The sequence below is a fragment of the Lithobates pipiens genome, unplaced genomic scaffold, assembly GCF_037356315.1.
Source record: "Lithobates pipiens isolate NorthernLeopardFrog02 unplaced genomic scaffold, aLitPip1_a1.2 Scaffold_25, whole genome shotgun sequence".
Taxonomy (NCBI): Eukaryota; Metazoa; Chordata; class Amphibia; order Anura; family Ranidae; genus Lithobates; species Lithobates pipiens.
Window position 1 is genome coordinate 173,941,763 of NW_027507787.1, and position 144,179 is coordinate 174,085,941.

A 144,179-nucleotide genomic window follows, 5' to 3' on the forward strand; every position below is an offset into this window, starting at 1 on the left:
CTTGTGGCCCCGACCTTGGCTTTATCCCTCACTATCCCTATCCTCCTGTTGCCTACTGTGGGTGTGAGCTAAGGGACCCTGGGGGGCCCAAACCTAGAGCCAGTTGCAGCCCAGTCCATCCTCACCACTAGAGGCTCTGGTGAACACCTGCTGGCTCTTAGACTCCGTGCCCCAGGGAATCTTACTCTCCAACCCCGGTGGGATCCATCTTGGTGTTCCGGTGGCCCTGCCTTCCTTATCACCTTGACTCCTGTCTGCAGCAGTCAGCCGTAGGGTCCACAACCTTGCGGTGCACTCCTGATCCCTACGGTGTGCATCTGTCACCTGGCCTCTAGGTGACCTGACACTCAGGATCTGGTGCAAGATGCGTCTCTGCAAAAAATATATACAGTAGATACCAATATAATCTGATGGTTAGCCCAAACAAAGGGGAAGTGAAAAAGGGAAGAAGAAGAAACAAAGAAGAAGAAAAAATATGCTCATCCCTAAATTACTTACAAACCAGCTTCTAGTTCAGCATGCGATAGTGCAAACTGAGGGCTGCTGGGAGTGTCTGCCCCGGCATCTATGGCAATAATTACCAAATAAGATCTAAAATAAAAATGCTGGACACAGCTGATTACGTGGTAAAAAGCCACTGATTGTCTCTGGACACAGAAGCAGGTGTGCGCCTTGAAGCAGGTGTGCGACGGGCGCAATCACGAGAGGGCGTCACGGCCTCACAGAATTAGCTGTCAGTGCTGTAGCCATCATTTGGCTATAGCATGGTCAGCAAGTGGTTAAGCTGGCCATAGATTGATCAAAATTTGAGTGGTTCAGCAGGGACCAGCTGAATTTCGATCCATCTATGGCCGTTCCCACTACACAGAAGTAAGTCTAATGCTGTGTACACACGATCGGAATTCTCAACGGAAAAAGCTCTGATGGTTTTCCCGACGGACTTCCGATGGAATTTGGCTCAAGCCGTCTTGCCTACACACGGTCACATCAAATTACGATCGTTTATAACGCGGTGACATACAGCACATACAACATGACTAGAAAAAGGAAATTCAATAGCCAGTAGCCAATAGCTTCTGTCTCGTAGTTGAATCTGGGCATGCGTGATTTTTAGCATGTTGGAATTGCATACACACGATCGTAATTACCGATAGAAAGTTTTTCCGTTGGGAAAATTGAGAACATGCTATCAATTTTTGGCTGGCGGAAATTCGGACAGCTAAATTCCGATGGAGCATACGCACGGTCGCATTTTCAGATGAAAAGCTCTCATCGGTCTTTTTCTGGCCGGAATTCCGATCGTGTGTACGCGGCATAACTATGGACTTGAGTGTTGGAATATTTCCATCAGTGCTGATCAGTGTATTCTGACAGCGGAGGAGTCAGAACCATGCTACTCAGAAACCACAAGACTGATCAGAATGGGAACTACATGTATTTGGTCCCCTGAGGGATTCAAAAACTTTTTTTTAAATGTTGGTGATACTTCCTCCTTAGCCCCTGTACACACGGTCGGAGATTTCGACAACCAAATCCATCGGATTTTGTCCGTCGGATCTTGTCTGAAACTGTTGCATACACACGGTCGGACTAAGTTGTCGAAAAATCCGATCATTCAGAACGTGATGACGTAATTTCGTTACAATGGGACTACGTTCAGGCTAGTAGCCAATAGCTTTGATGTAGGAATTTGATCTGAGCATGCGTGGCACTTGGTCCGATCAAAATTCTCTACACATGATCGGAGTATGTCCGATCGAACCAGTTGGTCGGGAAATATTTCCAACATGTTAGAAAATTAGGTCCGACGGATATTCCGACGGAATCAGTCCGATGCATACCACACACAGTCGGATTATCTGACGACACGTTCCGACGGATTCTCCGACCATGTGTACAAGGGCTTACAAGTGTTTTTAAAAGGCAAAAAACATTTTTTTTAGTTTGTACAAAGTGGTCAGATCCTTTTTCAGGTTCTGTATCATTGTCTGTGTCTCTTCTAGGGAGATCCATTCTATTTATTTGTCACTAGGGCTGAAATTGAGGAAAAGCCTTTGAGTTGTCACCAGAACAGGATTGCAGGTAAAATCTTCCAATGGGTACACAATGACAACTGTCTAAGGTCTCGTTCACACGGGTAGCCAGGGGACAGTAAAAGCAAGTGGTTAAATTGTGGATTTACCGCCCCCTGATAGCCCCCCTAAACAAGGACATACAGCCGTTCAGGGCTGTGTGCATGCTGCATCTGTGGTGCTTTGTGGCAAAAATGTAATATGTTAATTTAAGGTATTAGCTTGAGTTTTGAGAACAAACGCACCACATTCCATTAATAAATCCTAATTTTAAGAAGGTGTGAGTGGGGATTTTTCAGGTGCAAAAGAACCATACACACATACCAAAATGATCTTATATATAAAACATATACATTTTATTTTTAGCAACATTAAAAGAATATACTATTTTAAAACCAACAACATAATTTTCACGTGGTCAGGATGTAAGTACAGTGGTTTCCGTTCTACATTTTTCACCATAAAAGCCATTGTTCTGGTGAAACATGTCTAGTCGAAACCACTGTACTTACATCATGACCACGTAAAATTAATTAATGAATTTAATTTTGATAAAAATAAAATTTATATATTTTTTAATTAATACATTTCATTTAATAATGTATATTTATTTTTTTATTTAAGATCATTTTGGTCTGTGTATCTGGTTCTTTTGCACCTGAAAAATCCCCTCTCACACCTTAGCCCTTGTACACACGGTCGGACATTCCGACGGAAAATGTCAGATCGGACCCTATTGTCGCATAATCCGACCGTGTGTGGGCTTCATCTGACTTTTTCCGCCAGAATGTCTGCCCAACAAAGTTTGATAGCTGGATATAAAATTTTTCCAACAACATGATCCGATCGGACTTTGTTCGATCATTTGTAGAGAATTCCGATTGGACAAAGTGCCACGCATGCTCAGATCAAATTCCTAGACCAAAGCTATTGGCTACTAGCCTGAACGTAGTCCCGTCGTAACTAAATAACGTCATCACGTTACGAACGATCGGATTTTCCGACAACTTTGTCTGACCGTGTGTATGCAACACCAGTTTCGGACAAAATCCAACAGATTTTGTTCTCGGAATGTCCAACTGTGTGTACAAGGGCTTAAAATTTTAAATATTATGTTACATTTTCAGGCAGATACTGCTGCCAAATACAACCCATTCAGATGAATGCAACTGTGTGCAATGCACGTGGTTGTGGCATGGTGGGTTGCCATTTTCAGAGTTAGAACAGGCGATATGTTGCCTCCTCACTGCAAGGGCTGCCGCAAATATGAGCAAGCCCAAAGAGGGGATTTTTCTCACGTTGCAGAGATGAATTACTCTTAACTCCCATTCACACCTGTGTGACTTGTTATGCAATTTGACATTTTAAAATTGCATGAAAATTTGCACCCTATTTGTGCCTATGAAACCGTTCAAATCGGTGCGACTCCAACTTGCACAGATTTGAAAAAGGTTCCTGCACTATTTCTGGCAATTTCATGTGCGACTTGCATAGACATCTGTGTAAGTTGCACAGATGTTGGCATGCCACACATGAAGTGCGATTTCAAAGCCGCATTCAGTGTGTGCGGGGACTTAATTCCTGTTAGTGTCTACAAGAAATTAAGTGAAGGGAAAACTTTTGAAAGGAACACTAATGGAAATAAACAAACTTGGGAGATTCACCTATTCCCTTCTCTATTCAAAAGGTAAAAACAGTTTTGGCTTTAGATTTCCCTTAATAATGTATTCACACAATAAATTACACGTATCACATATTAAAAATCACGCAAACATGACTGCTGGGAGTACCTATTTAGTCTTTTCTGAGAATTGTTTTTGAAGTCGTTTTTTTCCACAACGTGTAGTCTATTTTCAGTTGAAATTTCTTCTTTAAATAATTTGCTGTATATGAGTCAAGTTTCATCTTTCATACATATCTGACAACATCTATACCAGAAAAACAAATTTACCAGAGAAAAAAATGAATATTTTGAAAGTTCTATTTCCACTTCAAGAACTATCAGTAACTTGTTTAAGGTTACTTTTACACTGCCCCACTGAAAAAATGCAGCAAAAATGCATATGCATTCCAGTGTGGTTTCTGGGTGCCCATTACCAAGCATGTACTGAACATAAAATCCTGTGCCTTGCTAAGCGTGCTGCATTCATGTACCCATGCATGCGCAGATTTTCCAGGCCCCAAAGGATGGGCAGAGCACTTTGGCACATCTGTGCATACTATAATGTATATGTAATAAATATACAGAAATTGCAGTTCTACCCTTTTAAATGTATAAACACATACATAGTGCTAATATAAACATTTTACAAATAAACACACAAACTCATAAAAATTGTGAAATGTGCAAACCTTTTATAAATATTTCACAAATATTTAAAAAATAATTCTGCAAAACTCATAAGTATTTCCTGAATAAAAATGAATAAATAATGAAGTGTACAAAAACTGTACAAGCAGAAGAACAATCTTTTTCCAAATTCCAGGGAAAATCTCCTTGTATGATAAAAACTCCATCGCTGTGCTCCATGTGGACTCTTTCCAGAAAGGCAGACCCAGACTGGATTAAAGCAGAAAGTGAAAGTTTCACATATGCCCTCCCCAACATTTTTAGTGTTTTAATATATTTTTTTCTGGGAGCAGGTACCTTTTTCTGACTGGTACCCGCTCCCACAATTCTCACATAGGTGAAAATGATGTCAGCTGGCCTGCAGCCTCCTCAAACCCGTCTCAGGAGGCTGCGGGTCCAGTCTGGAAGCACAGTGTAAATTCACGCATGCACAGTGGGGAGCCGACACTGAAACTGCAAGAAGTAACAGCTGGCTTACACATCCAAATGGAGGTGCCAGGGATACAAAACCCAGGGAAGGAACAGCTCCAGCGAAGATAGCACTGGACTCCTGAGCTGGGAAGTGGCAGTTATAGTATTTGTAGCTGCTGGCTTTCAACATTTTAAAACAGGACCAAAGGTATATTTACTGAACCCCCAAAGCTAACCCTTAAACAAAAGAGTATGTCCAAGCATTCCCCATATTTACGGCTCAAAGCTCCTTTTTCCCCCCACTAGACCATGTCCCAGCATGATTTTTTTTCTTTTACCCAAAATAGCTTTGATTACTTTCTTCAAAATTCTTGGAGGAACAGCTGCTGGGAAGTCAGTTCCTACTGGTATAAGCATGTCCCCAGAACTACATCTTCAAAGAGCTTCCTCCCTACACACCATGTTGCAGGGAAGAGGTTTCTGAGAGTTAAGGCAACAGTTTTGTTTAGCTGAGGAAGAAATCAACGTACGCATTTGGAGCAATGTATGCATATGGAGAACAGAGCCGGTGTTGTTGAATACTGTCCCCCGTCGGATAGTGCCCGCCCTGTACTGCGCTTGCACAGTACAGAGGACAAGGAGACTCCGAAAGTCTCCGCAGATGAACGATGCCTGCGCACTAAGTCCAGGTTCAAGCCCCACCATCCAAGTGGATATAGAGTTAGAATAAAAAATTGGCAAGCGAAGCGAGGCTGTGCCCGAAGTGTGGCGAGTGGCCCTGTTACTAGGTGCTGTTTTACATCATCTACCGTATGTCCACATGCATGGTGGGGCTTGAACCTGGACTCAGGGCAGAAGGTACTATCAAGTGCGCAGGCGCGGTTCAGCTTTGGAGCCTTTTGGCGTCTCCTTGTCCTCCGTACTGCGGAAGCGCTGCGCCTGCGCAGTACGGGGTAGACACTATCCGATGGGGGGACAGTTCTTGGCAGAACACCGGCTGCATGTAAAGGAAAGACACACAGTCAACAAGGTGTGGGAGAGAGCTTCTGTCCTGATTCCAGCAAAGCTGTTACGTTCCTGTGTCCTGGAGCCTTCCACCTGTTGGAGATTTCTGGGACTTGCAGTCCTCCTGAAGACACCAGCAATGGGCTCTTTCCTCAGCGGGTATGCCAGGGGTAGACACAAGCCTGTAGATAGGGATGGTCAGAAAAGACTGCACTTAATGCTGAACTGTTATCTTGTGTTTCTCATTATGCTGATCTATTCCAATAAAGCTTTTGAAACATTTTAATGCCTGGTTTGAAGTTCCTTAACCATTTTCTTACTGAGCACATAAATCCCCCTCCTGCCCAGACCAATTTTCATCTTTTGGCGCTGTTACGCTTTGAACGTCATACAACACTGTACCCAAATTACATTTTTATTAATTTTTCCCCACAAATAGAGCTTTCTTTTGGTGGTATGTGATCACCTCTGAGTTTTTTAATTTTTGTTAAAAAAAATGTAAAAAGACCAACATTTAAAAAAATAAAAATAAATAAAAATACAAAATCTTATTATATCTTGTTAATACATTTTTCAAACAAGTAATTTTCTCCTTCATTGATGTATACTGATGAGGCTGCATTGATAAGGCGGCACTGATGGCCATTGATAGGTGCCACTGAAGGGCACTAATAGCTGTCAGTGATCGGCACTGGTAGGTTACACTGATAGGCAGCACTGCAGGGGGTGGTGATGTTTGGCACCACTGGTGGGCATTGATAGATGGCACTGATTCGTGGCACTGTGGACACTGGCAGGCACAGATGAGGTGGCTTCACCTCTTCCTCTTCAGGACCGATGTCCCTTGCACAGAAGCCGGTGATCGGCTTTCTTTTCTCCTAATGCTGTCAGCGTGAGGAGGAAAAAAAATGATTACCAATCTTCTGTTTATATCACGTGATCATCTGTCATTGGCTGACAGCTGATCACGCAGTAAGGCACCGGGATCAACCCCTTAATCTGATCTGTGATTACCCAAGTGTTATTCGGCTTGGTGATCACAGCACGAGCGGGGAGCATGCAAAGGGGAGGACGTCTAGTGATGTCGGTAGGTCCACACTGTAGCAGTCATTCGTCTATAGCAGGGATCTGAAGGGGTTAAAGGAGTGCATGGTGGTAATGGCATATAGAACAGGGCCTGTAATGCACACACACAGGGGATGAGGAGGTCACTTGCCATTGCTAGGGTCAAGTAGTACAAGGGAAGGAGGTTATGAAAGCCAGACAGCGCTACTGGCATCGTGAAGGAAGTGGTTATGCCTTAGCAACCAGGACCGGCCCCACGTGGCAGAGACCCAGCCACATAGTACAGAAGGGCTAATTATGTGCATGCTTGGGGTTCTCGCTGGTTCCTGTCGGGACCTGCTATGTCACCGGGAGATGGGTGCTGGAGTCTAGCTGGACTGGAAAGGGACACTGCAATGTTTTGTCTCCTTCAAAATGTGCTCTGCACTGAAATGACTATTCGAGAATGTTTAACATTGGATGTGGTGTTCTGCTCTGCCGATTCTGAAACTGTCCTGCAATGTCAAATATGATATGTCACGGCAAGTAATGTGAACATGAGAAGTTGTAAATACATTTATGTGTGGACATTTCTTTTATTCTGAATATAAAGGCCTCTGGCTAGGAGCTTGACACAATATGATGGAGAGTTTCTCTCAACTACAGGTGGTTGACTGTCCTATCTGAGAAGGATGGGGACGTGTACATTTTGTGCCATATACCACAGCACACCTTCAGAGGTCTAAAGGTGTTCATGGCTTGACGAGTGGGGGTTGTTTTGGTGGCAAAAGGGGATCTGCTCAATATTAGGTGGGTGGTCACAAAGTTATGGCTGATTGGTGTATATGCTCAGCCTTTAATCAGCATTAAACAGGCTTTTCAGTTTGTGTTGCACAGATGCAGTGAAGATCCGCTTTAATCACAACTCAACTGTCTTACTGGCTTTAAAATCTGTAATTCTGTTCAGCCAGATTTTAATTTTGGGTACCCATGCCATACAGCCAGAAGTATGTACAGAAGTATTCACAGCCTTTGCTCAATACTTTGTTAAAGCACCTTTTATAGCCTCAAGTATTTTTGCATTTGACGCTACAAGCTTGGCACATCTATTTTTGGGCGGTTTCTCCCATTCTTTGCAGGACCTCTCAAGCTCCATCAGGTTGGATGGGGAGCGTCGGTGCACAGCCATTTTCTGATCTCTCCAGAAATGTTCAATCAGGTTCAAATCTGGTTCACTCAAGAACATTCACAGAGATGTCCCGTAGCCACTCCTTTGTTATCTTGGCTGTGTGTTTAGGGTCGTTGTCCTGTTGGAAGATGAACCTTCCCCCCCCAGTCTGAGGTCCAGAGCACTCTGGAGCAGGTTTTCCTCAATGAGGTCTCTGTACATTGCTGCATTAATCTTTCCCTCCACCCTGACTAGTCTCCCAGTTCCTGCCACTGAAAAATATCCCTACAGCATGATGCAGCCTCCGCCACCACCAAGCTTTACTATAGGGATGGTAGTGACCAGCTGATAATCGGAGCCTGGTTTCCTCCAGACATTCAGGCCAAAGAACTCAATCTTTGTTTCATCAGGCCAGAGAATTTTGTTTCTCATAGTCTAAGAGTCCTTCAGGTGCATTTCGGCAAACTGCAGGCAGGCTGTCATGTGCCTTTTACTGAGGAGTAGCTTCCGTCTGGCCACTTTACCATACAGGCCTGATTGGTGGAGTGCTGCAGCGATGGTTATTTTTCTGGAAGGTTCTCCTCTCTCCACAGAGAAATGCTGGAGCTCTGTCAGTGACCATCAGGTTCTTGATCACCTCCCTGATGAAGTCCCTTCTCCCCCAATTGGTTAGTTTGGCCGGGCGGCCCGCTCTAGGAAGAGTCCTGGTGGTTCCAAACTTCTTCCATTTATGGATGATGGAGATCATTGGGACCTTCAATGCTACAGACATTTTTCTGTACTCTTCCCCAGATTTGTGCCTCACTGGCCTACAGACATTTCCTTGGACTTCATGGCTTGGTTTGTACTCTGGACATACCCTGGTAACTGTGGGACCTTATATAGACATCTGTGCACTTTTCCATCACGTCCAATCAACAGAATTTACCAGAGGTGGACTCCAATCAAGTTGTAAAAACAATCTCAAGGATGATCAGTGGAAACAGGATTTCCCCCGGAGCTCAACTCTGTCACGGTAAAGGCTGTATATCCTTTTGTACATGTGTTTTTTTTTTATTTTTAATAAATTTGCAAAGATATCAAACAAACTTCTTTCACATTGTCATTATATTATTTGTAGAATTTTGTGGAAAATAATGAATTTGATCAATTTTGGAATAAGGCTGTAACATAAAATGTGAAGCGCTGTGAATACTTTCCGGGTGCAATGTAAATAGGTGGTTGTTTTGAGAATTTCTGTGCCAAAATGTTTTACAAAGCAAAATCTATGGTATTATCAGGTATAAGCAAGTACTACTAGTTTTGGCATGTATTTGCAGGACACCAGAACATTGGTAGGGAAAAAACCTAGCACAAATCAAAATGATCCGGACTACTGTGTGCCATCCACCAGTCCATGTCTAGTTAAATTGTCCATTTTGAGGCTGAAACTAAATATCTGACTATTTAGGAGCTAAAAGACTTCTATGTCTTTCATGCTTTTCATTGAGACACAAAACACCACAACTTTTTAGATTTGGCCTAACACCCCAGGGACCCAATTTGTTCAGTTTTAGCTAACCCAAATCCTACATAGGCACATATAATGTGTTGATTTTGTAAAGTTTACATAATATGCTCCTTTAGTACAGTTCATGTTAAAGTAAAAAATAAACAAAAAGGGCCCGTGTTAAAGAATGTTACCTCAACAATTCATATTCCCGATCTGTGCCATGTACTTGTATGAACAAGTCTCCTGCTCTCTTTGTATGGCTTCTTTTGTGTGAAATCCCTGGTGTTCCCAACAGTCCCTCTGCTTTCCTATTAAAAACTGACCGCACCAAGCAGGAGAACACACAGTGGGCAGTTCTCTGGCTGTGCTGGTGTAAAGAGTGCAGTGCTAATAAATACCAAACTATATTGAATATCAATAAATAAATGAATAAAATTGATATACTTATTTAAATAATCTCACTAAAGTGACATAAAATAAATAAAAAAACCCTACAAGGTGACATGAAATAATCTTAAATAAATGAAAATAATATCCAAGTAGTAGTGAAAAATCCCTGAAAAATTAAAACTAAAGCAGACACCCACCAAAATTCAGAAGTAAAAAAAACTGGAGTTATTACTTACCGGTAACTCCTTTTCCGGTGGTCTTCCAGGACAGCCCTTGAGAGATGGTGCTCCTCCCATCGACACAGGAAACACATTGCCACAGTTCAAAAGGCGGTCCCTCAGGTCCCTGGTCAGTCATTCACCAAGAACCGAAGGATGGAACTGAAAAACATATAAACCATAACAGGTAAAAACATTAGTACATCACTATAATCAAATAAAGGGTGGGATCGTGCTGTCCTGGAAGACCACCGGAAAAGGAGTTACCGGTAAGTACTAACTCCAGTTTTCCCAAGTGTTCTTCCAGGACAGCCCTTGAGAGGATCCCCAAGTACTTACCAGATTAGGGGGGGGGGACCACGGCCTGGAGGACTTTCCTTCCAAAGGTCTGATCCTGACTAGACATTAGGTCCAGTCGGTAATGCCTTGTAAAGGTGGAAAAGCTTGATCATGTGGCTGCTTTACATACCTGCTCCGGGGTGGCACCAGCTCTTTCTGCCCAGGATGCAGACAACGCTCTTGTTGAGTGAGCTTTAACACCCTCAGGAGGATCTCTATTCAAGGCCTTATACCCCTCTGCTATAGCTAGCCTAATCCATCTAGCTATGGTTACCTTTGAAGCTTTTTGCCCCCTACGCTGCCCGGAAAAAAGGACAAAAAGGGAGTCAGAGATTCTGAAAGGATTTGTTACTTTAAGATATTCTAGAATACACCTCCTCACATCCAATAAATGAAAACGTTCTTCTTTCTCATTTGCTGCATTTTGACAAAATGAGGGGAGGACAATATCTTGGGACCTATGGAAGCTAGAAGCTACCTTTGGTAAGAACCCAGGGTCTGTCTTTAGTAGAAATGGTTCCCTGATGGAAAGGGCTTGGATTTCACTGACCCTACGGGCTGAAGTGATTGCCACCAGGAGTACTGTCTTAAATGTAATAAGCCTTAGGGAGGCCTCTGAGATAGGCTCAAAGGGTGACCCCAAGAAAGCTTTTAGTACAACTGCTAAATCCCAGGATGGGACTTTGCTGACTCTGACCGGCTTACATCTAGCGATTGCCTTACATCTAGCGATTGCCTTCTAGCGACAAAAGGATTTTCCTGTAAGCGTTCATCTAGGTACACACTTAAGGCAGCTATCTGTACCTTAATAGTACTTAGGGTTAATCCTTTGTTTACACCTTCCTGTAAAAACTGTAGAATATTAGCCGTATTTATGTCACGGCTATTCAGCTAGCTATTAAATTTTTTCCAGACTTTTTTGTAAATAGCCCTCGTGACTGGTTTGCGACTCTGTAGTAAGGTCGCAATTACCTCATCTGTCAGGCCCTTACTCCTTAAGATTTCCTCCTCAGTAACCACGCTGAAAGCTTCAGTGTGGCCACCTGTGGATGATAAAGAGGTCCCTGCGACAGGAGGTCCTGTCTGCAGGGAAGCCTTAGAGGCGGACAGTCTGTTAATTGTAGCAACGTTGTGAACCATGGTCTCCTGGGCCAGAATGGTGCTACTAGAATCAAACAGGTTTTTTCCGTGAGGAATCTTGCTAGGACCCTCGGAATGAGATGAAGAGGGGGGAAATGCATAGGCCAGACTGAAAGTCCATGGAGTTTGCAAGGCATCTACAGCCAGGGGCTGATCTCCTGGGTTTAGCGAGCAAAAATTGGGAACCTTTGCATTCTCTTTGCTCGCAAAAAGGTCTACTTCTGGTTTTCCCCAGTGAGTTGTTATGAGATTGAATGCCTTCTGGGTGTAAGGACCACTCTTGGTTCGAAACTTCCAATTGGAAGAGAAACATTTCTCTTCCGGGGTCCACTTGTCCTGGACCCAGCTTGAGCCGAGGTGGGCTCCCCAGCCCCAGCTGCTCGCATCCGTTGTCAGTGTTGAAGTGACAGGAAGGACCCAATGAACCCCTTTGTTTAGGTTCTCCCTGTCCTTCCACCACCAGAGGGAGCGTTTTATCTTTGAGGGGATCGATACCTCCTCCTCCAGATCTCTGCCCTTTAATTGTTCCAACAGAAATCCCTGAAGGTCTCTTTGGTGGAACCTGGCCCATTGTACGGCTGGAATGGCTGCCGTCATAAGACCTAAGACCGACATTACTTCCCTCACTGTACATTTGGGGCTGCATTGAAGAAAAGATGTTCTCTGCCACAGATTCAAAATCTTTTCTTCCGGCAGTATAATTTTCTGATCTACAGACTTGATCCAGTAACCCAAATACAGGATCTCCTGTGTTGGGGTTGTCTTGGATTTCTCCTGACTGACAATCCACCCTAATCGACTCAGGCTGAGTTGAGTCAACTCCAGATCCTGAGAAAGACGACTCTCCGAGTGTGCTGTTAGGAGCAGGTCGTCTAGATAGGGAATAATTGAGACTGATTGAAGCCTTAGTGGAACTAAAGCCTCTCCGAGAACCTTGGAAAAGATTCTCGGGGAGGATGACAGACCGAAGGGGAGCGCTCTGCACTGAAAGTGGTAAACTTTTGTGTCTATCTGCACTGCCATCCGAAGGAATTTCTGGCATTCCTCCCTTATTGGAATATGCAGATAAGCATCCCTTAGATCCAGGGTGGCCATAAATATCTCTTTCTGGAGAAGGTTCTTTATGGAATAAATGGACTCCATCCGAAATCTCTTGTAACGGATGGAGTGATTCAGTGGTCGGAGGTTCATAATTAGTCTGAACTTCCCTGACGGCTTTTTTACCACGAAAATGTGCGAGTAAAAACCGTCTCCTTGTTCCTGAATAGGGACTGGTGTCAATACCTCTTGATCCACCATTTCCCCTATCAGTAAAGGTAAGGCCCTGGCCTTTTCTGAGTGACTTGGGAGCTTTGTCACCAAAAACTTTGAGGGAGGGCTGCTGTGGAATTCCAGCGCATGACCCCTTTTTATTATATTTAAGACAAACTCGTTCGAGGTTGTCTCTTCCCATTGTGGAAGAAACTTGCTTAATCTTCCTCCCACAGGAACCCTGACGTCACTGGGGTTTGGGATCCTGATTGGGGCGGCTAAACAGTATGCCCCCTTTCCCTTTCTGTCCCGACCAATGTTTTTTGGGGGTTGAACTCTTCTCTGATTTAGAGGGTTCCTTAAAGGGCCGAAAAATTTTTCTTTGGAAATTTTTCTTTTTTGCGGGAAAGGTTTTCTTTTTATCCGCCGTCCTTTCTAAGGCGGAATCTAATTCAGGCCCGAAGACTAAGTCTCCTGTAAAAGGGACGCTGCACAGGCGGGTTTTAGACGCCGTGTCTCCCCCCCACGTTTTCATCCATACTGACCTCCTTGCTGCCACTGAAAGTGCTGCTGACTTAGCCGTAAATTTTACAGAGTCCGTGGAGGCGTCAGAGATGAAACTGGTGGCCTTAAAAAGCATAGGGAAGGATTTCAGAAGCTCCCCCCTAGGAGTGCCTGCTTTTAAATGTTCCTGTAGTTGTGACAACCAGAACTCCAGGTTTCTAGCTACACAAGAAGTGGCTAGAGCTGGTTTTAAGCCTGCCATAGAGGCATCCCAGGCCCTCTTTAAGACAATGTCTGTTCTCCTGTCCATGGGATCTTTCAGGTGCCCCATATCCTCAAAGGCCAGATCAGCCTGCTTTGAGACTTTGGACAGAGGGGCGTCTAGTTTAGGATTTTTATTCCAGACCGCCTCTGGGCTCTCATCAAAAGGGAACCTTCTCTTAAGGGATTTAGGAAAGAAAACCTTTTTATCTGGTTCAGACCACTCCTTAAGGACAAGGTCAGAAAGCACCTTATGTATAGGGAAAACCCTTGCTTTCTTTTTCCCCAGAGCCTCATACATTTGATCATGTCTGGATAACTGAGTTTCTTCCTCCTCAATTTCCAGTGTATCATAGATAGCACCCATTAGCTCATCAACTTCCTCAAGAGACAATCTATACTTTGAGGCTTTAGATGTTGTTTGCTCCTCTTCCTGATCAGAGTCTGTGTCAGAGGAATCGGGGCTAATCAACGTGGGGCTAGGCTCCCTGACCATACGGGGCTCCCCTGAGCTGGGTGTTGTAAGGCATGGTGAGGAGGAGATTGCAGTTGTTTTACTCGTGGAGGCAGCTGACCCTACGTCAGTGATTAACTCCCGGAGGGATTTAAAGGTCGACGCCATTTCCTCTTTAACCACTTTCAGACCGGACCATTTTGCTGGTCAATGACCAGAGGTCTTTTTACAATTTGGCACTGCGCTGCTTTAACTGGTAATTGCGCGGTCATGCAATGTTGTACCCAATCAAAATTTGCGTCCTTTTCTTCCCACAAATAGAGCTTTCTTTTGATGGTATTTGATTGCCTCTGCGATTTTTATTTTTTGCGATATAAACGTAAAAAGACCGCAAATTTTGAAAAAAAATTATATTTTCTACTTTTTGTTATTAGAAAAATCCAATAAACTCAATTTTAGTCATACATTTAGGCCAAAATGTATTCAGCCACATGTCTTTGGTAAAAAAAAAAAAAAGTCAATAACTGTATATTTATTGGTTTGCGCAAAAGTTGTCACATCTACAAACTAAGGTACGTTTTCTGGAATTTACACAGCTTTTAGTTTACGACTGCCTATCTCATTTCTTGAGGTGCTAAAATGGCAGGGCAGTAAAAACCCCCCCAAATGACCCCATTTTGGAAAGTAGACCCCCTAAGGAAATTGATAAGTGGCATGTTGAGCCCATTGAATATTTTATTTTTTTGCCTCAAGCGATTGAATAATGACAAAAAAAAATTTTTTTTTTTTTTTTTTTTTTACACAAAGTTGTCACTAAATGATATATTGCTCACACATGCTATGGGCATATGTGAAATGACACCCCAAAATAAATTCTGCTGCTTCTCCTGAGTACGGGGATACCACATATGTGGGACTTTTTGGGAGCCTAGCCGCGTACGGGGCCCCGAAAACCAAGCACCGCCTTCAGGCTTTCTAAGGGCGTAAATTTTTGATTTCACTTCTCACTACCTATTACAGTTTTGAAGGCCATAAAATGCCAAGATGGCACAAAACCCCCACAAATGACCCCATTTTAGAAAGTAGACACCCCAAGCTATTTGCTGAGAGGCATGTTAAGTCCATGGAATATTTTATATTTTGCCACAAGTTGCAGGAAAATTACAAACTTTTTTATTTTATTTATTTTTTTCACAAAGTTGTCACTAAATGATATATTGCTCACGCATGCCATGGGCATATGTGAAATGACACCCCAAAATAAATTCTGCTGCTTCTCCTGAGTACGGGGATACCACATATGTGGGATTTTTTGGGAGCCTAGCCGCGTACGGGCCCCCGAAAACCAAGCACCGCCTTCAGGCTTTCTAAGGGCGTTACAGTTTTGAAGGCCATAAAATGCCAAGATGGCACAAACCCCCCCCCCCAAATGACCCCATTTTGGAAAGTAGACACCCCTAAATTTAGGGGTACACTAGTGAGACTAGGTAATAAATGGCGGGTGCCCTGAAACTATAAAAAAATAACTAACCAACCAGCGTCACCTGTAACAGTTATATGGTGATCACTGGTGAAAGGGTTAACTAGGGGGCAATCAGGGGGCTTTATGCGGTAGTATATGGGGGTCCCTGGCGCTATAAAAAGCTGCGGCGAACCTAAATACCTACCTGCCTAACTAGCGTCACCTGTGACACTAATACAGCGATCAGAAAAACGATCGCTTATTAGGCTGGGTTCACACTGGAGCGATGCAGGAACGCCACGAATCCGCGGCGGGTTCCCGCATCGCATGCCTCCCGGCGGCAGTTCACACTGCCCTATGCGAACTGCTGGGAGTGTCAGTGAAATGTTAATGACACCCCCAGATCAGTTCGCATATCGCAGTGCAATCTGCAAACTCGGATCGCATGGTGTGAACACCCATGCGATCCGATTCTGCTGCGGACCAAAAAAAGGGTCCCGTGCGAGTTTGCGGCGGGTGCGGCGGGTGCGACACGAATTCAGCCATACTATCTGTATGGCTGAACTCGAATCGCACAGAGATCGGATGTGATTTGCACTGCAGTGCGAATCACATCCGTTCTCATAAACCGCTGCAATGTGAACCCAGCCTTAGTGACACTGGCGACGGGGGGTGATCACGGGGTTAAACCTTTATTGGGGGGGTTAGGGGGTACCTTAGAACTAAAGGGGGCTAACCCTAACTGCCCTAACAGTTATTACAGTCACAAATGACACCAATGCAAAAAAAATAAAAAATAAAAAATGCAATTGGGGTCACTGTGACTGGGGGGGCAGGGGTAATTGGGGGGGTGATCGGGGGGTGAAGGGGGGGTGTGAGTGTGCCTGGCATGTTCTACTGTGTAGTGTCGTGTTGGTGCAACTCACCGATCCTCTCTCCTCGGTGCCGGAACGAAAACTACCGACACGGAGGAGAGATTACTTCCTCTCCTGTGTTTACATTACAGGAGAGGAAGTGATGTCACGGAGCATTTCTATTCGTCGGGAGCGATCGCGAGGGGGTGGCCATGAATGAATGGCCGCCCCCTCATCCCGGATTGCTCCCGAACGAATACCGACTGCCGCAGGCACCGGGGGGGGGGCCCGATCGGGCCCCCCACCCACGGGAAGGCAGGGACGTATATATACGCCCATATGCCTGCCCGTGCCATTCTGTCGACGTATATCGTCGTGCGGCGGTCGGCAAGTGGTTAAAGGAGCCCAAAAATTTTGCTAAGGGGGAATCTGCCTCAGATTTAAGCAAGCTTGCAATGCATTGCTTGCATAGGGCTTTGTTAGAGCCAGAGGACAACCTATTCCCACAATTAGGGCACTTTTTGCGGCCTGCCTTGTCTTCCTTTGGTAGCTCTTTAGCCTGTAAATAAGAAGACAAAGAATTTTTTAGCGTCGGCTCCATGTCCCTCCTTAGAATCACCCAACTGCATACATCCTTAACTCTGAGTTAACCACCACCGTGGGGCACTACAGAACCCAGCCTACAAACACCACCACTCCACCAGAGTAATAGCATGCCCAGCAGCCTACCTGGGATTGGCTGGTGCCTGTCTCCGCCGGAGTGTCCTGGGGAATAGCCTCCATGGTCCCCCTCTGCCGCTCTGGATCCCGCCGCTAGTCCGGTATTGCTGGACGCTGGTCGGGACTGTACAGGCACAGCGCTGGCTCTCCCTCTCCTCCTTTTACCCTAGAGACCCGGAACCGGAAGTCTCAGCACACAGTGATGACGCGGTTCCGCCGGAAATGACGCTCTCGGCGTCTCCGACCCCACCGCAACAAGGAACAGAGATGGAAGGTTCCACTCACCGCTCCTGGGGGAAACCAGCGTCATTCTGCCCCTGGCCACCTCGGCACTGGAAGGAGGAGGGTAACGGGTCTGCTCCGGTTCAGCTGGACGGTACCCGAGCCACAAGAAAAAAGGTATGGACCCAAACTGCAGCCAAAAAACAGGCAGCCCCTGAGAGGGGCCTTCAGGTTCCTGGCAACATGTTCCTCCGACGGAGGAAACACAAATGACTGACCAGGGACCTGAGGGACCGCCTTTTGAACTGTGGCAATGTGTTTCCTGTGTCGATGGGAGGAGCTCCATCTCTCAAGGGCTGTCCTGGAAGAACACTTGGGAAAATTCTTTGCTCTAATAACAATCAATCATATATAAAACAAGTGATACATTAATCAAAAAATTCTAATTTATATATAAATAAAGTCTAATACAAAGTGAGGTAGTTGGTAGTGCACAGAAAGATAATCCACACAAAAGTGCTAAAAAAAGCGATCCAATGTCAGATGAGTGAGAAACAGACTCCTTAATCCCAGCCAGTGACTAGATCCAAAATGAGTGATACACCAAGAGTAGTTATAACCCTTACCGACTCCACATGACCATACTGCAATGGTCTCTTTAAGCGTAGGGGAGAAATTCTCAGGTATCGCCAAAAACCTTATAACGACTCCTCAAAACGGCTCACGAACCCGGTATGGATATGGCAATCATGCCGCTCATAAAAAGAAGAAAAGATGCCTCCATAGTGTAATTGTTCAAAACACTTTTAATAGGTAAATAAAAGATTGCACTTACAGAAAAGCATCAAATTAGCGTGTAACATCAATAATGGAGATTGCGGCGTCTCCACTCGCTTCCCACTGTGATCCTGTTGCCCATCAATCTCAAAAATAGCATGATGACATTAGCGTCACTGGCCCCACCCTACGCATTTTGCCACAAAGGGACGTCGTCTGGGGATTGGCCAAGTGACGCTGTCAACAGGCTGAAGATTTAAATTCCCCCGTAGCGCCATCTTAGAAGCTGGCCGCTCAGGATAAACAAATGGGCGCCGCCATCTTATGTACTGGCTGCTCCATGTAAACAACTGATCAAAGCCATCTTAGATATTGGCAATCCAAATGAACAAATAGGCGCCGCTATTTTGACAACTGGCAACCAATAGGCAAAACAGGGAAGAAGTCATAACAGGATTTATTACTAAAATAACTGAGTAACTGAGCATGCTCTCCTCCAATGATCAGACTTGTCATGACACCACCCCCTACGCAGACCTTCACTGGGAAGATCAGCGTCATCCCTCCTCCGCTAGAACAGCAGGAATGTGATCACTTATAAAAATTATTATAAAAGACACCCTTTTTTGGGACCTCCTAATTATGGTTCATTTCCTTGTTTGTCATGCATTCAATGTTGTAGCATGATTAAGGGGAAGTCCTTTAATCATCCTACTCAAGGTTACAATATCCCTATAAAAGATCATTTCACATGTCAATCTACATATGTCATATACATCATCAAATGTCCGTGTGGTTTGATCTATGTAAGTGAAACCACACAAAAAGTCAAAGACAGAATAGCTAGACAAATATTCTGTTAGGGATAAAAATGATAAATTACCTCTATCTAGACATTTTTTTTTTAGAAATGAACCATTCGGTTTCTCAATTGAGATATGGTAATCGATGGTATTCCAGCTAATAGACGTGGGGAGAATTGGAATTGAGAAAAAGAGAAGTTTACTGGATAAATCGCTTAGACTCTTTATATCCTAAAGGGTTAAATACAGATTTTGATCTTTATTTATTTTTATGATGGTATAAGTCTCTATATGTGTTGAACACACACACACACATATTTATATATATATATATATATATATATATATATATATACACATATACATACACACACATACATATATACATATATACATACATACACACACACAACCCCCTTTGAGAGGACATTAGCGAGAACCCCCTGGGAGAAACCAGAGTCACAACATATGTGACATATGTGAATATGTGAGAGCAGATCAGAAACAACTATAGAGAACCCCAAAAGGTGACTACACACCAGTACACCGTCCAAGGAACCATAGGCTATGCCGATTTAATACTTACCTGAGGTGAGAGGCTAGAGAGCAACATTGTCACCTAAATTATGAATAATCACCACTAAGCGTGTAGGGATATTGTGCACTACCTCACAAAAATGACTTTTTATATAAAGGACTTGCATCGATAGACATGCACCATAATATTGTTGTTTAGATTTGTGTGTTAGGTGTTCAGCCTTGAGACACAAGTTATTTATGCACCAAGATCACTTTTATTGCACGTTTTGGATCAATATTTATATTGCATGTTCCTACACCTATTTTCTATTGCTGCTGATTTAACACGCAGTGTGAAGAGTGTGGCAATCGCTGGATGACTAGGGGCATCACAGAGCGGTTGCTTTTAGCCTTGAGGTTACACACTGAAGTCACTTTATATTTATTTTGATGGTTATCCATTAGGCCTCTTTCCGCCTGTCAGTTTTTTAGGCGGACCTGATCGGACGCTCCATACAGGTCTATGGAGCGACGGATGTCAGCGGGGACATGTCCGCTGACATATGACCTGCTAAAGCGTGACGGATGGAAAAATAGGGTTTCCATCCGTCACACTTTAGTAGATCGGATGTCAGTGGACATGTCCCCGCTGACACCCATCGCTCCATAGAGGAGAGCAACGACTCTACAGTCTGTCTCCATCCGATCCCCCATAGAGGAGAGCGGTGCTCTGACAGGTCGGTCCCTGCATAGCGTGCAGAGACTGACCTGTCTTCTAACCGCTTAATGGGAATCGACGGCTCGATCCCTGCTGAGAAAAGCGGAGCCCGTACACAGACACGTCTGTGTGAAAGGGACCTTAGGAGTGACTAACTAGGTTTACCTGCAACAAAAGTTCTCATCACATATGGGTTAGATTGAGTTAACGGTCAGCACCTCACTATTCCAACAATTTATGAATAGTCAAGGATAAGCTATTTAAGTGAAGGAGGCAGGCTTGCTATACATTTTTTATCCCAGACAGTGATAGTGTGAGAGTAACACATAACAAATATCACTTTTTGTATCCAAAATAGCATACAGATTGCTGCACTGTGAGACACTTTAAAAACGCCTCAATTAAAAAAGGACTCTCACCAAAACCTTTGCCTGCTCTGATTTCATGATATGGTGAACCATTTGAGGGCATGTGGATGGCATTAATCCGACACATATTGAAGAAAAGAGTCCTCCTTAATTGAGGAGACTGTGCCCCTGGGGATCACGAGTATTGGATCAACACAGTATTCATACCTACACAGTGGTGGATTTCTACACAATTGGGACCGATACTTTTATATTTACATTATTTGATATTCCTTAATTTTGCACTGTATTTTTTACATCGTTATCTCACTTACAAATGTTTAAAGTGTCACGTATACCGCAGCAATCTGTACCCAGTTTATGTATACTTTAACTGTAAATAGCCAATCATATTTAAAGGGAAAATTTAAGGAGAGAAAAAAAAAAAAAAAAAACACATTTGTACCTTGCATGTTGAGTATCCAATTCAGGGGTCTCAAACTGGCGGCCCTCCAGCTGTTGTGAAACTACAAGTCCTATCATACCTCTGCCTGTAGGAGTCATGCTTGTAACTGTCAGCCTTGCAATGCCTCATGGGACTTGTAGTTTACCAACAGCTGGAGGGCCGCCAGTTTGAGACCCATGATCCAAAACATTTAGCTTATTCACCAACAATCCCTTTGATAAGGAACCAACTGCCTCCAATGCTTTAAAATAAAAAATCAGCCCCAATTTCTGCATAGAAAGAAACACACACAACATGGTTTATATAGAACTTTTATTTCACCCCCCATCTCCTACAGAATATTTTTAAAAGACAGACACAGACTTTACATTTCAAATATATTACTGGCTCTGAATATATATATATAAAAAAAAAAGCCATGGCACAAAGAGTTAATAGCAAAGAAAAGTGCAATTTAATAAGTTAAGCATGGACACCCTGTGGCCCTCCAGCTGCTGTTGGAGACAAGCTGGGACTTGGTTCCCAAGAAGCTAAAAAGTTCAAAATTTACACAATCTTGGAGGTAAACAGCATGTTCAGCAGCTCATCAATTCAAGTTACTGCAGAGGAAGTCATGGGATCACAGGACATTGCATAAAAGGCAATTACTGTATAAAAAGCCATTCTGCTCCTAGAAACAAACCTCCATTTCATTTTCCACCCTGCCCTAGCCCAGTGCTGTGACAGAACGTGAGATTAAAGGGGAGCTCTGCAGCTTTATTGGAGTGTAAGTGGATCGTAGGAATTGATGTGAACCAGATTAGGCCTGAAAAGTGTACTCGCGTATCTTTGTATAACCAGAGATACAAACTGGTAACATTTGCGGACAAATTATGCAGAATCAGACAAAATACAAGCTATGGGTATTGTCAACTGAAAAAAGAAATAAAAATCAAAGGAGCCGCATGATAAATGGTCAGCCAAACGGTAACCGCATCCAATCAGATGCAATTACTGTTCAGGTTTTCAGTCAGCCGTGGGTGCCTGCACACAATAGTCAGCAGTACAGATGCCACCATCCACCCAGTTTAGCATGGATATGGGGGGTGGGGGAGCGCGATTTCTCTCTTGTACTAGCTTGTGATTTTCTGCAAGTCAAGATTAAGGGCTTGTTCATACCATGTCAGTTGAGCTGCATTGGTAAATGTAGACACAATAAGCAATTTTTTATGTGCCGCGTTCACACTAAAGCATTGCATTGAGGTGGGTTGCCGTGTGCTGCATTAAAAGACTATGTACCGCACCTCACTGCATGTGACTGCAAAACCCTACAGTGCATAAAGTTGACTGAAGTGTCATTTTGTAACACTTCAATAAAGGTTAAAGCGATACTAAAGCTTAATTGTTTATTTATTTCTTAAATAACAAACATGTACTTTCCTCTGCTCTGTGCAAGGGCTTAGCACAATGCAGTCCTCCTCTTCAGGGCTTGGGAATGCACTCATTCCCAAGCCCTGCTCTGTGTGTCCATCAGACAAACTATAGAGCTCGGCCCCACCTCCACTTCCTCCTCATTGGCTCCAATTGATTGCCTCCCGCTGCTGCCTCTCAGCCAATGAGGAGGCAGAGAGCCAGGACAGCAGCCACTCTCATGCACATTGTTGGATTGGGCTCAGGTAAGTATTAGGGGGTGCTGCATATTGAAGGTTTTTAGAATATAGAATGCAGGAAGGTATAAAAACTTTACAGCTACTTTAAAAAAAAAATGAAATACAGGCAAAAAAGAAAACAATGCAATATGCCATACTTCACTATCTCTACTCAACGTACACCAGTGTTTTAGCATGTAGGCCGATATGAACAAATCCAAAGCCATTCTCCCTCTTGGTGCCAAGGCCCATCCCCTGTCAGCAAACTCTCAAATAACAGAGCTTCATTGGACAGTAGGTGCTCTGCTATAGACATGTGAATGACAGGTCTGGAATAACCAATTCCATCCAGGAAAACATTTCAGGCCATGCGTAGAGCCCCGACTTTAAATCCAGTTGACTCTACATGGAGCAATTTAAAAAAATTAATGCAGGTACCACATCTGTACTTCAGCACTGTTAGTACTTTAGGAACTTTTTGGGCTAGATCATGTTCATTCCATGCTTTGCTCCTGAACACCAGTTCAGTAGCAGTAACTCCCGGAAATCTATAGTCTACTTCCTGCTCATTCTTAATGCAGGGGCAAAATAAGCCACACCATTCCACAGAGACCCATCCCAGAATACTATTTGCCTAATATACTTCCCTACTTTTAAGTGGCTACTTGCTCCAAGCCAAATCAGCCATGACTCAAAACTTGTAGTATGATCGTCTACACGGGAGTTCCATCAAAACTAATGAGCAGAAAGGCAGAGGGCAAAGAAACAGTTTTCAGGGTGGGTATGAGTGTTGCTTGGGCTTCTCATATGCAACTGTAAACCTCTGCTTTCATTTTCAAAAAAATAAATAAAAAAAAAAAATAAAAATAAAAAAAACACACCACAATCAAGCCAACTAGCCCTGTTCAATAATAAGAATTCATACTATGTGAAGTAACCCACAGCAACCAATCAGAATCCATCCTGTGCTGAACTAGGCACAGAGAATTATGACAGTTTGCTACACGCGCGGCTCTTTATTGAATAAAGCAATAAAAGAAATGTTCAACGTGCAAGCAAAGTAACAGCAATGGCCTTTCAAGAATTAAAAAAGAGCAGATCATACAGTGAGTGACATTACTATACTGAAATAATTCCCACACCCAAAACCAGTGTGGAGTTCCCTTTCTAAAATCAGTGCACCACAAGAACACAATCATTTTCTACACTTAACATTTACAAATAATAATAGCGTCTAACCCTGATAACTCATCCCAACAATGGTGAACGCAGCTTCGGGGCCTGTCAGTTCTTTAATCTAATAATATAAGAAAGAATTGATAACCTCTCTACACAGACACATAAAGTTACATGACAAGTGAAAACATTAATTTCAATGGCGGCTGTTCCAATCAAATCAATGCGACTTTTAAAAAGGCTCCTTCGCTACTTTGATGTGCCTTAGAGTCCCATACACTCGAATGTTGCACAAAAGTCACAAGCAATTTGTGCTAGAAATCACAATGGAGTTTTAGCAGTGTAATTCAATGCTTAAAATGGATCCTAAAAATTTCTTGCCTCTAATAACGGATTTCAGCTTATGTAACTATACTTAAAGAGAGTGTTAATGTTAAAAAAAAAAAAAAAAAAAAAATTAATTCTCTTTATATTTTGTACATGATTACAAAATAAAGAGAATTACAATTTTTTTTTTTTTTTTTTTTTTTTTTTTAAGTATAGTTACATGTGGCATTCGCACATATTTACGAGTATGCACGCAAAATACTGACCAGCAACTCAGGATTTCCATTGCTTTTTTTACTGATCAATACGCAGAGCCCATTTAGGGGCCTGTGTGCACAGGCACAATGAAAACGATAGGCTGCATTTTAAATCAGAAAAAAAAATAATAATATATAAAAATAATGATGCCTGCTTGAAAACTGAGCGTTTTCAGGCAGCAGTATGCAAGAGGCCTTACAGTTCTTTCTGTACAAGCCTATCCTTTTGCACAGACTGACCAAGAAATGATTGGCGTAAGATGATCGTCAGCCAATGACCAGTGACTCTCACGACTATGGGCACCAGTGGACTGCAACGCACATGGCTGCCACATCTACAGTCAGCTCATGCAGTAAATTATGTTATCTCAGCGGCTGCTCTGCTGGAATGTCAACTCCACTCCTAGATATTCCTGGAGTGTTTTAGAGCTGAAACCCAAAGTTGGCAGTGCAGTGAGCTGGCTAATACTTTACAGCTCTTTAATCTAGGTTCACAACCGTGATAGTAAATGCATTTGTAACTGGATTAAAAACCCACCCATTCCATTACAGATGAAAATAAAACAATATGATAGGAGTAAAGGCTGATTCCTGTACAGTCAGCTCAATAAGTTACATGTCAAGAGTAAGCAAGTAAAACACACAATAGAATGTATGCAGGTATACACAGTATGAGACTTGCCAAATCTCCATTGTGTGGACTTTGTTCATTAGCATAAAGATTTGCGGAATGGGCAGAAAGTCTGATGACCGTAGTAAATACAAAAAAAAAAAGAAAAAAAAAAAAAAAACACACAAGTACAAAAAAATGACCGTTATATGAATAAAAAGGAGTGCATTACTACCAATCCCCTTTGACAGAGATGGAAAGCATCAGTCAGTTGCTCAGCTGGTACAAATGTCAATGTGTGAAAGGAGTTTGCGGTGCTGGCTGGTGGGGTACATGGCTTGACATCGCGGGCACTCTAGAAAACTTTCATCAAGGAGATTTTTGGGTTTCGGAGACGGGTATTTCTCTCTCGTGGACAGTTTGTCAAACTCAGATACGAAATTGTTAGATGTATCGACAAAATAAAAGTCACGTTTCTATGAGAGACCAAAAAAACAAAACGATAGATTAAGATTTGTTAACGTCTGCTAAAAGCGTTCTGTGAAAATGTAAATCTCCTGCACATCTCAGAGTGTTTGATGGAATTACCAGAAACAGGCAATATAGACTGCTTATGTTTGCTGCCCATTGCAGTCAATAATTAGACATTAAATTTTATCTTAAATATAAAGTAGTAAGGCTGTTTATTACCCATTACCAGAAAGGTCACAGTCACCTAGATTGCCAACCCACCTTAAAGCAGAGTTCCATCCAAAAATAGAACGCCTGGATTCCTCCCCCACCTCCGCTGTCACATTTGGCACCTTCAGGGGGGAGCAGATGCCCGTCTAATCCAGGTATTTGCTCCCACTTCGTATCCGTGACAATCTACGCCATTTGCCTCACCCCCTCCCCCCGCTATGTTCTGGGAGACATACAGGTCCCAGAAAACAGCAGGGACCACTCAGAACAAGTTCTGGATGCGCAGTAGGGAACCAGGCTGTGATGCCATAAGGCTTCACTTCCTAAATTTCCTTACTAGCAATGCCGGCGCCTCCACCCGGAGCTGAGGGATGAATTGGCTTCAGGTGAGGAAATCGCAGGCACCCTGGACAGACAAGTGTCCTTATTTTAAAAGGCAGCAGCTGCAGTATTTGTAGCTGCTGACTTAATTATTTTTCTTTAGGCGGAACTCCGCTTTAAGCTGGCCTTACATGGATCAAAATTCGTCTGGTGTCTGATGATTGGGACGAATTTCAAACCATGTATTGCCATTACCATTTGTGAGAAGTCGATTGGGATGAGACTGGTGTAAAATTTTCAATTCGATCAGGGCTGTAGCCAATAGGCTGCAGCGCTGATCTGTGTTTTCTGGTAGCAGGGGGGAGTTGCTCTGTTTTCAGAATACAATGACACAGCAGGGAGGATTCCTGTGTCCACATTGAATGTGTGAATGGGGGAATCTGTTCAGTTTTTCCCTTCAGCCAGCTGGCTGAATGAACAAAAACTAAAACCATGTATGGGCAGCTTTAGCATGCATATAAACAATAGATGGCTATCTAATGACATGCAGGGCAATCTATAACCGTACACAGTTGCCCTTGTTCTGGGACAGGTCTCCTAATTTGCCCAACTGATTGTTTCTCTGACAACAGCCAGTTGTGGCATTTGGGAGAACCTGGAGAGCTTCATGAGATTTTGACTTAGACTAGATATTTACAATACATATTTTTAGGCAGCTTTAGGGGACTTAAAAATAAAGAGGTCTCTGCACATTACACCCTCCTGCCACCAAACATCACTCGAAGATGAGGAGGGGGTCCAATGTAATTCACCTGTAAAGGTGAACTTACCCTGTAAGGTCTGCTAAAGCCATATTTTTCAGTTTAAGCTTTCAGTTGATGTTTTAACCAACTTTGAAAAGACTACTTAAAAACATCTTAGCTGAATCTTAGGGGTGGGTATATTGTTAAAAACCAATACGGCACCTGTAGACCAGGCTGGCAGTTGTGTTTTAGTTGTAGGTTTATGATAGAAATAAGAACCTAAAAAGAATCTAGGCTTACCCCCGGCTCCAGCTTAGTTATCTGGTCCTGAGTCTTACGCAGTTCCTTTAGAACTTTATACAGTTGGTGCTGAACGTTATGCCTGTCAATCTTCTCATTTTCCAAGTCAGCGGTGCACCTCTGGATCTAATCACACAAGAAACAATGGAGACAAACAAAAATAAAAAATGAATGAGGTTATAATTCACACACTAAGAAACAAAGATTTTGGCAACATGTACAGCAAGATAGATATATAGGTATAAAATGGTAAATTTGAATTTTAAAACGTGTGATCGCAAAACACACACTAATGCCAACTAACATTAGTCTACTGCAAAGCTTTAAAAAGTACCAAGACGCCAAGGAGTCTCAGTGTTGCAAAATTCGGTGCTGTAAAAATGTTAGCCATTAAAGGATGCCTTTATTTTTCATCTACAATAAACCAATGTCTCCTAACATGGTAAACAAAACAAAAAATGGGGTTTATGCATACATAACCTAAACCTCTCATAAAAAGCATACTTAGATGCACCAATGTACTTATGCAATAAAGATCATATGTGAAGTTTGGCTTTAGGCATCCATGTGAATAATCAACACGATAGATGAAAGGTTCATCCAAGCAAAAGTTTTAATTTTAAAACTAGAATGACATGGGCTTTTATAAAGGAAACCAAAATTGAGCAGTCTCAATACACACACATACATACATACATACATACATACATACATACATACATACACACACACACATACATGCACACACAGTGCCTTGCGAAAGTATTCGGCCCCCTTGAACTTTTCAGGCTTCAAAACATAAAGATATAAAAAATTTATTTTTTGTGAAGAATCACCAACAAGTCGGACACAATTGTGAAGTGGAACGAAATCTATTGGATTTTTGAAACTTTTTTAACTAATAAAAAAAATGAAAAGTGGGGTGTGCAAAATTATTCGGCCCCCTTGCGTTAATACTTTGTAGAGCCACCTTTTGCTGCGATTACAGCTGCAAGTCGCTTGGGGTATGTCTCTATCAGTTTTGCACATCGAGAGACTGAAATTCTTGCCCATTCTTCCTTGCAAAACAACTCGAGCTCAGTGAGGTTGGATGGAGAGAGTTTGTGAACAGCAGTTTTCAGCTCTTTCCACAGATTCTCGATTGGATTCAGGTCTGGACTTTGACTTGGCCATTCTAACACCTGGATACGTTTATTTGTGAACCATTCCTTTGTAGATTTTGCTGTATGTTTGGGATCATTGTCTTGTTGGAAGATAAATCTCCGTCCCAGTTTCAGGTCTTTTGCAGACTCCAACAGGTTTTCATCCAGAATGGTCCTGTATTTGGCTGCATCCATCTTCCCCTCAATTTTAACCATCTTCCCTGTCCCTGCTGAAGAAAAGCAGGCCCAAACCATGATGCTGCCACCACCATGTTTGACAGTGGGGATGGTGTGTTGAGGGTGATGAGCTGTGTTGCTTTTACGCCAAACATATCGTTTTGCATTGTGGGCAAAAAGTTGGATTTTGGTTTCATCTGACCAGAGCACCTTCTTCCACATGTTTGGTGTGTCTCCCAGGTGGCTTGTGGCAAACTTTAGACGAGACTTTTTATGGATATATCTTTGAGAAATGGCTTTCTTCTTGCCACTCTTCCATAAAGGCCAGATTTGTGCAGCGTACGACTGATTGTTATCCTATGGACAGACTCTCCCACCTCAGCTGTAGTTCTCTGTAGTTCATCCAGAGTGATCATGGGCCTCTTGGCTGCATCTCTGATCAGTCTTCTCCTTGTCTGAGCTGAAAGTTTAGAGGGACGGCCAGGTCTTGGTAGATTTGCAGTGGTCTGATACTCCTTCCATTTCAAAATGATCGCTTGCACAGTGCTTCTTGGGATGTTTAAAGCTTGGGAAATCTTTTTGTATCCAAATCCGGCTTTAAACTTCTCCACGACAGTATTCCGGACCTGCCTGGTGTGTTCCTTGGTCTTCATGATGCTCTCTGCGCTTTCAACAGAACCCTGAGACTATCACAGAGCAGGTGCATTTATACAGAGACTTGATTACACACAGGTGGATTCTATTTATCACCATCAGTCATTTAGGACAACATTGGATCATTCAGAGATCCTCGCTGAACTTCTGGAGTGAGTTTGCTGCACTGAAAGTAAAGGGGCCGAATAATTTTGCACACACCACTTTTCAGTTTTTTTATTTGCTAAAAAAAGTTTAAATTATCCAATAGATTTCGTTCCACTTCACAATTGTGTCCCACTTGTTGGTGATTCTTCACACAAAAAAAAAATAAAAAAAATATATTGTTTTATATCTTTATGTTTGAAGCCTGAAATGTGGCAAAAGGTTAAAAAGTTCAAGGGGGCCGAACACACACACACACAGATATGAGCTTTTTCAGCCGGAGATATTCTACACCATAAGAACGATCATAGCGGCTGTTCCGCTGCTTGATCGTTCTTACAGGAGGAGAGAGGGGACGTCCCCCCCTCCCGCCACCCTCCGGTGCTTCTACCGACTCGCCAATATGATCAAAGCCAAAAACTTTTTTTTTTTTTTTATTTCAGGCTTCCCAGCCTAGAGGTGAGATGTGGGGTCTTATTGACCCCATATCTCACTGTAAGGGGGACCTGTCATGCTATATTCCTATTACAAGGGATGTTTACATTCCTTGTAATAGGAATAAAAGTGATCAAAAAATTTATTTTTGGGGGAAAAAAAAGTGTCAAACTAAAAGTAAAATGAACAATAAAAAAAAAAAAAAAAAAAAAAATATATATATATATATTTTTTTTTAAAGTGCCTCTGTCCCCATGTGCTCGCAAACGTAAGTAGAGGTCGACCGATATGGGTTTTTCTCTGGCCGATGCTGATATTTAGAAATCATGGCGGCCGATAGCCGATATATGATGCCGATTTTTTTGGGCCGATATGTTAGGCTGATTTTATTTTATTTATTTTTTTTTCCTTATTTATTATTATTTTTTTTTAATCCCCTTGATCTAACACACCTTTCACACTGGGGCGTTTTTCAGGCGCTTTTGGGCTAAAAATAGCGCCTGTAAAGTGCCTGCAAAATGGCTCCCCTGCAGTCTGTGTGAAAGAGTGTGCTTTCACACTGAGGCGAAGCGCTGGCAGGATCTTAAAAAAAAAAGTCCTGCAAGCAGCACGTTTGGAGTGGTGTATACCGCTCCTCCACCACTCCTGCCCATTGATATGAATGGGCACCACTGCCGAAGCGCATGCAATGCGATTTGGCAGCAGTGCTTCATTGGCGCATTTAACCTCTTCCTTGGCTGCTAGCTGGGTTATATGTGCCCCACTAGCAGCCAAATAGCACCGCTAAAATGATGGTAAAGAGCCGCTAAAACTTGCGTTTTACCATCAACGCCTGCCCGCTCCAGTGTGAAAGCAGCCTTCATAAGTGATACAGAAAATTTCTTACATTTAAACATTTATTAAACAAAACAAACCTCCAATCAGTTTACTTGTATGTATGATTTAGATTTAAAAAAAAAACCCTATATATTAAATAAAAACAGGTAGTCAAAACTTTTGGACGAAAAAAAAAAAAAAAAAAAAAAATGGGCTAACTTTACTGTTTTTTTTTTTATTTTTTAAATGGTGTATTTTTTTCCCAAAAAAATGCATTTGAAAGACCTCTGTGCAAATGCCGTGTGACATAAAATATTGCAACAACTGCTATTTTTATTCCCTAGGATCTCTGCTAAAAGAATATATATAATTTTTGGGGGGTCCAAGTGATTTTCTGGCAGAAAATATAGGATTTTTACTTGTAAGCAACAAGTGTCAGAAAAGATTTAGTCTTTAAATGGTTAAACTGAGAACTTCTACACACAGATGACTTCATTCATTCATTGAAGTGTAAACATTGTATCTTTCTGTTCTTTTCTTGGCAGACTGCCCAGAGAGGAGGAAGACGTTTCTATGGCAACTTACACTGACTTCTATTACAGAAGTCATTTCAAAGTCTCACTGCAGTTCTAAATCGGCTTTTTATCAGCACAATCAGCCAATGATTTAAAAAAACGGCAAATATCGGCCGATATATCGGTCGACCTCTAAACTTAAGTCCCGTCCACATATGAAAACTGTATTCAAACTACACACGTGAGGTATCGCTGCGAACGTTAGAGCAAGAGCAATAATTTTGGCCCTAGACCTCCTCTAACGCAAAACATGTAACTAGTAAAAAAATTTAAATCGTCGCCTATGGGGATTTTTAAGTAGCGACGTTTGGCGCCATTCCACGAGCGTGTGCAATATTGAAGGGTGACATGTTGGGTATCCATTTACTTGGCGCAACTTCATCTTTTATATTATGCAAAAACATTGGGCTAAGTTTACGGTTTTGTTTTGTTTTTAAGCACAAAAACTTTTTTTTCCCCAAGAAAAACACGTTCGAAAAATTGCTGTGCAAATACCGTGCAAAATAAAAAGTTGCAACGACCACCAATGTATTCTCTAGGGTCTTTGCTAAAAAACAAAAAAAAACAAAAAAAAAAAAAAACACACAATGTTTTGGGGTGCTATGTAATTTTCTAGCAAATAAATAATTTTTACATGTAGGAGAGAAATGTCAGAATTGTCCTGGGTGCTCCAGAACGGCTGATGGCGCTCCCAGCATGTTGGGCCTCTGTATGTGGCCACGCTGGGTAAAAGTCTCACACATTCACAAAGACCAAATAATATACACTAATTTGTACTTATGTTTACCAAAGATATGTAGTAGTACAGTAATTTTTCTTCATAAATTTTGCCCAAAATTTAATCTGCTAAATTTTATAACTGAAACGAAGAATTTTTTAAAAAAAATTTTGTTTTCTTTTACAGAATTTTCAGTCTTTTTTTCTTTTATAGCACAAAAAAAAATAAACCCAGCGGTGATTAAATACCACCAAAAGAAAGCTTCATTTGAAAAAAAAAAAAAAAAAAAAAAAAAAAAAAAAAAAAAGGACAAAAATTTCATATGGGTACAGTGTTGCATGGCGGAGTAATTGTCGTTCAAAATGTGAGAGACCGAAAGCTGAAAATTGGTCTGGTTATTAAGAGGGTTTAAGTGCCCAGTGGTCAAGTGATTAACCCCTTCCCGCCGAGCGTACGCAGATGTGCGTACTCTGCTTCCGGGGGGTATACCGGGATGATGCCCGCACCTGCAGGCATCATCCCGGTACCGTTTTGTTCAGCGGGCGATTGGCTATCCAGCCATAACAACCGATGCGGCTAAAAGCCACTCGGCTGTTATGCCGGAGGAGCGGGAGGGGACGTCCCCCCCTCCCGCCGCTGTTACCGGTGCTCCCGCTCGATCGGGAGCACCGATTCCTTGTGCGATGCCTCCGGCCGCTGGGGAGGAACTGGAACGAAGCCATAATCTGCTTCGTTCCAGTCTCCTCATAGTAAACACGGAAGCGACGTCATGACGTCACTTCCCGTTTACTCGGCTGCCAATGGCGCCGGTTTTAAAAAAAAATATCCGGTATTCAGAATCGCCGTTTTCGGCAATCTTTTAGACCCCCGATCCCTCCATAAAGAGTACCTGTCACCGCCTATTACTGTCACAAGGGATGTTTACATTCCTTGCGACAGCAATAAAAGTGATCAAATTATTTTTTTTTTTTTTAAACAATTTAGTCATTTTAAAATAAATAAAAAAAAATGTTTTAAAGCGCCCGCCGTCCCCGCAAGCTCGCGAAGCAAAGAAAACGCATATGGAAGTTGTGCCCGCGTATGTAAACGGTGTTCAAATCACACATGTGAGGTATCGCCGCGATCGTCAGAGCGAGAGCAATAATTCTAGCACTAGACCTCCTCTGTAACGCTAACCTGGTAACTGTAAGCAATGTTTAAAGCGTCGCCTATTGAGATTTTTAGGTACCGTACTTTGTCGTCAATCCACAAGTGCGTGCAATTATAAAGTGTGACATGGGATAATTTTACTGTTTTTTTTTTTTTTTTTTTTAATTAATGAAAGTGTCCCTTTTCCCAAAAAGTTGCATTTAAAACACCGCTGCGCAAATACTGTGTGACATAAAATATTGCAACAATCGCCGTTTTATTCTCTACAGTCTCTGTTAAAAAAATATATATAATGTTTGGGGGTTCCAAGTAATTTTCTAGCAAAAAATATGGATTTTAACTTGTAAACACCAAATGCCAAAAATAGGCTTAGTCATGAAAGGGTTAAAGGAGCAGGATCACATTTTTGGGGGGGGGGGGGGGGGTGTTAAACGCATTAAGTAACACCCTTTTATAGTCAAACTGTCTGCTGGACACCCGTTTCATGAATAATTAGCCTGTAGATCAATTCTTGTTAATTAGCATTTTGTTTAAGATTTAGCTTTCCTCCTAGGACTTTTATTGGGGTGTATTCATATGTGCAACATGGTCTTCAATGAATTTGTGAGGAAAAATAGTGTGCAAATTAACATCTTTCTGACCGCTGAAAGGGCATACCCGTACGTCCCTTCGGACTCTATGTCCACCAGTGGCCCGCGCTCAAGACGAGGAGCAGAACGGGGAAATGCCTATCAAGGCATTGCCCTGTTTTGCCTAGTGACAGGGATATACTGCTCACCATCATCGGGAACAGTGATCTCTGTCATGTCCCAGGTAGCCTATCCCCCTACAGTTAGAACATGCTGAGGGAACACATTTAACCCCTTGATCGCCCCCCTAGTGTTTGAGTACAAATGTCCCTGTCAGTGACATTTACACAGTAAAATCGGTGGCTATTTTTAGCACCGATTGTTGTATCAGTAAAGGTCAGTGGTCCCAAAATGTCAAAAAGTGTCCGATCCTGTGTATATGTATACATACATATACTTTTTTTGGGGGGGTATATTTATTAATTTATTATAGCAAAAAGTAAAATATATAGCTTTTTTTTCAAAATTGTCGTTCTTTTTTGTTTATAGAAAAAAAAAAAAAAATAATGCAGAGGCGACCAAATACCACCAAAATAAATCTCCATTTGTGGGGGGGGGGGGGGCCACATCAAATTTTGTTTGGGTAGTGTCATACGACCGCACAATTGTCAGTTAAAGCAATGCAGTGCCGAAATCACAAAAAAAAAAAAAAAAAATAAGAAAAAAAAATTTGCACTGTCATTAAGGGGTTAACCCCTTAAAGCTCGGAACAATTTTTATTTTATTTTTTTAAGGTGTAATTAAATATTTCATGCAGCAGATTTATACTGGAGGAAAAAAAGATGAAAAAACTGTAGTTGTCAATGCCGAATGTTTCCACAAATGTGAAGCTGAAAACAGACAAGCTGACATCTTTACTATCAGCAGGATAATAAAGCTCGGAACAATTTACCCCCTTCATGACCGGGCCATTTTTTTCACTACGCCACTTTAAATAAAATAATTTGCAGCAAGTGTATATTGATTGGTTTGCGCAAAAGTTAGCGCATCTACAAAATAAGGGATAGGTTTAGGACTTTACTCGTTTTTATTGGGACTGCGACATTGTGGCTGACAGATTGGACACTTTACACTTTTTTGGGACCATTGACATTTATACAGAGATCAGAGCTAAAAAATTGCCACTGAACACTGTATAAATGTCACTGGCAGGGAAGGTATTAACACTAGGGGGCGATCAAGGGTAAATGTGTTCCCTCAGTGTGTTACACACACACACACAATATCTCTACATACATACACTGTCAGGAGCGATCGCGGGTGCCTGACAGACATCGTGGCCACGCGCATCGGCTTGTCAGACTCGGTGAGTGTCTCGTATACCCCTTAAAGCGCCCGCCGAACAGCTACGGCGATTCACGCAGGGGGAGCCATTTTGCTGCCAAACGACTGCTGGCGGTCGGCAAGAGCTTAACAAATCTTGGTTGAAATCAATGGCCCACATTTGTGGGAGCATTTTGTAGTATATAGTGTCCCATAGAAAATGTTGATTCTGAAAGGAAAGTGAAAGGTTTTCTGACAAATCGTTTGGGGTGCATTTTATACTGGGCACTATGTATAATATTAAGAGCTATATACATACATACATACACACACACACGGATAATTCTGAGCACTGACTGCTCTCTTCTTTCCGCAGTTTCAAATTATAGTCCATCTTTCTCACTCACATGGTCACTCATATTTAGGGTGCAACATAAAGCAGGGTCACTTTCCACAGCTTCCCGTCCTCCACACACTTACCTGAATTGTGGGTTCTTCTCCCCATACACTTTCTGCCCACACAGCCATGTCATCACAGATCCATTCATGCGGATCTGTGAATTGAAAGACTACTAGCCCCATGTGCCAATACAGCATAGATCTCCATAAACAAGTGCTGTGATGCCACGGCACTTATAAGTCCATGGTGTACTCCCTCCAGCTCCAAATCAGAAGGTCCATGGAAGAGTCTACAGGAGCCTGTGCATTACAGACACAGAATGTAAACATTTATTCAAAGAAACAGAATAATCATTTACCTGCTGCTCCAAAGCAGCCATATTCTGCTGGTCCTCTTGCTTCCTCAACAGTGAGTTCTGCATCTTCTCAATCTAGATAATTTGAAAAATAAAAAGTCTTTGTTAGTTAATTAAATGCTCATAGTTGTGACAAAAAAAATTAAAAAAAATAATATTATATTATAGGTGCTATTTGGCCTGGCCGCATCATGAAAAACTAAATCTGTTGCTATAGGTGTAAAAATAGGATTTTTATACTCACCGTAAAATCCTTCTCTCTGAAGTTCATTGGCGGACACAGCTCCAGCAATCTTGACCGTAGGGGTTATTACACCACCTTCAGGAGCAGACTAGGTAGAACATGTAATACATTTGAAAAACAGAACTTTACAGTTCTGCCCAGGGGGCGCTCCCTCTGTTAACAACCCCTCAGCCTGCCTCCTGCAGCTCAGTACATCAACAAGCAGTATAACGTAAACAAAATAGGAGGGGTGCTCTGTGTCCGTCAATGAACTTCAGAGAAAAGGATTTTATGATGAGTACAAAAATCCTATCTTCTCTTTCGTTTCATTGATGCACACAGCTCCAGTAATCTTAATCATAGGGACCTCCCCAAGCAGTGTCATAACGGGGGGGGGGGAAGACAGGGACAGCAACACAACTTCACCCACAACCAGCGGTGCTCCCTAGCAGGGGAGTCACCATCTGAACTAACTACATCAGAACTTGCGGGCAACAAATGCAGCAAAGGTGCATCAATATTCAAAAGGTAACTTTTTCTTAACAGAAGAAATAGTGTAAATTTGCAATTTTGCAGCCAAAGCAGGCATCAGACGATGCGCTTACATCCACTTTGTAAAGGTGTGAACGGACGACCAAGTTGCCGCCTTACACACTTGAGCGACTGACGCTTGATGTCGGAAAGCCCAAGATGTCCCAATTGCCCTGGTGGAATGGGCCGTGACAGGAAAGGGGGGCATCTGCCCCTTCAAGGTGTAAACCTGGACCACAATCTGTCTGATCCACCTGGAAATGGTGGGCAACAAGACCGCCACCCCTTTTTTCGAACCAGCTACCGAAACTAAACAGAGTCTGACTTCCGGAAGGGAGCCGTGGCAGACAGATACACCCTTAGAGCCTGGACCACATCCAGGGAACGGAGGGCCACCTCCTTAAGATGTGTCAGTTTAGGACGCAGAGATGGTAATACAAAGTCTTCATTGATGTGAAAAGCCGAAAACACCTATGGTAAAAAAGAAGGTTGCGGACGCAACACCACCTTATCCTTGAGGATAAGATAGGGCGACTTGCAAGACAAGGCCACCAGTTCCGAAACCCTCCTGGCCGATTAACTAAGAAAACTACTTTCTGAGAAAGAGTCAACAAGGGAATTTCCCTAATATCAAACAGCGGTTTCTGAAGCGCAAATAACACCCGGTTCAGATCCCACGGGGGCAAGGGTGGACGCACCGGAGGGACTAAATGCCAGACCCCTTGTACAAAAGGTGCTCACTAGAGAGTGAGAAGCCAGGGATCATTGGAAAAAGACAGCCAAGGCTGATAACTGTCCCTTAAATGGTGCTTAAAGTCAGCTTCTGGTCTACTCCTCGCTGTAGGAACAGCAGGATCCTGGAAACGGAATAGGTGTGCGGACACCACCCCATCTCCTCACACATGGAGATATAGGCCGTCCATGTACGATAGTATATCTTCTGAGAAGAAGATTTCCATTCCCTCAACATAGTTGAAATCACGAGTCAGGCAGCCCTCGGTTCCTTAGCACCTGACTCTCAACAGCCATGCCGTTAAAACCAGCAATGGTAAAGTAGGATGGAGAATCGGACTTTGAGACAAAAAGGTATTCTTGCATCGGTAGCCGCCAGGGAGCGTCCGCAACCAGGCGTACTAGGTCGGCATACCAGGGACTCCGAGGCCAATCTGGGGCAATCAGTATCACTGGAATCCCCTTGGCCTCCACTCTGCGGAGCAGACGTGGTAACAGTTTTAGCGGAGGAAAGTTGTAGATCAGTTGGTACTGAGCCCATGGAGCCACCAACGTGTCTGGCGCGTCCGCCCAAGGATCTCTTGTCCCGGATACGAACCTCAGCACCTTCTGGTTGAGTCGGGAGGCCAGGAGATCCACGTCTGGTGTGCCCCACCACAGGCACAGAAGCCTGAACACCTCCGGATGCAACGACCATTCTCCTGGGTCCAGCATCTGGTGACTTAGATAGTCCGCCTGCCAGTTTTCTACTCCCGGATGTAAATGGCTGACAGGGCAGGAACATGTCTCTCTGCCCACCGAAGGATGTGAGTGACCTCCTGTGCTGCAGCTGAGCTTCTTGTTACTCCTTGATGGTTGGCATGCCACCGCCGTGGCGTTGTCTGACTGAATCCTGATCGGACGTCCTCTTAGTCTCATCGACCACGTGGAGAGGCATAGCCTGATCGCTTGGAGCTCGAGCACATTGATTTGCAACTTGGATTCCTCCCCCGACCAGAGACCCTGGGTCGACTGTACTCCCAGCACTGCAGCCCAGCTGGTCAGGCCAGCGTCCGTTGTGATCATTGTCCAATGCAGAGGTAAGAACGACTTCCCGGACCAAAGCGCCAGGGATCTCAGCCACCAGAGCAGGGAGTCCCTGACTGACTAGCTCATCCGAATCTGCCGAACCAGGGATAAACGGATATTTGTCCCATTTTGTCAATATCTCCTTCTGCAAGACTCTGGTGTGAAACTGGGCGTACGGTACCAGCTCAAAAAAGGAGGCCACCATGGAGGACCAGGACTTGCATGCAGAAGCACAGCGACGACCACCTGCGGTTCATCAACAGCTTCACCGCAGCTCAGAGTCTGCAGTTTGTCTGAAGGGAGAAACACTCTCGCTTCCACAGAGTCCAGCAGTAAGCATAGGTACTCCAGACGCTGAGCCGACACAAGAACCGACTTCTTTAGGTTCAACAGCCACTCAAATTCCTGCAGGGTTAGCATGGTGATCGCCACATCCTCCTTTAATTCTGAGGCACAAGCTGCTCTCAGGAGGAGATAGTCTACGTAACCCACGATTGCGATCCCTCGTTGTCGCAACAAAACATCAAAATTGGAGCCAGTACCCTAGTAAAGACTCGGGATGCTGAAGCCCAGCCAAAGGGGAGTGCCACAAACTGGTAGTGGGCTTCCCCTACTGCAAATTGCAGAAACCTCTGATGCCCGATTCATACGCGTCCTGGATTTCCAAGGATGCCAGGGAGTCCCCCTGATGGAGTGCAGCGACAACTGAAAGAACGGATTCCATTCTGAACCTCTGTACTTTTACAAAGCAAATTGAGGGCTTTCAGGTCCAAGATTGGACGTACCCCTTCCTTTTTGGGGACTACAGATTGGAATAGAGCCCCTGAAACCTTTCTGTTTCTGGAACAGGCACTATCACCCATGGCTTAGCGGGTCCCTTACTGCCCCAAGCAGGGCCTCCCGGCGAGCCGGGAGTAAGGGTATGCTGGAGGGGAAAATCTGTTTGGTGGCAAAGAGAGGAACTCTATCGTGAAATCAGTTCGCAGACCCATTGGTCGGACAGCCGAGAGGCCCACTGGGCTGCAAACTCCCGAAGGCTACCCCCCACCCGAGTGATGGGCGGGGGCAAACCTTCATGTGGTAGCACTTTTGTTCGCAGGCTGGTTAGTCCAGGGACGCTTCTGTCCCTCAGTCATCGCCCTGTCGGACTGGGAACGTTTAGGCGAAGTCCCGGGTGAACAAAAAAGTCTCTTCAGTGGAAAATGAGGGCCCTTGCCTGCGGCATGGCTCCTTACTCTTCCTGGCCTGTGGGAGCAAGGTGCTCTTCCCACCTGCGACATTCTTAATAATGTCATCCAACGAGGCTCCAAATAGCCACCTCACCAAGGAAGGGTAGATCTTTTTTTTTTTTTTTTTTTTTAGATGCCTGGTCAGCAGACCAGCATTTTAGCCATATCAGGCGCCGCAGCACCACTGCTGACACTAAAGCCCTGGAGAGAAAAGGAAGCGTATCCAGGGCTGCGTCACCAAGCATAATTAAAGGTCGTGCACTAACTGGTCCGCTAATTCCACACAGGCAGGAGTAGCCTGCTGCTTCTCCAATTCATGGTGCAAAAGTTTTGCCCATTCAGTAAGTGTCTGTGACACTAGTGCTGTAGCCAGTACTGGTCGTATTGCTGACACCACAACCGTAAACAAGGAACGGGCCACTGCCTCAGCCTTCCCTTAGGGTCCTTAAATGGAGGAGTCCCCTCTACCGGGATCATGGTTACTTTAACCTGGATACTGGGGGGTCCACGACCGGAGGAGCTGACCATTTTTTTTTTAAGAAGGCTCTCCTCAAAGGGGTATCACACCGCCATTCTTTTGGGAACAGAGAAGGTCCGCTGCGGGCTTCCCCATTGCTTGTATATGAACTTATCAAAATAACTCAAATACGGAAACACCTTAGGTGTACGGGCTGGCTTACGGGACCCAAAAGGGACTGCTTCTTCAGCATAGGATCCTGCTGTATCCTGAATTTTCAGGGTATCACGCACAGCTGTGATAAGTGCTCCAACTAGCGTTTTGTCTTGCGGACTTGTGGGAAATCATCGTCACTGCCCAATCGGTCCTGGTCGGCGTCATCAGAGCAGGGGCCGCCAGTTGCTGCGGGGCCCGAGCGTGCGTCGGAGCTCTTCCGGGACCGGGGGGGTGTCAAAGGCCGCCGGACACCGCCTCCACCCTGGCAACGAACGATTCAAAGGACCACCGACAAAGCGTACAAAGGCACTGCACTGTTTGCAGATGAGCCGGTTACAATTGCAGGGAGTTCTGGGGGAGAAACACCAGTTTCTGAAGCCATGCTGACCCACCCTGTCTGCCACCCTTGGGGACTTAGGACAGGTGCACAATCCCACCTTCCTAGCTGCTGCAGACTGAGGGGCCCCCACCGCAGGACTCACCACCCCGACCGAGTGCTGTGCCGTTCTGTTACAGGTGCCTGTGTCCAGAGCAAAAAATAAATAAAAATGCGCTGTTCCGAGCAGGGACCAGCGCCAAGAATAAAAACCGCGTTGAGCTACAACAAAATGGCCACCAGCCACCCTGTATAAGGGGAAAAAAAAAAAAAAAAAAAAAAAAAAAAAAATCACAGGGAAAATGGGTGCTGACCATGCTTTCCACTGAGACACACAGAAAATATGTCTGACAAGCAACTGTACACAGTGAATGAACAGAGATTATGGTGGCAGAACAGTGCTATGGCGACAGCCCATGCAGAGCCTCCAGACACCTAAAGACACAGACACCCAGCCCAGCCCCCAATCTAAGGTCAGAGTCCCCCGGAGGAACCTGGCTCAGGTACACACACTGCTCAGCAGCCCAGCCATGCAGCTTCCCCCACGGAGAATAAGGACAGGGAGAGAGGAGAGGGACCCCCTAATCGACCTCCCAGGGAATACCCAGCTGCTCAATCCCACCGAGGCAGTTAGAGCTGTACTTACCATCCGGATGAGCTGGCGACATCCCACCACAGACCCACTCTCGAGCAGTACGGGGGTGGCTGCAGGCCAAGGCACACTGTGACAAGGACATCGGTAGTCCAGTCATATGTGTGCCCCAAAGCGTGCTCACCGGCTGCCCCTGGAACCTGAGGGGCATGTTGTGGCCCACCCAGCACGTAGCTAGGGTCTGCACATGCTCGATGGCCAGGCTGGGGATACTACAAGGATCTAGATTATCCAGCCTGTTACCCAGCTGGCTGTTGATAGCAGAACACAGGATCTTAAAATCTTGCACAAAAGGCAAAAATCCAGAAAATTCCTAGGACCGATGGTCCTTCACTAAGCAGAAAAAAAAAAAAAAAAAAAAAACCCGAGCTGCCGGAGGCAGGCTGAGGGGTTATTACCTTGAGCGGAACTGTAAAGTTCTGTTTTTCACATGTATTACATTTTCTGCCTAGTCCTCTCCTGAAGGTGGCATAATAACCCTACGGTCAAGATTACTGGAGCTGTGTCCGTCAATGAACGAAAGAGAAACAAGTGCAAAAATGAATGCTTACAATTTTTGCTCACAAAATGCACATGGATGGATACAAAATTAATGCTCCCTTTGCACTGCATTTCTGTGAAAATCACACCCGATTCTATGCGGTGCGATTTGAGTCCATTGGTTTTTTAATGGCTCAAATTGCTTTGCATCCGCATGAAAAAAAAAGGTGCCAGCAGCTTTTTTTGTTCACACTGGAAGCAGATCACATGGGTGCTTATGTGATCTAGTTCAAGCAAATGCACTGTGTTTTGCGACCTGCTTTTGGGGTGTCCTTAACTTTTAAATTGACATTGCATGAACACAGTGCAATTGTTATGTGGTGCAGGAAACTCTACATCAGTGTGAACAAGGGCTCAATCAGTACATCTTAAGGGTCTGTTCACACTAGAATGCAGTGTGGGAGAGCTGCATTTCTGTGTCGCTTCCCAAACTGCATTCCAATTGTATTGCCCTTGCAATCTGCTGCAAGGCCCAGTTCAAAGTTAACGATACCCAAAAGGAGGTCGCAAACGCAAGTACCAAGCAATAAAAAAAAAAAATTATATATATATATATATATATATATATATATATATATATATATATATATATATATATATATATATATATATATATGTACTGTACTGCATTATAGTGTGAACAGACCATTTTTGGTGCAGTGCAATTTCAACCCATTCAAAATGAATGAATTGCCCTGCACAGAACTGCATGTAAATTGCACAGGAACTGAAAGCTGAAAGCCGTGGGGGGGCGGGGTAGGGGTTAGGGAAAGGAGGAAAAGCAGCGGTCAGCTTTTTTTCTTGAAATCTATACAAGGAGATCGGTGATTTTGCCCACTGTCCGCAGATGTCACAGAGCCACTTCAGGATCTGGAAGGATTCTGACCATGATATCAAAAGCCACCTAAATGTTTGATTGACAGCTGGCTTGCTTCGCAGCACAAAGTCAGCTGTGCCAACACCTCCTCCAGTGAGGGCTCGAGAGGAACTCTGAAAACTGAGCCACCAGCGTTCTTGAGATCGCTCAGTTCTTGGTTTTAGAGTCCACATGGGACAACTGCAACATCACACCAATGTTGCAGGATTGAGGGAAGTATACAACTCCTTGCATTAAATCATCAGGAGGTGTTTTAACATTGCAAAGGCCCCCAAAGCAGCCCTCCCCCAGTTCAGTTTTAATCAATGCAAAAAGTACCAAAGTGCCAGGGCAATCTTAGAACAAAAACTATTAAGAGTCTGCAAAAGACTTGAAACTGGGGCAGAGGTTCACCTTCCAGCAGGACAACAACCCTAAAACATACAGCCAGAGCTACAATGGAATGTTTTAGATCAAAGCATATTCATGTGTTAGAATGGGCCAAAGTCCAGACCTAAATTCAATTGAAAATCTGTGGAAAGACTTGAAAATTGTGATTACTGATAGCTAAGCAGACAGGGCCATTATTATTTTATTTAATAAACACTACTGCGAGTACCCCGTGTTACCAGGATTGGAGCTATTCTGTTCCAGATAAGCAAACGTATTAAGTGTCAACCAACCAGAAACGCATTCTATACACAGTTCTTTCTCTGCACAGAAAGTTAATAAACTAAGCAGATGCTGAGCAGGGCTCAAATTTATAACATCCAGCGTCCCTTTATTTTTACACTTCAGATACTGGAAAAAAACCCATCAAAGTGTGTATACCTGAGAGGAGAGCTCAGAGTTCTTCCTCTTCTCTTCTTCATACATTTCCTGATACACATCCAGTTCTCTCCTCAGTCTTTGCATCTTGTCCCTTAGATGTCTGCGGTCATCATCCCGCTGCTGTTGTTCGCTCTCCGTTAGCGATTTCAAGGCGACTGACAAATCTACAGCCTCTCTCTTCTTCTCTTCAAGTTTCATTCTCATTTCAGAGAGTTCGGAATTTAACTGCTCTGTTATCTGACGTTCTCCATCAAGATCTTTTCTGGCAGCGAGAAGAAGCCGGTCATAATATTTCTGTTTATCATCTTCTAAAAAAAAAAAAAAAAAAAAATTGAGAAAATACATATTACAAAATTAAAAACTTGTTACATATTTGCCACAATTAATAAGGCCAAACATTGTGGGAAGCATTAAACAAGCATTCCAATCCATTCTTGTCTTTGCAACCACCCAGTGGGGATATATAGAGCAAAATAAAAATTTGAGAGGATAAACTAGCTAGAATTGCCGGCAGTAGTATAGAAGAAAAAAAAAAACACTTTTGTAAAGAACAGTTTCAGTGTTCAGCTACTTTCACACGGTTTGCATAAAAACTGCCTGTAATGGAGCATTTTTGCTGCACTTTTCCATTCATTTTAATTGGGAGGAGCATTTTTTTTGTGCAGGTTTTTTTTTTTTTTTTTATCCCCAAACATGCTTAAGCACCCGAGCCCGGACCATTTTGCTGGCCAAAGACCAGACCACTTTTTGCGATTCGGCACTGCGCCATTTTAACTGACAATTGCACGGTCGTGCGACTTAGCTCCCAAACAAAATTGATGTCCTTCCCCCCCCCCCCCCCCCCCACAAATGGAGATTTCTTTTGGTGGTAACTGATCACCCCTGCAGTTTTTATTTTTTGCACTATAAAAAAAAAACACAAAAAAAACGCATTTAAAAAAAAAAAATCAAAAAAAAAAATCACAATAAACGTTTGATTGGTTTGTGCAAAAGTTATAGCAGTTACAAAAAAAAAAATAAAAAAAAATAAAGGGGATAATTTTATGCTTTTTTTTTTTTTTTTTTACTTGTAATGGCGGCGATCAGAGTTTTTATCGTGACTGCGACATTATGGCGGACACATCGGCTATTTTTGAAACCATTGTCATTTATACAGTGACTAGTGCTATACAAATGCACCGATTCCTGTGTAAATGGCACTGGCAGTGAAGGAGTTAACCACTAGGTGGCAGTGTAGGGGTCAAGTGTGTCCTGGGGCGTGTTTCTAACTGTGGGGGCGTGGTTGTGTGTGACACATCACTGATCTCTGCTCCCGATGACAGGGAGCAGAGATCAGTGACACTGTCACTAGGTAGAACAGCTTGTTTACATTAGCATCTCCCCGTTCGACAATCGCAGGTATCCACGCGGCGATAGAGTCAGCGGGACCCGCAAAACGACTCACGGAGGTCCCGACCAGAGGCACGCACGAGATGGCACGGCAGCAAATTTAAAGATACGCCCATTTGCCTGTCTGTGCCATTCTGCCGAAGTACATCGGCGTGCGCCGGTCGGGAAGTGGTTAAAAAAGCTGCAAGCAGGAATTTTTACAATGGAAGTGCACCGCCCCTGTGTGAAAACATTCACAGATTTTAAAGGGAAGCATTTTTCCTTGGGCTTTTCATGCATTTTATTTTGCCCAAAAGTGCTCGAAAAACTCCTCAGTGTTAAAGCAGCTTTAGGGCACATTCACTGGTTACTACTAGTAAAACGCCTAGGTGTTTAATGGAGTGTTTTTGCAGCATTGTTTTTTTTTTTTAAAGGACATGGGACTCAAACTGCACCAAAAATTCTTAGTGGGGTCTTTTTCGAGGCGGTTCCCATTCATTTTAATGGAGTGAAGTGTTTTTGGTGCCTTTTTTAATTTTTTTTTTAAGCTCCTAGGGATTCAACATTGTCCCCTTTAAAAATAAAAAAAATCTGCTTTAATTGCTGTCACAAGGAATGTAAACATCCCTTGTGACGGTAATAGGTGGTGACAGGTACTCTAACCCCAAATCCCTAGTTGGCTCTTAAAAGTATTCAGAACACCAAAAATCTGAATTTCTGAATACTGTGAATTTTTTAAATCATCAGCATTGGCAGCCGAATAGACCAGAAGTGACGTTACTTCTGAGATATTACATCAGAGACAAAATCGAAGCCCAATCCGATTTCGTGCGGGTCTCAGCCTGGGCGCCAGATGCACAGAATGGTGACTCGGCCTCCCGCCGTCATGGCGGCGCCTGTTAGTGGGCATCCACTCACCTGCTGCTGCCACGTCCCTCACGTTGTTGTGCTGAACCACCAGCCCTCCCATTAAAGTGAATGGGACTGTTAGTGAGTCAACAGCGGGTCAGAGGAGGAGCTGCTGTGGGACAGAGATGACAGTTGCTCTATAAAAAGTATGATTTAAAGCAAGCCTTTTTACAAGCGATTTAAATTAAATCCACCCTGCCGCTTTGACATTGCCATTTTTTTATTTTTTTTGGGCAATACATGTAGAAATCATGCACTGCACCATCACTGCTGATCTCCTTGTTCTGCTGTTTGTCTTGCTTTGTGCTGGCCACCTGCTGCTCCAGATCGAAAATTCGGGCCATCAGTCCCTGGACATAGGCTTCGCGTTGCTGGTCGTACACCAACCACTGCTGGTTCTTCTCTAGAGCCTGAAAAGAGACAATTGAAACATTATAACAGAAATTGAAGAGATGTATTGTAAGGTATAGGACAAAAAAAAATAAAAAGTACATCACAGAATATGGGGGGTCAGACTAACGAAACCTATTTTCAACCTATCTGCTAAATTAATCTCTGGCAAACCTACATTGATCCATACCGTACATGGGCCACATTAAAAAGTATCTGACAAAATTGTGACATTTAGTTCTTGTAAATGAGGTTGTTAGCACAGGTCATAAAATGCCAAGAACAGGTTAATGGCATCTTGTGATACCTACAGTATCTCACAAGAGTACACCCCTCACGTTTTTGTAATTATTTTACTATATCTTTTCATGGGACAACAATGAAGAAATAACACTTTGCCACAATGTAAAGTAGTGAGTGTACAACTTGTACAGTGTAAATTTGCTGTTCCCCTCAGTATAACACAACTCACATCCATTAATGTCTAAAATCGCTGGCAACAAATGTGCATACACCCCTAAGTGAAAAGGTCCAAATTGGGCCCAATTAGCCATTTTCTCTCCCCTGTGTCATGTGACTCGTTAGTATTACAAGGTCTCAGATGTGAATAGGGAGCAAGTGTGTTAAACACCTCTCTCATACTGGTCACTGGAAGTTCAACATGGCACCCCATGGCAAAGAACCGAGGATCTGAAAATTAGAGTTACGCTTACTGGTAACATCTTTTCCTGTAGTCCTTCAGGAAATGAGACCTTGGCTCCTCCTATTCCTTTGGAAACACTGCAGCAGCCCCCATAAATTTTCACCTCCCCCTGCCAGCCTCAGATTTTTGTAGAGCACCTCCGGTCAAGCTAGGGAGACACAAGATAATAACATACCATCACATTACTATTGCGCCTGTGTTTAGGTCTTGCTCAAGACCCCCCCCCCAAAAAATTTGGGCGGGTAACTAGGACTGACCTGAAAGACTACAGGAAAAGACTTTACGGTAAGCGCAACTCTAATTTCCCCTCCCCGTCTTTCAGGACAGCCACAATGAGAGGATAGGTGAGCACTTACCACTTTAGGGTGGGACAACGGCTTGCAGAACCTTTTGCCCAAAGGTCTGCTCATTTGCCGATACCAGATCCACTCTGTAATGTTTCACAGTGGTATAACTGGACCATACTGCTGCCTTGCAAATCTGCTCTAGCGCTGCTCCAGCTCTTTTCACCTGCAAAGCTGCCATAGCTCTAGTAGAGTGTGATTTAATTCCCATGGAAGCCTCTTTACCTGCCAGTTTGTAGGCCTGGCTAATGGCTACCCTGAGCCATCTGGCAATGGTGTGTCTAGATTCCTTTTGCCCCCTCCTTGTACCACCAACCCAAATAAAGTCTGGCTTTCTAAAACTCTTCGTCAGCTCTAAATACCGTAGGCTACATCTCCTTACATCTAAAGTATGGAACCTAAATTCCCTTTCACTTGAGGGATTAGGGCAAAAAGTGGGCAGAATTACCTCCTGGCTTGTATGGTATTTTTAAGCCACCTTCGGTAAAAAAGCTGGATCAGTCTTAAAAATAACACGATCCAAAAAATAAATAAAAAAAAATAACACAAAAGAGGGGTCTAACTGAAAGAGCCTCTATAAAAAAAAAAAAAAAAAAAAAATCGTTTTATAAGTTAAGTCCTTTAGAGCACAATCTTCTAAAGGCTCAAATGGAGGCTCTGTTAGGGTCTGTAAGACCAGGGAACCTGTTCTTAAGGGTACTGGTAGCTAGCCCCTCATCTGCCACGCATTGCAAAAAGTCCAAGACTGTTATAGGGCTCTGCACCTTAAAAGGAGTTCTCTAAAAGCCACTCTAAAGTGCCCCCAAACATTTTGGTAGATTTGGCGCATCTCCTCCTTACTATTGAGAAGAGTGGCTACTAGTTGGACAGAAAAGCCCTTGGTTTTTAGTATTTCCTCTTCAGAAGCCAGGCCGCTAAGTTCCAGCAGTGTACCTGGGGAGAGAGAACAGGGGCCTGTGATAGGAGATCCCTTCGAAGCAGAAGGAGCCAGGGGGGTTCCACTGCCAACTGCCCGAGGATCAAAAACCAAGCCCTTTTGGGCTATTGTGGAGCCACCAAGATTAGAGAGGCGTTTTCTAACTGAAATTTTCTTAGTACAGCTGGGAGAAGAAGTGGAGGTGGGAAGGCGTAGCAGGTTTTGAAGTGAAAGGTTTGTGTCAGGGCATCTACTCCTAGAGCGTTTTCCCATCTGTTTAGTGAGAAGAAGCATGGGGTCTTTGCATTGTTGCTTGAAGCAAATAGGTCCACCTCTGCCCCCCCCCCCCCCCCCAATCTCCTGACTATAAAAGGTCAAAAACCTCTTAAGTACCCAGTCGCCTTCTCTCAGTTGCTTTCGGCTGGGGAAGTCGGCCACTACGTTCTCTTCCCCCTTTAGAAACACTGCAGAAAGGGAAAGTGCATTGGCTTCTACCCAGCTCAGGATCTCTGTTGCTAGACTCAACAGGACTCCACTCCTCGTGGCACCCTGCTCGTTTATATAAGCAATCACAGAGGAGTTGTCCGAACCCACCGGGATGTGTTGGCCCAGGGAGTTCCCCTTTGAAGGCTTCAAGTGCCAATCCAACTGCTTTTAGTGCTTTCCAGTTGGGTGACCTCTTGAGTTCCTCTTTTTTCCCCCGCGTCCCCTGTGTTGGCCGAGAACCCAAGTGTGCTCCCCAGCCTCTGCCGCTTGCGTCTGTGGTAATCACTCTGGACACTGGAATGATCCACAGGTGCCCCCCCGAGACAGATTTATCTGCTCCCTCCACCACCAGAGGGATCTTTTGACCCAAGGAGGAATTGAAAGCAGGGTGTCTAATGACTCCTGGCTGTGATGCCACACCTTTAGAACAAAGGCCTGCAGGGGACGGAAGTTTAGGCCTGCCCATTGGACTGCCGGGATGGCAAAGGTCAGTAAGCCCAGGGCTGACGTTGCTGCCCTTATTGATAGCTGCTGGTTGCTTTGGAGGGAAGCTACCACTCTGTTTAACTTTAGTATCTTTTCTGCTGGGAGAAAAACAAACACTCACCTGTGGAGGCCAGCAGGTATGCCAGATAGGATATTAGCTGAGCTGGAATTAAACTGGACTTTTCCAGATTCAGCAGCCATCCCAGCCCTGTCAGGGTTTGTTTTGTTAGTTCCAGATCCCTGATTAGCTGCTCTGGATATACTGCGAAGATGAATAAATCGTGCAAGTATGCAATAATTGATACTCCCCGAGTTGCAGAAAAGCCATGGCTTCTGCCATGACCTTTGTAAATACTTGGGGTGATGAGGATAGGCCGAATGGTAGTGCCTGAAACTGCAGATGAATGGTTTATTCCTCTACCTTCATAGCTAGGCGCAGGAACTTTTGAAAAGTTTCCGCAATAGGGATGTGGAGGTAGGCGTCTGAGAGGACACCATATAACAGTTCTGGGGTAGCAACGCCCCGACTGAATATAGACTCCATCCGGAACCTTTTGTGTAAGAAATTGAACGGTTCAGGGGTTTCAAGTTTAGGATTAATTTGTAACTTCCTGAGGGCTTTCTCACCACAAAAACATGTGAATAGAAGCTCCTCCCTCCTCTTATGGAACCCTGCAAACTACGTTCTGTTGCTCTAGTTCCTTTCATGCCCTCCGGAGGGCCTCTGCCATACATCTGGGGAGAAGCGTGGCTAGGCTTCAGAGGGGGTTCTGTAAACTCTAGGCAGTACCCCCTCCTTACGATCCCCAGGATAAATTGGTTGGGGGAAATTACTTCCTATTGTGGAAGGAAGGCCCCCTGGTAAAAAAAAAAAAAAAAAAAAAAAAAAAAAAAAAAAAAAAAAAAAAAAATCGCTCCTCCTCTGTCCTTACCCCTTTGGCCCACCAATTCTTCTTTTCCCCTTCAGGCTTGGGGGGGCTTTTTTTGTGGACAAAACCCCCTCTTGGTCCGAGTTGGGGGTTTCCGTTTCACCGGGAACACCTTTTTCTTATCGGCTGCGTGGTCTAATACCGCTTCCAAACCCAGGTCGAACAGAAGGTTCCCAGTCAGTGGAATGCCACATAATTTAAAAAGCATCGTCGTCTGGCCATGTTTTGAGCCAGCGGGCCCTTCTGGCATAGTTGGCTAGTGCAGAGGTCCTGGCTGACATGCGAACCGACTCAACAGAAGCATCCGCTATATATGCTACCCCTCGTAAAATAGTTAGAAAAGATGACAAAATAGTCTCTTTTGCTGTACCTGCCTTGATGTGGGCTTGAATTTGTGCAAGCCAGTGTGTTTGAAGTTACGAGCCACCACTGACCACCATCTCTGGTTTCAGATTACCCAGAGTTGATTCCCAGGTCTTTTTTTAGAAGGGAATCAATTCTCTTGTCCATGGTATCTGTCAGAGCCCCTAAATCCTTGAAGGCCAGGTCTGTTTTTCTGGAAACTTGCGAGAATGCTGCGTCCAGTCTGGGGTTCTTGTTCCAGATTGACACAGGGTCATCCGAAAACTGAAACCTTTTCAGGACCTGGAAAAGAAGGGGTTCCGCTCAGGATCCTGCCATTCCTTTTTGACGGTCTCTACAAAGACCTCGTGGACTGGAAAAACTTTTTTCTGTTCTCCCAAGCCCTTACATTTGGTCGTGGAGAGAGGGGTTTCTTGTCCACCTGAATACACAGGGTGGTATAGACTGCCCCTAAAAAGGTCCTCTCCCTCATCAAGAGACAGTTTGTATCTTGAGGGTTTCCTGGACTCCCCGTCCCAGTTCTCTCCCTCCAATTTGTCCTGAGAGACAGAGGTAGCACTGTCCGATTCCTCCCTAGCCTCTTCACTGGAATCCCCCACAGTCTCCTCTGCCAAAGCAGTGGGCATAGGTTTTGAAGATGCAGAGCCCTGTGCCAGAGGCAGGGTCGTACTCTGTGTTGCAGGTGAGGGATTAGCGGAAGATTGTAAGCCCTCAAATAAGGTTTTGAAAGATTGAAAAGTTGAGCACAACTCAACTCTTTAACCGATGCTTCTAACCCTGTCTCCTTTTCCGATGCCCTTTCGCTAACCAGAACATAAATACAATTGTTACATCAAACTTTTTTCCAAGCCTCCCCATATATATATATGCACACACACACACACACTATTAGTGCATGGCCACATTGGTTTACATTGTATGACATAATGCACATTTTACATAATTAAACTTACACCAAATCACACCATACTGAATAAGTTGTTTTTGGAAACCACACACTTTACTTGTACTAACAAATGTAACTAAAATTGAAAGCTAGGCACGGTCACATTGTGGTGACCAACCTATCATGGACAGGAATCCCAGGAGCCCATGAAATCCATGTAGCTGCAATATGTAAATGATGACTTCCCATTCTACAAAGCAAAGCCTGGCCTAAACAAGCAGATAGGTAATTTCTCATCAGGATTGCAGGATCCAGAGAGCAGCATACTGCAAACCCTCTCCAATCTCGTAGCTCCCATGGCAGCCTACAGTGAGATTTTATAACAAGTCACATTGAACACCTGGCTTTGCCTAGTTTCAGTAATGAGATTATTTCTCTCTCTCACCCGTGTAGGTTTGATATAAGTACACAGGACAGGGATACGTCTTTATAACCAAAGCACACTCTTCGGGAGCAAACTAGTGATTAAGCCCAATTCTTTCTATATCACGCAACATCCAAGCCTAGTTTTGTCCAAAGGAGGATCATCAATAAGAAATCCTTTCCAGCTCTGGCTAAAACCAGATGGGAAAGCAATCAAGTCAACTTTTCTTCGTCTCAGTCCAGGGCAGACAGTCCTGCAATTATGGATTGCTGCAACTTATTTATTCAGCAGGTCAGACGGGTCACAACCACATCTGGAACAGGCATGTTTACATTGCTTTAGTCTTTATAAATAAATTTCAATTTGGTCACCTGTTAACTTTTGCACAGTCTATGCGCTTTGTTATACATAATACTGAAATTTAAAGAACGGATATACTCACATCTTTCAGTTGTGCGTCCAGAACCTGGATATTACTCAGAGTTGCCCCTTTCGGTGGGTCCTGCAGAGAAACACAAGGTAAGTCCCACAATCATAAAAAGGTGAGAACAAATGTAAAATATGTTTCATGGTACTGTAGATCCTAGATTGCCGAGTTAGATGTTCTACCACTGACAAACGTAGACAAGGCCCTATTCACACGTTTGTGTATTTAAAGGTGTGCCATGACAGTCAAATTTATACTTTTCTCATCTCTGTACTTGCGGGTTCAGCACTATTAGAACATAGCCCTTATTGTCAGGAACTTGAAAAGGTAGATATAGAAGTAACAACAATACATGTGATTAAAAAATGACTTCCAAGAGCAAACAAAATAATATTACCGTATATACTCGAGTATAGGCCGACCCGAGTATAAGCCGAGGCCCCCAATTTACCCCCAAAAAACTGGGAAACCTATTGACTCGTGTATAAGCCGAGGGTGAGATATGCCTGTCCATCCCTGTGTGTGTGTCCATCCATCCATCCATCCCTGTGTGTGTGTGTGTCCATCCATCCCTGTGTGTGTGTGTCCATCCATCCATCCATCCATCCCTCCCTGTGTGTGTGTCCATCCATCCATCCCTGTGTGTGTGTGTGTGTCCATCCATCCATCCATCCCTGTGTGTGTGTCCATCCATCCATCCATCCCTGTGTGTGTGTGTGTGTCCATCCGTGTGTGTGTGTGTGTGTGTGTGTGTCCATCCGTGTGTGTGTGTGTGTGGCCTTGTGTGTCCAGCCTACCTGTGTCCTGAGCCTCCGTCCGGTCCCGTCCCGTCCCGAGCCTCCGTCCGGTCCCGTCCCGTCCCGAGCCTCTGTCCGGTCCCGTCCCGAGACTCCGTCCGGTCCCGTCCCGTCCCGAGCCGAGACTCCGTCCGGTCCCGTCCCGTCCCGAGACTCCGTCCGGTCCCGTCCCGTCCCGAGCCGAGACTCCGTCCGGTCCCGTCCCAGGATCACCGCTCTTCGTCGGCGCCCATTCCCCTGTTCAAATGCCGCGCCTCCCTGTCTGTGATAGGCGGAACACAATTTCCCAGCAGCCTGTGTTCCGCCTATCACGGACATCGTCTCATCCTCGTCCGTAGTACGAGGATGAGACGATGTCGGTGATAGGCGGAACACAGGCTGCTGGGAAATTCAGTGTTCCGCCTATCACAGGCGAAGGCGGAGCCGGAGGCGCGGCTTTTGAATTATAGAATGGCCGCTGTCTGTCTGCTCGACACGCTGATCGAGCAGGCAGACAGCGATGACTCGAGTATAAGCCGAGGGGGGCACTTTCAGCCTCAAAAAAGAGGCTGAAAATCTCGGCTTATACTCGAGTATATACGGTATGATATAATAAATATGTTTATATGGTTTTCCATTTTGGATAGCGTAAGGAAGGGTTATAACTCCTGTGGGTTTTTTTTTTTGCCATCTCTGTCCCATTGGAGAGAGTTCCCTTCTCTTCTGTTCCCACAGCCAAAACAGGAAGTGAGAGGAAATCCCGCCAAAGCAAGAGAATACCTAGTTTTCACCAGAACTAGTGTTCCCCTAGGCAGATTTCCCCTTCATTCTCATTTGGCTGTCATCCCCGAAGGAAGCCTCTTCTACAGATGATGCACAAGGAAACAGTTTGCTGAAGACAAGCAGACTAAGGACATGGATTACTGAAACCATGTCCTGTGGTCTGATGAGACCAAGATAAACTTATTTCGGTCAGATGGTGTCAAGCATGTGTAGCGGCAACCAGGTGAGGAGTACAAAGACAAGTGTGTGTTTCCTACAGTTAAGCATGGTGGTGGGAGTGTCATGGTCTGGGGCTGCATGATTCCTGGGGAACTTGGGAGCTACAGTTCATTGAGGGAACCATGAATGCCAACATGTACTGTGACATACTGAAGCAGAGCATGATCCCCTCCCTTCGGAGACTGGGCCACAGGACAGTATTCCAACATGATAACGACCCCAAACACACCTCCAAGATGACCACTGCCTTGCTAAAGAAAGCTGAGGGTAAAAGGTGATGGACTGGCCAAGCATGTCTCCAGACCTAAACCCCATTGAGCATCTGTGGGCAAATCCTCAAATGGAAGGTGGAGGAGCGCAAGGTCTCCAACATTCACCAACTCTGTGACATCATTGTGGAGGAGTGGAAGAGGGCTCGAGTGGCAACCTGTGAAGCTCTGGTGAACTCCATGCCCAAGAGGCTTAAGGAAGTGCTGGAAAATAATGGTGGCCGCGCAAAATATTGACACTTTGGGCCCAGTTTGGACATTTTCACTTAGGGGTGTACTCACTTCTTGCTAGCGGTTTAGACATTAATGGCTGTGTGTTGTGTAAATTTGCTCTCCCCTCAAAATAACGCTCTTATACAAGCTGTACACTCACTACTTTACATTGTAGCATTGTGTCATTTCTTCACTGTTGTCACATGGAAAAATATTTACAAAAATGTGAGGGGTGTACTCACTTTTGTGAGACACTGAAGTTATGCAGATGTGGGGAATCTGTCAGTTTTTTATCATTCAATCTGCTATGTGATGTGTATACCCAGCTTAAGTCTGACCATCTGATAAAATAAAAAAATAACACCCCAAAATATTTCCCAGCAGTTACCGGCCTGCAAAGGCTAGTAATAGGTTAGGGTGGTTGCCATGTTTTTGTACAGTTGGTTAAATTGGATGCAGGGACACACTGGATGCCTTTGCTACCATTGTTCTCTTGCTGGGCGTCACATGCATCCTTGTGCTTTTAAGGAGGGGTGGGCTCCTTCCAGGTACACCTACCTCCAATTTATCCACTGCTATATGTGCTCTTACTTAGGAGATGCTGAAAACTGTAGTTAGGACCACAGTATGCACAGAGGTGCCTTAATGTGGGAACTGCAGCTTACACATATATTCACAAATGTGTGAAAACAAAACCCTCTGTTTTGAACGTAAAATTGTTTGACAGGATCAATTTGCTTGGTTTGCAAGCTGGGGTGGGTGCCATTTTATTTTGTACACTCCTCTGGGTGTACCATCAATTGTGTGGTTCAAGAGTCTGTTTGATTTACCACAACTTAAAAAAAAAAAAAAAAAAAAATAAAAATGGAACAAATCAGGTTAGTTTTATTACATAGTTTTGGTAACTCTAAAAAGGAGATTGTACAATCAGATTTTATAGCGCATTAAAAATCTAATTATAACTTGGATTGGAAGGAGAAAAAAAAAAAAAAAAAAAAAAAAAAAAGACAGCAATAGCTTAGAGGGCAGAAGTAGTAAATGTTAAAGCGGGATTCCACTTTTTATTTTTTTATTACCTGTCTCACTGGTGGGCGAGTGCTACCTTCGATTGGCATCCATGTCCGGCGTTTATTTGACCCCCGGCGCGACGAATCTTTTCCTCAGCATGACTTATAAAAACCTACTCTGGCGTTTTCCATTTTAACTGTGGGCGTCTGAAGCCAACAGGCATTTACTTCCTGGTATATGATGACGTCTGGCTCCCAGCATGCTCGGCTCCATCTTGCACATGCTCAGTGAGAGCAGTGACAAGGAAGGAAAAACTTTCATTGTCCCCTGTAGTGTCACATTATGCTGCCTATCACAGGATGCTGCGGAAGTGACGTTTCCGCCAGAAATTGCGTACTACGCATGCGCCGTGCGTTCCAAACGCTAGCGCCGTGCGTTTCAACATATGTTCAGCAATACAGTTAAGCAAAAGCATCACAGAATGTTACGGAAGTGACGTTTAACTTTTGAACCAGCGAAACCATCACATAATGTTACGGAAGTGACTGTGCAGACAACAACACAAACACTGGGCGTTACAACACCAATACTTCCCTTGTTACCTCGTATCAGTTTTTAAATAACCATGCTGAGCTACGTGTGCTGTTAGGTTCTGGATTGCTGGGACTTGTAGTGCCTATGCTGAGCTACGTGCGGTCTTCGGTTATGGAGTGCTGGGACTTGTAGTGCCTATGCTGAGCTACGTGTGCTGTTAGGTTCTGGATTGCTGGGACTTGTAGTGCCTATGCTGAGCTACGTGCCGTCTTAGGTTATGGAGTGCTGGGACTTGTAGTGCCTATGCTGAGCTACGTGCGGTCTTCGGTTATGGAGTGCTGGGACTTGTAGTGCCTATGCTGAGCTACGTGTGCTGTTAGGTTCTGGATTGCTGGGACTTGTAGTGCCTATGCTGAGCTACGTGCGGTCTTCGGTTATGGAGTGCTGGGACTTGTAGTGCCTATGCTGAGCTACGTGCGGTGTAGTGTCACATTTTGCTGCCTATCACAGGATGCTGCGGAAGTGACGTTGCCGCCAGAAATTGCGTACTGCGCATGCGTTCCAAACACTCGCGCCGTGCGTTCCAACATAGTTTCGGCAATACAGTTCAGCGGAACCATCACATAATGTTACGGAAGTGATGTTACACACAACAAACACTGGGCCGTTCGTTACAACACTAATACTTCCCTTGTTACCTAGTAGGTTTTGCATTGCTGGGACTTGTAGTGCCTATCCTGAGCTACATGCTTCAATGTTCAGTGTCCTCATCCTTATCCCCGAGCTTCAATGTTCAGTGTCCTCATCCCTATCCCCCTGCTTCAATGTTCACTGAACATTGAAGCTCGGGGATAAGGATGAGGACACTGAACATTGAAGCAGGGGGATAAGGATGAGGACACTGAACATTGAAGCAGGGGGATAGGGATGAGGACACTGAACATTGAAGCTCGGGGATAGGGATGAGGACACTGAACATTGAAGCTCGCGGATAGGGATGAGGACACTGAACATTGAAGCTCGCGGATAGGGATGAGGACACTGAACATTGAAGCTCGGGGATAGGGATGAGGACACTGAACATTGAAGCTCGGGGATAGGGATGAGGACACTGAACATTGAAGCTCGGGGATAGGGATGAGGACACTGAACATTGAAGCTCGGGGATAGGGATGAGGACACTGAACATTGAAGCTCGGGGATAGGGATGAGGACACTGAACATTGAAGCTCGGGGATAGGGATGAGGACACTGAACATTGAAGCAGGGAGATAGGGATGAGGACACTGAACATTGAAGCTCGGGGATAGGGATGAGGACACTGAACATTGAAGCTCGCGGATAGGGATGAGGACACTGAACATTGAAGCTCGGGTATAGGGATGAGGACACTGAACATTGAAGCATGTAGCTCAGGATAGGCACTACAAGTCCCAGCAATGCAAAACCTACTAGGTAACAAGGGAAGTATTAGTGTTGTAACGAACGGCCCAGTGTTTGTGTTGTGTTTAACATCACTTCCGTAACATTATGTGATGGTTCCGCTGAACTGTATTGCCGAAACTATGTTGGAACGCACGGCGCGAGTGTTTGGAACGCATCGCGCATGCGCAGTACGCAATTTCTGGCGGCAACGTCACTTCCGCAGCATCCTGTGATAGGCAGCAAAATGTGACACTACACCGCACGTAGCTCAGCATAGGCACTACAAGTCCCAGCACTCCATAACCTAAGACCGCACGTAGCTCAGGATAGGCACTACAAGTCCCAGCAATGCAGAACCTAAGACTGCACGTAGCTCAGCATAGGCACTACAAGTCCCAGCAATGCAGAACCTAAGACTGCACGTAGCTCAGCATAGGCACTACAAGTCCCAGCACTCCATAACCGAAGACCGCACGTAGCTCAGCATAGGCACTACAAGTCCCAGCAATCCAGAACCTAAAACTGCACGTAGCTCAGCATAGGCATTACAAGTCCCAGCACTCCATAACCTAAGACTGCACGTAGCTCAGCATAGGCACTACAAGGCCCAGCAATCCAGAACCTAACAGCACACGTAGCTCAGGATAGGCACAAGTCCCAGCACTCCATAACCGAAGACCGCACGTAGCTCAGCATAGGCACTACAAGTCCCAGCACCCCATAACCTAGCAGCACACGTAGCTCAGCATGGTTATTTAAAAACTGATACGAGGTAACAAGGGAAGTATTGGTGTTGTAACGCCCAGTGTTTGTGTTGTCTGCACAGTCACTTCCGTAACATTATGTGATGGTTTCGCTGGTTCAAAAGTTAAACGTCACTTCCGTAACATTCTGTGATGCTTTTGCTTAACTGTATTGCCGAACATATGTTGAAACGCACGGCGCTAGCGTTTGGAACGCACGGCGCATGCGCAGTACGCAATTTCTGGCGGAAACGTCACTTCCGCAGCATCCTGTGATAGGCAGCATAATGTGACACTACACCCCCATGGATTCTTGGGAAATTTCCCAGGGACCATTGCGAGGACGATAGCCACGCCTACTCCCACGGGAGGACAACCCGGAAGTCAGCTGAAACATCAGAAATAAAAAGGTAAGTAAATAATATTTTTTTTTTTTTCAGGGTTCGTTTAGGTAAGTATGCTATCTGTTGATTTTAATAACATGAACTTTCATTTTTAGGTACCAAACCACTTTAACAGTGTGAAAATACTATGGCAATCCTGCCTTCTTCCCATGGAACTTACAAATTTACTCTGGCTAAATATCGCCATCTTGTGGAAATAATTTAAACTTCAGGCATGCAACTACATACAGACCTATTAAAATTATTAGCAAGAGATATAAACTCACACAGCAATAGGAGTACTGACATAAGTTCTGTCAGGATTATTAGCATTGGCATAGTATGGTATAGAATTTTTTTTATTGCTCTAGGCAAGCTATGCTGGGTTGCTATATTTAAAAAGCAGAACAAAAAAGGATAAAGCGGTATATATCCACCATAACCTAGTATGACATCAATCCTACTTTAGGAATAAAATTATATATTATATCCCTCTGGGCTGTCACACTGGAGACACAGCAGCGGCTGTTTCAGGTCGGTTTGCAGGTGCCATGTTTAGCTCAATAGCGCCTGCAAAATGAACCAGCGTGAAAGGGGTCTAACAGAACATGGGAAGGACATGAGAACATTCTTTAGTATGTTACTGGTCCTCTAGTGTAATTATTTGTTCTACAGTCTCTGTGCTTTAAATCCTTTTGATAAGACCGTACTGACCCTTAGTTTCCTCCGGAGGGGGAGACCACATGTCCCGTGGGAGTCTATGCCCAGAAATGGGTGCAAATACAGGTATCTACACCCCCCTGAAAGGTGCCAACAGGGGGGGGGGGGGGGGGTTCTGATGAGTGGAAGTTCCACTTTAGGGTGGAACCCCGCTTTAAGTTAAATCCAATATTTTTTGCTAGAAGATTACTTGGAACCCCCAAACATATATTTAGCAGAAACCCTAGGGAATAACATGTCAATTGCTGCAATATTTTATGTCACACTATATTTACCCAGCAGTCTTTCAAACGCAATTTATTTATTTTTTTAAAAAGGAAAAATATACTTCAAAATGGGGAAAAAAAAAAAAAAAAAAAAAAAAAAAAAAAACACACACACACCACAAAAACAGTAAAGTTAGCCCAATTTTTTTGTTTTAATGTGAAAGATGTTACGCAGCACGAATCGTGATCTATCTTCCAAGCAAAAAAATTGGGATTCTCATTTTAGCCAGAATAGTGCAGCTCTAGTATGTAGACAGGGAATAATAAACTACACTTACTTACAAGAGGTTTATATACTTGAAAACTCCCATCTTGGTATTTATATCATTAAGAAATACAGTTTGGCATTATCTTTCTTTTTCTAATTGTCTGGGTTTATCAACTTTGCTTGTTCTGCTCTTCAAGCCTCACCACAGGCCAGGGGATCATAGCTACCCGCTCGTTGGCCACGTATTGGGAATGTATGTTTTTAGGTAAGAGTATGCAGTATGTTGCTGGCATATATATTTGTAGCTAGGCGACGATTAGGAGTGGGAGTTTGTTTGGCTTTTTTTTTTTCCTTATTTCTTCACCATCGTATATGGGACAGTTATGAAGTAAATTCTGTCTTTAGGATATAATATTTGGAAGGCAGTGTATCATGTATGTTTGTCTATTCTTATATATGCTCTTCTCTTCACAGATGGATTGATACTACTGTGAGGATCTATACAAGACTGCATCCCGAATCCCAAAGTGGAACATCTGTGAAACGTGCATATTACTCAAGACTACAATCACAGGGGGATGATTTTGAATTTCCTCATATACAACTATTTAATTCTATGTTTTTAATGTTTATGTATGGTGAATTTTAACCACTTTGGCGGCAGACCTTTCTTCTGACACTTTTGTTTACAGGAAGGAGGGGGAGAGAGGGAGTTGAGGACAGCAGTATATGATGCAGGGACGCACTGACAACGGTGGTCAGGGCTGAGCAGCCCTGATTTTCGTGGTCAGAGGGAAGGTTTAAGGAGTTTTTTTTTTTTTTATTTTTTTTTTTTTTAACTACACAGTTTAGAGAGGGCATATTGCATAGCACAAGCACTGTGCTGTGTAATCTGCTTTAAGGGACCAAGATCTGTTTTTTTGTTTAACAAACACTTTAATGGCTTTATGAGGTGCATATTTGAAAGTCCCTTATATCATGTTTGTTGGATTGCTGTTCTACTTGGGAGGATGCCATTTATGAACTTATTCATATACTGTATATTTTTGAGACTCCCCAAAGCTTTTGTTTATCTACAGATCAGAAGATGCAGACCACTTGAATACCTGTTGAATTTGAAGCATAAAAAAAAAAAAAAAAAAAAAGGCTTACTCATAATACAACAGCAATGTACTCTCTGGGTTTTTGTAATAGATAGACCTTCAACATGCCACAAAGTCCCAAAGTGTCAGTTTTGTGTTATGGCATCAAATATTAGTCCTGCTGCCATGCATCACTATTGTTTAAGTTTGGGCTGCTGTGATTTATGTGCATCGTATGCCAAAGTTGAAAATCAGGACGCAAACTCCATTATACACAGTGCAAGGACACACCAATATACACAAAAACAAAAAAAACACAGACTGAAGGATAGCAACCCTAGAATGTATTTTTAAAAATTTTTAAGGCTGAAATTAAATATTCAAAAGGCAGCATTTTTTATAAACATAGAATGCAGAATACAAAATTGTATGGCAAAAAAATTAAAAATAAAAATTACATTGCTAAATGGAAAATTTCCATTTTCCAGACCCCCCCCCCCCCCCCATTAGGCTTACCAGTAATGGTATTTCCATGAATCTTCCAGGACAGCTACTTGAGATGAACGGCTCCACCCTCTACAGAAAACACAATGGACACAATTTAAAAGGCCCCTCCCCCTCTCCTCTGACCCTCAGATGCTAAAAGATCAAGTAAACCTCCGCCCAAAGTGTACTCGGCAGAGGAATAACAGAAACTCACTAAAACGCCACCACTACGTAAACAAAAGGAGACCAGTGAATACAGAATAGGGTGGGAATATAGATGCTGTCCTGGAAGATTCATGGAAATACCATTACCGGTAAGTCTAACGGGGGTTCCCCCCCCCCCCCATCATCTTCCATGACAGCTACTTAAGGTATAGAATCTCGCTTATCCTCTCAGAGAGGGACGACAGCCTGAAGCACTTTTCTACCAAAGGAGAGGCCATGGCTGGAGAGCATCTGGACTCTATAATGTTTGATGAATGCACGAGAGGAGGACCAGATAGCAGCTTTAAAAATGTGTTCCCATGATTCTCCCGCTCTTTCTGCCCATGACGCAACCAAAGATCTTGTGGAATAGAGAGATGTGACCCGACGCTCTGTAAGCTTCACAAATGTCTCCTCTAATCATACATAGTATATACAGAGTTAGTAAGGTTGAATAAAGACACCAGTCCATCCAGCTCAACCTGAGTGAGTGTGGGTGCCTGTCTACAATTATCCCTATAAATAAAGAAAAAAGTACCCATATAGCGCCATCAATTTATGCAGCGCTGCACACATCACACACCCATATCGGTCCCTACCCTCAAGGAGCCCACAAGCCATGGTCCCTGACTCACATTCATATACTAGGGCCAATTTTGGACAGAAGCCAATTAACCTACCAGCATGTCTTTGGAGTGTGGGAGGAAAACCACGCAGGCACAGGGAGAACATGCAAACTCCAGGCAGGTAGTGTTGTGGTTGGGATTCGAACCAGCGACTCTTTTTACTGCTAGTCGAGAGTGCTACCCACTACACCACTGTGCTAATACACAGGGAGTAGAAAAATATCTATTCCTGTGTTCTGCCAGGAAACAAAAGTTTTCCAAACTGTCCAGGATAGTCTCAATAACCCTCTCTGAACACCCCCTTAGCTGTAGAATGCGCCGCTCAGCCTCCAGGCCATCAAATGGAAGGTCATTGTTTGTATGGAGCACCGGCCCCTGATGTAGAAGAACCCTTAGCTCCGGCAGGGGCCGGGGGTTCTATTGAGAGCGCTCTCAGCGAGGAGAACCAACTCCTCCTGGGCCACCAAGTGGCAATAAGGATAGATTCTTATTGATCTTGAACAATCTTTCGAAACTACCAGTGGTAAGAGGAAATAGGGGGTGGTTAGGCTAGAGTGAGTTTACATGGGAAGGAGAGTGAGTCTGTCCCCAAGGACTCAGTCTCTTTCCTGCGAGAAGAAAACTGGTAGTTTCTTGAGACTGGATGCAAAAAGATCCACTCTGGGAACACCCACTTTAACATGATCTCCTGGAAAGTGTCTTGATTCAGTTCCCAACTGCTGGCACTGAGGTCTGTTCTGGCGGACTATCTGAGCAGAATATTTGCCGTCCCACTGATGTGCACCACATTGATTGAAGAGAAAATTGTTCTCTGCCCATGGCAGAATCTGCTGGGTTAACAATAGGAGAGTATCTGAGCGAGTGCCCTCTTACTTGTTTAGGTAGGCCACGGTCGTGGCATAGTCTGAAAAAAAAAAAAAACACAACAGGTCTTTTGAAATGACCCTCTTCTTCAGAGCCATTAAAGCCTTCCCTACTGCTAACAGTTCTCTGAAATTTGATGGGTGGCATGCCTCCCCTGGCAGCCAGGCTCCCTGGGCCTGTCAGTCCCCTGAGTGAGCTCACTAGCCCCACAGACTGGTATCTAGTAATTTTAATTGGGAAATTCTGTGTCCAGTCCTTCCCTCCCTGCAGATGTTCCCGCTGCTTCCACCAGGACAGATTGAGAAAAACCTCTTGGAAGCTGTATGAGCCGATCCAAAGAGCCGTTTCTGCGATCTCAATGACGCAGAAGAAATGCCAGAAGGGGCCTAGAATACAATTGGGCCCATGGCACCCCCTGGAATGGCTGCAGTCATTAAGCCAAATAACTGCATGATCTGACGAAGGGAGGCCTGTGGGAACAACCTGAAGAAGAAGTTCTGCACGGAGAGAAGAAACTTTAAAATCTTTTATTCCCGGAGAAAAAAGTATTTTATGCAACAGTGTGTTCAGTAACCCAAAAAGGCATGCTCTGGGGAGGGACCCAGGTAAGACTTCTGCCGATTGACCTTCCACCCCAATTTCTGAAAGGTCCATAAGATCAATTGTAGATCCTGAACAAGGCTCCCTCTCTTCTCCCTTACAGAATAAATGTTTTCCATCCAGAATCATCTGTACACTATGAATCTGTTGAGGACGCCTAAATTGATGACCATCCAAAACTCTGGAAGGAAGACGTCCAGCAGAAGACGCGAGAATAAAATCCTCTGAATTTCTGATCTTCCAGAACGGGAGAAATAACACCTGGGGTGGGGGGTTGAATTTCAACCTGTAACCACGATCGTTTGGAGGATAAAAGGGATTGCTGGAAATCTCTGCCAATTCCTTGATGAAATAGGACAAACTCCCTCCCATGCACCCTCCTGCATCACTGGGGATTTTTACTAGAGGCTGAAGAAGCAATGAGCGCCCCCTCCTTTTTGCATGTCTTTGTTAAATGACCACTTTGTCTGTTGCCCTTAAAATTGACTTTGTTCTGAAAGCCAAGAAAAGGCCTCTTATTCTGGGGCTTATTCTTGTGAGAAGATGGAAACCGTTTACTACTCTCGGAAGAATGAGCTAGGACTTCCTCTAAGGAAGAGCCGAATAAGAGTTTGCCCTCAAAGGGTATGCCACAGATTTTATTCTTGGAGGCAAGATCACCATCCCAAGATTTCAGCCAGATGGCACGTCTAGCTGAATTAATGAGTGCTGAAGTTCTGGCCTCAGATTTTACAGAATCTGCTGCCACTGCAGCCAAAAAAAAAAAAAAAAAAAATCAAACAGACTTGGCAATAAGGGGTAGGGAATCCCTGATCTCTATGGAGGTGTCAGAGGAGAGAAATGCATCCAGATGTTGGAGCCACAACGCAACACAAGTGGATGCTACAGCTGGTCCTAAAGAAAAGGCAGAGGCATCCCAGGCTTTACGTAATAAAAAGAGTCGGTCTTCCTATCCACCTGATCCTTAAAGACTCCAGAATACTCAAATGAAAGATCTGATTTTTTTAGATTCTTGTGACATAGGAGCATCTAATCTAGGACATATAAAAAAAATAAAATAAAAAAAAAACACTTCCTCAAAAATCGGTCTGAAAGGGACACCTTCTCTTGTATCCTAGACAGAAACAACCCATTTCAGGATCTTTCCACTCAGAAAGGATCATGTCCTTGAGTGAACGATGCACAGGAAAGACCTAGCTTTCCATCCTTGCAGACCTCTGTACATTTTATCCTGAAAAAAAAAAAAAAAAAAAAAAAAAGGGAGATACCTAGTTGAGCTACCAGTAGCCTCATCCTCTGATGCAGACTCCTCAGACATAGATACCAGAGTCTCACCTTCTTCCAGGTCAGAAACATTACATGAACTACAGGTCTTGAATACTAAAAGAGGTAGAGACCTAGCTAACACTGAAGGCTCCTGGAGTCACAGGTTTAGAAGTGGAAGGCCATAGCCCGGCTACTCTGTTAAAAAGGACCGAAAGAGAGACCACTACCTCCTTCATAGAAGTCATCAACTCCCTAAAAGAGGCAGAAGACCCAGAACCTGCCTTTGACAGAATTCAAACCTCACAAAACAGTTTCTTACAACTATCAGAAAGAATGACCGTTCCCACATTTTTTTCTTTACAGGTTTGCCAACCTATAAAAAAAATAATAATTTATATATATATATATATATATATATATATATATATATATATATATATATATATATATATATATATATATATATATATATATATATATATATATATATATATATATATATAACTGCAATTAATCGTTATCACAATTTTTTTTCCCCACTGCGATCTTGACAAATTATTTCCCGATTCTTCTATGCAGAGAATTCTCTCTGCTCAAGCCGACAGTGGTCAAAAGAAAGGGGTGGGGGAACCCACACGGGCAGTCTGCCAAGAATCACAACCCCAAAATTGATATTGATATATATATATATATATATATATATATATCATTTTTAGTAGAGACCCTAGAGAATGCACAGCAGTGATTCAAATGTGATTTTTTTGGGGGAAAAAAAATAAATAAAAATTCTAAGCAAAAAAAAATAAAAATCAATAGTGATTCTCATTTTGGCCAGATTCGTGCCGCTCTACCTTGGAGGCAGTATTGGACCCGGATGCCACCACTGGCTGAACTCAAGCGGGTGCTCCATCCTCAGTCCTGGCTGGTGGGAACCCTGACCATCGCTGCACTGGTAAATTAGCCTGCCCTGCATCTGGCAGACTATTTCCAAAGCAGCAAGTCCCCTGCATTGTACCACGCTGAGATCCTCAAAGAAAACAGCGTCCCGGAAGTGCGTCATGTCACTTCATCGGAAGTCCTCCGACGCCTTTTTGGTACACCAAGCATGGGGAAGACAGGAGGAAGATGCCTCTACACAGCTAGACACTGGACCTGGAAGGGAGTTGAAGCTGCTGAACCAACAGGGAGGCAAGTAACCCAATACATAGAGGGGGCCCTTCTTGGTCTACAAACATAGAAAAACACCCCAGACCTGGCCACAACCAGTCCAGGATATCACCACAGATGGGGGGGTCCACCAATTAGAGTTACCAAACCTATTAAAAAAAAAAAAAAAACACCAAACATTGCGGTGTGCTCCTGGAGGGTCTGGAAACACAAAAAAGGGAGGGGCCTTTTAAATTGTATCCGATTTGTGTTTCCTGTAGAGGGCAGAGCCAAACATCTCTCAAGTAGCTGTCCTGGAAGATGAGGAGGGTAACGCAGATTCCATCAGTGAGGATTTGTTTGGGGAAAAAAAAAAAAATCTGACAGTACCTGGCCAGTCTGTGGCACGCTGGTCTTGGACTGAACTATGCGTGGTGGAACCTCTGGCATCTGCTTGCGAATCTCTCTGGAAACATTCTCTATGGTTTTGGCTTCTTGATTTGCCTCTAGGACCAGCTCTTTATTCTTGGCATTCAGTGCATCACTACGATTCTGTATAATATCAAGATCATGACCGTTTTTCACCTTCTGTGTTTCAAGGTCAAGTATTTTCTACAAGGACACAATTGAATGCAGTCATGATTTTACCCCTCATTTGAAGTCACTTCATTTTCAAAAATTGAAATCAGTTTGCAAAAAAAGGTTGTAGTCGGTGGTGTAAGGTTAAACTAGCCAGTACCAGAAATGTTCCTCACTCATCTACATTAACCCTCAGAGTACCATCATTTAATGCCACTTGAGCTCAGGAAGGTTTTACCCCTTCACGACCAGGAGATTTTTTGGCCATTTAGCACTGTGCTACTTTAACTGGTAACTGCATGGGCAATCTGCCACCTACACTAATACAGTGATAATACTATACAGTCACTGTACTAATAACATTGACTGGAAAGGGGTTAAAAGTGGGCCTAACTGTGTAATGTGTTTACAGTGTGCTGCATTTAACATATCCGTTTTATTCCTGCTTTGCAGGGATAAGAAGCAGAGATTGTTCCCCTTGTACAAAGCCCTGTGTTGATGGTCAACACAGGGCTCTGGCCCATGATTGGACACAGCTTATCAGCAGGCTCCGGCCTTGAATCATTCGCTGGGACTTGCTGATAGACTCCTGCTGTGCACAATTACAGTGGGTGTCGGGGGGGCAGCAACGTACAGGCTGCCTGTCCACAGTACAGTGGTTGAAAGTAGTTTTTTTTACAGCCTTGTATCACTAAAGCTGAACCAAGACAGAGCAATTCATAGTTTGTATACAAAACAAGGAGCTGTCTTGCCTGCTAAATGGTTTGTATTTCAGTCCATCCTGTTCTGACATCTACACAGTACTGCAGCATAGCCAGTACAATGATTTGACTTTCTTGAAGTCAAACAATGCAGCTAGGTCACCACTCTTTGCTTTTACTTCTTGTCACCACATGGGAATGCAGGACAACATACTGGACCCAAGTAACTCTAGGTGGTTGCTGTACATGAGAATTGAAGAAGCTGAAATCAAGTCAGAAGTATTTACACTGTATTTAAAAAAGGAGAAGACCAGTCTGAGCGTCTCCCATGGGTTACAGGAGTGCAACTCGTTTTGCACTCCTGTGACCCATTCTCAGCGGAGAGCGGTCTGAAGTCCGCTCTCAGCTGACATCACTGGAATCAGTCGAAGCACCGCGGCATCCCGACTTCAAAAGTCTGGATTCGCCAGGGTGCCTGGACTGATGGCAGTCTCAGCAAGCCGCTGGGGTGGCCATTCCCCGCCCAGCTCAGTGCTTCAGTGATGGTGGAGGAGCAGAGCAGGAGAGATGCTGACTGACAGACCACAGCTCTCTGCTTGGCGGAGGTGAGATAACCGAGCCATCGGCAGTGTTCGGTGGCTTGGCTCTCAGAGCAGAGATGCCGGGGGACAGATGCAGCATCGGACTGATGCTCCATCCACATAGGCAAGTATGAATCTAGAAAAAAATAAAATAAAAACACACACACACACACACACACACACACACACACACTTCTCCTTTAATGATTTGTGCCCCCCAATATACCTGCTTTCATTAGTTAATTCTTTTTAACGTGTGCCTGGAGTTTCATTTTAGGGCCCAAAGCAACATCCACAGGCATTACTGAGGGTCACAGCAACATCCACATCCATCATTGGTGTGTTACCTCCAACAATCTGTTCCTCTCTCCATCAGACATCTTTGATTTGGACGATTCCTCCAGTTTCTTTTTCAAAGCAGCATTTTCTTTCCTGAGCTTTTCCACATTGTTGTCACTTTTTGGCACAGGAGATTTAAGGCCCAGCTTGTTAGTCAGGATTTTAGAGGTCATATTTTTGTTGTGTTCTAAGGAGAGAAAGAAGTTTACACTAAAAACACATGATCAGTGGAATAAAACAAGGTGCTACTGATTTTTTTTTAAATCCCGCGATATTTGCGTAAATGTTTATCAAACCAATATATTTGCAAAAAATACACTAAAACCGTTATTAGCAGATAAAAACACAGCTAATTTTACAAATTTCCTACTAAACATAAAAGCTTAAAGTGGTTGTAAACCCTTACAAACCACTTTGACCTACAGGTAAGCCTAGATTAAGGCTTACCTGTAGGTCCAAGAAATATCTCCTAAACCTATACGGTTTAGGAGATATTTGCCCGAAAACAGGCACCGCTGTCTACGGCGCATGCGCCGTAGACAGCGGCGCGCAGCATTTCCAACAACGGAGCTGCCGTGCGTGTCGGCTCCCGTGCGCATGCGCGGGAGTGACGTCATCACGGCTTCGCTGAATGACAGCGGCGGAGCTGCGAGACCCCACCGAGAAGATGGACGCTCCGGACTACAGGGGACAGCGGTGACTTCGCTGGCTCCTGTGTCAGGTAAGTGACACATAATGGACTACTATGCGATGCATAGTAGTCCATTATGCTTTGTCTTTGCAGGGAATGAAAGAGGAAGTAAACTCATCAGGGTTTACTTCCTCTTTAATCTGTATTGAGTTAATAAATAACAAATATTTGTAACTTTTACATTGCGCCTTTTTGCAAAATGGTGGGGAAAAAAAAAAAAAAAAAACGAACGTACGCAAAAATGTAAATATCCAAATTTCTCTAAAAATCTGAAGCTTTTCATTTTTCCCTTACAGCTTTCAGAATTTGTGAAAGACCCCCAAAACCATATATTTTCCAAAAGAATAGGACCTCTAGAATCCGTGTGGGCGCATGACCCCGATCGCAGACAGTGTGAGCTCAGGGACATGCATGCGGAGCTACATGGATGTAAAATTGGGAGCAACGGCTCTGTTTGTGTAGGTGCTACATCCCACATGACATCAATGGGACCGCCTGCACAGGGATGCACGGAACACCTGTGCATCCCTGTAAAGGTACGCTATGTATATCCTGTGTGAACAAGGCCTTGGGCCCCTTTCATACAAGCACACCGATCAGGTCTGTCTGTTTTTTCAGGTGGACCCAATTAGACCAGAGAACCCATTGTTCTCTATGGAGCAACTGCTGTAAATGGATGTGTCCATTTACATCCCCTTGCATCTGATCTAGTCCGCTAAAAACAGACAGATGGGGATTCCATTCCCCATCCATCTAGCGGATCGGATGGCATCCGATGGAAATGGACAGGCAGTCCAACCGTCCATACAGAATAGTGAGCTGTGTCCATATCTGCTCTGCATCAGCGGAGCTGACACAGACCTGTCATCCGTCTGCTCAGCGGGGGATCGGCAGACAGATCCCGAGCGGGGCAGGCGTATCTGCTTGAAAGACTACGCTCTATGTGAAGGGAGTCTTACCAGGAGCGGCCAAGTCATTAGGGGTGCCACCCCCCCTGCAGGGTGCCGGACTCAAGCCACATGATTAGAGCCGCTCTAATTGGCATGAAAATGGCCGGGCTTGGGGCACAGAGCATTGCACCCCAAACCCACCCACTTGTAACAATAGCAAATTAATATTCAATATCGTCTTCTCCTGGCCAATCAGGGTGGATCAGGTTGGCCGGGAGGAGAAGCTAAGGAATCCAGGGGGGGGGGAAGCCCCCCATCACTGTGGAGGGGAGAGTGCGGGGAGGGGGTACCCCCCTTGACCCTTTACTGTGGAGGGGTGAGCGCGGGGAGGGGGGTCCCCCCTTCACTGTGGAGGGGTGAGCACGGGGAGGGGGGTCCCCCCCTTCACTGTGGAGGGGTGAGCACGGGGAGGGGGGTCCCCCCCTTCACTGTGGAGGGGTGAGCACGGGGAGGGGGGTCCCCCCCTTCACTGTGGAGGGGTGAGCACGGGGAGGGGGGTCCCCCCTTCACTGTGGAGGGGAAACTGTGGGGTCTTGCTATGTGTATTCTTTTTTTTTTGGGGGGGGGAGCGGTTTGGAGGCGCTCCCGAAACACCCCTGCCCATTGCGCCTGAAAAGCGCTCCTCCAACACCACAAAGATGCTGCTTGCAGGACTTTTTCTAACATCCCACAAGCGCACCGCTCGGGTGTGAAAGCACTCAGACTCACACTCAGCCGCAGGGAGACGTTCTTTTTTCCGGCGCTATTTTAGCCCTTTCGTGCCTGAAAAATGCCTCAGTGTGAAAGAGGTCTAAGGCTGCATTCACTGACACCCCAATGGCGCTACGATTGTCGGGCAGCAAATCACAATGTAGGACACGGTCACCCAAAAGAGGCTTGTGTTCCATGTTGAGCAACAAGCATTCTGCTTGCGATTCACCGCAATTTAATGTACAAAAATTGTGGCGCCATAAGAAGTGACACCGACCCACGTTTTGCAGCCATTTGAAAAGGCAGCGATTCCACCCGCAATCATGTGTGAGTGCGACCTAAGAGTGCATGAAAGTAAAACCTCACTGTACAGGGGAGGCCCATAAGAAAGATGTCCTTCTAGAATCACACACCCTCCCCCATCACCCCGGGGGGTCAGTCTATCACCCCGCCTTCTATACAGCCCTGTAACTCACCCTCAGAGCTCTCCTCTCAGCCGGTCAGACGACTGTCAGCCGTCCACAATGAGCCCGATCATTACAAAAAATAGTCACTTCACTTCCGGGACGTTTGAAAACCGCGCCGTGTCAACGCTGTGTGCGTCCCCTAGTGCTCAGAATTTCTGTCCTCGCTCCAGGCGACATTTTCTTGGAGTCTCCATTACAAAAATATTATCTTCAAACGCTTGACAGCGCTGTGGAGCACCTCCGAAAAAAAAACTGCGCGGCTCCACAGGTCCCCCACCGCCGCCTACTGGGAGGAGCTGTTTGTGAACAAATAAGTGCGCGGAGTGAGGTAGATGAGTGCATTCCAGTGGTGTGTTGTAGTAATTCTTGTCACAGCCTCAGGCAATCATTACAGATGACTGTAGAGACTGTAAAAAATGCATGTCGTGTTTTCTCATAGCTTCCAACTGTCCCTGATTGGAGCAATGTCCCTCTGTCCCTCATGCCTCCTTATTTGTCCCTCATTTTGGTCTCATCTATATAGATGTATAGAAAATGCACTTTTTATCTATCAAAATGTGTTTCCCAGTGCTAAACCTTTCATCCAGTTTATAAATTGCTGCATTTGTACATTTTAAAAGCCAATATAAAGGAATAGTAGTTAAAGAGGAAGTAAAGGCTAAAAATTTTTTTAAAAAACACAAAGGCAAAGGCATAATGAGCTAGTATGCATAACATACTAGCTCATTATGAATAACTTACCTGAGAACGAAGCCCCCGAAGCGGTCCTCTGTCTTCCTCTTCGCCGCTGACATGGATCCCGGAGTGACTTCCGGGTCTCGCTGCTGTGGCGCTGTGATTCACCGGAGCAGCGATGAAGTCAATCCCGCGGCATATCGGTGCGATCTGCGGCCTGCCCAGTGCGCCTGCGCGCCGCGGTGGCTGTCTTCGGGTAAATATCTCCTAAACCGTGTAGGTTTAGGAGATATTTCTTGGACCTACAGGTAAGCCTTAATCTAGGCTTACCTGTAGATCAAAGTTGGTTGTGAGGGTTTACAACCACTTTAAAACAAAAGCACTTGTGAATTTAATTAACCTTTTTTGGGGTAATTCTCCATTAAGGGGGTGTGGCGGGGGGCATGTCCTATGCCTACATACAATTGCTAGTAGGTGTCCCTCAATCCCATCTTAACCACTTCCAGGCCGCCGCACGCCGATATATGTCCTTACTTTGAAGATGAATATCGTTATGGCAGCAGCTAGCTGCCATAACCCCAGTATCCTCTTCTTCAGTGGGCGGTCCGCTTTCCGATAATAGTGGTCTCTGCGGCGGGTTCGCTGCAAGATCACTTTTAAAGGCGGAGGCGATGGGGTCTTCTCACATCAGTGGCATGGAGACAAGTGAGGGGAAGATGGTGCCCACCCGTCTCCATACCATTGCTGGGCGGAAGAGACATCAAAACGTCACTTCCGTCCATAGCTCTTAAAGGACCTTTTTTTTTTTAAATGACAATTTTTTTATTAATCTTTTTTATTGCATTTAAGTGTAAATATGAGATCTGAAGTATTTTTGACCCCAGATCTCATATTTAAGAGGTCCTGTCATGCTTTTTTTCTATTACAAGGGATGTTTACAATGCTTGTAAGAGGAATGAGAAAATGGAGTACTGTCCATGATACTTTTTTTATTTGCACTAACATACAATTTTTCAGGACAAGCTTTCAGGGAATGTCCCCTTCTTCAAGGTCCAAGCAGTACTGATTTACAAATTTGTAAGCAGAATGTTAAAAAAACAAAAAAAACAAAAACAAAAAAAAACACATCTCTGAGGGAAGGGAGAGAAAAAAAAAAGAGAGAGAGAAAAACAAACACATACAAATCAATGGTAATAAAGATAGCAGCAGAGTTCGTGAGATAAGACAGGGGGAGAGTGTGTAAGAGGAATAAAAGTGACACAATTTTTAATTTTTTTTTAAAAAACAGTGTAAAAATAAAAAATAAGCGTAAAATAAATAAATAAATATAAACACGCCCTATCCCATTTAGCTTGCGTGCAGAAGCAAACGCATACGTGAGTAGCGCCCGCATATGAAAACGGTGTCCAGACCACACATGTGAGGTATCGCCGTGATCAGTAGAGCGAGAGCAATAATTCTACCCTAGACTTCTTCTGTAACTCAAAACCTGCTCCTCTGTAAGTCTAAATACGCAACTTGTAGAATTATTTAAATGTCGCCTATGAAGATTTTTAAGGGTAAAAGTTTGGCATCATTCCACGAGCGAGTGACGTGTTGGGTATCAATTTACTTGGTGGAACATTATCTTTCACAATATAAAAAAATTATGCTAACTTTACTGATGTCTTATTTTTTTATTAAAAAAAGTGTATTTTTTCCAAAAAAGTGCTTGTAAGACCGCTGCGCAAATACAGTGTGATAGAAAGTATTGCAACGACCGACATTTTCTTCTCTAGGGTGTTAGAAAACAAAATATATAATGTTTGGGGGTTCAAAGTAATTTTCTAGCAAAAAAAAATGTTTTTAACTTGTAAACAACAAATCTCTATTGTCGCTCTATTGTCATATGACGTCCTGGGATTGCCTGCATTGTGGAGAGCACGCGCTCGCCACATCACTCGGGACCCGATGTGCGTGCAGGCACCCGCGATTGCCTGTTAACCGAGCAGGGCCGTGGATATGTGTGTGTAAACAGATCCATGTCCTGTCAGGTGAGAGGAGACCGATAGTATGTTCCCATTACAGAGGAACACCGATCGGTCTCCTCCCCTTGTGAGTCCCCCCCCCTACAGTTAGAATCACTCCTAGGACACACAGTTAACCCTTTGATCACCACCTAGTGTTAACCCCTTCCCTGCCAGTGACATTTACACAGTAATCAATGCACTTTATAGCACTGATCGCTGTATAAATGTCACTGGTCCCAAAATGTCACTGGTGCCAAAAGTGTCCGATATGTTTGTCGCAATATCGCAGTCACAATAAAAATCGCAGATCGCCGCCATTACTAGTAAAAAAAAATAATAATAATAAAAATGCCATAATTCTATCCCCTATTTTGTAGATGCTATAACTTTTGCGCAATCCAATCAATATGCGCTTATTGCGATTTTTCTTTTACCAAAAATATGTATATAAGATTGGCCTAAACTGAAAAAATAATAAATATTGTGTTTTTTTTCAAAATTTACGCTCTTTTTTTTGTTTATAGCGCAAAAAATAAAAACCGCAGAGGTGATCAAATACCACCAACAGAAAGTTCTATTTGTGAGGAAAAAAATTATCAAAATTAATTTGGGTACAATGTCGCATGACCGCACCATTCTCATTCAAAGTGTGACAGCGCTGAAAGCTGAAAATTGGCCTGGGCAGGAAGGGGGTCAAAAGAACGTCTTTACCCGGTGGATCACAGATCACTGTTAACTCATCGCGGCTGTTTACCATGTGATCATGCCGTAAAATGATGGGGCATTTCACTTGTAAACAAACCGGCGTTCCTCTCTGCTCTCTGTACCGATCAGTACAGTGTGAGAGGAGAGAGGGAGAGAGTGGATGGTAGCAGCTCTGTGGGCTGGATCTGTAGTGCCCACAGTGCTGCTCTGTGACAATTGTAGTCATGTCCATCCATCCATGCTCAGCCATACCCTGCAATACTCTGCCATACCCTGCAATACCCTGCAATACTCTGCCACACCCTGCAATACCCTGCCATACTCTGCAATACCCTACAATACTCTGCCATACCCTGCAATACCCTGCAATACTCTGCCACACCCTGCAATACCCTGCCATACTCTGCCACACCCTGCAATACCCTGCCATACTCTGCCATACCCTGCAATACTCTGCAATACCCTGCCATACTCTGCCATACCCTGCAATACTCTGCAATACCCTGCGATACTCTATGATACCCTGCGATACTCTGCGATACCCTGCGATACCCTGCGATACCCTGCGGTTAAGTGGTTAAAATGTTGGGAGATATGATTTTCTAGGTGCCTGATTCCCAGCATGCACCTGGGAAATATGGACATCAGAAAACACACCAAAAATGCAACGGCTTTTTGTATGCCTTTTTGATGCTTTTTCTAATCAGTTTAGCGGAAAGCATGGCACTTGCAGCACAGTAGTGTGAGGAGGCCTATAGAGGATTAAAGGGGTTGTAAACCCTCAAGGTTTTTCACCTTAAGGCTGCATCCACACTTGAGCGTTTCAGAGTCGTGCGTTTTTGCTGCGATTTTGTACAGGTCACCAATGTAAAAAGCAGAAAAAACGCCTGTAACCTGCCCCAAAGAAGCTCATGTTCTTTTTTGAGCTTAAAGTGATCATAAAGGCTCGTTTTTTGTTTTCTTTTAACCACCTAGCAACTGGCCCATAGCTGAATGACGACTACATGGCGGTGGCTTAACTCTGGGAGGGCGTACAGTGACATCCTCCCAGAATTCCGCTCTCGCACGCCCACTGGGGCACACACCCGAGAATGTTTGAACCCGGCGGATCACGGATCACGGTAAATTCATCGCGGCCGTTTATCACGTGATCGTGCCGTCAAAGGATGGAGCATTTCACTTGTAAACAAAATGGCGTTTCTCTCTCCTCTCAGTACTGATCAGTACAGTGTGAACGGAGAGGGGGAGAGAGTGGATGGTAGCAGCTCTGTGGGCTGGATCTGTAGTGCCCACAGCGCTGCTCTGTGACAATTGTAGTCACGTCCATCCATCCATGCTCAGCAATACCCTGCAATACCCTGCGATACTCTGCGATACTCTGCAATACTCTGCAATACTCTGCGATACCCTGCAATACTCTGCGATACCCTGCCATACCCTGCATTACTCCGTGATACCCAGCCATACTCTGCAATACCCAGCCATACTCGGTGATACCCAGCCGTACCCAGTCATATTGGGCGATACCCATCCGCACCCAGCCATACTCAGTGATACCCAGCCATGCGCAGCCATACTCTGCAATACCCAGCCATACTCTGCAATACTCGGTGATACCCAGCCATACTCTCCATACTCTTTGTATGGGGATATCTGAATGATGGGTGCAGCTACAGGCATCATTCAGATATCAGCTTTTTCAGCCGGCTATTCCCTACACCATAAGAATGATCATAACGGCTGTTCCACCGCTTGATCGTTGTTATGGGAGGCGAGAGGGGACATTCCCCCCTCCTGCCGCCCTCCGGTGCTTCACCGCTACGATCAAAGCCAGGATCGTTTTTTTTATTTTTTTTATATCAGGCTTCCCAGCCTAGAGGTGAGATGTGGGGTCTTATTGACCCCATATCTCACTGTAAAGAGGACCTGTCATGCCATATTCCTATTACAAGGGATGTTTACATTCCTTGTAATAGGAATAAAAGTGATCAAAAAAATTATTTTGGGGAAAAAAGTGTCAAACTAAAATAAATAAAGTAAAATGAACAATACATTTTTTTTTTAAAGCACCCCTGTCCCTGTGTGCTCGCATGCAGAAGCGAACGCTTACGTAAGTCCCGCCCACATATTAAAACGGTGTTCAAACCACACATGTGAGGTATCACTGCGAACGTTAGAGCAAGAGCAATAATTTTGGCCCTAGACCTCCTCTGTAACTCAAAACATGTAACCAGTAAAAAATTTTAAAATGTCACCTATGGGGATTTTTAAGTAGCAAAGTTTGGCGCCATTCCACGAGCGTGTGCAATTTTGAAGGGTAACATGTTAGGTATCTATTTACTCAGCGTAACTTCATCTTTCACATTGTGCAAAAACATTGGGCTAACTTTACTGTTTTGTTTTTTGTAAAGTACAAAATATTTTTTTCCCCAAAAAAACGCATTCAAAAAATTGCTGCGCAAGTACCGTGCAAGATAAAAAGTTGCAACAATAGCCAATGTATTCTCTAGGGTCTTTGCTAAAAAAACATATATAATGTTTTGGGGTTCTATGTAATTTTCTAGCAAATAAATGATGATTTTTACATGTAGGAGAGAAATGTCAGAATTGGCCTGGGTGCTCCAGAACGCCTGATGGCGCTCCCTGCATGTTGGGCCTCTGTATGTGGCCACACTGTGTAAAAGTCTCACACATGTGGTATCGCCGTACTCGGGAGTAATAGCAGAATGTGTTTTGGGGTGTAATTTGTTGTATGCATATGCTGTGTGAGAAATAAACTGATAATATGACAATTTTGTGAAAAAAAAGGAAAAAAGAATCTTGATTTTGCAAAGAATTGTGGGAAAAAATGACAACTTCAAAAACCTCACAATGCCTCTTTCTAAATACCTTGGAATGTCTTATTTCCAAAAAGAGATCATTTGGGGGGGGGGGGGGCACTTTTCTGGCATGTTAGGGTCTCCACAAATGAGATAGGCCACCAGTACTTCAGGTGTGATCAATTTTCAGATATTGGCACCATAGCTTGTGGATTCTATAACTTTCACAAAGACCAAATAATATCCACCAATTTGTACTTATTTTACTAAAGATATGTAGTAGTATAAATTTTGGCCAACATTTATCAAGAAAAATTACTAATCTGCTAAATTTTATAACAGAAACAAAGAAAAAATCATTTTTTTACAGAATTTTCAGTTTTTTCTTTTATAGCGCAAAAAATAAAAAACTCAGTGGTGATTAAATACCACCAAAAAGAAAGCTCTATTTGTGTGGAAAAAAAGGACAAAAATTTCATATGGGTACAGTGTTGCATGACTGAGTAATTGTCATTCAAAATGTGAGAGCACCAAAAGCTGAAAATTGTTCTGGCTGTTAAGGGGGTTTAAGTGCCCAGTGGTCAAGTGTTTAAATAACAAACATATCATACTTACCTCCACTTTGCAGCTAGTTTTGCACAGAGTGGCCCCGATCCTCGACTTCTGGGGCCCCTCGGCAGCTCTCAAGGCTTCTCCTCATTTCAGAAGCACTCACCTGGGGGGGTTACCTTAGGTGTGCGCTCCCAAATCCATCATTTGCGCCCATAGACATGAATGTCGGAATCGGCCCCGCCCCCCGCACCTGCGTCATTGGATTTTATTGACAGCATTAGGAGCCAATGTATGTGCTGCTATCAATCTATCCAATCAAGAGCCCGTGCAGAGAGGGAGAGCGCGTCTCCGGCGCTGGAATTACGGGGCTCAGGTAAGTAAAACGGGGGGGGGGGGGGGCAGTGACTGCCAGAAGTTTTTTCACCTTTATGCATATGATGCATTAAGATGAAAAAACATGAGGGCTTACAACCTCTTTAAGGCGTTTTCAGGTGACAAAACACACAGATGTGAACAGGTGCCATTGAGATTAATAGGATTTTGTTTGTTGGCCTTTTTTCAGGCTTTTTATGAACTGAAAACACTCAGGTTTAAATGGAGCCTTCTGTAGTGCAGCAGCCCATTGCCGCCCCCCCCCCCCCCCAGCCCCCCTTTTACTTACCTGAACCCGATCGTTCCAGTGACGGGGACGAGCAGAGCAGCTCCAGCCGCTGTCTCAGGTCTTCATTTGATAGATTGATAGCAGCGAAAGCCATTGGCTCCCGCTGCTGTCAATCAAATCCAATGGCACGGGAGCCTGGGGATGGGGCCGAGTCTTGCTGTCTGTGTCAATGAACGCAGCCGCAGGACTCAGGAGCGCGCCCGCACAAGTTCAATGGAAGGATGCCAGCAATGGAAGGATGACAGCACCTGCAGCCATTGACATGTATTGAACATGCAGCAACTGCCTGCGAATGATTGGCCCTGGGTGCAGGACGTCCATACATACAGAAGAAGAACAGATAACAATGACTACTTCTAGCATACAGAACAGGAGAATCGGTACTGTAGCCAAAACATCAAAAGGGCTAATTAGAGACTGCTACTGCCTTTATACTGTGTGCAATGCTACATGTGAGGGGACAGTCCTTGAAGCAAGCAGCTGTGTGGGAAAAAGACTGAGCTGCTGGATTGAAGGGGTCCCTGCCATAGCTGTCCACGATCAGATGAGAACTCAGAGAACCAAAAAGACTGAGAACCTCCTCCCTGAGAAGGTGTGATTTGGATGCCTGGTGAGATCAGAATATACTAGAGAGAACAACCACCACTTGTAAGGAAGGAAAATAGGAACTGGCTCATCAGGACTGAAAGACAGAGATCATCAGCAACTTCTACCCCTGTCTGACCTGAACTTGATTTTTACTGAATGAGAGCACGTGTCTGAGACCCAGAAGAGGGAGACCTGGGTCTGGTAAGAGCCTAACATCATCATCAAGTTAAAACGGACATTCACCCAAAAGGAGAAGATCTGCTTGTTTGCATCCTCCTACCTCCACTGCCACATTTGCTACTTTTTTTGGGCGGTGGGTGTGGGTACCTGGTTTTGAAAGGCACCCGCTCCCACTTGTGGGTCAGATTGCCGCAGCGATCTCCAAGGATGTTCAGCCCTTCCTTCTTCCCCCCCACAGCCTTTTGGGACACACACAGGTCCCAGAAGTCTGCAGGGCCATTAACACAGCTCAGCACAACTCTCGCATGCAAAGAGGCAAACTGGCTGTAAAGGCTTTACTGTCAGTTTTCCTTACCTAAATGTCGGTGCCTGCACCCGAAGCCGATTGAAGAACTGGCTCTGTTGCGGACATCACTGGATCATTGGATAGGTAGGTGTCCTTATATTAAAAGTCAGCAGCTACAGTATTTGTAGCTGCTGACTTTTAATTTTTCTGGGGGAGCCCCTGTTATCTGCTATAAACTATTGTGACTTGTCCAAGGACCAGTCAATCGATGGCCAATGGGATAAAACTGGGACTGTATAGCATGTTAGGACTGTCTTTATATATTGTTGCTAAATGCAGTTCAGTTCTGTTAATTAATTCTGTTATTCATCACAATACTGCAGGTGTTTAACAATATATCACAGAGTAACATTATTGATTGTATAAATACACTTTCTAATAATCTCTGCTTTTAGTGAGGTGTGTTCTTCTGGTGTGCAGGGAGGTGTAAGTACATCTTTTAGGGAGATGCCTTCCCCAGGGTGAGATTTTGGGTGGAGTTTAGGTATAATTTGCTATGGTATCATTTGCTATGGTATAATTTGCTATGGTATAATTTGCTATGGTATAATTTGGTATGGTATAATTTGCTATGGTATAATTTGGTATGGTATAATTTGCTATGGTATAATTTGCTATGGTATAATTTGCTATGGTATAATTTGGTATGGTATAATTTGGTATGGTATAATTTGGTATGGCATAATTTGCTATGGTATAATTTGCTATGGTATAATTTGGTATGGGTAGGGCCAACAGAAGCCAGAACCCAAATGGCCTGTGAAAATTAGGAGGTAAAGGTGCCGTGAACTTGGGTATGCCTTTACCATAAAACTGATTAATTTTCACCAACCATCTATATATACACTATATTACCAAAAGTATTGGGACACCTGCTTTTACACTCACATGAACAATAATGGCATCTAAGTCTGAGTTGGCCCACCCTTTGCAACTATAACAGCTTCAACTCTTCTAGGAAGGCTGTCCACAAGGTTTAGGAGTGTGTCTATGGGAATGTTTGACCATTCCTCCAGAAGTGCATTTGTGAGGTCAGGCACTGATTTCGCTCTAATTCATCCCACAGGTGTTTCGGGTTGAGGTCAGGACTCTGTGCAGACCAATCAAGTGCCTCCACCCCAAACTTGCTCATCCATGTCTTTATGGAACTTGCTTTTTCTAGCAAAAAAAAAAAAATGTTTTTAACTTGTAAACAAAAAAAAATAAAACTAAAACTAAAAAAAAAAACTTGTAAACAACAAATCTCAGAAAGAGCCTCGGTCCTTAAGTGGATAAAATAAAGATTTAAAAAAAAAAAAAAAAAAGTTCTGGTAACTCCTTTAGTAACCTGTTCTACTAGGTATTAGTCATATCATCTGCTTTGTAAATGGGAACAGACTACTTTTGTAATCCCTTTTTAATTCATTTATGGCCAGAAGGATCACAAGGTCACTACAATTAATAGAATGTATTTTCTTATCTACCTTAAAAGTAAATATGAGCTCACAATTCTCTTTGACTCATGGACAGCAATAATGTTATCTTTATACTGATGCTTTTTATATTTACATAGTTACATAGTTATATTAGCAAGGCTAAAAAAAAAGGGGACCATTGAATTTAATCATAGGAAGAGACTTTAAATCTAATCTCTTCCTTTAAAATATTTACATTTACAGCTATTTCTACCTGTCGTGTTTTTATGTCACTACAGTCACGTTTGCATGAGCAATTGCTCCTCAATATAAAACTATCAATTTTGTTTAATATTTATAGCAGAACACCCTGTGCAGAGATGGTCAAAAATCCATAAGTGCATATCAAGGCCTCATGCACTCGGGACTTTTTTTAAGTCTGTAAAAGCACCATAGCTGTTGGTGTCCATACACATATAGGTATACAGGTGTACAGATTGCGTCTAATCATCCATAACACGCATCTAGTGTTTAAGCATAAATGTATTCCAATAGCCAGAATAAAATAATATTCTGGTCGATATAATCAGGGCCTGACTGGGAATAAAAACCAGCCCTGGAAAAATATTTTATACGAGCCCCATAGCATTATTATACCAGCCCAACATCATAACGTCATTATTTTCTTGTTCATAAAAGGGGAAACCATACATTTTAAAGAAAATTTGAAGAGTGTATTGATTATAGAGAAGACAGATATGAAAGCACATAGGGCTTTATATATATATATATATATATATATATATATATATATATATAAAAGCAAATTCCAGTTAAAAGTTGTAAAAGTGGATCATCAAGGGGGACCCCAGGAACTCTGAGAACGTGGTGGAGGGGGGGGGGGGGGCTTTGTTGACCAGAGACCACCTTCCACAGAAAGAATACACAAAGGTAAGGGGGGTGGGTTAATAATATAAGGGGGAACATTATTGCATTCACTTCTACTTACATCAGTGACCCCTCCCCCCTCAGACTGGCCTAGCGGTGCTGTCACTGACCCCCACTCAGGTGTGCCGTGCAGGGCTCAGTTAATTGGTTCCAGCTTGGTGGCTTTGGTTTTATCCAATAGTCTCCTCTCCACAGTCCACACATGTCTGACTTCTCCCATGACCCCCATCCTGGCGGCACTCCCACTCTTGACTCCTCTCCAGACTGCAGACATGATATAAGGCAAGAGATAGTCAGAGGTTGTGGACATGATACAAGAGATGGTTAGAGACTGTGGACATGATACAAGAGATGGCCAGAGACTCCAGACATGGTGGAAGAGATGGTCAGAGACTCCAGACATGGTGGAAGAGATGGTCAGAGACTCCAGACATGATACAAGAGATGGCCAGAGACTCCAGACATGGTGGAAGAGATGGTCAGAGACTCCAGACATGATACAAGAGATGGCCAGAGACTCCAGACATGGTGGAAGAGATGGTCAGAGACTGCAGGACATGATACAAGAGATCAATGCAGCCTCATTGTGCCCATCAATGCAGCCTCACTGTTCCCAATAATGCACCTATACTGTGCTTGTGAATGCAACCTCACTGTGCCTGTGAATGCAGCCTCACTGTACCCATCATTGCAGCCTCCCTGCCCATCAATGCAGCGCCTTACTGTGCTCATGAATGCAGCCTCGCTATTGCCTGGATCATACACATAGTAGGCATCTCCCACTGTGTATCAGGAGCTGGGACTGTGTTCGGCGGCGCTGTAACAAGGCCCCCCCCTTCCCCCCACAGTGGCTTGCGTGATAGACAAAACACTGACTCAATGAGGGTTCCATCTAGACTATCACATGAGCCAGTGTAGGGGGGCAGGACCTTGTTACAGCGCCGCCGAACACAGACCCATCTCCTGACACACAGCTGGAGATGCCCGCTGTGTGTGACACTGTCACGGTCGTTCCACTACCCCGATCGTACAGAAGAGACGTACCTGCAGGGTTCCTGTACGACGGGATCTCCGACGCCCTCGGACGCGGGTCGACGCGAACAAACACGCGCGGGTGCACGCAGGTCCCAACAGACGTTCGCAGGTGCGCGCCGACACAAGCGGGCGTTCGCACCGTACGGACGTGCGCGGGGTCACGAGCGTAACCACGGCCACCTGCGGGGGTACGCAAACGGGCCGTACGACCAATCCTGTTGCCCAATAGACTATTTAAGGCCACAGCTCCTGCTCCTCGGCGCTGTTCGGTCTACAGCGTTCCTGAGACTTCTGCTGTTTGTTCGTGATTGTGTTCCTGATATTATACCCGACCTGTTCCTGGACTCTGCCTGTATTCCGCCTGCCCTTGACCTTTGCCTGATTGACTACGCCTCTGCCTCCCGCTTCTGTACCTCCGCTGCCAGATAGTTGCCGACCCTGCCTGACTGACCACGCCTCTGCCTCTCGCTTCTGTACCTCCGCTGCCTGATAGTTACCGACCCAGCCTGATTGACTACGCCTGTCTGCCCGAAGTCCGGCACCCATTGACTCTGCCACCTTGCCGGTCCACTTGTGCCAGCCGCCCAGCAGTCCTTGACTGACATCCAACGCCAGGTGCACCTGCCGTTCCTGTTACCACCAGTTCCAGTTGTATCCGCTATCTGCTATCCGGCTAGGCACTTGTGTCCTCCGGGCTCCTGAACCCCTGTCTCCATCACCAGGGGCTCGAGAGCCGGTGGTTTACGAGGCGCCGCTCCCTGCACGTCGGGGCTCTCTAACCAGGTACGTGACAGTACCGAACAGCCAGGATGTCTGAGCCCTCGCAGGGAGCGTCTCCCATGGATGAACTCTGCCATCATCTAGCCGGCCTCACCCAGGCCGTGAAGAGCCTACAAGAAGGCTACGGACGTTTGGAGGAACAGGTCCAGGCCCTATCTGCCGCAGCCCCGGCTGCCTCTGGGTCTCCAGGCCCACCATCAGTGGTCATGTTGCCGCCAGAACCAAGGGTACCTACACCAGACCGCTTCTCCGGTAACCGGAATAAGTTCAGGGCCTTCCGGAACTCCTGCGAGCTCTTTTTCGCCCTCCAACCCCGGACTTTTTCTCTTGAGGCAACAAAAGTGGGGTTCGTCATTTCTCTATTAACCGACGAACCTCAGACCTGGGCACATCGTCTCCTCGAACGGAAGGACCCCTCTTTGGATTCTTTGAACGATTTCTTCCTAGCCATGTCCCGACTGTACGAGGACCCGCAACTCGCCGCCACTGCAGAAGCAGCTTTGCATGTACTCCAGCAGGGTCGCAGGCCAGTAGAGGACTATGTGTCTGAGTTCAGGCGTTGGAGTGCCGACACAGAGTGGAATAACTCAGCCCTTCGCTACCAGTTCCGCATGGGACTTTCGGAGGCATTAAAGGATGAATTGGCTCGCGTGGGAACCCCTGAAACCCTCGAAGCCCTCATCGATCTCTCGATTCAGATTGACAGGCGTTTGAGGGAACGTCGTTTAGAGCGCTCAACTTCCACTTCTCGCCCAGTCTGGATGATGCCGCGGGTTCCAAGTCCCAACCCTCCGGTCCTTCCTGCTCCACCTGCTCTGGATCCTTCGGAGCCTATGCAACTGGGTCTACTTCGCCCTTCCTTGACGCCCGAGGAGCGCCAACGCCGGAGAACTGGCAACCTTTGCCTTTATTGTGGGGAATCTGGACATTACGTTCGCACCTGCCCCGCCAAGTCACGTAAGTGCCTTCTTGCACCTTCTGCTTCTCCTGCCATTCTGCCCAGCACCAACACCATCTCTCACCTGGTTGTACCTCTTCTCCTACAGTTTTCCGGAGGGACTCTCAGCGTTGACGCCATCATAGACTCTGGAGCTTGCAGCGGCTTCATGGACCTGTCTTTTGCCCTGAAGAATAACATCCCTCTTCGGCCTAGGGTAAAGGGACTTTCAATCTTTCTGGCCGACGGCTCCTCCCTTAAATCCGGACCCGTTACTCAGGAGACGTCCCCGCTTTTCGTCACCATAGCCGGAACTCATCAGGAATTCCTGAGTCTGGATATCATCAAATCCCCCCTGTTTCCTGTGATCCTGGGCATGCCCTGGTTGAAGGCCCACAACCCTCTGATTAACTGGTTCACTGGAGAAGTAGAGTTCCCGTCTGCATATTGTCATCAAAACTGCTTCCCAGCCGCCAACACAGATCCTGCCTCTTCTTCTCTGCTCTGCATGGAAACAGACACCGAGCTCCGACGGGTTGTGCCCGAAGCTTACCACCAGTTTTTAGATGTATTCAGTAAAAAGGGCGCAGAGACTTTACCTCCCCACAGGCAATACGATTGCCCTATTGACCTACTCCCGGGAGCGGAGATCCCGTTCGGGAGGATCTTCCCCTTATCTGAAACCGAGCTGGGTGCTTTAAAAACCTACCTGGACGATAACCTGAAGAAGGGTTTCATACGACCATCCACTTCCCCAGCAGGCGCAGGGATTTTCTTTGTTCAGAAGAAGGACCATTCCTTACGGCCCTGTGTGGACTACCGAGCACTCAACAAAGTTACAATTAAGAACCGTTATCCTCTACCGTTAGTGCCCGAATTATTTCAGAGACTGGGGTCGGCCAAGGTGTTCTCCAAGTTAGACTTACGGGGCGCGTACAACCTCATTCGCATTCGCAAAGGCGACGAATGGAAGACCGCCTTCCGTACCCGCTTCGGACATTATGAGTACCGAGTTATGCCCTTTGGACTTTGTAACGCTCCCGCTACATTTCAACACTTTGTTAACGATGTCTTTAGAGAGTACCTTGATTTGTTTGTTGTTATATATCTCGATGACATCTTAATCTTCTCTTCCTCTTTAGCTGAACACCGGGAGCATGTGAGAAGTGTCCTGGCCCGTCTCCGCCTCCATGGCCTTTACGCCAAACCGGAGAAGTGCGTTTTCGAACAGCAGAGTATCCAATTCCTGGGCTTGATCATCTCCGTAAACGGCATAGAGATGGACCCACAGAAAATTTCAGCCATCATAAACTGGCCCGCTCCCTCGGACAAGAAAGGGGTCCAACGCTTCGTGGGATTCGCGAACTTTTACAGAAAATTCATCAGGGGATTTTCTTCCATTATTTCCCCCATCACTGAGCTGACCAAGCAGAACCAGAAATTTCAGTGGACCCCTAGGGCTCAGGAGGCCTTCGAAACTCTGAAGAACCTGTTTATCTCTGCCTCAATTCTCAAACACCCCGACGCCTCGCTGCCTTATATCCTAGAGGTGGACGCTTCGGAAGTGGCCGTCGGGGCAGTACTTTCCCAGAGACAGGGACCCAAGTCACTTCTGTACCCGGTGGCTTTCTTCTCCCGCAAACTCTCAGAAGCTGAGCGCAACTACGATGTCGGTGACCGGGAGCTCCTAGCGATCAAGGCAGCATTGGAGGAATGGCGCTATCTCCTTGAAGGCGCCTCTCATCCAATCCTGGTCTATACCGACCATAAAAATCTCGAGTATTTGAAAGCAGCCAAGCGATTGAAACCTCGGCAGGCCCGGTGGGCACTTTTCTTTTCCAGATTTGTGTTCCACATCACATACCGGCCCGGGTCAAAGAATGTGAAGCCTGATGCTCTTTCCCGGATGTACAACGAAGCTGTGGAACCTCATACCCCCGACACCATCCTGCCTCCAGGAAACTTCCTTCTGCTCCAGGAAGGCCTCCTATCTCAAATTAAACAGGCTTCCAGCGATCCAGCCATCCCACCGGACATCTCCTTAACCTCCAAGGACGGACTTCTCTGGCACCTGGACCGAATCTTCGTCCCCCAAGAGATCCGCACGGCGGTCCTCAGTTCCTGTCACGACCATCCATTGGCCGGTCATTTTGGGGTGTCCAAGACCACGGACTTGCTCCAGCGCACGTTCTGGTGGCCCCAGATGAGGAAGCATTGCAGGGAATATGTGGAGGCATGCACCACCTGCATCAGGAATAAAGGTAGCAAATTAGGGGCTTGGGGCTTGTTGAGACCTTTACCCATCCCGGACAGACCATGGAAGATGATATCTATGGACTTTATAGTGGATCTGCCCCTCTCTGAAGGCTTCTCCTCTATCCTGGTAGTGGTAGACAGGTTTACCAAGATGGCCCACTTCATACCGATGAGGGGGACCCCGTCGGCCACAGAAACGGCCAAGGCCTTTATTAAGGAAGTAGTAAGGCTCCACGGTGTTCCTGCTGACATTACCTCTGACAGAGGAGTACAATTTACGTCTAGGTTCTGGAAAGCCCTCTGTGAAGCCCTGAAGATTGAGCTCCGTCTCTCCTCGGCCTATCACCCTCAAACCAATGGCCAGACCGAGCGAACCAACCAGACGTTAGAGCAATATCTGCGTTGTTTCTCCTCTTTCTCTCAGGATGATTGGGCATCACTTTTACCGCTTGCAGAGTTTGCTTATAATAATGCTACTCATTCTGCCACTAAACAGTCACCATTTTTTGCAAATTTTGGTTTTCATCCGTCCTTTTTGTCCGGTAGTCTCCCCGAATGTTCTGTACCTGCAGTCCTGGAGGACCTTAATTTTTTTTTGAACAATAACAAGCTTCTTCAAGAGACCCTGGCGAAGACCCAGAAATGCTATAAAGAGGCCTTTGACAAGAGGAGAAGAGGGGAACTTGACCTCCAGGTCGGGGACCTGGTCTGGTTGTCCACACTAAATTTGAAGCTAGCCTGCCCATCCAAGAAGCTGGGCCCGAGGTTTGTGGGTCCATTTCCCATCGTAAGGAAACTAAATGACGTGGCCGTCGAGCTGAAACTCCCGGAGTCATTCAGGATACACCCGGTCTTTCATGTCTCGCTACTGAAGCCTGCGGTTCCTGATCCCTTTGTTGACCGGAATACCAATCCTCCTGAGCCCGTGACAATTGATGGGGAACTGGAGTACGAGGTCGAGTCCATCCTGGACTGCAGGAAGAGACGGAACCAGATCCAGTTCTTGGTAAAGTGGAAGGGCTACGGCCCTGAGGAGAACTCGTGGGAACCAGAGTCCAACCTGCATGCTGCAAAACTAGTCCAAGCCTTTAAGAGGTCCCATCCTGATAGGATGATGCAGTTGGGCATCCGGAGGTTGCCCTTTGGGGGGGGGCAATGTCACGGTCGTTCCACTACCCCGATCGTACAGAAGAGACGTACCTGCAGGGTTCCTGTACGACGGGATCTCCGACGCCCTCGGACGCGGGTCGACGCGAACAAACACGCGCGGGTGCACGCAGGTCCCAACAGACGTTCGCAGGTGCGCGCCGACACAAGCGGGCGTTCGCACCGTACGGACGTGCGCGGGGTCACGAGCGTAACCACGGCCACCTGCGGGGGTACGCAAACGGGCCGTACGACCAATCCTGTTGCCCAATAGACTATTTAAGGCCACAGCTCCTGCTCCTCGGCGCTGTTCGGTCTACAGCGTTCCTGAGACTTCTGCTGTTTGTTCGTGATTGTGTTCCTGATATTATACCCGACCTGTTCCTGGACTCTGCCTGTATTCCGCCTGCCCTTGACCTTTGCCTGATTGACTACGCCTCTGCCTCCCGCTTCTGTACCTCCGCTGCCAGATAGTTGCCGACCCTGCCTGACTGACCACGCCTCTGCCTCTCGCTTCTGTACCTCCGCTGCCTGATAGTTACCGACCCAGCCTGATTGACTACGCCTGTCTGCCCGAAGTCCGGCACCCATTGACTCTGCCACCTTGCCGGTCCACTTGTGCCAGCCGCCCAGCAGTCCTTGACTGACATCCAACGCCAGGTGCACCTGCCGTTCCTGTTACCACCAGTTCCAGTTGTATCCGCTATCTGCTATCCGGCTAGGCACTTGTGTCCTCCGGGCTCCTGAACCCCTGTCTCCATCACCAGGGGCTCGAGAGCCGGTGGTTTACGAGGCGCCGCTCCCTGCACGTCGGGGCTCTCTAACCAGGTACGTGACAGACACACACATAAGAGGAGGAGAAGAGAGGGAGGGAGGGGAGCCCTGCAGCCACAGATGATCAAAGCGGCCCCAGGGCAGTCATCCTACCGGGAAATTTCCTGGTATGTCGGTAGGTTCATCTAGCCCTGGATAGAATGCAGTTTCGCTCAAAGTATAGATGCGCCTAAATGTGTGTACAATATGTGGCTTTTAGAGTGTTTTTTTAAGCAGCATTTTTATTTCAGTTCTGGTGTTCTGAGGGGCTTATACAGATGTCCTGTGTGCATGAGGCCTTATGCTTCTATCACATCCTGTACATAAATCACATCTTATTGCAAGGTTACCATGGCCAGATCTAGGGGTATGCTGGGGTGTGCTGAGCCCCTCCAGATTTCAGTTGCAACCCCCCTTAAACCCCCCTCCCTCCAGCCTGGATACTCTGCCTGGTCACGGAGCTCCTTTCCCATCCCTGTGCGTAGCTAACTACCAGGGAATTTAACAGGTCAGAACAGTGTCCTGCCCTCAGTGATCTCCGTCCTCTGCCACACTGCCTCTCCAGTAGTGATCCCTGCCCTCTCCCTCTCCAACGGGGATCCCTGTCCTCTGCCTCTCCAGTAGTGATGCCTGTCCTCTACCACACTGCCTCTCCAGTGGTGATCCCTGTCCTCTCCCTCTCCAGCGGGGATCCCTGTCCTCTGCCTCTCCAGCAAAGATCTCCGTCCTCTCCCTATCCAGCGAAGTTCCCCATCCTCTTCCTATACAGCAAAGATTCCCATCCACTTCCTCTCCAGTGGAGATCCCTGTCCTCTGCTTCTCCAGGGGAGCTCCCTGTCCTCTCCCTCTCCAAGAGAGATCCCCATCCTGTCCCTCTCCAGCGGGATGCCTGTCCTCTCCCTCTCCAGCGGGGATCCACGTCCTCTGCTTCTCCAGTGGGGATCCCTGTCCTCTCCCTCTCCAAGAGAGATCCCCATCCTGTCCCTCTCCAGCGGGATGCCTGTCCTCTCCCTCTCCAGCGGGGATCCACGTCCTCTGCTTCTCCAGCGGGGATCCCTGTCCTCTGCTTCTTCAGCGGAGATCCCTGTCCTCTCCCTCTCCAGCACGGATACCTGTCCTCTCACTCTCCAGTGTGGATCTCTGTCCACTTCCTCTACAGTTGGGATCACCATTATCGGCGGCGGGAGAGGGGCCACCCCCCTTCCTGTCGCTCTGCAGCGCCCTCCGCCGCTTACTGGAGCCGCCGGCAGCGTCGGAGGCGATCGGGACCTGTCTGTGGCTGGGTATAGAGATGAGTGAGGCTAAGATGGCCCCCACCCGTCTCCATACCAAAGCAAGCACCGTAAGCGATGTCAAAACATCACTTCTGCCCATACGTTAAAGGCACATTTTTTTGTTGTAATTTTTTTCAAACGCCAAATTTTTTTTTCTTTTATTGCATTTTAGTCCAAATATGAGATCTGAGGAATTTTTGACCCCAGATCTCATATTTAAGAGGACCTGTCATGCTTTTTTCTATTACAAGGGATGTTTACCACTGTAAACAAAACTGTTAGCCCTTGTACACACGGTCGGACATTCCGATGGACAATGTCCGATAGGACCGTGTTGTCGTATAATACGACAGTGTGTGGGCTCCATCGGACTGTTTCCGTCTGAGTATCCGACGGACCAAGTTTTCCAGCTGGGCTATAAAATTTTCCGACAACATGATCCGATCGGACTTTGTACGATCATGTGTAGAGAATTCCGATCGGACAAAGTGCCACGCATGCTCAGATTAAATTCCTAGACCAAAGCTATTGGCTACTAGCCTGAACGTAGTCCCGTCCTAACGAAATAACGTCATCACGTTAGGTACGATCGGATTTTCTGACAACTTTGTCCGACTGTGTGTATGCAACAGTTTCGGACAAAATCCGTCGGACAAAATCCGTTGGTTGTCGGAATGTCTGACCATGTGTACAAGGGCTAAGACCACTGCGCAAATATGGTGTGACAAAAAATATTACAATGAACGCCATTTTATTCTCTAGGACGTTACAAAAAAAAAATTATAATGTTTGAGGGTTCTAAGTAATTTTCTAGCAAAAAAACATGTTTTTAACTTGTAAACACAGAGTCTGAAAAAGAGGCCTGGTCTTTAAGTGGTTAAATGGAAGTTTTGTTTTTTGTTGCCCATCTGTTTAGCTTTAAACAGTCCAATGAACTAAAGATGCTTTGCTAAGGGCATAGCTCCCAATTGTCCCTGACTTTGAGGGGCTGTCCCTGATTTTGAGGGACTGTCCCTGATTTGGAACAAATTCCCTCTATCTCTCTTTCCTCCTCATTTGTCCCTCGTTTCGGACTGATCTATATAGTTGTATATAAAATGTACTACTTATCTTCCAAAAAGTGTTTTCCAGTGTTAAACCTTTCACCCAATTTCTAAATTGCTGCATTTGTGAATTTTAAAAGCCAATATAAAGGAATAGTAGCGGTAACATTTTGTATAATTCTCCTTTAAGAGGGTGTGGCAGGGGTGTCGTCTTATGCCTACATACTTTTGCTAATTGGTGTCCCTCATTCCCATCTCAAAAAGTTGGGAGGTATGCAAGGGGCCTATTGATCAACAATGACTAAAGTTTCCCCTCTACTTTATTTTATTTTTCCCTTTAAAGTGGTTGTAAACCCTTACAATCCACTTTGACCTACAGGTAAGCCTAGATTAAGGCTTACCTGTAGGTCCAAGAAATATCTCCTAAACCTATACGGTTTAGGAGATATTTACTAAAAGAGAGTCATGCCGCTGCTAACGGTGATATGCCGTTAGTGGCGGCTCCCATGCGCATGCGCGGGAGTGACGTCATCGCTGCTCCGGCGCTGTGAGTGGCTAGAGCAGCGATACCCGGAAGAAGATGGACGCTCCGGACTACAGGGGACAGCGGTGACTTGGCTGGCTCCTGTGTCAGGTAGGTGACACATAATGGGCTTCTATGCGATGCATAGTAGTCCATTATGCTTTACCTTTGCAGGGAGACAAAGAGGAAGTAAACCCATCCTGTGATAGCAGGGTTCCATGTTATAGGCCTAACTCCATCTTAGTGCCATGCTGTAGCATTCTGGATTGTACAGTCATTGTTCACAAAGCTTGATTAGCCAATACCTGTGGGAGGATGAGGAAGTATGACTTCTTATGTAGTTTTCTTGGGAATGTACATACCATTAACAATCATCATACCATAACAACATACCCAAATGATAAAACAAACACACAACATGAATTGTAGAAAAACTTTAGCCCGTGGCCCCTTTATTGGGTTTAAATTAATTTTAATTCTGAATAAACTTTAAAAGAGAAGTGCAGGCATGTAAAAAAAACAAAAAAAACATTCATACTCACCTAGATGGCTGCAGCATATCAATCAAACAATCAAACACCAATGAATACTCAGTTACCGGGTCTGCACTGAGCAGACAGCAATCACTGTCAGTCACAGGCTCCCTGCTGTGCTCCTCCAGTGCTCACTGGTGCACTGGACTGTAAAGGGGGCAAGAGCGGCTGGCTCAGCTTCTCAGCTGCATATATACTGTATATAAATAATATACGTATACAATATATACGTGATTCTGCACCTTTGGGTAGGGGGCGCACTGTGATTTTTTTCACAGCAGAATCGGATCAGTGGGTCCTGGTCAATGGATGTCCACCGGCACCCGCCGATCGTCGGGCAGGAGCACAGGATAGAGCTCTACCTATGTAAACAAGCTTAGGAAAAGCACTACACATAGTACACACAAAAACACGTTAGGCACACATTTAACCCTTTGATCGCCCTAACTGTTTAACCCCTTCCCAACCAGTGTCATTAGAACAGTGACAGTGCATATTTATAGCACTGATCACTGTTTTATTGTCAATGGTTCCCTCAAAGTGTCAAAAGTGTCAGTATGTCCACTGTAATATTGCAGTCCTGGTAAAAAGTTGCTGATCACTGTGATTACTAGTATAAAAAAATGAATAAAAATTCCTGCATATATACCATAGATCAGCCTTTCTCAACCTTTTCAACACAGAGGAACCCTTGAAATAGTTCTTTGGTCTCGGGGGAACCCCTGCTAAATTTTAGAAATCTATAACTCCTGATACATTAGTGTGATGGTCAGTGGGAAGAATGGTCATTACACTTGTGGTCATTGGGAAGAATTACCTCCTTACAGATAGCTAAAAAGATCAATGGTGTGAGTAGGAACTTATCTGAGAGGCAGAAATTTCCCAATTCTGAAGGAACCCCTACAACCTCTGGAGGAACCCTGATTGAGAAACACTGCCATAGATTATAGATGCTATAAATTTTGCGCAAACCAATCAATATATGCTTATTGGGTTGTTTTTTTTACCAAAAATATTATTATTATTATACAGGATTTATATAGCGCAGCACTTTACAACATGAGGGCAGACAGTATACTTACAATACAAATCAATACAGGAGGGACTAGAGGGCCTTCGCTCGTTAGAGCTTACATAACAGAATACATATTGGCCTAAATTTATGAAGAAATACAATTGAATTTTTTTTTACGTTGGATATGTTTATTAGCAGAAAGTAAAAAATATCGTTTAAAAAAAAAAATTGTTGGTCCATTTTGTTTATAGAGCAAAAAATAAAATAACCGCAGTGGTGATCAAATACCACCAAAAGAAAGCTCTATTTGTGGGGAAAAAAAGGACATACATTTTATTTGTGTACAATGTTGCAAGACCACACAATTGTCAGTTGAATGTAACGCAGTGCCGTATCGCAAAAAAATGGCCTGGTCATGAAGGGGGGTAAATCTTCCAGAGGTCAAGTGGATAAAGAATACTATACAATTAAATTTAAAAAAACAAATGGTTGTTAGAGGTGACAATCCCATGGGGATACATCTTTGTTTTTTTTTTTCTTTCATGGCCCTAACATTCCAGCGCCAACACTTAACAAATCAAACCACCCAAATAATGTTCTTTTAGACCATGTGTGTCAGACTTATTTTCATAGTAGGCCACATCAGCATTATGGTTGCCCTCAATGGTTCGGGTTGTATCTGTAAGACTAGATGTCCAGAGCACCTCACTCTTACTTACATCAGATGTCAAGAGCCCCCTACCATTAGAAGTCAAGAGCCCCCCACCCTCCTTTACATCACAGTGCTCCCTCATTACCTTGTGCTGCTTCCGGGAAGAAGCTGGGGGTGGAACTGGGATGTTCAGGGTCTGGAGGAGGACGAGAGGAGGCCTAGAGTCTGCTGTATGCTGAGACCAGGGGGAGATGGATATGAGGGTGTGCTGTGGCTACACAGAGATGCACAGTGTCAAGAACGTGTACCAGTGCTGATCAGGGGCACATGCGCACACGTGGGCCTCTTCCCGAGTCGTGCAGCAGTGTTCGCCCACCAGTATGCACCTGCGGACTCTCCGTGCAGGTGCGCGATGGGTGCGCGTGCAGCTGGCGCGCTAGCGCTGTTTGGCGCCAAGGAACCTTCAAAAGTGCCTCAGTGATACTTGTGCGGCGCCGTTTTGTCTGCAGCTCTGTACCTGTGTTACCTGAACCTGCCTTGCTGATTGTTACCGACCTGGCTCCGTCTGACTTCTCTGCCTTTTCCAACCCGACCTGGCCTGCCTGACTCTGCCAGTTTCTGCTGTGAACTGTTGCCGACTCCTGACTGCCTTGCTGACTGCTGTTTTCTGCTGCTCTCACCCGCCTGATCTCCTGCCAAACCGGACCGTCTGACCTTGCCGCTACCGCTGTGTTTCTCCTACCTATTGCCCGCCGATGCAGACTGTCTGACCCTGCCTTTTGCCTACTGCCTTGTGTTGTGGTGCTCCGGGCTTCTCATCCAGCTCCAGCAGCCGCTGTTCCTGCATCTCCTGCCACTCAGCTCGCTGATAGCTCTTGCCTGCTGTCATCTGCAGTCCAGCTGTTCCTGGAGAATCTCCATACCTGTGCCGACCACTGCAACTACCATCAGGCACTCCTACCCACTGTGCACACAAGACCACTGTCCCCATTCCAGTGCCTCCTGAACCAGCGTTGTAAGAGGGGTCTTCTTCTACAAGTTGGGCTCTACTATCAGATACCTAACACACAGAATCTGTAGAAGGAGTTCTGTACTCCTCTCTGCTGCCGACTTCTGAGATGGGGAAAGGGGGGTGTGAGCAGAGAAGAGCCTCTCTGGGGCTGCAAGGAGAAGCGCAGGATCTGGCAGAGGAGTTCTGTGCTCCTCTCTGCTGCTGACTGCTGAGATAAGGTGGGGACAGAGACAAGAGAGTTGTCGCAGCTGCAGTAGAGATGCGAGGGCCACATGAAATGGGCTGGAGGGCTATATTCGGCCCGCAGGCCTTGAGCTTGACACATGTTTTAGACAATGTCACCTTTTTCTACTAAAGTCTCCAACAAAAAGTCTCTCCTGTACAACGGGCATCGCAAGTTGAGCCAAGGACTTTTCTCCCACAGTCTATCTAGCCTTGGATACAAACATTTAGGTACCTATGTATTTATTACAGCAGAACTAAATTTCCACTGTTACATACTGGGAGCAGGCTTTTTATTGCAGAAGAGGCATGCAATGGGGCTGATTTCCTAAAACTGAAGAGTACAAAATCTGGTTCAGCTCCACATGGTAGCCAATCAGCTTCTAATTTCAGTTTGTTCAATTAAGCTTTGGTTAAGAAAACCTGGAAGCTGATTGGTTTCTATGCAGAGCTGCACCAGTTTTTACACTCTCCAGTTTTAGTAAATCTCCCCCCAATGTCTCTTCTGCAAACTGTGATCTCCAGAATGTAAACTGAGCTGCACATGCACAGCTCACCTTACGCTGGCCAGCCCAGTCCCTGTGTGTTGGAATGACTAGCTCCCGCACATGAATATTGCTGAAAACCAGCACACAGGACAAGATGGAGTTGCAACCTGGAATTTATTTTTTAAATTCCAGTATTTGTAGCTGCTGACTTTTAATATAAGGACAATTACCTGTCCAGGGATCCCGCAATGTCGGCACCCCAAGCCAATTCGTCCATCAGGTTCAGGCGCCAGCTTTGTAAGTAAGGGAAACTGTCAGTAAAGCCTTCAGGCTTCACTGATGGCTTTTTCTACTGCACATGCGCGAGTCGCACTGCACTTTCTGAATGGTACCGTTGCTTCTGGGATACACACAGGTCCCAGAAGGCAGCAGGGGGAAGGAGGAGAGGCCAGACATGATGTAGATCAGTGATTCTCAACCAGGGTTCCATGGAACCCTAGGGTTCGACCAGAGGTTTCTAGGGGTTCCTTCAGCATTGGGCAATTTCTGCCCACTGACACCATTGATATTTTTAGCTATCTCTAATTAGGTAATTCTTCCCAATGACCACAAGTGTAAGGACCATTCTTCCCACTGGCCATCACACTAATGTATCATGAGTTGTAGATTTCAAATTTTTAGCAGGGGTTCCTCGAAACTGGAGAACTATTTCAAGGGTTCCTCTGTGTTGAAAAGGTTGAGAAAGGCTGATGTAGATTGCTGTGTGGCAATTTTACCAGGAAGTGGGAGTGGGTACCTGTCAAAATCAGGTACCCGCCCCCCCCCCCAGAAAGTGCCAAATGTGGCAGTGGATAAAAGTTTGGACTATTTATATATTTTAATATGTACATTATGCTCAGAGTGGTCCTGCCATACATCTCAATAATACTACATAAATATCAGAATAAAATAAAACTTGACCCAAAAGAGGTCAATGTGGGTCATAAATGAATGTAATTATTTTTGTTACAAAAATACAGTTTTCACAATTTTCTTCTTTGTTTGCATCTCAAATCGAATCCTCTGAAGCCTCCTTAACCAATTTAAGCATCATCTGCTTATTATTACTGTTGACTGGCTTCCTGATGGTTACAATGTTGAACCATGTCTGTGCTATATAAGCCTCAATCGACATCAAGGGCGGGTGTGACAACAACACAGGAACACAATTGGGTGACAGCTGTCACTCCATATCAGGAAGTGCCTGATTATTATTATATAGAATTTATACAGCGCCAATAGTTTACGCAGCACTTTACAACACAAGGGAGAAAGTACAATTACGATACAGTTAAATACAGAAGGAATAGGGGGGCCTGCTCACGGAGCTTACAATCTAAAACAGGGGGTCTCAAACTGGCGGCGCTCCCGCTGTTGCAGAACTACAAGTCCCAGGAGGTATTGCAAGGCTGACAGTTACAAGCTTGACTCCATCAGGCAGAGGCATGATGGGATTTGTAGTTCCGCAACAGCTGGAGGGCCACCAGTTTGAGACCCCTGATCTAAAGGAAGGGGACGTTGTACAAAAAGTAATAGCTGCAGGGGATGATCTGAGGTGACCAGGGCCGCTGATAGGCCAGTACAACTGGCCCTGCTGTACCGGGCCTTACCTGCAGGGGGGCCTGGGCAACCTGAACAGCAAAGTAAATTTTCATGTAAAAAAAAAAAAAAAAAATTATTCTTCAGCCACCGATCATCCAATCCATATACATACTCTGCCAATACTCTGCAATACATACCCTGCCAATGCTCTGCAATACTTACCCTGTCAATGCTCTGCAATACTTACCCTGCCAATGCTCTGCAATACTTACCCTGCCAATGCTCTGCAATACTTACCCTGCCAATGCTCTGCAATACTTACCATGCCAATGCTCTGCAATACATACCCTGCCAATGCTCTGCAATACATACCCTGCCAATGCTCTGCAATACACACCCTGCCAATGCTCTGCAATACATACCCTGCCAATGCTCTGCAATACATACCCTGCCAATGCTCTGCAATACTTACCCTGCCAATGCTCTGCAATACATACCCTGCCAATGCACTGCAATACATACCCTGCCAATGCACTGCAATACATACCCTGCCAATGCACTGCAATACATACCCTGCCAATGCACTGCAATACATACCCTGCCAATGCACTGCAATACATACCCTGCCAATGCACTGCAATACATACCCTGCCAATGCTCTGCAATACATACCCTGCCAATGCTCTGCAATACTTACCCTGCCAATGCTCTGCAATACTTACCCTGCCAATGCTCTGCAATACTTACCCTGCCAATGCTCTGCAATACTTACCCTGCCAATGCTCTGCAATACATACCCTGCCAATGCATTGCAATACATACCCTGCCAATGCACTGCAATACATACCCTGCCAATGCACTGCAATACATACCCTGCCAATGCACTGCAATACATACCCTGCCAATGCACTGCAATACATACCCTGCCAATGCACTGCAATACATACCCTGCCAATGCACTGCAATACATACCCTGCCAATGCACTGCAAAACATACCCTGCCAATGCACTGCAATACTTACCCTGCCAATGCACTGCAATACTTACCCTGCCAATGCACTGCAATACTTACCCTGCCAATGCACTGCAATACTTACCCTGCCAATACTCTGCAATACTTACCCTGCCAATACTCTGCAATACTTACCCTGCCAATACTCTGCAATACATACCCTGCCAATACTCTGCAATACATACCCTGCCAATACTCTGCAATACCCTGCCAATACTCTGCAATACATACCCTGCCAATACTCTGCAATACCCTGCCAATACTTATTATGTATTACATATAGATAGTAAAGAGGTCTGTTCTCATCTGAAAACAGTATTTCTTTTGGATAATCAAACCTATAACTGGCTGGAGAAAAACAAATATCACTTGTAGACAAACCTACACTTTGTTTCAAGGCGGGGTCTGGGGAGGGGCAATGGGTGGGGCCAGGGTGGGGCTAAAGGAGGGACCAGGGGCGGGCCAGGGTGAAGCTGAAGGGGGCCCCGTCAGGTAGGCTGTACGGGGCCCCATGATTTCTATCAGCGGCCCTGGAGGTGACTAAAGTAGTTTTTTTTTTCTTTAGTTGGAGGAGGGGTAGGCTTCCCTGAATAAATGAGTTTTCAAGGATCACCTAATGCCAGACAGGGTAGGAGCTGACCTGACATATTGGGGTTGGGAGTTCCAGAGGATGGGAAACCATTGTATCACATGACTGATCAAAGACCTTTATTGCGGGATCACCATGTATCATCATGGTAAATTGAACATTTAAAAAGATTAAGAACAATTTTTGAAATGACATCAATATATTAATAGTTTATTTTAGAGTTTGAGTTTAGATCAGCTTTAACCTTTGTCAGCAAACTGAAGGAAACAATCCACAATGAAAGCACTGTCACATCATTTGTTAAATGAGGCAATAGATGGAGATCAAAGAAGTAATGTAAAGGCTGTAGGGAAAGTTAAGTCAGATAAGTGCCTGGACCCTATTAAGTGTTTGAATAAGATACAATTAGGTTCTAGTGGTTTATATAAGAAATGCTACAAATATTTCTCATAGCACATTAAGCTCTGGCCCTATTTTTTGTACTTGTTCTGCACTTATAGATACATTAGGCTCCATTCAAAAACACAAGACATGAATAAGAATCTTTATTTTAGCCATGTGACTGGCAGAGACTTGCAATCAGGGGAGGCAGGTGAGGCAGAGCCTCACTTGCCATGACCATTAAAAAAAAAGAAAAAAAAAATCATTGCTCAGCGACCTGAGGTCACATAAGGGGTAGGTAGCCTAAGTCCTACCCCACCACTGGTAATAAGCTGGGGCTCCTATGAACTATGGTTCTGGAGACACAGGGCTCCTTACGCAGCTTGAAAGAAGCTACATACAGAGCGGCCTGTTTAAATACAAGCTGGCACACTCTGCAGCAGACTGAGAGGATGAGCTCACAGAGCCTCTCCTCACTTCTTGTCAGAGGCACTGAGCTCAATGGACAGCTTGGAGTCTTGGACCAATGGTAAAGTACCATTAGCCCCAGCTGTCCAATAAAAATGCTGCAGTGGAGGCACGCCTCTCACTGCAGTGTCATAGAAGGGGCATGTGTCTAAAAGACAAAAATTCCCTTCCAGCCCAGCCCTCTTAACTACAAGGGAAAAATATGTGGTTATGGGTATAAGATTTACCCATAATCTCATGTTTTTCTCACACAGTTAGGCTCGGTTCACACAGGGGCGACTTGTTGACTCGGCGCTCTCTCCAGCCACAATGCCAGGGACGCGCTGCGCGGCCACTTATATAGGGACAAGGGGCGGTGTCACATGGCTTTATGTCACATGGGTTGGTGTCACATGGTGACCCCGCCCCCTTACGATGTCACAGTCCCCATGTGACATCAACCCATGTGACCAACCCATGTGACATAAAGCCATGTGACACCGCCCCTTGTCCCTATATAAGTGGCCGCGCAGCGCGTCCCTGGCATTGTGGCCGGAGAGAGCGTCGAGTCAACATCTCCAGGAGAAGAAGGAGAAGAAGAAGAAGAAGAAGAAGAAGAACGGAAGGCGGCAGCGGCGACAGAAGACCAGGCCACCGCCTGTAAAAGAGCTAGAAGAAGGCGCGGTGGCCCGGCAGAAGAACTGAAGAGGGGGACAAGACCCCCGAAGTCGGGAGAAGAGGCCGGCGGCGAGGAAGAAAGCCGGACTCCTCCGCTAGCAAAAGAGCTACAAGAAGATGGCGGAGGAGTCCGGCGAGAAGACCCCCGAAGACGGAAGACCCCCAGAGCTGTGCCATAAAGTATTTTATCTCGTGTGTTGTGTTTTTTTTTGTACTTTTATTTTACAGGTGAATGGGTAGGGGTACATTGTACCCCATACTCATTCACATAGGGTGGGGGGCCGGTATCCGGGGGCCCCCTTATTAAAGGGGGCTCCCGGATTCCAATAAGCCCCCCGCCCGCAGACCCCGACAACCAATGGCCAGGGTTGTCGGGAAGAGGCCCTTGTCCTCATTAACATGGGGACAAGGTGCTTTGGGGTGGGGGGGGCCGCGCGGCCCCCCCTTCCCCAAGGCACCCCCCATGTTGAGGGCACGCGGCCTGGTACGGCTAAGGAGGGGGGGGGGGCGCTCGCTCGCCCCCCTTTCCTGGCCGGCCGGGTAGCGTGCTCGGACAAGGGTCTGTTGTGGACTTGGGGGGGACCCCCACGCCTATTTTTTTCGCCGTTGGGGTTCCCCTTTAAGCCCATACCAGGCGGCGGGGCCAGCGACGTCTCCTTCGCGGGCCCCGCCTACCTGGAGACCCGCTCGAAATGAGCAGACTTTTCTCCGGGCGGGAAAAGTCCGCTCATTTCAAAAGTACGGGGGACTGGCATACACATGGCCGGATTGTCCGCCGAAATGCGAGTACGGCGGGCAGATTGTTGTGCAAACCGAAATTCTAAGTCCGCCGTACTGTCGGGTCAAAAAAGTATGCCGGAGGCTACACACGGGGGGATTGTTTGGCGGACTTGAGTTTGCCGGACTTTTCCACCGGATTGTTTGATCGTGTGTACGCGGCATCAGATGTGCATCTTAGCGAAAACAATATAAGGGGATATAGGAAATGATTTTCCTGCACACATACTAATACAGGTTGAACTGGATGGACTGCTGTCTTTCTCAAGGAACCCCTAGCAAATTCTGAATGAACCCTAGATTTCCACGGAACCCTGGTTAAGAAAGCCTATCTCTTGTTCTATCTGGCCACAGGCCGATTGAGTTGAACCAACACTGCTTCTTTTTAGCTGAGGAAATTAAATATGCAACAAATAGAGAAATCTTACAAACTTTAATATTGGTTGCCCATGTGGGCAGTAGAAGCATAATACAAGAGCTACATGTTTGCACTATTGTGGCCCTAATATAACCACATCCTGGGTGCTCTGTAGCCAAACTGGTAGGCCTATATACACAGTATTAACAAATTAGATCTAATAAACTTTTCTTGGGTCTTAACTCACCCACATACAGGAACCTTATGTCACATACCACAAGTGTTGGTCACTCGTTGTTCCTGTGACAGTAATTCATAAACTCAAGCTGGCTGTACATTAATCTTTATTTTTTTTTGTTATCAGGTTGAAAAAAAAATTAGATCCAGTTCCCACATCCCAGATTCAATGTTGAAATCATCACTCCCGCTAAGCTATTATGTTCTGATGGTGGGGAAACTTCCCTGCAATCAGGACACACTGATCTGTGTTGGCTTGCAGGCGCTGATCTTTTGGAAAAAACCTGACAGGATAGGTGGATCGACTTCCGTACAACCAGCGATGCTCATGCATGGATTAAAAGAGAACAGGGTCTCTGCTGGACAACGCTGGATCCATTGGATGGATAAGTCTGAAATGGTCAGAAATCACCACATGTAAATAGGGGTTTAAAAAATGGTGGGGGGGATCCACTCTAAAGAAAGGCGCGCTTTTTTTACGCCATACACTACCAGACATTGCAGTGCTTTTCCGTATACTAAAGCGGGGGGGGGGGGGGGGGGGTTGCCTTATGCCATGTACACACGACCGGACTTTTCGTCAGAATAAACTCTGACGGTCTTTCCGACGGAGTTCCGCTGAAACTGACTTGCCTACACATGATCACATCAAAGTGCGTTAGTTTAGAACGCAATGATTTACAACGGGACTAGAAAAGGAAGTTCAATAGCAAGTAGACAATAGCTGCCCTTGCGTTGTTTTTGATCTAGTATATATATATATAGTAAATTACCTTAAAAACAATATATAATAATTATTTGTATATTACTTATGGTAATTAACCCCTTGACACCCAGGCCAATTCTGACACTTCTCTCCTGCATGTAATAACCATCATTTTTTTCTAGAATATTACTCAGAACCCCCAAACATTATATATATTATTATAGCAGACACCCTAGGGAATAAAATGGTGGTCGTTGCAACTTTTTATGTTACACGGTATTTGCGCAGAAATTTTTCAAACCTGTTGTTTTTGGAAAAAACTGTTTCATGAATATACAAAAAAAAAACCCCACTAAAGATAACCCAACTTTTTTTGTATAATGTGAAAGATGATATTATGCCAAGTAAATAGATACCTATCATGTCACGCATGCACACACTTGTGGAATGGCGCCAAACTTCAGTACTTAAAAATCTCTATAGGCGACGCTTTAGATTTGTTTTACAGATTATATGAGGAGCTCTAGTGCTAGAATTATTACTCCCGCTATAATGATCGCAGCATATGTAACCTATCTATATCTGGCACTTATACTAGCCAGTGCTTCACGAGCCACTGACCTCACCGCACGTCCCTGTGTATGTTCAAAACGCATAAATCATCACTAAAAATAACTGATATTTTTTTAAAAATAAGTATCCTGGTTTATAAGATTTGTAAATTGGGCCCATTATGTGCTAATTTATATATATATTTCTAAACAATTTAAAGTGGAACTATATTCACCTCCACTCCAGCTATGCACCCTTACCAGCCAATCTCCAGCCATTTTGGTCGGTGTAAATTGCAAATAAGCCGGGAAGAATATTTTTATGCAGAGGAGAACTCTGGCAACTAGTAATATCTGTTTGTTTCTAATAATGTCTATTGTATACTGGTACTGTGCTAGTCAAATAGTTCACTCAATTTTATCTCAACCAAAGTTTTAAATTCTAGTGCTTTTATCTGAGCAAAAGAAAAACAACAATTTATATATATATATATATATATATCAAAATATATTCAGTACATCTCTGTATTTATAGATTTTGACAGGGGTTTACTAAAACTGGTGCAGACAGAATCTGGTGCAGCTGAGCGTAGTAACCAATCAGCTTCTCTCTTCAGCATATTCAATTACGCTTTAACCACTTCAATACCGGGCACTTAAACACCTTCCTGCCCAGACCAATTTTGAGCTTTCAGCGCTGTTGCACTTTGAATGACAATTGCGCGGTCATGCTACACTGTACCCAAATGAAATTTTTATCATTTTTTTTCCACAAATAGAGATTTCTTTTGGTGGTATTTGATCACCTCTATGGTTTTTATTTTTTGCGCTACAAATAAAAAAATACAGAAAATTTTGAAAAAAAATATGTTTTTTTTGTTTCAGTTTCAAAACTTTGTAAATAAGTACGTTTTCTCCTTCACTGATGGGCACTGATGGGGCTACACTGATGGGCACTGATGGGCACCAATGAAGTGGCACTGATGAGGTGGCATTGATGGGCGCTGATATGTGGCACTGATAGGTGACACTGATGGGCACTGATAGGCGGCACAGATGGGCATGGGTGGGCACTGATAGGTGGCACGGATGGGCACTGATAGGCGGCACAGGTGGGCACTGATAGGCGGCACAGATGGGCACTCATAGGCGGCATTGTATTATGTTATACTATACTAATGGATGCCAATCAGTGCCAAACAATAATGCATGCCAATCAGTGATGCCCATTGTGGGCACTGATTGGCATCCATTACGGGCACTGATTGGCATCCATTGTGGCACTGACTGGCATCCCTGGTGGTCTAGGGAGGATTACCTTTTGCTGGGCATCCCTGGTGGTCTGGTGGCATCCTTGGCGGTCCAGTGTGGGCATCCTCAGGGGGGGGGGGCTGTGCTGATAATCGATCAGCACAGACCCCCCCTGTCAGAGGAGCAGTCGATCGTCTCTCCTCTACTCGCGTCTGACAGACGCGAGTGAGGAAAAGCCGATCACCAGCTCTTCCTATTTACACTGTGATCAGCCGTAATTGGACACGGCTGATCACGTGGTAAAGAGTCTCCGTCGGAGACTCTTTACCGAGATCGCAGTTGCAGGGTGTCAGACTGACACCCCGCAACAACGGTCACCGCGATGCGCGCCCCCGGGGGCGCGCAGCGGCTCATAATCCTGATCACGTCATATGACGTCCAATCAGGATTATGCAACCACTTTGCCACCGTCAATTGCCTATAGGGCGGGCGGCGGCCACGGCTCTTTAACCCTTTCATGACTAAGCCTATTTTTGACATTTGGTGTTTACAAGTTTTTTTTTTTAGCAGAGACTCTAGAGAATAAAAGGGCGATTGTTGCAATATTTTATGTCACACGGTATTGGCGCAGCGGTGTTTTAAACGCAACTTTTTGGGAAAAGGGACACTTTCATGAATTAAAAAAAAAAAAAACAGTCAAATTAGCCCAATTTTTTTGCATAATGTGAAAGACGATGTTACGCTGAGTAAATAGATACCAAACATGTCACACTTTATAATTGCACGCACTCGTGGAATGACGACAAAGTACGGTACCTAAAAATCTCAATAGGCAACGGTTTAAATTTTTTTCCCAGTTACCAGGTTAGAGTTACAGAGGAGGTCTAGTACTAGAATTATTGCTCTCGCTCTTACGATCATGGCGATACTGCACATGTGTGATTTGAACACCGATTACATATGCGGGCGAGACTTCCATATGCATATTCTTTGCTGCGCGAGCTCGCGGGGACGGGGGGGGGGCGCTTTAAAAAAAAAAATTCTTATTTATTTTAATATATATATATTTTATATATTTTATTTTAACTTTTATTGCTGTCACAAGGAATGTAAACATCCCTTGTGACAGTAATAGGTGGTGGTAGGTACTCTTTCAAAGACTTCAAACTATTCAGATCGCCATTTTCGGCGATTCTGAATACTGTATATATTTTTAAATCCGGCGCCATTGGCAGCCGAGTAAACCGGAAGTGACGTCATGACGTCGCTTCTGTGTTTACAATTAGGAGACTGGAATGAAGCCGCTTACGGCTTCATTCCAGTCCCTCCCTAGTCACCAGAGGCATCGGATGTGCGATCGGTGCTCCCGATTGAATGGGAGCCCCGGTAGAAGCGGCAGGAGGCGGCAGGAGGGGGGGGGGGAGTCCCCTCCCGCTCCCCCGGCATAACAGCCTAGCGTCATTTTAGCCGCATCGGTTGTTATGGCTGGAAAGCCCATCTAAAAATCAGTACCGTGATGATGCCTGCAGGTGCGGGCATCATTCCAGTATAACTCCCGGAAGCCGAGTACGCACATCTGCGTACGCTCGGCGGCAAGGGGTTAACCATGTGATCGGGTGTGTCCAATCACAACCGGTCACATGTAAATACGAAGATGACGGTAATCGGCGCTCCTCGCCTCACACTGACAGAGTGTAAGGAGAGGAGAGCCGATCAGCGGCATCTCCTCACAGAGGAAAGCTAGGTATGTAATCAGGGCAATGATCATCAGTGCCCCGATTACAATTAGTGCCCACCAGTGCCAGCAGTAAATGCCCACCACTGCCAGCAACCAGTGCCAAGCAGTGTTCGCAGTTGCCACCAACCAGGGGTGTTCTTTCCTTTAGGTGGTCTAATGACGGTGGTGGGTATACACGGATGGTTGCATTGTTTATTGTCGTGGCAGCGTTAGGTCTATGGGGTCTTTGAAGGCGGTGCTAAAAATAATGGAGGTCTAGGGGAGTTAGGCTCATATGGAGCTATGGGTGTCGTTTCCCTTAAATGGTAAAGATGGTGTAGAAGGTTGTATCTGGAAGGAAGTTGCTGGTTTGTCCCCGAGCTTTCGTTATACACAGCGGGGGGCCTTTTTATGGGTGTACCGATACAACTAGCTGGTTGGAAATTATAATTTACCATCAAAGACCTCTAGATCAGGAATGTGTTATACGGATATATATATTTGGTTATAATGTTTGTTGTAAAATGTATTTATATGCATTAAGTTATGTTTTTTCTAATGGCTATGGCCATTCGACTCCAAAGAAAATGTGTCGTCTGGTCAATCATAAGTTATTTAAGATAGGGGTATAGGTTGTCTTTTGGGGAGCCTCACGAAATAGGCACATCCCTTAGTCATGTATTTGTTTTGTATTTTCGGACAAAAACTGTACTGATTAAACAAAAATAGTACGATCTGGTATTGTTGGAGAAAAATTTTCATGTTTGTCGCTTCGGAAAATTTCGGACGCAAGCTGTGTACTGACGATCAGATTATCGTACAATCGCATCAAAAGCAAAATTTTTTGTACAATATTCTGATTGTGTGTACAGGGCTTTACTCTACTATAGACGGTGTATACAGGGCAACAACTGTCACCATGAAACTACATGATCGATGCACATCATGTGTAGGTGAAAAACACAAGGTGTAGGTAGTAAGGTGTATAATGCAGTTAATGGCTATCTTGCAGGATCAAAAGGAATTTGTATGTTCTTGCAACACTTGTAAAATGACAGAATATGTTTTAATTTTTTTACTTTGTTCAGATATACGGTACATTTTAAGGTCTCTTTCACACAGCTGATTCGCACAGGTGTTTTTTCAGGTAAGCCTTAAACTAAATACTTGACAATAAATTTAAAGACGACTGTACCGTCATATTGTACCATGTGTGGTCAGCTTTGTATCTGCCAACAGCTATGTAGTGAATGGGCCTGCTAGAATGCATTCAACTTTAATCCATTGTTTAGTTACAAATCCATATTACAGTGTCTTAGTGAATCTAAATCAGTTTGTACAGACATTGTAAAATCAGATTGTAATATGTATGTCCAGCTTCTGTACAATGTCCGTTTGCAGCCATCTCCAAAACTGTTTTCACATTCTTAGTGAAGAGAACGCCACAGGATTCTACTGCATCTTAACTCATTTTATATCGATTTCAGTGTTTGCTGAAGACACAAAAATATGCAGGGCAATAACAACACAGCAGGATATGTAAAAAACTTTACAAGAGGACCTAAATAAATGATTGGAATGGGCTACTGCATGGCAATTTAAGTTTAACATTGGTAAGGCTCCATGCACACTGAAGCTCAAAAAAGCTTTTTCTGGATACCAGATTGCTGGCAGAAAATGCTGGTTGAAAAACGTGCCTTTAACAGCGTTTTGTCCTAGCGTTTATTAGGGTTAGAGTTTATGGGTGTTTTCAATAAAAATACACAGAGGACACTCCAAAAATCACACAGTGCATTCCAAACTCCCACAATGCATAGACAAAATAGAATGCCGAACACTAATTAACGCGTGTTTATGAGCGTTTATAAGCGTTTATCGGCGTTTGCCGTTTTTTTGCGGTAAAAAACTGCACTTTGAATGCGAATTTCTGGCGTTCAGAAAAAAGCCCATAAACTCCACTGCTCATTAAAGCTAAAAACATGTGTGCATGGACACATAGGCTAACATAGTGTGGAGTTTATGGGCTTTTTAAAAAAAAACGCCCAAACTCCAATAAACTGCAGTTTATGAGCTCCAGTGTGCATGGAGCCTAAATGTAAGGTAATGCACTTAGGGGGGGGGGGGTAAAAATATAAACGCAAGTTACTCTTTAGAGGGACAATCTCTAGTCTAGGGGCTTCCAGGATGGAGATGGATCTGGGGGTCCTAGTAAAGGCAGACTGAGCAATAACATGCAATGTCAAGCAGCGGCTACCAAAGCCAGCAGAATATTAGCATTCATTAAAAAAGGAATTTACTCCAGAGATAAAATTATTATTCTGCCGCTTTATAAAACTCTGGTTCGGCCACATCTGATGTATTCTGTCCAATTCTGGTCACCAATCCTTATAAAGGATGGGGGCTGGAGGACCTCAATTATGAGGAATGAATACAAGTGCTAAATGTGTTCTCCCTGCAGAAGAGACGCTTGAGAGGGGATTTGATTGGCATATACAAATATCTCAATGTGATTCCTGTGTAAGTAAGAAACGTTTCAGTCCCAGGAAGTGTAAGAGGACACGGGGCCACACGATGAGATGGTTTAACCTTAAGCTGCGTAGGAGGTTTGTCACTGTGGGGGTGGTAAGGATGTGGAACTCTCTTACACAACCATTGTTTTAAAAGACTCTTAGATGTGCATCTTAGCGAAAACAATATAAGGGGATATAGGAAATGATTTTCCTACACACATACTAATACAGGTTGAACTGGATGGACTGCTGTCTTGCTCAAGGAACCCCTAGCAAATTCTGAATGAACCCTAGATTTCCACGGAACCCTGGTTGAGAAAGCCTATCTCTTGTTATATCTGGCCACAGGCCGATTGAGTTGAACCAACACTGCTTCTTTAGGCCCATACACACGATCAGACTTTTTGACAACAAACATGCAAATTAGCTGTTTTGGAGCAACATCCGACTGTGTGTACGCTCCATCGGACAAACTTTTTTGGTTTTCATCGGACTTTTGTTGGCTGTGCGAACGGACAAACTTTCTGGCAACAAAAGTCCGATGGAGCAAAGTCTGATCGTGTGTACAGAAAACCATAGGACTTTTGTACAAAGTGCAAACAGGCATGCTCAGAACCAATGCAAAAGATCAGACAACAATACAGAAGTTGACCAAAGGTGGCGGTAAAGAGCAGAAAAACCACGTGGTTTGGTGAAAGTTGGCTGAAAAAGTCCTGCTGTGTGTATGCAATACAAGTTCAGGGCCGACGCCCTTTGCACAAAAATCCAAGGGAAAGTTTGTACAAAGTCCTATCGTGTGTATGAGGCTTTTTTAGCTGAGGAAATTAAATATGCAACAAATAGAGAAATCTTACAAACTTTAAAAATTGTTGGGCATGTGGGCAGTAGAAGCATAATACAAGAGCTACATGTTTGCACTATTGTGGCCCTAATATAACCACATCCTGGGTGCTCTGTAGCCAAACTGGTAGACCTATATACACAGTATTAACAAATTAGATCTAATAAACTTTTCTTGGGTCTTAACTCACCCACATACAGGAACCTTATGTCACATACCACAAGTGTTGGTCACTGTTCCTGTGACAGTAAGTCATAAACTCAAGCTGGCTGTACATTAATCATTTTTTTTGCTTTGTTATCAGGTTGAAAAAAAAAGAGATCCAGTTCCCACATCCCAGATTCAATGTTGGAATCATCACTCCCGCTGAGCTATTATGTTCTGATGGTGGAGAAACTTCCCTGCCATCAGGACACACTGATCAGTGTTGCCTTGCAAGCACTGATCTTTTGGGAAAAACCTGATAGGATAGGTGGATTGACTTCCGTACAACCAGCCATGCTCATACATGGATTAAAAGAGAAGAGGGTCTCAGCTGGACAACGCTGGATTCATTGGATGAGTAAGTATCTGAAATGGTCAGAAATCACCACATGTAAGTAGGGGTTTAAAAAATGGGGAGGGCAGGACTTTGCCGGAAAGAAATCTCCTGAGCGCATGCATGGGAGTGACGATATTGCGACTCCGGCCACTCACAGGGTCGGTTCCACGATACCCGGAAGACACGCCAAGGGAACATGTCAGCTCCCTTGGCGTGGATCATCGGAGATATCTGGGCCTTGTTCTAAGGTAAGTATTTCATAATGAGCTAGTATGTGGTACATACTAGCTCATTATGCCTTTTCCCTTGCAGGTCAGATAAAAAAAAAATTCAGCGGGTTTACTACCGCTGTAAAACTAAATACTTGATAATAAATTTAGAGAAGACTCTACAGTCATATTGTACCATGTGTGGTCAGCTTTGCATCTGCCAACAGCTATGTAGTGAATGGGCCTGCTAGAATGAATTCAACTTTAATCCATTGTTTAGGTACAAATCCATATTACAGTGTGTTAGTAAATCTAAATCAGTCTGTACAGACATTGTAAAATCAGATTTTAATATGTATGTCCAGCTTTTGTTAAATGTCCGTTTTCAGCCATCTCCAAAACTGTTTTCACATTCTTAGTGAAGAGAACGCCAAAGGATTCTACTGCATCTTAACTCATTTTATATTGATCTCAGTGTTTGCTGAAGACACAAAAATATGCAGGGCAATAACAACACAGCAGGATATAGAAACTTTACAAGAGGACCTAAATAAATGATTGGAATGGGCTACTGCATACCAATTTAAGTTTAACATTGGTAAATGTAAGGTAATGCACTTGGGGGGTAAAAATATAAACGCAAGCTACTCTTTAGAGGGAGAATCTATAGGGGCTTCCAGGATGGAGATGGATCTGGGGGTCCTAGTAAAGACAGACTGAGCAATAACAAGCCAGCAGAATATTAGCATTCATTAAAAAAGGAATTTACTCCAGAGATAAAATTATTATTCTGCCGCTTTATAAAACTCTGGTTCGGCCACATCTGATGTATTCCGTCCAATTCTGGTCACCAATCCTTAGAAAGGATGGGGGCTGGAGGACCTCAATTATGAGGAACAATTACAAGTGCTAAATGTGTTCTCCCTGCAGAAGAGACGCTTGAGAGGGGATTTGATTGGCATATACAAATATCTCAACGTGATTCCAGTGTAAGTAAGAAACATTTCAGTCCCAGGAAGTGTAAAAGGACACGGGGCCACACGATGAGATGGTTTAACCTTAACCACTTGCTTACTGGGCACTTAAACACCCTTCCTGACCAGACCAATTTTCAGCTTTTGGTGCTCTCACACTTTGAATGACAATTACTCAGTCATGCAACACTGTACCCAAATGAATTTTGTGTCCTTTTTTCCCCACAAATAGAGCTTTCTTTTGGTGGTATTTGATCACCTCTGGGGTTTTTATTTTTTGCGCTATAAATGAAAAAAGACCTAAAATTTTGAAAAAAAACGCATATTTCTTTGTTTCTGTGATAAAATTTTGCAAATTATAATTTTTTTTTCATAAATTTTGGCCACAATTTATACTGCTACATATCTTTGGTAAAAATAACCCAAATTAGTGGATATTATTTGGTCTTTGTGAAAGTTAGCGAGTCTACAAGCTGTGGTGCGAATCGCACAAAATTGATCACATCTGATGTACTGGTGGCCTATCTCACTTCTTGTGACCCGAACAAGTCAGGAAAGTACAAATACCCCCCAAATGACCCCTTTTTGGAAAGTAGACATTCCAAGGTATTTACTAAGATGCATGGTGAGGTTTTTGATGTTGTCATCTTTTTCCCACAATTCTTTGCAAAATGAAGATTTTTTTTTTTTTTTTTTTTCTCACAAAATTTTCAATGTAATAGGTTATTTCTCTCACATGGCATGTGTATACCACAAATGACACCCCAAAATACGTTCTGCTACTCCTTCTGAGTATTACGATACCAAATGTGTGAGACTTTTACACAGCCTGGCCACATACAGAGGCCCAATATTGAAATAGCACCATCAGGCGTTCTAGGAGCATAAATTACACATTTCATTTCTCAACCACCTATTACAGTTTTGAAGGCCCTGGAGCACCAGGACAATGGAAATGCCCACAAAGTGACCCCATTTTGGAAAGCTAACACCCCAACGTATAATCTATGAGGCATAATGAGTCGTTTGAATGGTTCATTTTTTTTCCAGACGTTTTGGGAAAATGTAAAAAAAAAATGAAAACGCATTTTTTTTACGCAAAGTTGCCCATTTATAAGATATTTCCAACACATAGCATGTACATAGCAAAAATGACACCCCAAAATACGTTCTACTACTCCTCCTGAGTATAACGATACCAAATGTGTGAGACTTTTACACAGCCTGACCACATACAGAGGCCCAATATTGAAATAGCACCATCAGGCGTTCTAGGAGCATAAATTACACATCTTATTTCTCAACCACCTATTACAGTTTTGAAGGCCCTGGAGCACCAGGACAATGGAAATGCCCACAAAGTGACCCCACGTGGCACTGACGACACGTGGCACTGACAGATGGCACTGGAGGCAGATGGCACTGGAGGCAGATGGGGCTGACAGATGGGGCTGGCAGATGGGGCTGGCAGATGGGGCTGGCAGATGTCGCTGGCAGATGGGGCTGGCAGATGGGGCTGGGGCTGGCACTGGGGCTGGCACTGGCAGATGGTGCTGGCTATTTGCTCTGGCTAATTGCTCTGGTAAATGGGGCTGGCAGATGGCACTGCGGCTGGCAGATGGTGCTGGCAGGTGGCGCTGGCAGGTGGCACTGGCAGGTGGCACTGGGGCTGGTGGCACTGGGGCTGACGGATGGCGCTGGCAGGTGGCACTGGCAGGTGGCACTGGCAGGTGGCACTGGCGCTGGCAGGTGGCACTGGCAGGTGGCACTGGCACGTGGCACTGGCACTGGGGCTGGCGGCACTGGGGCTGGCGGCACTGGGGCTGACGGATGGCACTGGCAGGTGGCACTGGCAGGTGGCACTGGTGCTGGCAGGTGGCACTGGCAGGTGGCACTGGGGCTGACGGCACTGGGGCTGACGGCACTGGCGGCACTGGGGCTGATGGCACTGACGGCACTGGGGCTGACGGCACTGACGGCACTGGGGCTGACGGGCGGTACTGGGGCTGACGGGCGGCACTGGGGCTGGCGGGCGGCACTGGGGCTGGCGGGCGGCACTGGGGCTGGCGGCACTGGGGCTGACGGCACTGGGGCTGACGGCACTGGGGCTGACGGCAGGCGCTGGCAGGTGGCACTGGCGGCACTGGCACTACTGGCAGATGGCACTGGGCTGACAGATGGCACTGGGCTGACAGATGGCACTGGCACTGGGGCTGACAGATGGCACTGGGGCTGACACAGGCACTGGGGCTGACACTGGGGCTGGCACTGGGGCTGACACTGGGGCTGGCACTGGGGCTGGCACTGGGGCTGCACTGGGGCTGACAGATCGCTCTCCCTCCTCACACGCTGTCTCTGTGTGAGGAGGGAGAGACACGGCAATGGAAGATGATCTCATATGTTTACATATGAGATCATCTCCCATTGGCAGGTGCGATCGCGCTGTGAACGGCCGCTTTGATTGGCCGTTCACGGCGATCTGTATTCGCCTGTCTCCGGGAGACACGGCAAATACAATACTTCCGCGATGCGCGCCCCCGGCGGCGCGCATTGCGGAAGTAAACACCAGGCCGTCCAGGGACGGCCAGGCGAAGGAAGCCGCCCGCTCTAAGGCCGTCATTCGGCCATAGGGCGGGTGGGAAGCGGTTAAGCTGCGTAGGAGGTTTGTCACTGTGGGGGTGGTAAGGATGTGGAACTCTCTTGCACAATCATTGTTTTAAAAGACTCTTAGATGTACATCTTAGCGAAAACAATATAAGGGGATATAGGAAATGATTTTCCTACACACATACTAAAGCCTTGTACACACGGTCGGAGAATCCGTCGGAATGCGTCTTATCGGACCGTGTCGTCGGATAATCCGACTGTGTGTGGTATGCATCGGACTGATTCCGTCCAAATCTCCGTGGGACCCAATTTTCCAACATGTTGGAAATATTTTCCGACCAACTGGTTTGATCGGACATACTCCGATCATGTGTAGAGAATTTTCATCGGACCAAGTGCCACTCATGCTCAGATCAAATTCCTACATCAAAGCTATTGGCTACTAGTCCCATCGTAACAAAATTACGTCATCACGTTCTGAATGATCGGATTTTTCGACAACTTAGTCCAACCGTGTGTATGCAACAGTTTCGGACAAGATCCGACGGGCAAAATCCGACGGATTTGGTTGGCAGAACCGTGTGTACAGGGGCTTATACAGGTTGAACGGGATGGACTTCTGTCTTTCTCAAGGAACCCCTAGCAAACTCTGCATGAACCCTAGATTTCCACGGAACCCTGGTTGAGAAAGCCTATCTCTTGTTCTATCTGGCCACAGGCCGATTGAGTTGAACCAACACTGCTTCTTTTTAGCTGAGGAAATTAAATATGCAACAAATAGAGAAATCTTACAAACTTTAATATTTGTTGGCCGTGTGGGCAGTAGAAGCATAATTGTCAGAAACCATGAATCAGACCGAGACAGAAGTACAATTAAATCACACTTGTTTATTAACCTCCCTGGCGGTAATCCCGAGTCTGGCTCGGGTTGGGATTTTACTGACAGGAGCGGTAACCCCGAGCCAGACTCGGGATCGCATCGCTGGATGCAGGGGAGGACACAGGGAGAGTTACTTACCTTGTCCCCTTGTCATTATATTATAAACTTTATCATACCCGGGATGTCTGCTAGGCTCTTGTTTGAACAGATTTAAGAGAGTTATTCCCAAGAATTACAGCACTACAATATAAAAACGCCAAATTTCCATGCAAAATAATTGTACCGCTTTCAGCACCTAAATCCAGACTGAATCATACCGCCAGGGAGGTTAAATAAAAATAAAAAGGTAAATAGAAAAAGCATAGTCAAAGCATAGCCAGAGTCCAGTAACCGGATCGAGTAGCCAGCCAGGCCAGAGTTCAATAGCCAGATCGGGTAATCAGCCAGGCCAGAAGTCAGGGATCCAAGTAGAGCAACAGCAAGCAGGATAAGGGATGTCAGCAAGCCAGTCTTTGAACAGAACTGCAGGAGATGGTTTCTTGTGATGTGACCAAGGTGAAGGCAGAGGTGAAGTGAGCTGGACAGCTTTAAGTAGGCAAGTCAAATGAGCATGATAAGGAACGGCTGGTAACTGTGGAGAGAAATGAGAGCTGGCAATTAGCCGACAACTGAGCAGCCAGCCCAGAGAAGGAAGGGCTAAGCCAGCTCTGACAATAATACAAGAGCTACATGTTTGCACTATTGTGACCCTAATATAACCACATCCTGGGTGCTCTGTAGCCAGACTGGTAGGCCTATATACACAGTATTAAAAAATGAGTACAGGAACCTTATGTCTCATACCACAAGTGTTGGTCACTCGTTGTTCCTGTGACAGTAATTCATAAAATCAAGCTGGCTGTACATTAATCTTTTTTTTTTTTTGTTAGGTTGAAAAAAAAAAAAAAGGATCCAGTTCACATCCCACATTCAATGTTGGAATCATCACTCCCGCTGAGCTATTATGTTCTAATGTTGGGGAAACTTCCCTGCCATCAGGACACACTGATCAGTGTTGCCTTGCAAGCACAGATCTTTTGGGAAAAACCTGACAGGATAGGTGGATCGACTTCCGTACAACCAGCCATGCCCATACATAGATTAAAAGAGAAGAGGGACAACGCTGGATCCACTGGATGGAGTATAAGTATGAAGTATCTGAAATTGTCAAAACTCACCACCATGTAAGTAGGGGTTTAAAAAATGGGGGGGGGGGATCTACTGTAAAAAAAAGCATGCTTTCTTTATGCCATACACTACCAGGCAGTGCTCACACTACAGCACAGGGGATTGCCTTATGCTGCATACACACGACCGGACTTTCCGTCAGAATAAACTCTGACGGTCTTTCCGACGGAGTTCTGATGGAGTTCTGCTGAAACAGAGTTGCCTACACATGATCACACCAAAGTGCATTAATTTAGAACGCAATGACTTACGGCGGGACTAGAAAAGGAGTTCAAGAAAAGTTCAATAGCCAGTAGCCAATAGCTGCCCCTGCGTCGTTTTTGGTCCATTGAAATAGCATACAGATGAATGGTTTTCCCGATAGGAATTGATTCTGTCTGAAAGATTTAAAACATGTTTTATTTCTAGGTCCATCAGAATTTTTGAAAAAAAAAGTCAGCTGAAGCCCACACACGATCGGAATATCCGATGAAATGATTCTGTCAGACCTTTTCTGCCGGAAAGTCTGGTCGTGTGTACGCGGCATTAGTGTGTTTGGGTGCCTTTTTAAATGCTTTTTAACGGCTATAGAGCGGGCGCTCTCGTCCGGGGGGCCATCCCTGGACGCTCTCGTGTTTTCTTCCGCGATGCGCGCTGCAGCGGGCGCGCATCGGGGAAGTTTTGTGTTTGCCGTGTCCCCCGGAGACAGGCAAACACAGATCACTGTAAACGGCCAATCACAGCGGCCGTTTAAAGCGCGATCGGCGTGTCCAATGAGAGATGATCTCATATGTAAACATATGAGATCATCTCTCAGCGCCACTCTCCCTCCTCACACAGACAGCGTGTGAGAGGGGAGAGATGAACGGCTGCAGCGGCCATAAGTGAAAAAAAAAAAGTAAAAAAAAGTGCCATCTGCCCCAGTGCCATCCGCCCCAGTACCATCCGTCCCAGTGCCATCCACCCCAGTGCCATCCTCGCCCAGTGCCATCCTCCCCAGTGATACCTGCCCCCAGTGCCACCTGTTAGTGCTATCTGTCCCCAGTGCCACCTGTTAGTGCTATCTGTCCCCAGTGCCACCTGTTGTCAGTGCCATTTGTCCCCAGTGCCATCTGTCATCAGTGCCACGTATAAGTGCCATCTGTCATCAGTGCCACGTGTCATCAGTGCCACATAGTGCCATCTGTCATCAGTGCCACATATTAGTGCCATCTGTCATCAGTGCCACGTATCAGTGCCATTTGTCATGAGTGTCACGCGTCATCGGTGCCACGTATTAGTGCCATCTGTGATCGGTGCCACGTATTAGTGCCATCTGTGATCGGTGCCACGTATTAGTGCCACGTATTAGTGCCATCTGTCGTCAGTGTCACGTGTCATCAATGCCACTTATCAGTGCCATCTGTCATCAGTGTCACGCGTCATCGGTGCCACGTATTAGTGCCATCTGTGATCGGTGCCACGTATTAGTGCCACGTATTAGTGCCATCTATCATCAGTGCCACGTATTAGTGCCATCTGTCATCAGTGCCACGTATTAGTGCCACGTGTCATCAGTGCCACGTATAAGTGCCATCTGTCACCAGTGCCACGTATAAGTGCCATCTGTCATCAGTGCCACATATTAGTGCCATCTGTCATCAGTGCCATGTATAAGTGTCATCATTGCCACGTATCAGTGCCATCTGTCATCAGTGTCATGTGTCATTGTCCTGGTGCTCCAGGGCCTTCAAAAGTGTAATAGGTAGTCAACAAGTTAGATATGTAATTTATGCTCCTAGAACATGTGACATGCTCCCTGCATGTTGGGCCTCTCTATGTGGCCATGGCTGTGAAAAAGTCCAACACATGTGGTATTGTAATACCTAGGAGGAGTAGCAGAATTTTTTTTGGGGGTGTCATTTGTGGTATACACATGCCACGTGAGAAAAATAACCTATTACAATGACAATTTTGTGGAAAAAAATTAAAAAAATAAAAAATCTTAATTTTGCAAAGAATTGTGGGAAAAAAATGACAACATCAAAAAGCTCACTATGCCTCTTACTAAATACCTTGGAATGTCTACTTTCCAAAAAGGGGTCATTTGGGGGTATTTGTACTTTCCTGGCTCGTTCGGGTCGCAAAAAGTGAGATAGTCCACCAGTACATCAGATGTGATCAATTTTGTATGATTCGCACCACACCTTGTAGACTCTCTAACTTTCACAAAGACCAAATAATATCCACTAATTTGGGTTATTTTTACCAAAGAAATGTAGCAGTATAAATTGTGGCCAAAATTGATGAAGAAAAATTAAAAATTTGCATAATTTTGTCACAGAAACAAAGAAATATATATATATTTTTTTTTTAAATTCGGTCTTTTTTCATTTATAGCGCAAAAAATAAAAACCCCAGAGGTTATCAAATACCATCAAAAAAAAGCTCTATTTGTGGGAAAAAAAAGGACAAGAAATTCATTTGGGTACAGTGTTGCATGACTGAGTAATTGTCATTCAAAGTGTGAGAGCACCGAAAGCTGAAAATTGGTCTGGGCAGGAAGGGTGTTTAAGTGCCCAGTAGGCAAGTGGTTAATTAATACTGTTAAATAATTCTGTTATTCACAATACTGCAGGTTTTTAACCATATATCTCATAGTAACATTATTGATTGTATAAGTACACTTTCTAATAATCTCTGCTTTTAGTGAGGTGTGTTCTTCTGGTGTGCAAGGAGGTGTTAGTACATCTTTTAGGGAGACACCTTCCCCAGGGTGAGATTTTGGGTGGAGTTGAGAGCACCGAAAGCTGAAAATTGGTCTGGGCAGGAAGGGTGTTTAAGTGCCCAGTAGGCAAGTGGTTAAATAAATTGACAATACAATCTGAACTGCACCACAAAGCAGCATGCATTTTGCATCCTTACCATCCAAGTGCTAAAAGCTCAGAGAACTACAAACACCCAATGACTTTCCCAGAGCCAAAAAAAGGTAGTATAGGCAGTGTAGCAGTTTGAATAAGCTCAAACATAGAAAAATAGAGCACCCATCTGACACCAACCACAGCCATGGAAATCACAGTGCTCTAACCTGGTTAGTGGTTAACCTAGAGCATGCACTAAGTAAATGTTATCGAAAGTATTCAGTAGCTTTAATTCCTTTGTCAAGCATAAGCAGAAAAATGCCCGTCCCACCTTGCCTGAAGGCTCTGCTTTACAGGCCTTTACCTGTTTCCCTAGTGCATGACCATCACGTCACCATCTGCAATGGTTTGTAAGAAATCTAAGGGCGTGTTTTGAGTTGCATTATCTGTGAAAAGCAATCCTTGGTAATCACTTTCTCAGAGTGGCAAGAGGGTGGCTGACAGGCGTTCAGGAGGAAAAAATGCTCCCTCGTGATTGCCTTTTTTTTTCTTTTGTTGGACAACCAGATGGGTTTTTTAATGGGAATAGCATGCTGCAACCATGAGCTTAGCATTTGGCTTGCAGTTGCGGCAGGGCCACCATTCACTTGCATAGGTTGCATTTGGTGGTGGTTGGGGGTGCTCACATGCCACTGAGATGCTTGCATTGCGGTGCAGAAAGAATTATACCTGCTGTAATGCTTGGTGGGCGCTGCCAACGCCAAAACAACTCATTCACCTGAATTTTGCCATACTGCTCCTGCCCTACAACCGGATATAGTGCATGCAGCTGCTGTGTGGTGGTGCTGAGTTTTAAGGGTTAAAACGGACTGTGAGGAGGCAACATAATGCATCCTTACCGCTTGTCAAATGCCACCATGGATCACTCTTTAGAGGGCCAACACATATGTAAACAAGGCCTGAATGTGTCAGCATGACAACCCATTGATTAGCATGTTCTAGAGAACAGAAACTGCCTACCTGAATGTGTTCATATTTCAGGATTTTAAAACAAATTTAAAGTGGCTGTACAGCCAAAACTTTTTTTTTATTTTTAGATAGAATAGGAAAGGATTAGAAAGCCTATCACCCTTTGTATTGCTATCCTTGACTTCCCTTTTAAAAAAATTCCCCTCACATAATGGAAAATCTCCAATCCTGAAAAAAAAGAAAAATTTAGGCAGGGCCGAGCAACATGAAGGAGTGGAGGTTGGACACAATCCTGACAGTGTAGAATGCAGATGTATAAGAAATAAAGTACACCTAACAGTGGAGCAAGTATATTTAAACGATGGGAACACGCAATTAGAGGTGGACCAAGTATACCAGTGAAGACAGATCCAGCTGGAGAGTTGTTTGCTACGAGGATTCTGTCTTTTCAGCATTTTTCCTTTCTTGATAGGAAAGCTGATCTGGTGAGTGTGGTTTAAGTTTGGGGTGGAGGGTGATCGCTATCACTGATGTGGATTATCTTCTTTTTTTTAAGAGGAACACCTGAGAAAAGGTCTATCCATTGCAGAATGTTGATTATTTATATGAAGATTTGTTGTACATGTTGGTTTAATCAGCATTGATCTCAGCATTTTATTATTTACTCCAGTGGTAGCAGAGTGTATTGTTCATTTCTAATATGCAAGAATGTATGTATGTGTGTGTGTGTGTGTATATTGTATATACTGTATATGATTAAGCTTTTGTGAAGTCCAAAAAAATGCTAGCCAACCTGGCTACACATCGGCAACACCTCGTTGTATGGACCCATTCCTGACCCCTAGATAGCGTTTTCCCAGCATCCTGGGTTCTCTCACACTTCTCAGGAACTCAGACTCCCTCCAGCCCCCTCTGTGGACTCGCTAGTCACCTTGACTTTCTCAGTCTTTCTGGACTTGCTTGTGGGCAAGTTCATCTGAGCCTGTGCCCTTGTGGGTACCTCTGGAATGGTGCACACTCATCAATACCTAGGACTAGGTGGAGACTGCGGTCATGTGTACAACCAAAAGAAGGAGCATCGACCTAGTGCAATACCATAACATTTTTTTTATGAAAAGCATAAGAATAATTCATCATACTCAAAGATAAAAAATGTCACAGGCATGGAATACAATCCATACCAGGCGCATGTCAGTCAGGTAGACACACTGGCGTGTTTCGATGGACAGGCCCTCTTCCTCAGAACTATGTGAAAAATTTAACATTAAGGCAGTTCCCCAACTTAAAGATGAGCTTTCAATGTGTGCGGTAACAGTAAATAAATAACATACATAGCTCCTCTGACAAAGTGCTTTTCCATGTCACTACACACTGTAACACATGTATGCTGAATTAGGAGGGACATGCTGCACCCACTCAACCAGTCCTGTGTACTTCTGTTACCTCACTCCCAGTAACGAAATGGGGTCGCGCCAAGCACCTGGCATGGACCTCATGCATGATCTCATTAACTCTTGCACTTCCCGTAGCTCTTGCCTAGGCCATAGATCTCCGTAATCTGGGTTCACATCTGTTTGTTATTGGATACCAACTACTAGGGAGGAAGCCAGACAACGACCCCCTCACTACCAGAGGACCTGTCACCTTACCAGGTACCACGCCTAATGACTAATGCTTGTAGCTTGTTCGTTCACTTGGTTACCCATAGCAACTACTCTCCTCCTCTCTGTGTCTTGCCGAGTTAACCCTTTTGTAACGGTGTTACTTCGTAACCCGTAGTGCATTTACACACACTGATTTTTTTAAGCCAGACCCAACATGCACCCCTTTTGAATAACTTCAGAAAAAGGCTCAGAGCGCATAATGTAACTTTACTAGAGAGATGCAGCATAACAGCTCAATAATAACAATGTCCTTCCCCTAATCATATCTAGAATAATGTAATGGCCCAGGCATACCTCCTTGAGGTGAGAGTCAATCACGGCATTGTCCATGGCTTGGATGCCTTCTAAAAAAATCCCGCTCTCTTCAATAGCGCCAAAATGATGCTCAGAGGTGATGCTGTAACTCCTGGACCCACCGCAACCCATCTTTTTTGGACCTCAGATGTTCCCATTTTTTATAGCACAGGTTCGCTGGTTAGGACCTAAAGCCCGGGAACTGAGCAAGAAACACTTAACCCTTTCCCCAGCCTGGGCTGGCTGCTGACTTACACACTTCAGCCTGCCTACACAAGTAGCTGTCCTGACTTTCTCAGGCCTGTTGGCAAGAAGTCCCCCCAAAATAGGGTTATGTCTTCCGAGTAGGTCACCACCTCTGGCTGGAGCAACCACTATCTTTATTCCAAAGCTGTGTCTCTGAATGACAGCAACTGCCCTGAGCTATCCAGCATCCCTTTCATTATAAGGTATACTGTATGTGCACCTGGACACACATCCTGCTGATTTTCAACAAAAACTTGGACTCCGGGACGGTGATTTATTTTCTCCCAAGACACTTTGAAATCTCCAAACTATGGAGCTCAATCTGGGAATACCAAAATCCAGAGAGAGCTGTAAAAAAACATTTTCACTGTTCATAATCGATACCCCGAAGGCCCCTATATATGGCTTGCATGGGTTGTTTCCGATTTGTGGTGAAAATTTAATGCAATACCACCTTTAGAAATATATTTACTTAGAAAAATGGTGACGTGTTCAGTACTTTTTTTGGGATTTTCATGTGATAGACCAACACAAAGTGGCACATAATTGTGAAGCGGAAGGAAAATGATAAATGGTTTTGATTTTTTTTTTACAAATATATATCTGAAAAGTGGGGTGTGCATTTGTAGTGAGCCCCCTTTACTTTGATACCTCTAACTAACTAAATCTAGTGGAACTGATTGCATTCAGAAGTCACCTGTGTGTAATTTAATCTCAGTATAAATACAGCTGTTCTGTGAAGCCATCAGACGTTTGTTAGAGAACCTTATGCCGCGTACACACGACTGGATTTTTCGACAGCAAAGGTCCCACGGAATGAATCCGCTGGACAATTAGATTGTGTGTGGGCTTCATCAGACCTTTGCTGTCTAAAAAGCAGATGGACTTTACATTTAAAACATGTTTTCAATCTTTCCGATGGACTCGATTCCAGTCAAAAAATCTGGTCATCTGTATGCTAGTCCGATGGATGAAAAACGACGCTAGGGTAGCTATTGGCTATGAACTTCCTTATTCTAGTCTGGTTGTACGTCATCACGTTCAAATCCGTCGGACTTTGGTGTACTTGTGAGTTGCCAAGTCCGTTAGTTTGGAAAGTCTGCCAAAACTCCGCCTAAAGTCCTTTGGGAAAACTGTCAGACCTAGTCCGTCGAAAAGTCTGGTCGCGTATACACGGTATAAGTGAAAAAACGGCATCATGAAGGCCAAGGAACACACCAACCAGACAGTAGTGGAGAAGTTTAAAGCAGGGTTAGGTTATAAAAAAAATCCCAAGCTATGAACATCTCACAGAGCACTGTTCAATCCATCATTCAAAAATGGAAAGATTATGGCACAACTGCAAACCTACCAAGACATGGCTGTCCACCTAAACTGACGGCAAGGAGAGCATTAATCAGAGAAGAAGCCAAGAGGGCCGTGGTAACTCTGGAGCAGCTGCAGAGATCCACAGCTCAGATGGGAGAATCTGTCCACAGGAAAACTATAGGTCAAGCACTCCACAAATCTGGCCTTTATGGCAAGAAGAAATTGTTGAAAAAAAGCCATAAATGTCCTGCTTGCAGTTTGCAAGAAGCCATGTGAGGGGCACAGCAAACATATGGAAGAAGGTGGCAGCATCGTGTTGTAATGATGCCTTTCTTCAGCAGAGACAGGGAAGCTGGTCAGAGTTGATGGGAAGATGGATGGAGCCAAATATAGGGCGATCTTAGAAGAAAACCTGTTAGAGTCTGAAAAATATTTGAGATTGAGGCAGAGGATTACCTTTCTGCCAGACAACAACCCTAAACATGTAGCCAGAGCTACAATGGAATGGTTTAGGTCAAAGCATATCCATGTGTTAGAATGGCTCAGTCAAAGTCCAGACCTAAATCCATTTGGGAATCTGTGGCAAGATTTGAAAATTGCTGTTCACAGATGCTCTCCATCCAATCTGACAGAGCTTGCACTATTTTGCAGAGAAGAATGGGCAAAAACTGTCACTTTCTAGATGTGCAAAGCTGGTAGAGACATCCCCAAAAAGACTGACAGCTGTAATTGCAACGAAAGGTGGTTCTACAAAGTATTGACTCAGGGGGTCTGAAAACAAATGCACAGAACACTTTTCACATATTTGTTTGTAAAAAAAAATTGAAAACCATTTATCATTGTCCTTCCACTTCACAATTATGTGTCACTTTATGTTGGTCTATCACATAAAATCCCAATAAAATACATTTACATTTTTGGTTGTACAGTGCCTTGCGAAAGTATTCGGACCCCTTGAACTTTTCAACCTCTTGCCACATTTCAGGCTTCAAACATAAAGATATAACATTTTTATTTTTTGTGAAGAATCACCAACAAGTGGGACACAATTGTGAAGTGGAACGAAATCTATTGGATTTTTGAAACTTTTTTAACTAATAAAAAAATGAAAAGTGGGGCGTGCAAACTTATTTGGCCCCCTTGCGTTAATACTTTGTAGAGCCACCTTTTGCTGCGATTACAGCTGCATGTCGCTTGGGGTATGTCTCTATCAGTTTTACACATCGAGAGACTGAAATTCTTGCCCATTCTTCCTTGCAAAACAGCTCAATCTCAGTGAGGTTGGATGGAGAGCGTTTGTGAACAGCAGTTTTCAGCTCTTTCCACAGATTCTCGATTGGATTCAGGTCTGGACTTTGACTTGGCCATTCTAACAACTGGATACGTTTATTTGTGAACCATTCCTTTGTAGATTTTGCTGTATGTTTGGGATCATTGTCTTGTTGGAAGATAAATCTCCGTCCCAGTTTCAGGTCTTTTGCAGACTCCAACAGGTTTTCATCCAGAATGGTCCTGTATTTGGCTGCATCCTGTCCCTGCTGAAGAAAAGCAGGCCCAAACCATGATGCTGCCACCACCATGTTTGACAGTGGGGATGGTGTGTTGAGGGTGATGAGCTGTGTTGCTTTTACGCCAAACATATCGTTTTGCATTGTGGGCAAAAAGTTTGATTTTGGTTTCATCTGACCAGAGCACCTTCTTCCACATGTTTGGTGTGTCTTCCAGGTGGCTTGTGGCAAACTTTAGACGAGACTTTTTATGGATATCTTTGAGAAATGGCTTTCTTCTTGCCACTCTTCCATAAAGGACAGATTTGTGCAGTGTACGACTGATTATTGTCCTATGGACAGACTCTCCCACCTCAGCTGTAGTTCTCTGCAGTTCATCCAGAGTGATCATGGGCCTCTTGGCTGCATCTCTGATCAGTCTTCTCCTTGTCTGAGCTGAAAGTTTAGAGAGACGGCCAGGTCTTGGTAGATTTGCAGTGGTCTGATCCTCCTTCCATTTCAAAATGATCGCTTGCACAGTGCTCCTTGGGATGTTTAAAGCCTGGGAAATCTTTTTGTATCCAAATCCGGCTTTAAACTTCTCCACAACAGTATTACGGACCTGCCTGGTGTGTTCCTTGGTCTTCATGATGCTCTCTGCGCTTTCAACAGAACCCTGAGACTATCACAGAGCAGGTGCATTTATACAGAGACTTGATTACACACAGGTGGATTCTATTTATCACCATCAGTCATTTAGGACAACATTGGATCATTCAGAGATCCTCGCTGAACTTCTGGAGTGAGTTTGCTGCACTGAAAGTAAAGGGGCCGAATAATTTTGCACGCACCACTTTTGAGTTTTTTATTTGCTAAAAAAGTTTAAAATATCCAATAGATTTCGTTCCACTTCACAATTGTGTCCCACTTGTTGGTGATTCTTCACAAAAAATAAAATTTTTATATCTTTATCTTTGAAGCCTGAAATGTGGCAAAAGGTTGAAAAGTTCAAGGGGGCCGAATACTTTCGCAAGGCACTGTAACATGACAGAATGTGGAAAAATTCAAGGGGTATGAATTTTTTTTCAAGTCACTGTGTGACTGTGTGTGTATATATATATATATATATATATATATATATATATAGTATTATTATACAGGATTTATATAGTGCCGACAGTTTACGGAGCACTTTACAACTTGAGGATAGACAGTACAAACACAAAACACTTTAATACAGGAGGAATCAGAGAGGACCCTGCTCGTTAACAGTCTAAGGGGGAGGGTCAAGAGATACAAGAGGTTATAACTGTGGGGGACGTGCTGATGGAGAAAATAAATGTACAGTTGTTAGGTGGGTGTCAGAAACCATGAAATCAGAACCAGACAGAAGTACAGTTAAATCACACTTGTTTAATAATAAGTAAATAGAACAAATATAGTCAAAACATAGCCAGAGTTCAGGAACCAGAATGGATAGTCAGAGAAGCCAAACGTCAGGGAGCCGGAGATGAGCGTAGTGTAACAGCAAGCAGGCTCAGGAGCCAGAAGGGATGTCAGCCAAGCAAGTCTTTTAACAGGAATGCAGGAGAGCGTCCCTGTGATGTTGACTAAGGTGAAGGCAGAGCTCCTCTGGGCTGGACGGCTTAAGTAGGCAGGACTGATGAGCAGGATATCAACAGCTGGGTACCAGGGGAGAGATAGGATCTGGCAATTAGCCAACAGCGGCCGGCTCAGAGAAGGAGGGGCTGAGCCCAGCCCTGATAGTGGGGACCAGATAGGCTCCTCTGAAGAGATGAGTTTTCAGGGATTGTCTGAAAGTGGACAAAGTAGGAGATAGTGAGACAGATCGGGGTAGAGCCTTCCAGAGGATGGGATAAATAATATTTTTTTAGAGTAGGTGTTGCATTTCAGAGGCCACTTTATACATTGACATACCTCTATTGATCTCAAATTGTCAGTAGAGATGAGCTTTGGCTTTATTCAGATGTTCTTCAAAATTCAGACAGCCGAGGCTGCCAGCCAGCCATCACCTGTAATGGGCCAATCATTTGCAGCTAAAGGCACTCCCTACCACACATATACACACACCTTGTATAAGTGCAGCTGGGGGAATACCCCCGCAGAAGATTATTGGTCCATTACAGGTGACAGCTTCCTGGCTAGGTCTGGATAGATCTAAACACACACAAGCTCATCTCTATCTTCCAGGACAGTATGGCCACCTACTAACGTGGCAACATCCACAGGTAGCTAAACTCCTTAGGAGGACACAGAAATTGTATATAACAAATTTTACTTCAGGTAAGTGCAGTAAAGAGGGTGTTTTCCAGTCTGTGGGAACATAGATAAACAGATAACAGGGAAGGTCTAGCTAGGACTATAATAACTAGCACTGAACAGGAGGGGAGAAACATAGGGATGTACCAAATACAGAAGAGGAACACAGTGTAGTGGTTCTGGGCTACCACTAGATCTTGGCATACAGCAGAACATAAATAACAATACAGTTCAAAGCAATCAACAGAAGGGGAAGGTTAGAACCCGTGTCAGATTTGTATTACTGCCTGTGCCCTATTGGAGATTTCCCCTCACTTCCTGGCTGGTGAAACCATCGTCACCAAGACAATAAGTAAGGTAAAATATCTCAAACAGAGTCCTGGATGACAGTAAAAACCCAACAGGGGTTCTAACTTTTTCCCATTCTTTTCAAAGCTAAAAAAAAATGGATTTTGCCGTGATTTTCATTTTTCATTTTTAATCTGCCGTACAAAAAATTTGACCCCCCCCCCCCCCAAAATAAAAAATTCACATGGAAACAAGAGTCAATCACATACCTACTTACCTAGGAGTCCAATTACCATCAAAGCTCTCTGATCTATCCACTAAAAATTAACTCCACCAGTCTTCAGACTATCCAACACGATTTGAAGTCCTGGTACGCTGGCCTCGTCTCCTGGTCCGAAAGAGCAGCAATTATGGAAATTAATATTCTTCAAGGAGACTAACATTCCCAAAATTGAGACTAACATTCCCAAAATTGAAGGGAGTCATAGGCCTCCCAGATATTGTTAAATACCATCAAGCCTACCAGCTTGCTAAGGTGATTGATTGGAATATCCACTAACAAGTAAAAGATTGGGTGCAATTAGAACATTCTTTCTCCCCCTTAACCCCTCTTCCAAGCCCCGTGGATAGCCCCAGGAGGCATCTCACAAGCTTAGAACCCTCCATCCCTTAGTAGGCTCCACATTACAGAAAGTACAACATTTCGTCATCCTCAGGACCCCTACCCCCCATTTGCCACAACCTGGTCTATCCGAAAACTTCTTAGCTAACATTTGGCCCCACAACACTGTTTGGGCGGAACATTTCTTTCAACAAGGGAAACTTCATAACCCACTCCTCGCTTTCCTATTGCATGTTAAATACCCCCTTCCTCTTCTGGACTTACATCCACATCAGGCACTTCCTAGGACCTCCTAAACTATCATCCGTATGGTAAGGGCAATTCACCATTCGTGTCAAAGGGCTTGAAAGCAGAACCTCAAAGACACCTAATATAGGACATCTACTCTATACTTTTTTCTGACCACACCTTTAAAAATAACACAGCAAGCAACTGTTGGTAACAAAAGCTTGCCCTTTACCTCTCTGAAGCAGAATAGGTTAACATTTAAACCTACTTACACAAAGGGACAGTTAATGTCTTAGCACAGGAAAATGGATTTAAAGTATTCGCACTTTATTACAAGACTCCCCTTATGCTACATAGAATCAACCCAATAATCCCTCCAAAATTCTGGCGCTGCAGGGAGAAGTTGGGCTCTTACGCATATGGTTGTCATGTCCACTAATCCAACCTTTTTGGAAGGAAGTCAATCACCTCAAAATAAAAATCACCACATACTTGCTCGACTACTCCCCAGCCCGGTTCCTATTACACCACTCTTCCATCCCGAAGTCTAATTATTTTCGCTCCATAGCCATGCATCTAGTCAATGCCGCCAAAATGCGTATTCCTGCACGATGGCATGCTGACACCCTACTCACTATTTCAGACTGGTTTAGACAGATAAGAAAAATTGCTGAAATGGATAAACTAGTTCACCAAGCTAAGGAAACACAATCCAATCAGAAAATCTGGGCATATTGGCACCATTTTTTGACAACAGATGAATACTCCAAGATAATGAACTAGCCTTATCAAGTGCCAATTTGCTTGACTCACACTGATGAAGGAGGATGGGGCCCACATGTTCCCTAAATCCCCACTCTGGAAAATGTTGTGGACATGTATGTTGTTAGATGCCCCCCACTGTCTGTTTTGCTGTAATACACTTATGCGAGGATATTTGCAAATACAGACGCTGGTGGAAGACCATTGGATGCGGAAACCTTCCTGTGGACACGGCAGATCTGTTTGCTCTTTTAAGGATGATTGTATATGCCTCACCAATGGACTCGCCACTCCATGGCGATCGCATTTAAACTCCTAAATAAGCAGGTCTGCTTACTTGGGAACCATAGCATAACCATACAAAATTATGGCCCACTGGGCCATAATGTAGTATGGCTCGCATCATTGGTAGCAGTAGGAATGTGCACACGGTTGTGTTCGGAACCATGTGCTCGCCGCATGGTTTTGCACACCACCGTATGCACATGTCATTACTGCATTTCTATTTGAATATATGCATGTGTGTCATTGGTTCTTTTGAATGAATACAAGTGTCTGATTGGCTGATTCTAAAGCCAGCAGCCTCTTTTGTTATCCATGTGTTTAGCTTGGCTACCTTGCTCAGGATGATACTGAGCTTGAGGTGATACCAGCATCTGTGTTACTGGGATAGATAAATGAACGCACTTTCCCGGCATTATATATAAGAGAGTTGTTTGTGTTTTTAAGCGCAAAGAAAATATATGCTTATAGGGAGAAGCTTAAATTTTCCCTGACAAAAATAACCGTCCTTGCTGTTTATTCTGCTCTTTAACCATACATATCCCTTCCCTACCCCCTTATCCGGCACCTCCTATCCTAGCTTTTCTTTAACTCCTACTACTCTTTCTCGCTCCTTTTCTATTGTAGGTAAAACTTTTCTGACTACACACAAACCACCATGACACCTTGACAATGCTTACACTAACCTCTACAAGTTCTGTGATGGGGGACTTTAGCCCCCTAGTGTTCTCCTTTCTTATGTACATATATAAGCCAATCTGACTATTTAGGGGATGGAGAGATGTACCCAAATCCTTAGTAACAGAGAGAAAGAAGACTTTTAATGTCTGGAAAAGCAACGATTCCCAATGACCTAACAGGCCAAACATAGCAGCGGCAATTTGATATGGTCTTATGGTCTTGTATATTCAAGAGCCCCCATCAATACAAGTCAAAAGCTGGCCCAAGAGGCAGTTTGTGTTTAAAGACCCCTCAGTAAGAATTTATGTATGACTGTTATATAAAAATTTTGGGAGAGTATAATTCTCCTTGATTGTACCTTTTTGTTTGGATCATTATCTTTATTAAGTTCATTTATACTACACTGCAGTGTCACAACAATCGCACTTGCGACTGTGGCCTGGCATTCCGCCACTGTCAGGAACACCAGTGGGGTTGCTAGTCCCATGGCTCTGAGCTGATAGTATCTCTCTCGTACAGCTCAGAGCCGGCATTGACAGTTCTCCCTCCCCGCTCCATCCTCTCTCACATGGGATGTAAGAGGAGATCTGCTCCTTCTCCCTCCTCCCCTCTCCTGTGTGTGTGCTCTGCGGGAAGTGTGAGCTTGCTAGCTTCATGAGCTCGTTAGAGCAGTGGGGTGGGGGGTGGGGGGGAGAGAAGGAGCAGATCGACTGTCTCCTCTCCCATCCCGTGCAAGAGAGGACAGAGAACTGTCAATGCTGGTGTTCTATCAGATAGTGGCCGCTATCGAGAAGTGCCTGGAACGAACAGCGCATGCGCTGTACGGAACAGCACAACAGCTGATTTTACGATCAGCTGTTGTGATGGCGAGATGGCGCCTGCACACAATAGCCGATGGAAGAATTTTTGGTGTCAGATTGTGCCTCGCGTTGGCAAGGCGTGTTAATGACGGTGAGGGGTGGATTAGTACATGATGAGGGCGGATTATTCAATGATGGGCAGTGCTGCAAAACACATATTTTTCTGCTATTCTTCCTGGATGCTTGCGGGGCAGCACTGCCCATCATTTAATAATCCGACCCCATCATGTACAAATTCACCCCTCACTGACATGAACACGCCTTGGCAGTGCGAGGCACAATCTGACACAAAAATTTCTTCAGTTGGCTATTGTGCGCAAGCGTTGCCTCGCTGTCACACCAGCTGATCATAAAACCAGATGTTGTGCTGTTCCGTACGGCGCATGCGCCGTTCGTCCCGGGCACTTCTCGATAGCAGGCACTATACGATAGAACACCGGCTCTGAGCTGTATGAGAGAGACATGCTCAGCTCAGAGCCATGCTGAGAAGGCTGTTGGCATTGATGAGCACTGATAGCACTACCTAGACGATGCATAGTTCCCAACTGTCCCCGATTTGGAAAAAAGTCCCTCTTTTTTTCCTCATGTGTGCCTTATTTTGGTCTGATCTATGTAGTGGTATATAAAATTCACTTTTTATCTTTAAAAAGTGTTTTCCAGTGCTAAACCTTTCCTCCAGTTTCTAAATTGTTGCATTTGTAAATTTCAAAAGTCAATAAAAAGGAATAGTAATGGTAAAAAAAAGGCACTTGTGGGTTTAACTAATCATTTTTTTTTTTTTTTTTAGAAATTATACTTTAGGCTTGATTCACATCTATGCATGTTGCTTTTGAGCATTTTTGCAGTGCTTGTCGTGTTTTTGGACATGCGTTTTTGGACACGTGTTTTTTACTGCGATTTTGCCGCATTTTGCGTTTTTTTTTTCTTTCTTTTTTTTTTTTTACACTGTGGTTACTTAGCAACCAGCTATATACAGTGAAAAAAAAAGCAAAACGAAATTGCGGCAAAATCGGTACTTGCGTTTTTGATGCGGGTCCATTGACTTCTATTACATGCAAAACTCCCTGACCCTTTCCAAAAACGCAGAGGTACAAAAATGCATTGATGTGAACATGTCCCATAGAAACCCATATTAAAAAATTTGCCTGCATTTCTGCAAAATGCATCAAAAAACGCGTTAGTGTGAATCAAGCCTTAAGGGGGGCATTACAGGTTGTGTGTCCCATGCCTACATACTTATGCTAATAGGTGTCCCTCATTCCTATCTGAAAAAAAGTTGGGAGGTATGGTTGATGGTAGATCTAAAAGGTGATTGTACAAATTGTATAGTGTATGGTCACCTTTAGGGGATTTCCCTTCACTTTGGGAAGTTTCCTCAAACTTCCTGTTGTGCTTCTGGAACAGGAAGCACATAGAAATGTCCCCAATGGTACACAGACAGCAAAAAATAAATGGGCATGGGTTTAAGGCCTCATTCACACCTATGCAGGTTGCACTTTGCATATTGCAGGTGCATTTTGTGTTTTTCAATACACATTTTTGATCCATTGAAGTCTATGGAACCGAAAAAAATTCCTGACCCTTTCCATAAATTGCACAGATGTGAACCGGTGGAGGCCCGTGCACTGTGGGCGCATGGGCACCGCCTCCCCCATCCATGCGCCCGGCCCCTTTCAGGACACCGGACCCATGGATTCCTATGGCAGGGAAAGGAGGGGGTGGTACTTTTTGAAGTACCTGATTAGAGCCAAAGGCTCTAATAGGCTTTAAAATAGAGTGGGCTCAGGGCGTCCTGTTTCTACTCAATTGTGTCATGATAGCGAATTAATTTTCACTATTTTCACACTAACCTTCCTCCCCGCCAATCAGGAGGCAGAGCGTGAGACCCGTTTCCTGATTAGCAAAAGCACCGTGCCACCCTATTGGATGCCTAGCGGTTAGGAAGAGGAGCGGAGGACACACACGCTGGAGTGGAGGTCCCTGCCGCTCTGGTGCATTGGAGAGGAGCTGCTGCGGTAAGTCCCCTCTGTCAGAGCCACACAGGGGTGCTGCCATTGGTGTGAGAGCCGTAAGCCCCGCAAGTGGGGGTGGGTTGGTGGGCACAAGTGGCAGCATATGATGGGCACAAGTGGCTGCATTTACTGGGCAAAAGTGGCTGCATTTGATGGGCACAAGAGGCTGCATATGATGGGTAAAAGTGGCTGCATATGATGGGCAAAAGTGGCTGCATATGATGAGCACAAGTGGCTGCATTTACTGGGCAAAAGTGGCTGCATTTGATGGGCACAAGAGGCTGCATATGATGGGTAAAAGTGGCTGCATATGATGGGCAAAAGTGGCTGCATATGATGAGCACAAGTGGCTGCATTTGATGGGCACAAGTGGCTGCATTTGATGGGCACAAGTGGCTGCGTTTGATGGGCAAAAGTGGCTGTGTTTGATGGGCACAGTGGCTGCATATGATGGGCACAAGTGGCTGCATATGATGAGCACAAGTGGCTGTATATACTGGGTACAAGTGGCTGCATTTGATGGATACAAGTGGCTGCATATTGTGGGCACAAGTGGCTGCATATGATGGGCATAAGTGGCTGCATTTGATGGGCAAAAGTGGCTGTGTATGATGGGCACATGTGGCTGCATATGATGGGCACATGTGGCTGCATTTGATGGGCACAAGTTGCTGCATATGATGAGCACAAGTGGCTTCATATGATGGGCACAAGTGGCTGCATATGATGATGGGCACGGTGGCTGCATATGATGGGCACAAGTGGCTGCATATGATGATGGGCACGGTGGCTGCATATGATGGGCACAAGTGACTGCATATGATGGGCACAGTGGCTGTGTTTGATGGGGGGGGGGGGGGGGGTTGGTATTTTTCAGTTTGTTTGTGCCCCCCCCCCCCCAAATATTTTGAGCACCAGCTGCCACTGATGTGAACTACATCCATAGGAAACCATAATATATGGACTGCATTGTGTTTCTGCAAAATGGAAAACGCACTAAAAATGCATAGGTGAGAACCGGGTCTTTGTCCTTCCTTAGGCTAATCCAATAAAGGGAAAAAAGTACTGTATGGATTTTATATAGGAAGCTCTCACAAGCAGCTTACCCTCATTGCACTGTATTGTCTCCCTTTATATTGTAGAGCACTGCACAAACTGTTGGCACTATACAGATCCTATACTAATAATGGAGTGCCTGTAGGTGACATTGTGCAATCAGTAGCGTTGTGTGTCCTGTCTGTATAGGAGGCGGACAGGCTGCAACCCGCACTGTATGGATCACTTGTCAGGTATTTCTAGGCTGGGGCAGCCACTGAGTAATCAGTCGAAGATCCTCCCAGCTTTTCTTTTCAAGTAACAATCCATTTAGTGCAGCTGCTTCCCCTTTCCCATCAGTGCTGAGCTCTCCGGGGTCAGGAAACTCCTCTACAGCCTATGCCAGCAACAGCAGTCTTCTCCCGGGTCCACCCTCAACTCTGCCACCATGCTGAAGGTCTTGGTGGAGTCCGCGGCCAATATTCCCAAAACTAAACTTGGCAGGCCGGACCCCATAGTCACCCTCACCTTCAGAGGTAAGTGTGTACTCCGCTACTCTCTCTGCAGGCTGCATTGCTTTACTTTTCTCTTTGCATTCCAAGGCTGCTTTCTGTTTCTTAACTGAGGTTTCTTAGAAATGCCTTGTTATGAGTCTAGTTTTGTTTCAGCAGGATTGAGAGAAGTATTTATTGCTATTGTAATGACAATCTAGTAGAGGATTGTAATGTGTTACCCATTGGTGAGTGCAGAACTTTTGGAGATTAAATTATTGCCTTAAATGGAAAACAAAAAACCTAAAACCCAGCTAGAGCCAAAAACTGGCAACCTGCCAACACTTCAATGCATCCGTCTTCCTTCTTTCATGCTTTTTATTTTTTTTTCCTTTTTATTTTTTATTTTAAGGTGTGTGTGTGTGTGTGTGTGTGTGTGTGTGTGTGTGTGTGTGTGTGTGTGTGTGTTTTTATGTATTTATTTTATCCTCCCATCAACAAACTTCCTGTCCTAGGGTGACAACTATACTGAGCAGTGTGGTCACCCTACATAACACTGGGGTTTATTTTGTAAAGGCAATAGAGTATGCACTTTGCCTATTTTGTCTCTGGTAAATCAGCCCCACTGTTGGGACTATACAGCACCTCCCTCTCTTACTTCTTGTACTCTCTGCCTTTTGGACTGTTATCAGCTCCCAAGATTAATGAAATGGATGAAAACTCTTTTATTTATTAATAATTTTTTTTTTTTTTCCTAACAGATATAATGAAACACTTTTTTTCAAAGGGTATATTTATCAAGGGAGCAAAAAATATAAATTTTGTCAGGCTCCATGCACATTAAAAGCTAAAAAAAAAATGCCAGAAAATGCTAGATGAAAAACGCTCATAATAGCATTTTTGTGCTAGCAGTTAGGTGCGTTCAGTGTTTTTATTTAATTTTTTTCTGGCAAATTGGTTCCAAAAACAACCCCCTCCTTCTTCTTATTTATTTATGTATTTTTGCTCCTAGAAGCTGAAGCTTCAAAAATACTTCTAATGTGCAAGGACGCTGTGTATGTGTGTGTGTGTATATATATATATAAATTTTTTTTTACCTGCTTTTAGGAAAAAAAAAAGACTCTGCTGCTAGAAGTGTGTGTGTGTGTGTGTGTGTGTGTGTGTGTGTTTTTTTTTTTTTTTTTTTTTTTTTTCTTTTAAGCTAGTGTGCATGTAGCCTCAGAGTTTACACTTTAACAGTGTTAAGGGCAGTGGTTTGTGTGTGATAACTTTTAGCAACCGAACCAACCAGGAATTTTTTTTTTGAAGATAATGTAATTGTACAAATAAAGGAGGAATTCTGATTGTGTGTGTGTGTGTGTGTGTGTGTGTGTGTGTGTGTGTGTGTGTTTAAAAAAAAAAAAAAAAAAAAAGGTATGTATATATAATTTAGTGTGTGTTGCAAAGGTGTGCTATGCTTTGTTGTTCACACCCCCTGGATAGTTGTTCTTGCATGCTTCTGTCTAGTATACAATGGGCAGGTCTATAGAATGAATGGAAGTTTCTGTATTGTGTTAGTAAAATGTTGCAGACTTCTCCTTGGTGAAGTGGGATGTTTGCTGTTTTGTAGAGGTATTTGGAATGTACCAGTTTGCCTAGGGATGCAATATGTTTTTCATTAGTCCCAACATTTATGTCTCTGTTGAAGTGGGGGGAGGGGGGTCATAACAGGCCCATATGTATAGAACTGGTCTGTTGGTGTAAAAACTATGTACAAACATTGTTTGCATGTCTGCACCAAAATCGTCGGGTTGGGATGTAGATGCTGTGTGTAATGGCATCTTTTATAAGGAATGCTCCTGCTATTGTTATATAAATCCTGATTAGATCTGCAGCTGCGATGGTTTACAAATGGATAGATAACACCACCATATCCCATGAATCTCTGGAGAATGTAGCCTGGAGCAGCCAAGGAAGAGACTTGTCATACGTCACCTCCCCGCCTTTCCACATGTATTGTGAATGGAATTCAGTTTACTTTTTCTTGTCCTTATAGGCTGGCCACATAAGTGTGCATAGATGTCCCAATCCTTAGTGTATCTGAACCCATACCATAACTGAAAATGTAATCAATTGCAGCTCACTAGGATTTGGTTTGGTGACTGTATTGGTCTGCTCCTTCCTTCCTTCCTTCCTTCTTCCTTTTTTCCTACTGCCAGTTGCCCTGGTTAAAGAGGAAGTAAACCCTGATGAGTTTACTTCCTCTTTGATTCCCTGCAAAGGTAAAGCATAATGGACTACTATGCATCGCATAGTAGTCCATTATGTGTCGCTTACCTGACACAGGAGCCAGCAAAGTCACCGCTGTCCCCTGTAGTCCGGTGCATCCATCTTCTCGGTGGGTCTTGCTGCTCCGCCGCTGTTATCCGGCGAAGCCGCAATGACGTCACTCCCACGCATGCGCATGGGAGCCATCACGCGCGGCATGTCGACGGCGGCACGCTCAGTGCGCCTGCGCGCCGCTGTCTACGTGTAGGTTTAGGAGATATTTCTTGGACCTACAAGTAAGCCTTAATTTAGGCTTATCTGTAGGTCAAAGTGTGTAATAAGGGTTTACAACCACTTTAATTGTTAGTAGATCCACTGATTCCTCTCTAGTTCTAGACTTGCTGCACCTTCTGTCGCTAGGTGGCATTATGCTGGTGACATTAGATGGAGAAGGGCTTGGCAAGGTCAGGTTATGAATAGATGGGGGTGTATCAGCCAATTGGTGGGGGTTTCCTTAGTTCCTTGGCCTGCTGGAGAGCCTATTTTTATTTGGGTGGAGTCAGTTGATCGGGGGTTCTGTGCTACCTGGACGGCTGTCTGGGTAGACGTGTGTTATGCTGCCCCAGGCTGCTAGGCCAGAAGCTTGAGGACTATCCCAGGCACATTTGGCTGCTAGGGTGTCTGAGGGCCTATCCAGAAGCAGGAGAAACGGCACAGGGTTGGACCTGCAGGATTAGAGTCCAACCGAGGGTAACGGTTCAGCCAGATGGGGAACCAGTTGTGGTTGGCAGTAGAGGGGAAGGTGTCGCCACTAAGGGTCCATCCACCTTGTTACTGGAGACCACTGTGATTAAGCTGGAGCCAGTACCAGAGCAGTCTTCTCACCACCAGGGGACAATGAAGAAATGGGAAAACTTCTTCAGCAAGTGCCAAGCCAGGGACCCAGCAGGGAATCGAGGGTGATGCTTGGGGAAGATGCCGAGTTAGGAATGTGGAAGAGCTCAGGGGATCCAGTGGCGATTGGGTCTGGGAGCTCGGGGAGTGAAGACCTACAGTAAGAGACTGTAGAGTACGAGGATAACTATTTGTGTTGCCTATAGTTGAATACAACAACAGTTACTGTTACAAGGTTTGTTGCCATAGGAGATAGCGGTCCTATCTATAGAGAAGCAGTGTTTGGCCTTCCACTGTATAGCTGTCTTCTAGTTGTCATTGCATTTACTCAAGGGTATCCTGGCCCTAACCCTCTCTCCCACAGTTCTTGTTCAAGAGACAAATCTCTTTGCATTCAAAAAGTGTCTGGCACCCATTACGTCAAGCTTGTATTTAACCCACTCACAAGGAAGGATGTTTGCTCTCACTAACCTTTGAAGTCCTCATTAGGCCTCTTTGGCCCCCCGGGACCTTGCTACGCACATCATACCGAAGTTTGTTGCATGCATTGGAAATATCAAAAGAACTTTTACCCGGTTTTTATTAATTTGGCGCAGGACTTTATGATAAGGCCTTTATGCTTCATGACTTTTTGGTTGTTGAGGTATTGCCTTCTCGGCGAAGCGTTTTGACTATAGATAGGAACCCATTGTAACTGCTTCTTTATTTCTGTTTTGCATTAGGCGGTGGCACATTCCAATGAGCCACACAACCCAAGTTTTATGCCCTGTGGTGAGGTAGAAGAGCTCTGAGTCAGACATAATTGTCTCTTTATAGTTACATATAACCTGTTCTGACGACTACTTTTATTTCCAGGAAACATACTCTGCACACAGGAGAGTGCAGACACTTGAATCTCATTCACACTATGGTGGTTATTTACGAAAGGCAAATCCACTTTGCACTGCAAGTGCACTTTAACCACTACAATACAGGGCACTTTTGCCCCCTTCCTTCCCAGCCCAATTTTCAGATTTCGGCGTTCTCGCAATTTCTTTGACAATTGCGCGGTCATGCTACGCTGTACCCAAATAAAACTTTTATCATTTTTGTTTGCACAAATAGAGCTTTATTTTGGTGGTATCCGTTTTTTATTTTTTGCAATATAAGCGAAAAAAGAGCGGAAATTTGGGAAAAAAACATTTCCTCCTTTCTATTTTAAAAGAGATCCAATAAAATCGAGTTTTGTCATAAATTTAAGCCAAAATGTATTCTGCTACATGTCTTTGGTTAAGTGTATAATAATTGGTTTGTGTGATCACTGACATATGTACGCAAATGATCATGTACATATGTGTGCAGATAATCATTGGGACATATGTGGGGGACATGTGTGTTTTTAACTAGACTGGTGATCAGTGAGTAAAAAGCTGTAAAAAAAAAAACAGCTCATACTCACTGATCATCAGCCAGCGATCTGCTCTCCTCTCCTCAGCGACGACTTCCGTGTGAGGAGAGCCGATTGCCTAGCAACCGGCTGTTTGTTTACATCACATGACGGCCGTGATTGGCCCTCCTGATCCCATGACGCCCCTGTCCAATCGCAGAGCCCTCCTGCCGATCAGAGATGCGCCGTGTCCGGGTGACACGAGCACATCGGGATTGCGCCGCTGCGCGGGCGCGCAAGCGATTCCCCCCCCCTACTTCTGATGGACGTTCAGGAACGTCCACTCAGAAGTAGAGAGCTCCCACCCGGCCAATGTACATATATGTAGTTAAAGTGCACTTGGAAGTGCAGTCGCTCTAAGACCCCCTTTTACACTGCGGGTGTTTTTCAGGTGCTACAGCACTAAAAATAGCGCCTGGGAAAAAACGGTTCCATTCACTCCAGTGTGAAAGCCCGAGGGCTTTCACACTGGATCGGTGTGCTGGCAGGGCGTCACAAAAAGCCCTGCTAGCAGCATCTTTGGAGTGATGTATACATCGCTCTTGCCCATTGCAATCAATGGGGCAGCCTGGCTATACCACCAGCAAAGCGCTGCTTTTAACCCTTTTTCGGCCGCTAGCAGGAGGGTAAAACCACCCATGCTGGTGGCCGAATACCGCCGCTAAAATGACGTTAAGAAATAGCGTTGTTTTTTACCACCAACGCTGTTCCCGCCCTAGTGTGACAGGGGCCTTAAGAAAAAAATCCAGGCAGTCTGACAAGTTTTTAAACGTGTAAATGCAGGAAGTTTAACCACTTAAAGTCTAAATCTTTTTCTGACACTTGTTAAAGAGGAAGTAAACCCTGATGAGTTTACTTCCTCTTTCATTCCCTGCAAAGGTAAAGCATAATGGACTGCTATCCATCGCATAGTAGTCCATTATGTGTCACTTACCTGACACAGGAGCCAGCGAAGTCACCGCTGTCCCCTGTAGTCCGGCGCATCCATCTCCTCGGTGGGTCTCGCTGCTCTGCTGCTGTCATTAGGCAAAGCCACGATGATTACTCCCGCGCATGCGCACGGGAGCTGCCATGCGCGGCATATCGCCGTTGACGGCGGCACGCTCAGTGCGCCGCAGACAGCGGTGCCTGTCTTTCGGCAAATATCTCCTAAACCGTGTAGGTTTAGGAGATATTTCTTGGACCTACAAGTAAGCCTCAATCTAGGCTTACCTGTAGGTCAAAGTGTGTTGTAAGGGTTTACAACCACTTTAAGTTAAAATCAATATATTATTATTTTTATTTTTTTTTTGCTAGAAAATTACTTGGATCCCCCAAACAAAAAAAAACCAACAATATATAATATATTAGCAGAGACTCTAGGGAATAAAATGTCAGTTGCTGCAATATTTTATGTCGCACTGTATTTTCCTAGCGGTCTTTCAAATGCAGCATCCCATTACTTTTTAAAGGGGCTTACACCCTCAGCTAATCGCCATCTAATTTCTAATGGCCCATTTGCAAGTGTAAATAGGGTCCTAAGGAATTGGTGCCTTCTCACACAGGTGATTTTTATTTATTTCCATGACTGAGTCCCTTTCCGACACTTCCCAGGATGAGGCCCAGCGTGATATGAGCAGACTCTTCTGGTGATTGACCCTCTGTGGCTCAGTATGACCCATGAAGATGTGTCTGGCGGTATTGCCAGATATTCTGTGCTGCATAATTTTCTGTTGAGTCACTGACTTTTTTTTTTTTTTTTTTTCTGGTTTAAGGATCAACAAACTTGGGATGGAAAAAGGTTGTCAGCAGCTGTTCTCATTTCAACTGGAGGCCGCCGGTTTTCAGTCTAAATTGTATACTGAAGTGTAGAAAAGTACAGGATTGAGGGCCTATGTACAAGGCACCGGGTTTTGCTGTCTGGCTGTGTTTCATGGCGTTTCCTGAACACCAGTAACTTCTCACACTGACACTCAGACATCAGAGAACAATAATTGTTAGCGGATGCAAAACCTACTGGGAAGGGTGGGGGAAGTTTTGCCTTTGATGGATCATATAACTTAAAAGAACCAAGTCAGAATATATGTGTAGCAAAGTCTCTGGCCTTTGCCAGTCTGAGATAGCCAAATATAGCTGACATCCTTCTGTATGAGGTGGGTTGTGAGGCATAGTGGGTGCAAGGTGGACAAAGTTATTGGGTGCCAGACACTTCTTGGATGTAAAAAAGAAGAAAACCCCTGCCCATTGGCTGAGTTACCCCATATACTCATAACCTGACCTTGGGTTGCCCTTCTCATATCTAGTACCACCAAGTACCCGGCCACCTAGTGGTAGAAGAGAAAAGTGCAACAAGGCCAAACTTTTGGAGAAATCTAGAAGATCTCTATCAATTAACCAAGATAACAACTACTCTTGCCAAGTAATTAGTGAAGAGCTCTAGTAGTCTGTGCTGGTGGGGCCTAAGGCTGGATTCACACCTAGGCATTTTATTTTTATTTATTTTTTTGTGCTTTTTTTCATTTTGCAGATTTGCACTACAGAACGTGTTCCATAGGAAACCATGTTAATTGGACTGTAGTGTAAATCTGAAAAATGGAAAAATCACAAAAAATGCATAGGCGTGAATCCAGCCTAAAAGGACAATGAATTCCAATAATTACCCCCAGCAATTGTGTAGGGATGCAATAACCCTAACCTGTCCACCTTTAGGAGATCCCTGAAAACTCACTTATTCAGGGAAGCCTATCCATTATCCGCCTAACTGTCCCCAAGCCAACGTGAAGCGCTGCGTAAACTGTTTGCACTATATAAATCGTGAATCAGCCAGGCCCCCTACCCATTATTTAAGGTAAGTGTTGTCTTCTAGGCCTGGGCATCAACGTGCAATTACTTAATATTATTTAGTTTTACTATTGTTCAGTGACATTCTAATGTAGTCTCCTTCATGGGGCCTGGAGGGGACTCTTCCTCTCTGTGACCATTGGAGAGTCTCTGATAGTCTCTGTGGCAGACCCCCCCCCCCCCTTTAGGTCTCATTAGACTCCGCTGTAGTCTCTAATGGGGCCTAGTGGGGGATCTTTCTAACAGCGGCCATCTCTGTGTCCATTAGATAGACCTCCCCTTCCAGGTCTCATTGGAGTACTCTGCTTCTCTTCCTGTATTTTGTTATGAGATTGTGGGAGGATCCTGGGGTAACGAAGACTCCTTAGGGAAGTGTGTGTTTGTGTGTGTTTGTGTGTGTTTGTGTGTGTTTGTGTGTGTTTTTTTTTCTTCTCACTGACGCTCCTGAGAAAAGGCTATTGGTGCCGCAGCTATCCGTGGCTGTTCGCACAGCCAGCAATTGTCTGAGTTGATCATGGCTGGGTGGTGCATCCAATCACAATTGCAACAGGAGGTTATCTCTCTCTGAGTGAACAGCCACAAAAAGCTGTCAATTCCAGCAGCAGGAATCTGTAAATTCTTCCCGATGGGATTTGCAGCATGGCTAAACATGTGAATGTAGCTTGGAGTCTTGCTGACCTCCCTGAAAATGAAAGGACCCCAGCTTTAAATACTTACGGTAATTCACTGCCCAAAACAAGTATTTTTTAGAAAGGACTGCTGATCTGCAAAGTTATTGGCAGAAAATATTGAAGCTGCTGGATCAACAAAACAGCCAGGCAAATTAGTATTTTAAGCTGGGAAAGGTCAGCAAAAGCAATCTTGTGTTTCTCATAGGACATAATTGAGTTAAGTAAGCAGTCATTATAATGGTCTTGTTTAGGCATGCACTGTCCTATTGTCGTCTTCACCATGTGCCACTGATTCTGTATTGTAATAAGTTGGGGTGTGACTTACACACTAGGAACATTTTTCTCATTTATACCAGTGTGAGTGTTGTTCTAAACTTCTTCTCCTCCCTCCTCCTCCTCCGCAGCACTGTCAGTTTTTCAGGCAGAGATGATTGGAAGGTCCATTCATCCCTATGGACAGGCAGGCTTAAAGCGGCACTCCACTCAAAAGTGTATATTACAGGTATCTGCACCCGCTTCCGGGCATAGATAGCCGCAGATGCCCGTCCCCCGTTTGTGTTCTGGGAAACACACAGTTCCCAGAACACAACAGGGACCAGTGATGACGCACATGCTCAGTAGGGAACAGGGCAGTGAAGCCGCAACGCTTCACTTCCTAATACCCTGACCAAGGATGGTAGCGGAGGCAGCTGAGAGATGAGCGATTGTTCGTCATCTGCTGCCAATGTCCCGGCCACCCTGGACAGGTAAGTGTCCATTTATTATAAGTCAACAGCTGCAGTATTTGTAGCTGCTGGCTTTTAATCCTTCTTTTTTTTTTTTTTTTTTTAAGGTGGAGCTCCGCTTTAAACAGGCTTTTGTGTCCATTTACACCCCTCTACCTCCAGGTTCTCTAAACAAAAACAAAGGGGACTCCATTCTCTTCTGTTTAGGTGGATCGGATTGGAGGTAGTTGGGTGTAAACGGAAAGCAGAATCCATTTACTCCCGGTCACCTATAGCTCTGTCCCTGTCTGCTCTGCAGACACAAATGTATCTTCTGCCTGCTCTGCTTTGATCATCACACAGATACCTGCTGATGGGAACAAATCTGACCCGTTGTGAAAGGGACCTTATTGAGCTCTTAGGGCTCTTTCACACGGGGCGGATCAGTGATAATCTGCCCTGTAGATATCCGCTTGCTCAGCCGGGATTGCTCCGTCAATCCCTGCTGAGCAGGAAGATGGCAGGTCTGTCTCTGCACACTGCGCAGGGACGGACCTGTCGGAGCGCCGCTCTCCCCTATGGGAGATCGGGTGACGACGGACCACAGTGTCCTTCGTCACCCGATCCGATGACTGATGGAAAAGTAGGTTTTTCCTCCGTCACACTTTTTCGTAGCGGGTCGGATGTCAGCGGACGTGTCACCGCTGACATGCGACGCTCCATAGACCTCTATGGTGCATCCATTCAGGTCCGCCTGAAGAACTGACAGGCGGACCTGAATGGATCGGCTGTGTGAAAAGAGCCCTTAGGCTCTATGCACATTGGCATAAAACACGTTGCTTCTATATTGTGTCCTGCCTGTAAAAGCAGCTCACTGTTATCCTTTGTGTCCATGTACGTTAGGACATTGAGAGGCAGAAAAAAGTGTTTCTGAGCTTACTGGCAGAAAAAATGAAAACTCCCTTAAACTCGTCTAAACTTTGGACAAAAAATGCTCTATATGAGTGTTTTGTATGGGTTTATATTTTCCTCCCAAGAGAACCCTCTCACCGCTCCCGCAGGTGTTCCCAGGAAGGACAGGCGAGGATAAGCCAACTCTGTAGATAGCTGCGTAGCAACACCCTCCAATGAAAGTGATGACAGAAACGCATCAGGGCATTGCTACGCAGCTATCTACAGAGTCGGCTTATCCTCACCTGTCCTTCCCGGGAACACCGTGGGAGTAGTGAGAGGTGAATGCGCAACTGACATGGTATTGATGTTAAGGCCCGTACACACGGTCGGACTTTTTGACAACAAACATGCAAATTAGCTGTTTTGGAGCAACATCCGACTGTGTGTACGCTCCATCGGACAAACTTTTTCTGTTTTCATCGGACTTTTGTTGGCTCTGCGAACGGACAAACTTTTTGACAACAGAAGTCCGATGGAGCAAAGTCCGACCGTGTGTATGCAAAAGCATCGGACTTTTGTACAAGGTACAAACACGCATGCTCAGAACCATTGCAAACGATCAGACTACAATACAGAAGTTGACCAAAGGTGGCGCTGGAGTCATTGAACGTCCTCTTTTGAAGCGGCGTCAGTACGTTGTGACGTCATTACGTTCGTGTTTGTTGTCAAAAAGTCCGACCGTGTGTATGCAATACAAACTTGTGGACAACACACTTTGTACAAAAGTCCACGGAAAAGTTTGTACAAGTCCGACCGTGTGTATGGGGCTTTACATGCCCTTATATTAAGCAAACATTGTGAGTGTGT

General features: G+C 44.7%; 2 protein-coding genes across 9 annotated transcripts in view; one reads left to right on the plus strand and one right to left on the minus strand.

Moving 5' to 3' along the window:
• Nucleotides 1–24,317: 24,317 nt before the first annotated feature.
• CEP55 (centrosomal protein 55) lies at nt 24,318–70,775 on the minus strand. Of its 4 annotated transcripts, none has more exons than XM_077455198.1 (9): nt 70,658–70,775; nt 67,859–68,037; nt 66,041–66,202; nt 51,845–51,904; nt 45,738–45,885; nt 43,199–43,506; nt 35,491–35,562; nt 27,031–27,156; nt 24,318–25,461 (listed from the first exon to the last, which is right to left on the minus strand). In XM_077455198.1, exons 2-9 carry the CDS (start codon nt 68,021–68,023, stop codon nt 25,261–25,263), a joined length of 1,242 nt encoding a protein of 413 aa, XP_077311324.1. In that variant the 5' UTR covers nt 68,024–68,037; nt 70,658–70,775; the 3' UTR covers nt 24,318–25,260. The 4 variants fall into 4 exon arrangements, with proteins under 4 accessions (XP_077311324.1, XP_077311323.1, XP_077311322.1 ...); XM_077455197.1 differs by having other exon boundaries at nt 43,199–43,503; nt 66,041–66,262; XM_077455196.1 differs by having other exon boundaries at nt 66,041–66,262.
• A 62,663-nt stretch (nt 70,776–133,438) lies between these two features.
• Nucleotides 133,439–144,179, plus strand: part of MYOF (myoferlin) — a 229,345-nt gene continuing 218,604 nt past the window's right edge. For all 5 annotated transcript variants that reach the window (XM_077455200.1, XM_077455202.1, XM_077455203.1 and 2 more), the window contains exon 1: nt 133,439–133,701. In XM_077455200.1, coding sequence (XP_077311326.1) covers nt 133,614–133,701 — 88 coding nt within the window. In that variant the 5' untranslated portion in view covers nt 133,439–133,613. The remainder of the gene's footprint in view (nt 133,702–144,179) is intronic.

Coding starts and splice junctions, on each gene's coding strand:
- CEP55 (XM_077455196.1), bottom strand. CDS start 68,023: ATGACCTCTAAAATCCTGACTAACAAGCTGGGCCTTAAATCTCCTGTG. Junction 45,886..51,844: donor TGGACGCACAACTGAAAGAT/GTGAGTATATCC, acceptor GTCTCTTTTCAG/GCTCTAGAGAAGAACCAGCA. Junction 25,462..27,030: donor TAACTAAGCTGGAGCCGGGG/GTAAGCCTAGAT, acceptor GGTCTCTCATAG/AAACGTGACTTTTATTTTGT.